Here is a 144,179-nt window from a genome sequence, read left to right as displayed (position 1 = left end):
CAGTTCCTCTACTTATATGGGATACCAGGGCCAATTGCAATCTTACAAAGATAAATAACCAAACATGCTAGCAAATTTACCTTCCTGAGTAAACCTTTACCCACAAATATCAGGTACCTCACTGAATTGTAATTATGTGTAAGTTAAAATTATATAGCACTATACCTGAATTAAAGCTATAACAAGGCATAATCTGCATAAAAATCTAATGATAACCATGTATCCAATGCAACAACACTATGTGCAACTGTTTATTATGTACCAACGTTAGGAACCTGAGAACTACCCAAAATGGACATTTAACCTCTTATAGGATGGAACAATTATTAGGACTTCATGCAGTGTATTATGTACACCACAGACTTCAACAAGATGGCCACTAAGCTTATAAAATGACCTACCCAAAATTGGTAATTAACCCTATAGAATGGAACAATTATTAAAACTTCATGCAGTGTATTATGTACACCATAGACTTCAACAAGATGGCCAGAGAACATATACAATGACTGACTGAGCCTGTGCAATGACTGACAACTGACTCAGTGAATCAATGCAAACCCATCAATCATTTTCAAATAATAAGTAACAAATTGTGCCTGTAGGGGAAAACAAGGAAATATGCTTTCTCCAATCTGAAGTAATATAAACACAAATATATATAGATTATTTGTATGATTTTACTTGATTAAATTGTTTACACACAACAAAACACCAAAGTTTAGTAATTAACTCCTTCATAAGAGCAAAAGAGAAATCAAATATATAGAAAAAAGAAAAAAACAAATGCAAGAAAAAAATTTACAAAAATATATAAAAAAATCTTAATATCTATATATGTAATTTAACCTCATTGCAATAATAAGGTAAACAATGGGTAATGTCTTGCACAGTTTAAGGGGTGGTGTCTCACACCTTTAAAACACCGCAGGAAAAGATGCGGTAGTAAGGGCCTGATTCAGAGCCGCTCGTAAGCGGCCGCTCGTTCACTCCGAGCGATGTTCGCACATCTGCGCATGCGTATGGGTCATAATGCGCATGCGCCAACCAGTCAGTGCGGTCGGAAAACGTGTGTTCGCAAAATTGCAAGTGCCTGCTAATTTGAGTGACAGGATGAGGCGTTTGTGGGTGGTAACAGGGGAAGGTGCTTGAAAACGTGGAGTGGAGATCCGAACGCAGGCATGCCAAACGGTCAAAACGGGCGTTTTAAGGGTGTGCATAGTTAACAAAGCAGCGTCATCGACCATGTCACTTGATTGTTTCTTAGCCTGAACTGTTCGCATGATTGCGGTAGGAAAATCCAACCACAAGCACTGCGAGCAGTTCAGACGCCTTTCGATGTACTCGATTAATCAAATAAATAGCGGAGATGACGTATGATGCGAGCGGCCAGGGGGCGTCTTTACAAAATAGCGAGCGCATGTTTAGTTCGCTCTCTCAGACATAGAGGCGTCAACAGACCGCAAAGAGCGAGCGCTCAATTTAAATAGCTGGCCCCTTTTTCGGAACGAGCAAGCGCAAATAGCGTCCGACTCTGAATCAGGCCCTATGTCTCTTGTGGTAGCTGTATAGTGAGTCCAGATGATATCAGGTTGTTAAAACAATACCAGGAACAAATAACCAATGTTGGTATAATAGTAGACAGGTAGTGACAGCAGGGTACCCCTACGGGTGTGAACAAGGGTGGGGGAGCAATGGAGTAAGGCACAAGGGGGACTCCGGACTGTGCTTCCCACCTAAAGGCAGACAAGAGGCAGGTCACCTATAACTAGGTTCCAGCCACCGTCCGGAAAAGGAAGCAGCTGTAGCCTGGGGAGGGGATGTTCCTAACTTGAAAATCCCTGCAGGGGAATCTCCGCTATGCACGCCCTTCCTCTAATGGAGTTTTACCTTAAATGACTTCTCCATGCGGCCAGCTCCCGATTCACCCCGTGCGGTTGTCTCCCCATCCAGCTGTCTCTAAGCTTTTAGGTCCCGTGATGGTAGTCCTGTCCAGCCAGCATCAAAGCAGCAGGATGATGGCCACTGCTGTTTACCCACCCATCCACACCGTTTCAGGCATGGGGGCGCAGCTCCCCAGTGGCTTAATCTCCCCATTATTAATCAGCCCCAGGGGGTCAGGTACTGCTGCTTCTCCTGCAGGCTCTATTGCTCCTAGGGCACTTAGCGTGCTGCCTGGGCCTCAGTACCCAGCCCCTCCCTCACTTACAGTTAGTTTTATCACCCCCACGCAGACAAGGGTTGGCAGCAAAGGTCTGGATATGCGTGCACAGGCAGTTCCCAGCACTTACCAATTGTTTCACTCTGGTTGGTCCCCTAATTTTCCATCAGCTGTGCAGCAGCAGTCATGCCCCCTTTCATTTGCCGCCCCCTCGGAGCCACACCCCCTTTTACCAATATGCAATATGTCATGACCTCAGGTTTTCCCCTGCCTGATCCCATTTCACAATGAGCCCCAGGTTTTTACCAATCTTTCCAGCTGCCCCTGACACAGCCCCCCCTGCATGCAGGCACTGTTACACAACCCCCCCCATTGCCATCTGTGCTATCTACCCCCCTCCTCCTCCCCCCCCAAGCTATCAATGTACCCCATCCAGATCCGCCGTCGGAGGCCACACCGCATACTACCACCTCACGTGTTATCAATTCAAATCCTCAGGTTGCCATCTTAGACAGGAAGTGTCATTGGCTGTCCAGGTTGATCAGATGGCAAGTTAAGTCATGGTGGGCGCACCACACACCAAAGGACAAGGTATTAGCAGGCAGTCAGTGATGGCTGGGCCTTCCTCTGCAGGATCTGGTGAGCATGTTGTTCTCTCCTTGCACAGCGATTGCCATCCTTCCTCTGAGAATTCCAGCAATTCTTCCAGCTCCACCAATAGGCCCCGTAACTTCGTGAGGTATTTGGCACAAAAGATTAAGGTAAAGTGTAATAGCCCAAAGAGATCTAGTACTGTATCGGCAGCTAAGGTTCCGGATGCAGCCTGGGATATAGTCTATTGTGAAAACACGGCTATACTTAGGGGATTGAGATTGAAAATTAGTAAACATGTTCGCCATTTTGGCTAAAGAAATAAAGGCTTTAGACCAGGCGAAGGCCTCTGGGGTAGTTGCAGAAGAAGCCTTTCGTTCATACCAGAATTGGTTAACCGGCATGTACGTATTCGTGGCGAGTAACTTAGAAACTCGGCTGGTGGAGTACATGAATGTGCAGAAATACATGCAGTTGGTTTATAGCATTTATGCTTTAGCAAAGGGTACTGCATGACGTCAGTATGATGAGACTTTCAGGAAGAAGCAGGAGGGTCTGGCAGTGTTTCAGTTCGGCTGCAAGGATGTAGAAGTTTGGCTAGAGGTTAATTAGCAGTCCAAGATACCTGTAGATTCCACGGCAGCTCGGAAGCAGCCCTATCCGGCTCATCCCGGCGCCTCAGGTGCCGGGCGCGGTAAGTGCTATGCATTCAACAACCCCCAATGCAACAAAGGAGAGGGGTGTCTGTACAGGCATGTCTGCATGCTGTGTAGTAGCGGACACCCAGCCACGTTGGGGGATCAGGAGTGGGTCACGGGGAGCACCGAAATGAACACAAAGGGAGTATTAAATAAGGAGCCATCTCCAATTAATGTGAGTGAACTGTGGAAGTGCTGGATCGCTATTCTCTCAGAGAGGAAGCGGCCTTTTTGTTAGATGGTATTGTTTGGGGTTTTCGTTTGCCCTTAAAGCATAATATATGCGTCGTATCCAATGGAATTGTAACTCTGTACGTGATTACACTGAAGTTGTTAAGAGTAAATTGGAGGCAGATTAAATTGGGGTGCATGTGTGGCTGTTTCTCGTCTCCCCCTTTGAGTGGGAGACGAGGGGGAGACTCGCCTTTGGGAGTTTTACCTAAGAAGGAACTTTGCAAGTTTAGATTGGGCCAACATCTTTCCTACCCAGAAAGGGGATCTGTGAACGACGCGTTAGATCCAGCAGTGATTTTCCAATTCTTCAAACAGGCCCTAGAGATTGTGCAAAGTTTTGGCAGACGAGCACTGCTGGCTAAAGTGGATATCAAATCCACACTCCGATTACTGCCCCTTCACCCCGGATCTTTCAAGTATATGGGTTTTAAGGTTGCTGAAGCCTATTATGTAGAGTGCCTTCCAATGGGTTGTTTTATTTCATGTTCCTCTTGTGAATGTTTCAGCTAATTTTTGCAATGGTGTTTGCAGGCAGGTACACGTCAAAAGGGGGTGGCCCATTATCTGGATGATTTCTTGTTAGTGGGGCTAGCCGGTAGTTCAGTTTGCGGGGACTTGCTTTTTTTGTTACAAGCGCTTTTCTCAGTTCTAGGCGTGCTGGTTGCTCGCGACAAGACGGATGGCCCTGTTATGCTGTGAGGTTCTGGTTTTATTGTGGACCTGGGGTGGTATCAGGAGCAGACACTGAAGCAGATTTAAAGGTAAATGTGGAACTTTTAATGAGTGGCTTAACAGACATGGGAATGGCAAAGAAATAGTCCAGGTATAGCACTAAAGTGCACTTGATAACTGTAGTGGAGTAAATGGGAGAATGTCCAGAAAGTGACAGGCAGGAACAGTCCAGTATGCAGGTATGGTGAGCTGTAACAAAATGCAGGCAACGAAGTCAAGCTGGGTGTAAGTGGAGGCAAGGTGCAGGGAAACAGCAGGTTCAGGTTCTCAGGCAGGGGAAAAGGTAAATGGAGGGTGCAGGGTAAGTCTAGCTGACACAGGTGCTCAGGCAATAGGGGAGGTAATTGGAGGAGGCAGGGGAATCCAGCAGGGTTGGAGCAGGTCAGGTGAAGCGGGCTTAGGCAATGAAACCAATAGACATGTGAAAGCACAGGAACTCTCTCTCTCAGCTCTCACTGAGAAACACATTGCACTGGCAATGCAAGGGAGCTCTGAACTCCCTTAAATCCCCAGTGCTCAGCCGTGACTGGTCAGAGAGGAGCATGTGACACAATAAGGATAGGGCAACTAGGTCACCTGACCTGATACAAGATGGTGGTGCCCATGCCAGAACGGAAAAGAAGCACCACCAGGCCTAACCAGACCAGAGTGACAGTATTCCCACACAGAACCACGCACAGCCAATGCTGCGCACTAGCGCCACCGCCAGATGCCCCTCGCCATAGCGTCCTCACAGGTATTACCCGTCAACTACCATGCCGAGAAACCCTGGTCGTGACAGTACCCCCCCTTTATGGGTGGCCTCAGGACACCTTCTAGGCTTTTCAGGGTGAGCCAAGTGAACTTTGTTCACAGGACTGGAAGCATGGACATCCTCAGCTTTGGCCCAACAGGAACAGGAACTGGAAACCGAAAACCCCTCCTGGGGTGCAAGATTAGAAATCCCCTCCTGGGGGAAAAAACTTGAAACATCCTCTCGAGGTATGGGGCTGAAAACCCCATCCTGGGGCTGGACACTCAGAAATTCCTTAAGGGGCTGAGGCTCTGGAGGCCTCCTTTGATGTTGAGACCTTAGAGACATCATCTTGGGTTGAGGCTTTGGAGTCACCCCTCTTGGGGCTACAAAGGACTTCCCAACAGGCGGTTGCAGTTGTGTTACTGTCAAAATGGGTGCATTTTGTAGTGTGTCTAGACCACTATCAGGGTATAAAGACCGTGACAAGGCGTCGGTCTTTGCAATGTAAGACCCTTGACATTCCACACTTCATGACTGTACCTGCATAGTGTTCCAATCAATTCTGCGGTTGTGCTTACTCAGCCATGGGTATCCGAGTATGACTTCATGGGAAGTCTTGGGTACAATAAAAAAAACTGATATGTTCAACATGGAGGGCTCCAACATGAACTAAAACAGGTTGAGTTTTCTTAGACACAGTTCCATTACAAAGAGATTTACCATCAATAGAGGTCCAGGAGACAGTTTGACCCAAGGTGCTGCAGGGAATTTGTAATTTATCTGCCAAATGAGACGACATAAAATTCCCTGCTGCCCCTGAATTCAAAAGAGCAGACACAAACACAGGGCTAGAATTAATGTCTAAGGCAATGGACAAGACAGAGTCAACATGTTTAGAGGACAGAAGAATTGCTCCTAGCTGTGTGCACCCAGAACTAGTTAGAAACGGGACACTCCCCGGCTTGCGGGTACAGGAAGCCACCAGGTGACCCGAGTTTCCACAGTATAGACAAAGGTTCTCTTTAAAGCATCTCTGTCATTCTTCATTAGAAAGACGGGTCTGATTTACCTGCATGGGTTTCTTCCTCGGAAAGGGAGGGAGTGGGACGGGTAGGGGAAGGGAAATGCTTAGCTCTGTGTTTTTCATCTTGGCGCTCTCTAAAGCATATATCAACTTTATTACAAAGGGAAATGAGATCACTAAGACTAGAGGGTAATTCACGAGTCACTAGATCATCCTTTAAACAATCTGATAGACCACGCCAAAAGGCCAATGTTAAGGCTTCTTCGTTCCACTTGAGTTCAGATGCCAAAGTTTGAAACTGAATGACGTACTGGCTGACAGGACGGGACCCTTGTTTTAACTTCATAATACTGGAGGAAGCAGAGGAAGTTCTTCCAGGCTCGTCGAAAATCCTCCTGAATGTTGCTAGAAACTCTGGGTAATTGTCCAGAAGCGAATCTGAATGCTCCCAGAACAGAGAAACCCATTCTAGGGCAGAGCCGGATAACAAGGACACAATGTAAGCCACTTTGGTTCCAGGAGCAGGGAAATTAGATGGTTGCAAAGTAAAGTGCACATCGCACTGATTGAGAAATCCATGACACAGTTTTGAAGTACCATCAAACTTATCAGGTGTGGGAAGATACAAACGAGGAGTAGATCCAGAGGAAGAAATCACAGGAATGGGGATAGGAGTAGCTGCAAGCACACTAGGAGCCGTTGATGTAGTTTATACAGTATCCAGACGGTGTGCAGGGTCTTGCACAAAGTGTGCTATCTGTCGCTGTATAATCTCCACACTCTCCAAGCGAGTTGCTTGATTGGGCAGCAACCTGCGTGGCAGCTGCAGGTGCTTCCATCAACACCTTAAAACAGTTAGGTCAATGGAAGTCATCAGCTTACAGTACTTATTTTCGGGGAGATAAGTTACATAGATAGCAGCACTTCTTGTGAGTTTGTTGGGAAACCCAGGAGCCTTATGCCTACTGCCGCTTTGGAGGTTGAAGGGCTTTTCAGTTTTGCCCTCAAATAGGTTTAATGTTTTTCACCTTCATCTGGGTCACCCAACGATTGTTTCCGTTCCTTTGGCTAGGCTGTTCAAATAAATGTTACCAATTCTGATGTGATTAACCCTTTTTGCAGGTTTTCCCAGGAATGCTAACTGTCGGGTGTGGTTCATGGGACACTCATTTATTTATTGGGCTAATAAGCATCCATTAGCATTTCAGGCCCCGCAATTGTTAGGTACTAACAAAATTTGGTGGTTCAGGTTTAGGAGCATGCACTGGGGTGGCCTTCTAAATGCTTTATGGGTGGTAGAAGCAAAATTTGGGACCCCTGACTGGTTAATCATACATTTGGGGGGCAATGACCTGGGCACTTGCAAAGGCGTTGAACTTATAATTGCTATTAGGCGGGACCAACAAATAGTCTCTGAGACATGGCCGGATGTAGGGCTAGTCTGATTTGGAGAGGCTCGTAAGGTGGTGCTGCTTTAGACAGGGTTCGTAAGAAAGTTAACGCTGCAATCTCCAGACTGGTCACTAATATGGGAGGGCATGTTATAAGGCCCCCTCAATTGCATTACGAGGAGGAGAGTTTTTGTGGGTGCAGGTCTGGAGTGGTTTATTAGAGACCTTTGCATATTTCTTTGAAGTGCAACTAGTTCCTGATGGGTGGCGGGACTCTGCTCTTTGAGCCAAGCTTTGGTGGTAAGCAGTGCTCCTAGGTGGCCTATTATAGCGTAAGGGTGCCTGGGTAGCATTTTCCTTTTGATAGCAGCCTTCATCTTAGGGCTATGCCAATTAAAGGAGAATGGTACTGCCTCAGGCCAATTTGCGTTGGGCAGGGATCAATCTGATCAATAAATTTCGGCTGTGTCCTCTTTTAATTCCACATAAATGTCCAAATGTTTATTTTTAGTTAGTAGTTGTTATTTAGCATAATGTAAGATTCAAACAATGGGTGTCTATTTACCCTGTATGTATAACCTGTGCCTTATGTTGCCACATTTCGACAGTGTAATTATGCCATTTATTGTAATTTAACCCTGTACTATATACCTGTACCAGTTAACTGACTGTATATAATTACTTATTGTAAGGTTAACACTATGCTTAACCATTAAATAGATCTTTACACAATTACTAGGTTAGCCTGTTTATACATATACCACCACACACTATATATAGGGGTTGAGCATGGTAAATCTGATTATACTGAGAGAAATTAGGCACCTCTCACCTACCTGAGGGCCACTCTGCAACAGAACTTAGGGCCTGATTCAGAGCCGCTCGTTAGCGGCTGCTCGTTCGCTCCGAGCGATGTTTGCACAACTGCGCATGCGTACGGATTGTAATACGCATGCGTGAACCAGTCTGTGCGGCGGAAAATTGTTTGTTTGCTAGATAGCGAGTGCCTGCTATTTTGAGTGACAGAATGAGGCGTATGTGGGTGGTATCAGGGGAAGGTGCTTGAAAACGGGGAGTGGAGATCAGAACACAGGCGTGCTTAAAGGTCAAAGCGGGCATTTTATGGGTGTGCATAATTAAAACAGCAGCGTCATCAACCACGTCAGTTGGGTGTCTTTTAGCCAAAACTGCTCGCAAGATTGCGGTAGGAAAAACCAACCACAAGACTAGCGAGCAGTTCATACGCTGTTCGATGTACTCGATTAATCTAATAAATAGCGGACATGATGTATGATGCGAGCGGCCAGGGGGCGTATTTTTCAAATAAACGAGTGCATGTTTTGTTCGCTCGTTCAGACATGGAGGCGTCAACAGACCGCAAGGAGCGAACGGTTCATTTGAATAGCCACCCCCTTTTTTTGAACGAGCGAGCGCTAATTGCGAGCGGCTCTGAATGAGGGCCATAGTCATCCAGTGCACAAGAAATCAAAGTACGTTTATTTATATCACCTTTTTAATTGGTTGATAGAGCCTACTCTGCCAAATCAGTTATACATTTTCAGGTTTACACAAATGGTCATTTATGTATGAACAGTAGAGTAGAGTGAAAAAGTTTTCTATTTTCTGGTGGCATGCAGGGGTGCTGAGAAGGTGGACGGGCCTGCCAGAGTCCAATGTGGACTGAACTGATGGGAAGTCAGGTAATGCTGAGACGAGGGCTAAACAGGGTAATCTGGAATTTCTATGACAAAGGCTGGAACTCAGGTGCAGGCTGGATTGGATAATTGGGAATAACAGGTTTCAGGAAGGAATGGGTAGGTTTGGGAATTTTAGGTTCAGGGAGGGAGTAGGTAAGTAAAAGGGGCAGGAGTTGATCCACAGCAGGAAGCAAGGCAGGGTGACACGATGCAGGTTTACAGAGTGCCAGGGACCAACCAGGAGTAGGACTAGCAGCAGAGCACAGGCCAGGTATTGCTGTAACAGGACGTCTGGATGCCAGGTATTACTGTAGCAGGCTTTCGGGATGCACCAGGGGTTGCTGTCAGCAGGCTTACTGGATTGCCAGGTTTGGCTGTAGCAGGTTTTCAGGATGCACCGGGGGTTGCTGCCAGCAAGTTTACTGGATTGCCAAGTATAGCTGTAACAGGTTTTCTGGATAGCACCAGGGATTGCTGTAGCAGGTTTCAAGGATATACTAGAACACAGAAACAGCATGACCCATACACCACGGGAAGACGAGATGTTTAGGCCCAGAATGCTATCAGGGGAGGATATATATACCCTGGGTCTGGCAGCAATTGGTGGATATGGACAGATGGTCTGGCAGTAGCATTCTGAGTGGTGGAAGGCACAACATGCAGAGGGAGTATTCATCTCTGCAGCTCTGAGAATCAGAACCACACCTGCGACTCCAATCAGGGCTAGCAGTGCTCACAGACAGGAGAGGCCAGGTGCAATAATCACTGTGACAGGAATGCATAGAGAAGTCAGAGCAGATCCCCCAGGAGAACTACAAACACAGATCCATGGGACAGCTGACAGGGGTAAGTCTCAAGGCAAAAAGGTGACAACTAGACAGGGTCTTGACAGTACCCCCCTCTTTATGGGTGGACTCCGGACACACACAAATAAAAAAACTTTCTTCAAAGCTCTTCCCAATTCTCAGTTTTGTTGGGGTACTTAGAGTGCAAAGTCTACAAAGGAGATAGTTCAAGACCTTCGCCGATTCTTCTTTTTACTGCGAGAACGTTTTGTGCCAACCAACGGACAAGAAATCTCTGGAAACTCCTGTGGAAATATGTGGCTGGGAAGGACAGGATCAGAATTTTGGGAAGAACAGTAGCACAAAGGGGACAAGGAGGTGTGTGCACAAGTCATGTTCTGGGTTACAGATTCAAAAGTGCTGCTCTCTTGGGATGCCTGGAATTCAGCACTCTGGCCCTTGAAAACTTGACCTTGTTCAGATTTCAGAGGAGTGGAGGACGAATTCTTGGTAGCACAAACAGAGTGATTGGACAATATTTTGGAACGGAGACCTTCGCTAGATTTTTGGTTTACAGGGTAAGGACCAAATTCTTTGACAACAGCTTCACTGAAAGTCTTTATATTTTGAAGCATTGAATCATTGGAGTTGTAAATAGGGGCAACCCAGTCCCAAGCTTTACCCTGAAAGGATGAGATAATAAACTCTACCATATTAGTAGACTTGACTCCACATGACAAAGAAGAATACATCATACCGAAGAATTGTTTCAATAAAGCATAGTATTGAGATAAGTCCCCATCAAAATAAATGCATGGTGGAGTATCCAACGAATCCTGTGTGTTCAAGGATTGTGGAGCACTTTCAGGTGCCTGGCAGGAGGAAACTTGAGGATGCTCCGATTGATGAGGAGTCGAAATAACTGAAGCTGACAGATGTTCAGAATTCGGACCAATTGATGGAACTGGAAGGAGTCCAGAGGAGCTAGAGACAGTAGCATCAACAATCAAAGCTGAGAACAGACTACAGAGATTGTCATCTTCTGGAACGATATTTGCATGAGACGGTAAACAGGAACCATAATCAGATTTTGTAGTACAAGACACTTCTCCCTGATAACTGGAACTTGAAACCCCCTCCTGGGGCGCGAGACTTGAGGCCCCCTCCTGGGGTGCGAGACTTGAGGCCCCCTCCTGGGGCGCGAGACTTGAGGCCCCCTCCTGGGGCGTGAGACTTGAGGCCCCCTCCTGGGGTGCGAGACTTGAGGCCCCCTCCTGTGGTGCGAGGCTTGAAACCCCCTCCTGGGGTGTGAGGCTTGAGACCCCTTGCTGCGGTGCCAGACTTGAAACCACCTCCTGGGGTGTGAGGCTTGAGACCCCTTCCTGGGGTGCGAGACTTGAAACCTCTTCCTGGGGTGCGAGACTTGAAACCCCTTCCTGGGGTATGAGACTTGAGACCCCTCCTGGGGTTGTTGACTGGAGTCCTCTGCTGGGACAAGCAGAATCTGGGCTGGGACCGGAACGGGCAAAATCCGGGCTGGGACCGGAACGGGCAAAATCCGGGCTGGGACCGGAACAGGCAGAATCCGGACTGGCACCAAAACAGGCAGAATCCGGGCTGGAGCCGGAACGGGCACTGAGACATTGACACTTGGAACCACTGCTGGAGTTGCAAAGGAAACAGTCTTTAATGAAGTGGTCAGAACTCCCACAATAGAGGCAGAGCTGTAAATCTTTGCGCCACTGGTGTTCGGCCACAGAGAGCTTGGGGCGTGGGTAACTACAATGTCTGACATTCCTTGGTTCGGAAGAATCCTTGTTTCTTAGGGATTCCAAGGCAGAGGTTTAGTCGAGACAGAGGCAGCGCTAAGAAATTCAGGAATGATCTGAAAAATTTTGCTGAGTAGAACCTGAAGCTGTTCCAGCAGTCGATGGAAGGTAGTTAGGGGTTCAGGTAAGGTTTGGGTAACATCTAGCCGGTTATTCAGGATTTGCAAAAGCTGTAGCACTTGATGCTGTACGGCCTCCTGTGAATCCAAGCGGGTGACCAGGTTACGGAAAGCATCTAGACCCTTAATAGGTGCTTGATCGGCCACCATCGTTGGGCCTGAACATTGTCACAATTGGTGTCTGCGAGTTACCTGTCTCAGGTGGTGATCGGGTTTCAACGGAGGCCGGCATGACTGGAACCACAGGTGATGTAGATAGCTCTATTTACAAGACTTGTGTAGCAGTGAAAACTGCCTTTGATGATAAATGACAGAAACTGGAGGGACCGGACTGGGACCGGCAGGAAGACTTGTTGAATTGAACTGATGAACTAAGAACTTGACTTTGGACTGGAACAATGTGGACTGAACTGATGAGCTTGGAACTTGACTCTAGACTGGAACAATGTGGACTTAACTGATGAGCTTGGAACTTGACTCTGGACTGGAACAATGTGGACTGAACTGATGGGAAGTCAGGTAATGCTGAGACGAGGGCTAAACAGGGTAATCTGGAATTTCTATGACAAAGGCTGGAACTCAGGTGCAGGCTGGATTGAATAATTGGGAATAACAGGTTTCAGGAAGGAATGGGTAGGTTTGGGAATTTTAGGTTCAGGGAGGGAGTAGGTAGGTAAAAGGGGCAGGAGTTGCTCCACAGCAGGAAGCAAGGCAGGGTGACACGATGCAGGTTTACAGAGTGCCAGGGACCAACCAGGAGTAGGACTAGCAGCAGAGCACAGGCCAGGTATTGCTGTAACAGGACGTCTGGATGCCAGGTATTACTGTAGCAGGTTTTCGGGATGCACCAGGGGTTGCTGTCAGCAGGCTTACTGGATTGGGAGTAAGCCTGCAGAGGGAGTATTCATCTCTGCAGCTCTGAGAATCAGAACCACACCTGTGACTCCAATCAGGGCTAGCAGTGCTCACAGACAGGAGAGACCAGGTGCAATAATCACTGTGACAGGAATGCATAGAGAAGTCAGAGAAGATCCCCCAGGAGAACTACAAATAGAGATCCATGGGACAGCTGACAGGGGTAAGTCTCAAGGCAAAAAGGTGACAACTAGACAGGGTCTTGACACAGTCATCCTGAAGCAAAATGTATAACTGAGACCATGACTGCTGTGTTAGTGTTAGACATGTGTCCGGTATCCGCCATTAGTGCAGTGGGATTAGGACAATTGTTGGAGGTAGTGTGTCCCCAGTTCCAAATCCCATCTAGATTCCACTTCACTAGGCAGGCGATACCAAGACTGTACAGAAACGTCAGAAAAAGTGTCCTCAGTGTCCTGAAAAATGCAGTTGTACCCAATGTCCACTTAACCATGGACATGTGGACAAGTGGAACAGGGCAGACTAAGGACTATATGACTGTGACAGCCCACTGGGTAGATGTATCACCTTACACAGCAACAACAGCAGCGTCACCAGTAGCAGCATCTCAGAAATGCCAGCTCGTTCCAAGGCAGGCTACGCTGTATATCACCAGTTTCACAACACAATTGATTTCGATCATCTGAGGAGAAATGTAAACTTGCCAATATGCCATTTACTACACGCCTTACGCAGCAACAACAGCACCAGTCACCAGTAGCAACATCTCAGAAACGCCAGCTCGTTCCAAGGCAGGCTTTGCTAAATATCACCGGTTTCAGTAAGAGGCACACCGCCGACAACCTCTTAGAGAAACTGAGGAAATCATAGCCCAGTGGCTTACCCCACTTAGACTCTCCTTGGGATTTGTGATATCTGACAACGCTACCAATAATGTGCGGGCAATACATCTGGGCAAATTCCAGCCCGTCCCATGTTTTGCTCACACAATAAATTTGGTGGTGCAGAATTTTCTGAAAAGCGACAAGGGCGTGCAGGAGACGCTTTGGGTGGCTTGAAAAATTTCTGGCCACTTTCGCCATTCAGCGACTGCGTGCCGAAGACTGGAGCACCAGAAAACACTCTTGAACCTGCCCCGCCATCACCTGAAGCAAGTGGAACTCAACCCTCTATATGCTTCAGGGGATGGAGGAGCAGCAAAAGGCCATTCAAGCCTATACATCCACCTATGACATAGGCAAAGGAGGGCGTATGCACCTGACTCAAGTGCAGTGGAGAATGATTTCCCTGTTGTGCAAGGTTCTCCAGCCCTTCGAACTTGCCACACATGAAGTCAGTTCAGACACTGCCAGCTTGAGTCAGGTCATTCACCTCATCAGGCTTTTGCAGAAGCAGCTGGAGAAAGTGAAGGAGGAGCTAAGATGGAGTGATTCCGCTCAGCATGTGGGACTTGTGGATGAAGCCCTTCATTCGCTTTGCCAGGATTCCAGGGTGGTCAATCTGTTGAAATCAGACCACTACATTTTGGCCACCGTGATATCCTAAGCAACCTGCTGGCGGTGATGCACAGCAGGCAGGACCAAGTTTGGACATATGGTCCGGACTGAAGGACCTGGCAACAATTTCTGACATGTCTACTGTCACTGCATATGATACTGTCACCATTGACAGAATGGTGGAGGATTACATCGGTGACAGCATCCAAGTAGGCATGTCAGACAGTCCGTACCTGTATTGGCAGGAAAAAGAGGCAATTTGGAGGCCCCTGTACAAACTGGCTCTATTTTACCTGAGTTGCCCCCTCTCCAATGTGTACTCCGAAAGAGTGTTTAGTGCAGCCGGGAACCTTGTCAGCGAAAGGCGTGGGAGGTTGCTTCCACAAAATGTGGAGAAGATGATGTTCAGAAAAATGAATTATCAACTCTTCCAGGGAGAACAGCCTCCAGAACGTACAGAGGGACCTGTGGTGGTGGATTCCAGCGAGGACGAATTAATACTCTGTGAGGATGAGGATGTACACAACACTGAAGAGTGTGAAGAATCGGTGGATGAGGACGACATCTTGCCTCCGTAGAGCCAGTTTGTGCAGGGACAGATTAATTGCCAGCTTGTTTTGTGGGGGCCCAAACGAACAAATCATTTCAGCCACAGTCATGTGGCAGACCCTGGCGCTGAAATGATTGGTTTGTTAAAGTGTGCATTTCCTGATTATACAACATAAGGGTGGGTGGGAGGGCCCAAGGACAATTCCATCTTGCACCTCTTTTTTTTCTTTGCATTATGTACTGTTTGGTGCCTAGTTTTTCAAACTGCCATCCTGTCTGCCATTGCAGTGTCACTCCTTGATGGGCCACGTGTTTGTGCCGCCCACTCATGTCGCTTAGCATAGTCATCCAGCTACATTGGTGCAACCTTTTGGACATAAAAACACTATTGTGAGGTGTTCAGAATAGACTGGAAATGAGTGGAAAGTAAAGTTATTGAGGTTAATAATAGCATAGGAGCAGAAAAACCCACTAATTCTGTGATTTTAGCTGTTTTTATGCTTTTTTTTCAAAAAAATACAGATCCAAAACACAAAACCCAGAACCCAAATCACGGAAGGGTGGTTTTGGCAAAACCAATCCAGATCCAAAACACGAAGAAAGATCCAGATCCAAAACCAAAACATGAAAAGTGGCCGGTGCACACCCCTAATTTAAACCAATGGCACTGCACTAGGGAGCAGCAAAGGTGTAAAAAAATAAGTCACCAAACTTATAACCAAATTGCACAAATAAGAGAAAAGTAATACAACCTCACTTGCGCTCCAACCATTATTAATGGCAGTTTTTCATCAATGGTAGAACCGCTCACACATGTAAACAAAAAAACAACAAAAAATGCCACAATAGTTTAATATTGTAAACAATAAAAAAAGTTCAGTTCCCGTTGTGGTATTTAAATGGATATGGGTGCATTAAAGGTCCTCTCCAAGAGAATCACACTTCTGAAAAACTCCAAAAAGATCACACCTTCAAATCCCAATCAAAACACCAAACACGTGAAGAATGTAAAGCGTTGTGGATTGTCACATGAATGCTTACTTCAAATAAGTTGGTGTAAAGCACATAAAGGTTTCTTTAATCCCCAATTATCCATCAATAGATGACAGGGACAAATGATTTCCAAATGCTCTCCAATAAATCAGAAAAAAATGCAATTGTAGTTTATAATGTAGAAAAATGTATGAATAAAATGTATTAATAAAAACAAAGGTTTGTAGGTAGCCGACCCATATAGATAGAATGACACTGAAGATGGAACCCGGGTATTTTCATTATGATATATGTGTACTGGCTATGCTCCAAACCAATGTGTGATACTCTTTTCTACACGTTTCAATGCACTGTGGCATCTTTTTCAAGTAGAGTGTCAATATAAATAGGCTAAAAAGTAAATAAAATGACATTAATGAGGGGAAAAATACCCAAAATTCACAATGATATATATATATATATGTATAAATATATATATATATATACAAAGTCCAGCAAACCGGCACTCCCCATGAAAATGCAACTGACCTTGCCTTGGTGCCCCCCCCGGGGGGATTGGTATCCTCCAAACAAACAAAGGGTGTAGCTGTGGCACTCACAGGACTTTCAAAAATGCAACAAAGGGAAACACAGCCCAATAGTATAGCCAATGTCTCAATCTCCTTTATTAGAGATTTTCCTCAGGGTCAAAAACATACAAAAAAGACACTGCTTAAATAGACCAAACACTTACCCACGTGCAGTACCATCAGGAGCTCAGTGCCGGGAGGTGTGACGTCGTAACGTGGCGTCACATGGACAGAGCACGCAGCGTCATCCGTCACGTGATATCACGTGAACGGAGCGCCCGACATCATCCAACACCGGGCTGTCGAAAGTTACCATAGTGATACAGTTACCATAGTAATACAGACAACAATAACAAACAAACAGGAACATGAAAATCGCTGTACAAAACATAAACACACACAGCCAACTAGGACATCAGGACACATATATAGCAACCAATAAACATTGTCAGCCAATTTGGAGAAGTAAGTGGATAACAGCCTTGGAACCATACCAAATACAGCAAGACCATGGATAACAGACAAATTTGTCATATATAAATATAGCATCATATATATAGTACACCTAAACAATGCTTACAAAAATGTATTGATGACTCCCTTACACATAAGGCAAAAATAAAGGCAGACTGTACACACCAACCCACATTTATCACAAATGGGAGCATAATGCAAACATCATCTTAAAGGGTACTCGTACAAAAGCCCCAAAAGGAAAAAACAACATCTTAAGGAGGTACACTGACTCCAATCTCTTGGCACATTGGACTAAAGAAAGCAAGAAAAATGTAGATTCTCATTCAGACCATAAGGAGCCACAGTATTTAACCTATGGATCCATCTTGCCTCTAGTTGCAAGAGGGATTTCTCACGATCACCACCCCTCGGGGATAAGGGAATGTGATCTACAATCTTGTAGGTTAATGTTGCCAGAGAATGGTGCAGTTCTTTAAAGTGGCGTGCCACTGGCTGATCTGAGTCGTGTCCACTTAGAGCCAACCTAATTGCCGATCGATGTTGGGCCACTCTTTCACGGAATTGGCAGATGGTTTTGCCCACATAATAGAGGCCACAGTGACACTTTATGACGTAAATAATGAAGGAGCTCGTGCACGTCAGGACATATTTAATAAATATTTTGCGTCCTGAATATGGATGGGAAATATAATGTCCTGTCTCCATATATCGACGGGTAACACAACCCAGGCACTTATAGCATCCAGGTTTTTTTGTAAGAAGGTTTGTCACATGAGGGTTGGAAAATCCTGTAATGTCATTCCTTACCAAGCAATCTCTGAGATTTGGACCTCTCCGATAGCCCTGCATCAGACTAAAGTCTTTTAAGCAACGTAAGTTAGGGTTGCTAGAGACCAATGGCCAGTGCTTTTTCACTGAATGGGTAATGTCCTTACTGGCTAAGTTGTAAGTGTTAACAAAAATCATTTTATTGGGGCGTTGTTGTTTCGAAGATCTCTGTAAACATTCATCTCTAGTCATACTTAGAGCTTTATGCTTGGATTTAAGGAGTTCTTTCAATATGTACCCTCTATTGTGAAACTTATGGAGCATACAATCAATTTGCTGTTCTGCTTCAACATCGTTGCTGACTATACGTCGAATACGTAAAAACTGAGAAAAGGGTAAACCTTTTTTAAGTGCGATAGGGTGATGACTTGCTGCATGTAGGAAGGTGTTCCTGTCAGTAGGTTTAGTATACAGGTTAGTTTCTAGTGACGTCCCGTTCCAATTAATTTCCACATCCAAAAAATTAATTTTATGGGGGTTACTGTCAAAGGTGAATTTGATGGAATTATGCATGGTATTGATGTATATTCATGGCTGTCACAAATTCCTCGTTTGTGCCGCTCCAGATCACGAAAATGTCGTCGATATAACGAACAAATAGCTGTACATGCTCAGAAAAAGCTAAATTATCAAAGAATAATTGTTTGTCAATTTTCAGCATGAAAATATTCGCCAATGATGGAGACACGTTGGAGCCCATACTGCAGCCTTGTAACTGAAGGAAATATTTGCCATCAAAATAGAAATAGTTACGACGTCCCCCCTCACGGCACTGAGCTCCCGATGGTACTGCACGTGGGTGAGTGTTTGGTCTATTTAAGCAGTGTCTTTTTTGTATGTTTTTGACCCTGAGGAAAATCTCTAATAAAGGAGATTGAAACGTTGGCTATACTATTGGGCTGTGTTTCCCTTTGTTGCATTTTTGAAAGTAGTGTGAGTGCCACCGCTACACCCTTTGTATATATATATACATATATATATATATAAATATATATATATATATATATATATATCTCGATATGCCATATAGTGCTTTATAGTCAGGCTTGAGTGTATTAAATAAAACAAGCTCATATTGAATAATATATTAAACAACAGACCAGAGCAACTTACCACTCCTTTTATTGATATTCCTGGATTACTTTGTTAGAGTTCCAGCTATAATGCTGAGCTGTGAAGAAACAGCCTCTACAGTTCCTGGTGTGGCTAAATAGGATATGGTTGCCTATCAACCCTAGCTTGTAAGCCAATGAGGAGTGACGTTTGCTATGTGTGTAGTTTTGACATGGAGTCCGGAAGATGCTAGCACCACGAGGACCTCGGGTGACGCCCCCAGCTTATTAACTATCAGCTGCAATATCACACCCAACTCCAGGCTCTCTCCGTGGTGCACACATAATGCGTCACCGAGTCAAGCCCAGACAGTTTCAGAGCAGTCATCACATGTTCAACCCAGGTCACATGATCGGGTTCTCTCGTACCCATACTGGGCATCATGGTAACAGAAAGGATAGTTAAAGGAATGTCATGCATCCCAGCATGCATTGTGCAATGCAATTATGCGTTCCACTATCTATAACTATAATAGTAAAATGCATATATTTGATAGTAATTTAAAATGTGAAATGCATAAATTAGATACTGATTTAAAAATGTAAATACCCGATTTACATCTTTTACAATAAGAACATAATACATAAGAATTGGTATAAAAACAATACTGCAAAATAAAAAATAAAAACACTAAATGGGGAATTTAAAGAAACCATCTGACCTCAAAATCATGATTGAGACCTTATGGTTTAAGGGTATTTAAAACATAAATATATCTCATCTCCGTTTTGGCAAATCTTATATCTCTATCTATGGTTCTCCAATTTTTTTTAACCCAAGCAATTCCAAAAAAGCTTTTTAACCCCTTCACTGATTTATCATGTTTTTCTTTAAAATGTAGTTAAAAAGGGATGGGTTTCATTGCCCTTAATAATATTTTGGACATGTTCTGCCCACCTAATTTTGACTTGTCTTTTTGTTTTACCAGTGTATATTAGGTCACATGTGCATATGATGGCATAAATCACTTGGGGGTAAATTTAATAAGATGGGAGTTCTATTAAGCAGTGATGTTGCCCATAGCAACCAACCAGATTCCAGGTATTATCTTCTAGAAGGTGCTAGATAAATGAGAAATAGAATCTGATTGGTTGCTATGGGCAACATCACTTCTTAAATAGAACTCCAATCTTAGTAAATTTGCCCCATAATCTGTATTGCATGTGATAAAGTCCCTAATTTGACAGTCTGATCTTTTGTAATGAATTCTGTAATACTGTAGTACTAGGGCCTCTGGTGTCAATAATAATAATAATAATAATAATATTATTATCCTTTATTTATGTGGCGCAACAAGTGTTCCGCAGCGCTTTACATAGTGCATAAAATTAGTAAGTGAACAAGAAACAAGTAACTTACAGTACATTACAGTGTAGTACAAGGACATGACTTATATACATTGCTGCAATAGTGATTAAAGCACTCACAATAAGCAGCAGGGAGTTGGCAGTCAAGTGTTAGGTGCCCTTATGGGGAGTAAGGAGTAGAAGAAAATGTAAAGAGAAGCACATGAGGGAAGAGGTCCCTGCTCATGAGAGCTTACATTCTAAAGGGGAGAGGCAGACAGACAGGTGTGACACAGAAGGGGAAGATAGGAAGGAAAGAGCATGAAGTGGGTTAGGATGAGAGCTGGAAGGCCATGATGAAGTAGTGGGTCTTGAGAGCCTGTTTGAAGATTAGTAGAGAGGTGGAGAGTCTGATAGGGAGATCATTCCAAAGGTAGGGAGCAGCACAGGCAAAATCTTGGATGCGGGAGTGGGAGGAAGTAATCAGTTGGCAAGAGAGGCGGCATGCATTTGTTGAGAGAAGAGGGAAGGCAGGAGTGTGAAGGGAGAGAAGGTCAGAAATGTATGTGGGAGAGGATTTGGTGAGGGCTTTGTAGGCGAGTGTAAGAACCTTGACTTGGCATCTGAAGGGGAAGGGGAGCCAGTGTAGGGATTGAGGGGGGGAAGCAGATGTAGACCATCTGGAGAGGAATATGAGCCAAGCAGCAGCATTGAGAACCGACTGTAGTGGAGAGAGGTGAGAGACTGGGAGGCCAGCTAGGAGAAGGTTACAGTAGTCCAATCTGGAGATGACCAGTGAGTGGATGAGGTTTTTACCGGCGTCCTGGGTGAGGAAGGGTCTAATCCTGGAGATATTTTTAGGTGGAAATAGCAGGACTGCGAGAGGTGCTGAATGTGTGGTTTAAAGGAGAGGGAGGAGTCTAAGATAACTCCAAGACAGTGCACTTTGGGGCTAGAGGAGATAGTTGTGCCATCAAAAGATAATGAAATTGGGGGAAGTGAGGTAGTGGAAGAGGGTGGGAAGATGATCAGCTCAGTCTTAGACATGTTAAGTTTAAGAAAGTGCTGGGACATCCATGAAAACACAGCAGAGGGACAGCTGGAGACATGGGTGAGGAGCGAGGGGGAGAGCTCAGGGGTGGAAAGGTAAATTTGAGTATCATCAGCATAGAGATGTTATTAGAGGTAAAAGTAGTTAATGAGTTCACCTAAAGAGGATGTATATAGGGAGAAAAGGAGAGGTCCAAGAACAGAGCCTTGGGGAACTCCTACTGTTAGTGGAAATGAGAGGAGACAGAGAGGGAATGATCAGAGAGGTAAGAGGACAGCCAGGAGAGGGCAGTGCCACATAAACCAAGAAAGTGAAGGATTTGCAGGAGGAGAGGGTATTCTACAGTGTCAAATACAGCAGAGAGGTCAAGGAGAATGAGCAGAGAGTAGTGGCCCTTGGACTTGGCAGCATGGAGGTCATTGCTGACTTTCGTGAGGGCAGTTTCAGTGGAGTGGAGAGAATGGAAACCATATTGAAATGAGTCAAGGAGGGAGTGGGAGGAGAGAAAGGTGGTAAGGTGGTTGTAAACAATATGCTCATGGAGTTTGTAAGCAAAAGGAGAAGAGAGATGAGTCGGTAGTTGGAGAGTATATTAGGATCAAGGGTAGATTTTTTTAAGAATGGGGGAGACAAGGGCATGTTTGAATGCAGAAGGGACAGTGCCAGATGATAGGGAGAGATTAAGGAGGCGAGCAAGATGGGAACAGGCAGAAAGAAACAGGTAGGATAGGAGACAGGAAGGGATTGTGTCAAGAGGGGAGGTGGAAGGATGGGAGGACCGGATGAGGGCCGTGACTTCCTCTCCAGAAACAAGAGAGAAGGATGTCAGAGTTGGTGAGGCAGAAGGGGAGGAGTGGTCAGGGAAAGAGGGGGCAGGAGTGCTGAGGGTCTGATGGGATATGGTGTCCTCACGTAAGGAGTCAATTTTAGATGTAAAGTAGGTGGCAAAGTCAAGGGCAGAGAGCGAGGAGGGGAGGCAAGGAGGGGAAGGGCAGAGGAGTGGAAAGTGGCAAAGAGACACTGGGGGTTTGAGGACTGGGAGGAGATAAGGTTCTTGAAATAAGTTTATTTGGAGAGGGATAGGGCAGCACTGTAGGAAGAGAGAATACATTTGAAATGGAGGAAGTCAGCCATAGAGCGTGATTTTCTCCACTGACGCTCGACAATTCTTGAACACTTTTGCAGGTATCTGGTGCATTTGGAATGCCAGGGTTTTGGTATGGATCTGCGAGGGTGAGTAGTTATTGCTGGAGCAACAGAGTCAAGAGCAGAAGTAATGGAGGAATTGTTCAGGGAAGTGGCTTGTTTAGGACAGGAGAGAGAAAGTATAGGGGAGAGAAGAGAGTCCAACAGGGAGGAAAAAACAACTGAGTCAATAGCATCAATGTTACGCTTAGTTATGGTAGCCTTAGGAGGTAAAGGGGGGGGAATTAGAGAGGGATAGGTTAAAGGAGAGAAGGTGATGGTCAGAGAGGGGGAATGGGGAATTGGAGTAATCAGAAATATCACAACAGTGAGTAAAGACCAGGTCAAGTGAGTGCCCACTCACATGAGATGGTGATGAGGTCCATTGGGCAAGACCAAATGAAGAGGAGAGGGTAAGAAGTTTAGGTACAGAGTATTCTGTGGGACTGTCAATAGGAATATTAAAATCACCTAGGATAATGGAGGGAAGATCTGTGGAGAGAAACTGAGGGAACCAGGAAGCTAAGTTGTCAAGGAATTTGACATGTTTTGGTCATGTGACCATTACACACCAGGCTTTACAAAAACAGGCCAATATTTTAAAAGGAACTCAGAATTGTTTTGATGATGGGCCAATCAGAAGATACAGTATAATATGCATAGTAACCTTTCAAAAATAGAGCACAAGAAGCAGAACTAGGGGCCAACTGTAATATGGTGAGAGGTTTTCGTGCGGGACTAACTCGGACCTTATCGCACATTTGAAAGGTAAATGTAATAGGGTGTGAGTTATTGTGTACCATTTTGACTTGCATATGAGTGCATGAGAGTTAAAATGCAGCTAAACTTGCACATTGTAATGCGAGTTTCATTACAAGGTGCGGGTTACACAGAAGCATACACACCTATAAAAGTGCTAAAAAATTATGTGTGGTACCCCCTAAAAGCACAACCAGCACAGGGCCTATCTGTGTCAGTACTGGTAATACAGGGGAAAAAGACGTAGGGTTACCCCGTATTTTCAACAACCAGGACCAGGCTCAGTGAGCCAGACCTGGTTGTTAAAATACAGGGACAAAATGAGTAGGGGTCCCTGTATTATCCACAACCATCACCGGACAGCACCAGACTCTTTCTAGCGTGGGTGTAATGCCACTGCTATGGGACCCACTTCACAGGGTTCCTCAGCCAAAACATTATCACCCCACCTCCCCAGAGTAGTGTGGGGTGATGCTTTGGCCGGGCGACCTCGTGAAGAGTCCAGCTGGTTGTGGATAATACAGGGAATCTCTACTTATTTTACCCCCTGTATTTTCACAACCATGTCTGGGTCACTGAGCCTGGTGCTTGATGAAAATACGGGGGAACCCTACATCTCCCCCCCCCATATTTTCATTCACAACCAGTTCAAATAAGCCTGATGCTGGTTATACTTTTATAGGGGGACCCCACATCATTTTATGAGAGGTGTTTACACTTTTATAGTTTTTTTTTTTACACAGAAGCATGCACGGATCTCACTAATGTGTAACTCACACCTGTTCAGGCTATACTCGCTAGACGGAAGCATGACTATTTTTTTGCCAGTTTTAGATAAGTAATACTGTGCAAGTTAAAAACTTGCATGCTATTACATTGGCCGAGTTGTATCTGGATGCAAGTTTTGCCATTGCAAGTTTCGGGAATGCGAGGAACATATGCGACCTTGCATGTTCTCGCATCCTTTTACATTGGGTGAGTTTGAAAAATGTGCAACTATAGCGATATACTCACATATTTTCAAAACTCGGACCCTATTACATTTGGCCCCAGATGTTAAAATGAGTTGGAAGGGGCAAAGATCTTAAATAATTTTAAACTCTGTGGCACCATTTTTCTTATAGTCTATATATGATTAATTATGGTAGATGCACAGGGCCACAAAGAGCAGGTCAGGCTCTGGTATGGGGCCTTGCATTGAGAGAGTGGACTGCTGCTGCAGCAGCCTCCCTGGACCTTCCGCAGACCAGCACACAGCAGCAGCTGTCTTCTCTTTCTTCCTGCCCAATGTGCTATTGGCCCAGGCCCCGTCGATGCCCCTTCAGCTGGCCCAGGTAAGTAGTGCCCATTCCCCTCCACCCCTCCCCCTCTCAGCACCACTGTATATGTAAGCTGTTAGTGGGTTAGGTACGTTTTGTTGACATTCATCATGTCGACATTTTAATCAATGTATCTAATCATTGTCCTTATGTGGTAACCTTAACTTAATATGGTAAGTAAAGAGTTTACCTTGTGTGTTGTGGTTCAATCTTCACTCGACTTACGGAGAGGTTAGAGTAATGTAAGCACATGAAGGGGTGACGAGGCAGCTTGTGGTTTTTTGTGAACAGGTTTATTAGAGAGTTGGCAGGGCACTTGCATAAATAACACACCTCACTCAATGAGGCAGCCTTCGTATTGCATTATCAGTGGGAAAAGCATCAATAATGAGATCACACATAAAAAACAATGGTATTTGCACGGCACCATACGAATTGGTATGGAATTGGTACGAGTTGCCTTACATTGTATGACCATACAATGTAAGGCAACTTTTACGTTACTATTCACAGTTAAATTTTGTATTAAGCATACATTCTTATCTCAAACGGTTGCATACTACAAGAAAACAATTCAGCAATGATGACAGTACTAAACTAACTAACAACTTCAATGTCCACATGACCTTAAACACAAAACACTGTATTCCTACCTGTCTTCGCTGCTGCAGCTGGTGGAGCTCTTATAGATCAGTTTAAGTTGACCACGGTACTAGTCCCACTTAGTGTAATGTTTGTTAGTATTAAATCTGGGAGGGAAGAATCGCCAATGTGTATATGGAAGTCCTGTACGCAGTACAGCAATTCAGTCACTGAATGTTGATTCCACTTTTCTCTCACAGGCAATCAGAAGGTTATTCAATATTCCTAGACAACTGTTACTGTAAAGTGTCCCGCAGTTCTATCCCAGGTTGATGGGCTATATTGTCTCCTTTAAGTAGGGTATTCCAGCTTTCAAGTATCAAAGAATCTGTACTGTGAAATAGGACAGAATTGGTGTGATCCGGAAAACATGCAAGGTAAATAGTAGTAAACTTGGTCAGTGAAGCAGATAACTCGTGTATAGTGAAAGTAACACTGAGGTTCTGCTATTTGCAACAAGGTATGAGAAAGTGCAGCTCTGCCTGTGGTGCAATCAGTCCTCCACTCACCACTCCACTCAGCAGTTACCTCTGGTGCAAGGCTATGTAACTTTTCCACTGCTGGAGCTGTATGTGTATACTGCAGTTAATCAGTGGCCATCTTGTGGTTGGCAGCATGGCAACTCAAAGCAAGTGTTGTTGTTGGCCTGCGGCCATCTTGTGGTTGGCAGAAAAGGTTATAAATTGCAATAGGATAGCACCTTCTCTTACAAGTAGTATAACTGAAATGAGGGTGCTTTGGGGTTACCCTATGATGGCTGCTGCTGTGGTATTGGGCAGGGAGGATGATTACCCTATACTGCATGTTGCCACTGTGGCCACGTACCTCCACGAGCGGCTCTTGCTGCTGCGGTGGGCGCCTTAATGGTGTGCTGCCCTTCGTCCCAGCTTCCCACTGCCGTGGCTCACCTGACCCGGTCTATCTTCTGCGGGTCCCCGGCATCCGCGCTCCCGGCTTGGCTGCTCCATTCTACACTAGAGCTTTGCAGCTGGGTGGTCTCTGCCTGCTGTCCTCGCGCTGCACGCCACACTTCTCCTCAGCTCCTGGTGCGCACTCTACAACTGACTCCCTTCTTCACGGGCACCTGGCCACACCCACCGCTTGAGAGACAGGACAGGCTCATCCAATCAGCGCCTGCTGTCCCTGTACTTCACACATGCTGGGGAGATATGCATTAACTCCTTCCTGGCCCAAGGTGGTATTAACCCCTCACGGTCCTAGGGGTGTCCATTTCACGGGTGTCACATCCCTCCATACTGAAATGATGCGTGTCCTCATGCTTAGTCAAATAATAAATGGAAACAGAAAAAGGATAATTCCCATATAACAGAGTATTGGTATCTGCAAGTCACAAATCCTGGGCATCAATGAACATAGGATGAATAGATCATAACCCTGACTACGCCTAACCATTAAATATCACACCAGCACAAATGTACACATAAATACAACATATCAATGTCAAACAGATTACAATCAGGAAAATATAAACAGTAATAAAGGTGCATCTACTGACCTCTCTATTGTCTGTAACGTGTGGGCGGTATTCCTTGGGTGCTCCTTATTGAGCGTCTCACCTCACCAATTTCAGGGATGTCTGCAATGATTTCCTCAACCACAGGTGGATGCCTCATTTCTGGAGTACGGGAACCGGCCACGACAGGCCACTACATACTCAGGACAAGACTCAATGGGTCATTTAGTATCGACAACTGGTCTCGGGCTGGGTGTGACTGGTGGACAATCAGGTAGTAATTCTGGAGCTCTGGGTTGGCTAGGGCACAATTTGAGTTTATCCCGATGTACAACTTTCGGTTGACCACCTTCTACCTTATCAATCCATTACATGGCTACTTCAGCGTTGGGTATGCCGGTAACTACATATGGATCAGGCTCCCATTGGGGGTTGAATTTGTTGTGCCGCTGATTATTTCACCTTAGCACAACATCTCCCACGGTTAATGGTCTGGCATGTGCTGTCGCATCGTATCGATCCTTTTGTCGATCACGGACAGCATCCACACGTTGGTCCACAAGAGCTCGAGCAGTCTGTAATCTACGCTGGTGTTCTACGACCCAATCCCCTTGGAAGCAAGAATCTGTGGCATCATCCAAGGCCAGGCCTAAGTGAATGTCAGCGGGTAGTTTCCCAGATCGTCCGAAAAGCAGATAATATGGCGTGTATCCTGTGGAGCTGTGCACAGTGTTGTTGTAGACAAAGATCAGTTCTGCTAGCAGAGTGGGCCACTCACGTCTTTGTAGAAGGGGTACAGCTTGGAGTAAATTTATCTCAGTTTGGTTCATCCTTTCGCAGGCCCCATTGCCCTGAGGATGGTATGCTGTAGTGCATAGTTTCATACACCAGTACAACTGGCATAGTTCTTGGAAGAGTAGGGCTTCAAAGGTAGGCCCCTGATCTGTCAGAATACTAGCAGGGTACCCTTAGGGCCGTACAAATGCTTGCCAGATGATTTCCGCTGTCGTCTTTGCCGTGAGATCCTGGACTGGCAGTACAACGGCAAACTTGGTGTAATGGTCAATTATGGTTAAGGCATATTGATATCCATTGCTACTTGGTTCTAGCTTCACATGGTCAATAGTTATGAGTTCCAGTGGTTGTCGGGTAAAAATGGGGTGCAGCGGTGCTTTCTCTTCTGATGGAGCCGGTCTACGTGCTGTGCATATGTCGCAAGATTTGCACCAGTCTTCCATATCCTGATGCATATTCCCCCAGTAATATCTTCGACGTAGGGTCGCCTCTGTCTTTTGACAGCCAAAATGGCCCGAGTGATCATGATAGGCCTGTAGGATAAGATCGATTTTCGCAGGGGGCACCACCAACTGCTCAATCAACAGATGTGTCTTTGGCTCTCTGCTAAGTCATAGCAATAGGCCACTTCGCAACGTCAAACAGTCCTTTTGCCGCCACAATTGGATTAGGACCGGGGTAGCAGCTTGTCTCTGAATTCGGGTCAACCCCTGACAAGAGGCCAGCAACTGTTTCACCGTTTTTAAGGTTGGGTTCGCGTCTTGCCAGACAGTCCAATCTCCTTCCATCTCCACGCCCTGAACTTCCTGCACTCTCGCGGGGATAGGAACCATAGCATTCTGTTCCGGTGCTCTTCTTTTCAGACTGAAGTTGGGAGTTTCAATCTGCTCCCACCTGTCTATTCCTTCCAATTCACTTTTGCCCATCTGTAGTCGGGAGAGTGCATCAGCATTCGCGTTACTTTGCCCACTTCTGTATACTACTTTGAATTGGTAGTTGGCCAGTCTGGAGGACCACCTTTGTTCCAAAGCTCCTAGAGGGATGGTGGCTTGATGAGCCAGTGGGTTACAGTCCGTATAAGCTACAAACAGTGTTGCCGCTAGATAGTCTCTGAATTTTTCTGTGACTTCCCACACCAAGGCGAGAAACTAGAGTTTGTAGGTGCTGTAATTGGCACTGTTCCATTCGGTGGGACGTAGACTGTGACTAGCGTAAGCGATCACACGCTCTTGATTTTCCTGAACTTGGGCAAGTACAGCTCCCAACCCTTGCTTGCTGGCATCGGTGTACAGCTGGAACGGGTGGTTGTAATCTGGGTAGGCCAGCACAGGGGCCTCCATCAGGACTTTCTTCAGCAGGTCGAAGGCTGTCTGTCGTTCAGTCGTCCACTCTATGGGAATTTGTTTGTTATACATCCTTAGGGATCCCTCATAGAATTTCTAATAGAGGGGCGGCGACTATGGCAAAGTTCTTCACAAACAGTCGATAATATCCTACAAATCCAAGGAACAGTCGGACATCTTTGACTGTCAGTGGGATGGGCCATTCCATACCGCTTTCACCTTTTTGGGGTCCGGGGTCACACCCTCAGGGCTTACAATGTGACCTAAGTACTGAACTTGGGGCTTGAGCAGGTGGCACTTGGATGGCTTCAGCTTTAGGCCGAATCTAGTCAGCCATTGGAAAACCTCCCGTAAGTGTTGCAGATGGTCAGAGTAGGTTTTTGAAAAGATGATAATGTCATCCAAATATAGGAGAACCACATCGAAATTCCTATGGCCTAGACAATGCTCCATCACGCGTTGGAAGGTGGCGGGAGCATTGCATAAGCCAAATGGCATACGGTTGAATTCATAGAGCCCCATTGGTGTGAAGAAGGCGGTCTTCTCCTTGTCCTCTTCCGTCCTCTGAACCTGCCAGTAGCCGCTGGCCAAATCATGGGTTGAGAAATACTAGGCAGACTTAAGCGCCTTCAGAGACTCCTCAATTCGGGGTAGAGGATAGGCATCCTTATGTGTGATGGCATTCAGCTTCTTGTAGTCTACACAGAATCTTAGCTGGCCATCCTTTTTGAGAAACCAACACCAATGGGGCTGCTGTGGGCTGTGACTCTCTCTGATGATGCTATTGCTCTTCATGTCCTCCAAAAGTTGCCATACGGGCTGATATAGCACTGGTGCCAATGGGCGATGCCGCTCCTTTATGGGTGGGGCATCCCCTGTCAGGATACGATGTTGTATCTCCTTCACAATACCCAGATCTGTAGGGCTATGGCTGAAAGTCTCAGCATTATTCTTCACAACCTGGAGGATTCCAGCCTTATGGTCTCTCGGTGTGCTGCCATCCCCTACCTGAATCTCTGTCCACCATTCATCTTCCTGCTCATCAGCTATACTACTCTCTATGGTTAATTGACGCTGATTAACTTGTAAGGATGGATATATGACATCTTGAAATGAGGTCCACAATAATTGGGCCAGTGGCTGGTGTCTACATAACTTGATTGCGTAATTATGGAGATTTAAGATGTGCACTGGGACTCAACCATTCTCCACAGTGACTAGGGTGCTGGCTAATACCGCCTCCTGGCAAATGGACATTAAACAGGATTCAATGAAGGCCTCATAGCTTCTGCCAGCTGGTCCGCATTGTGCCTTGCCCCATAGGATGGTCTCTGAAATGGGTTGCAATTTGATGGGCTTACTATCCATTAGTCTAACCTTTCCAATCTCTTCCGCACTATGGGCGAACCTCTGATGACCTTGAAGCACCCTGATAGTCTTCTGTATGATTCTTCGCTTCCCGGTGACCAACTGAGACAATTCACTCCTTAGTGTGGCCAATAGTTCCTCCGGACATCACTGTAAGATGTTCATTCCTAGAATCACCGATGCTACTTTAGCTTCACTGCTCTCAGTGATCAGACATCCCTGTACTGGAAGGTGGGTTTCTCCGATCTGCATATTAGCCTCCAAGTACCCCACGCAGGAGATCCCCAGTTCGTTACTAGCAATTAGTTGCAGCCATGAGGGAGGTGGCATCAGCAACTGCCTCTCCTTCCAATAGCATTGAAAAACAGGTAGCTGTATGGTGGTGATTTGGGATCCTGTGTCTAACATGGCCAAAACTTCCATGTCGTTTATGACATTTGGGATTGTCGGACACATCCCGACATACCGGGGCCACCACTCTTCAGGATTCGGGTCTACTCCTCCTGTTCTCCCCGAGGCTTGACCCCCACCCTCGGGGTGTTGCAGTTTAATGTCTCCTCTTGCCTGCAGTGTCTCCCCATGTGACCTACCATCTGGCACCGCCTGCAGATGGGATGGCCTTGAGCATCAAACCGATCTGTTGATTTTCTTCCTTGTCCCCGTGGTGGTTCCCACCAGTCATCAGCCCTTTGTCTCCTCGGTCGCCACCGCGGCTCTTCACAATCTGCCGGTTGGGATTGAGCTAGGCTGTGCACCTCCCTACATATCTCCGCCATTCCCAATGTCATTTCTTCCATCTGTTTCCTCAACAGTTGTATTGGGTCAGGGATGGCAGATGCAACCCCTGGGAGGCGGGGTTGGTTTCTTTGGGCGCCTGACCTGCATTCCGTAAGCCAGCTTCTGCCAAGTAGGACTGATTTGGTAATCCTGGTAATTCTGGGAATTCCGTATTATGCTCTTCGACCGTGCCCAACATTTTGATAGCCACTTCTTTAAAGTATAGGAAGGTATGCATCGGAAGTTTAAGTCACAGTAGTCACAGTTGAGCTCATGTTCCTTCTCTGTTAGCTCCTTCTATCAATTGGGTGACCAAGGTATCATCCAGGTTCCTGAGTTCTTCCTGATCGACAGCCTGGATTGCCCTCAAGGCCTCCTGCAGGGTGAGGGCGTAGTCATGCAGACTCTCCCCAGGTTTTTGTTTACATGCATATAACGTCATTTTCAAGGTGGGTAAGGTACAGGCAGGGCTGGATTAAGGTCTGTGTGGGCCCCTGGGCAACAAACATGTGGGGGCCCCTATCAATAAAAGTTGAAAATATATATCACAAGTCCCATGAGGTTGGCACTCCCTTAGAGAGAGTTTAAAAGACCGTGGTGCCAGCAATTCATATTCCAATCAACACATATCAATTTATATATATATATATATATATATATACACACACACATAAAAAAATATTACACACACATGCATGTATATATATATATATATCTTTTTTTAACATATATATATATATATACATACATACACATACATACATACATACTGTGTGTATGTATATATATATATATATATATATATGTTATTTTTTTTTATTTTATTTTAACACACATACTGTATATACCCAGACACTCCCCTCATTCACCAATTACTTTCCTCCTCTGTCATGCACCAAGGACACCCCAGCAGCACCCAATCACCCTCTTAATTACATTCATCACCAAAACACAGTCCAGACACAACCCTCATCATTCACTATCAGCACCCACCATCATATACTGCACTAAAAACACACAGACACCCCCCTCCCACACTAAAAACACAGACACCCCCTCCCACACTAAAAACACACAGACACCCCCCTCCCACACTAAAAACATATAGACACCCCCCTCCCTACTACACTACCAGCAACGAGGCACCCCCCTACCTTCCGGCTGCAGTGTGCTGCTTGTGCTCCCTCCATGGTGCCCACTGACCTGAGTGAGCAGAAGAAGCAGGTCCCGGGCCCCAACCGCCTTGTGTGTGGGTAGAGAAGAAAGAAGCTGATAGGTAGCCTGGTCAGTTTGAAAAGGGGGTGGTGCCAAATTGTGGGAGGGGTGGGGCCTAATTGCCGGCCGCGGCACCATTAATAAACCATTTTTTTTAAATATTTTATGGGGATGTGGCTGGGGGCTGGGTGTGGAGGCCCCAGGACAACCGCCCCTGTCGCCCTGCCCTTAATCCGGCCCTGGGTATGGGCATCAAATGTGGTCGCCAGTTATTTATGGACTTGTTCTACATTCTGTTTTTCTCTGGCGGGCCAGGATGTCACTTCCCTGAGTGCCAAATTCTTCAATTGCCCAATGAGTATCTCGACCTGCTGCTTATCACTTAGCGGGTACAAACGGAACATAGAGGTCATCTTCCTTTTAAACTCGGTGAGAGTACTTCCTTCTGTGCCATGGTCCTCACCAGAATACGTGGTGAGCCATGGGGCTCCAAAGAAATAGGGGAGCGTGATAGGATTGATCTGTGCCACAGGTGGGTTGATCAGTGCTCCTGCACCAGCTGGCGGCACTGCCTGAGCTGGTGGATCGGTCAACATGATTCTTCTATACTTCCAACCTTCTCACTCCGTTAATCCTGTTCGTGACCCCAGTTGTGGTAACCTTGACTTAATATGGTAAGTAAAGAGTTTACCTTGTGTGTTGTGGTTCAATCTTCACTCTACTTATGGAGAGGTGAGACTAATGGAAGCACATGAAGGGGTGACGAGGCAGCTTGTGGTTTTTTGTGAACAGGTTTATTAGAGAGTTGGCAGGGCACTTGCATAAATAACACACCTCACTCAATGAGGCAGCCTTCGTATTGCATTATCAGTGGGAAAAGCATCAATAATGAGATTACACATAAAAAGCAATGGTATTTGCACGGCACCATACGAATTGGTGTAATAATACTTCGGCAGTATGCGCATACAATGTAAGGCAACTTTTACGTTACTATTCACAGTTAAATTCAGTATTAAGCATACATTCTTATCTGAAACAGTTGCACACTACAAGAAAACAATTCAGCAATGATGACAGTACTAAACTAACTAAACTAACTAACAATATCAATGTCAATGTCCACATGACCTTAAACACAAAACACTGTATTCCTACCCGTCTTCGCTGCTGCAGCTGGTGGAGCTCTTATAGATCAGTTTAAGTTGACCATGGTACTAGTCCCACTTAGTGTAACGTTTGTTAGTATTAAATCTGGGAGGGAAGAATCGCCAATGTGTATATGGAAGTCCGCAGTACAGCAATTCAGTCACTGAATGTTAATTCCACTTTTCTCTCTATAGGCACATTCAACTCACAGGCAATCAGAAGGATATTCAATATTCCTAGACAACTGTTACTGTAAAGTGTCCCTCAGTTCTATCCCAGGATGATGGGCTATATTGTCTCCTTTAAGTAGTGTATTCCAGCTTTCAAGTATCAAAGAATCACTGTGCTGTGACATAGGACAGTCTTGGTGTGATCCGGAAAACATGCAAGGTAAATAGTAGTAAACTTGGTCAGTGAAGCAGATAACTCGTATATAATGAAAGTGAAAGTAACACTGAGGTTCTGCTATTTGCAACAAGGTATGAGAAAGTCCACTAATACTGAGTGTCAGTTCAGCTCTGCCTGTGGTGCAATCAGTCCTCCACTCACCACTCCACTCCTGTAGTTACCTCTGGTGCAAGGCTATGTAACTTTTCCACTGCTGAAGCTGTATGTCTATACTGCAGTTAATTGGTGGCCATCTTGTGCTTGGCAGCATGGCAACTCAAAGCAAGTGTTGTTGTTGGCCTGCGGCCATCTTGTGGTTGGCAGAAAAGGTTTTAAATCACAATAGGATAGCGCCTTCTCTGACAAGTAGTATAACTGAAATGAGGGTGCTTTGGGGTTACCTTATGATGGCTACTGCTGTGGTATGGGGCAGGGAGGATGATTACCCTGTACTGCGTGTTGCCGCTGTGGCCGTGTACCTCCATGAGTGGCTCTTGCTGCTGCAGTGGGTGCCTTAATGGTGTGCTACCCTTTGTCCCAGCTTCCCACTGACGTGGCTCACCTGACCCGGTCTATCTTCCGCGGGTCCGCTGCGTCTGTGCTCCCGGCTCGGCTGCTCCACACTACACTAGAGCTTTGCAGCTTGGTGTTCTGTGCCCGCTGTCCTTGCGCTGCACGCCACACTTCTCCTCAGCTCCTGGCGCAAGTGACTCCCTTCTTCGCGGGCACCTGGCCACACCCACCGCTTGAGAGACAGGACAGGCTCATCCAATCAGCGCCCGCTGTCCCCATGCTTCACACGTGCTGGGGAAATATGTATTAACTCCTTCCTGGCCCAAGGTGGTATTAACCCCTCACGGTCCTAGGGGTGTCCGTTTCACGGGTGTCACACTTGACCAAGTCAATGCAGTGTATGTTTTTTTAAATAACATATATTGAATAACTGCAGGGGTTGTAGTGATTAGAGATGTGCACGGACCCCTGTGGTTTGGTCTTGGTTTTCATTCATCATCATGTTTTGGTTTTGGCAAAACCACCCTCAAGGGTTTTGGTTTGGATTTGGATTGGTCCGGTATTGGATTCCTTAAAAATTGATAAAGAATCAATAAAAACAGCTAAAATCATGAATTGAAACCTGTTGACATACAATAAAAAAAACCGGGCCAGGAGTTGGTTCTACTTGGAACTACAAAGTGGTTTGACTTGGAACCTTTAAGTTTGAGTGTGTTCATATTTCAGGAAAAAGGAAGAGCATAACTCTAGAAGTGATGAATTGAAGAAGTAAAAAATCAACTATGTGTTTTTGCTTTAAATTTGAAACCCAAAGAATCATGTCGCTTCTGTCCTCGAATCCTTTCTAAAATCATCAATGACAAAATACTATATGGTTTATTTATCAATAACAGTATCTTTCAATTTGTATTGATGCTTCTCGCAATAATACTTACTCAGGTACCATCTGTATTTATCAATATTTACCTGATTAAATTGCCCAGTGTTGTTCTTTTTTGGCTTGCCAGTGATGGGTCAATGTGATGTGTAAATATACGCAGGGCCAGGGCAAGGTGTCTTGGCACCCTAGGTAAATCTTCAACCTACTGAACTACACCCCCTCCCCCACCGCCACCAAGAACTACAGTCCAGCCCCTTAGGTGAAAGTGAGGAGGCGGCATCTTAGAAGTTCCCCCCAGATCCTAAAGATGCCTAATGGTAGAGTTGGCCCTGCATGTGTGGCTGACCCATTGTCAGCTATAGTTAATGTAGCCTTCTTGTCCACCAGGCATGTATTGTTAAGGACACTGCAGGAACTATGGCCCTGATTCAGAGCCACTTGCAAAAAGCGAGTGCTCGCTCTGAATCAGGATGGCCGTTTTTTTTTTTTTAAATCGGCCTCCTGGCCGCTCACTAAGCTGTGGGTGACCACCCACATCTTTTGCGAGTGGCCAGGTGATGGTCGTGATGGTCGCAACCATCAGGCTTGCGACCAGACCCTTGTGGTAGGGTCTTGTCTGCCGCAAGCCCCAGTGAGCTTCCGGCTCTAATAAAGCCGGAAGCTCACTACTGACATCACTGGTGATGTCAGTAGGGCCGCCACAAATGGCAGGCATTCCTTCAGGAACGCCTCCATTTGTCCAGCCACACCCCCCACCCCGTCTACAAAATGGGACAATCTGTTGATCAACAGCCACTCCATTTTGCTGTGAGCCCCGGAACAAGTGATTTCTCGCTTGCTCCCAGGGCTCACGTGTGCGCACTGCCCGGCCATCGACCCGCTTGCGAGCGGGTCTGAATCAGGCCCTATATGCGATAGCTCCTATGGTCCCTTGGATGGTGGCTTCGTTTGGGCTTCCCCAAGGCAGCCATTGCCTGTTTATTAGATTACCTGCAGCTCCATCTGGGAGTGATGCAGCAACCAGAGATGCAGTTATTGTGTGGCGTTGAAATTACTCCCCAGAAGGGATAATAAGAAGTGTTTTGGCCCAAATGATGGTCCTGCAGTAGTGGAGAGGAAGCGGAGCCAGAAGTCTGAAGAAACTGATCTGGAACAGACCAGCCTGGACATGTGGCTGCCAGAGAGCAGCTTCTGGGGAGATGGACCACAGGGCAAACACCATTCCTGATCCACAAACACCTGCAGCTAGTCAATCAGAGCTGCAACACCATTGCAGCACATGCATACTGCATACCTCCCAACATTTGATTTTTCCAGTCCTGGGACTTATGCGCACTGGAAAAGGGGGCATGGCCTATCCATAAAGAGGGCATGGCCTGGCAGCATGCCCCTGTTTACATCGCTAATGGGTGTGTCCAGCATCTCCAAGATGCTAAGCTGCCCATGGGTTTCCTCCCCACACTGTGAGTAGATGCTGTGCGCATGCACACGGCATCTTTTATCACTCTGCTTACCCACTGCTCTTCAGTGCATAGCAGCGGTTCGTGCTCCCCCAACTTCCCTCCCACCACGGGACACTGTGGCTTGCGGGTGGGACAGTGGGACAGTCCCAAAAAAATGGGACTGTCCAGCTGAATGCGGGACAGTTGGGAGGTATGGTACTGCGGCTCCTGTGTTTGCACAAAACAACAATCTATTGGTCATTTGCAACCAAATTGCCACTGCATTCAGGGCTCAATCATGCCTGTTGTTTGCTAAAGCTATGCTTCTATATTGTATGCGCGCCAAAGCCTTTGGTACTCACCTACATTTCGAGCTTGCAACATTATTATATTGTATTGGTTATTTCTATGCTAAAATATTGGGTGTGACAGTGGTGTTTGGCTATGATTATTATTATTAAGATGCTTTTGGAACTTAAGGAGATTTAAGTAAAAGGTACTGACTGTTAGAAGTGGGGTCACTACTATGCTGTTAGTAATTAGGGGCCATGATTCAAAGATGTATGCTAATCCTATTGTGACTGGGACTTTTTACTCAGATACTGTGAGTTAATAGACAAATGTCACAGCTGCTGGAATCTGTATTGAGACCTTCACAGGTGGTTTTGCAAATCCAATTAACTACGTAAAAAGTAGCAGCATCTGCGTACAAAGGCACATCATCAGCCACAGATCAGACAATCATCGGCCTTCTGAGTAACCCTATGGCCATCAGCACAAACAGCAGCAGCAGTCTCCGGATCAGCAGCTCGTACCACAGGAGCCCCGCCCCCTGCAGCACAGCAGCCTGCCCTGCAGAAGCCCCACCCCCTGCAGCACAGCAGCCTGCACCGCAGAAGCCCTGCCCCCCACAGCACAGCAGCCCGCACCAAAGACAAAGCCCGCCGCTCAGGAGCCGCCTAAGCCAACTCAGCCCCCATAGCCCCTGGTCTCTAAAGCCCCCATCCTTCAGACATCACCGGCCACCTCTCACCACAGAGAGTAATGAGGTAGGAGGGGAGGAGAGGAGATGACAGGGGAGGAGGGGAGGCATGTCGGACTGCCTCCTCCTTTGTTATGGCCGGCCGCAGTGTAATGAGTCAGTGTGACTCATTAGTCAATGCTTCCGTGTGGCCCCCTTCATTGCAGGGAGCCCCAGCAATGCACCGGCTGCACCGCCACAACTGAGTTAACCAGGTGATCAGGGCTGGATTTCGGGGGGCCTGTTCGCGGATTGCCTAGCGGTAAATCTGGCCCTGACCCAGACAAAAATGACCGCAGAACTCAGTTACTAGAGACCCAGTTACAAGGATCCAAGCACAAGAAACATCTCCACAGCAGCAGTGAGTGACCAATGGATTTATGTATCAAGCAGTGAAAAGCGTGGAGAAGTGGACCAATGGAGAAGTTGCCCATAGAAACCAATCAGCTACTACCTATTATTTTATAGACTGTACTTGATCAATGCTACTTCAAAGCTGATCGGTTGCTATGGGCAACATCTCCACTGGTCCACTTCTCCACGGTTATCAGTGCTCGATACATAAACCCCCTTATAACTCAGAGGGAATAGAGACATACAGACAGGGCAAAAATAGCAGCCAGCACAGATCATAGGCTAGCAGTGACCGCATTTTCTAATGATAATTATTAACTACAGAAATATAAAGTGTAAATGCTGTTGTCTAAAGATGATTTGTGGGAACTGGGAAGTTATAATTATAGACAGACCAGAGAGTAATAATTAGGAATGGGACAAGAAAAACAGACAGGCACATGAAACAATAACTTTATTAGTTGAATGTGATCAGCTGATTCATATAAGACATGAGAGTATTGCTAAGGGTATGTAGGACGCACTGCAGAGACTACTTGAACAAACCAGTTTAGGCAGCAAATTATTACTGCTAAGAAAACTGTACCAGATAAGACTTAGCAAAAGGTAGACTATGCAATAGCACATAAATGGGCTGCTGGAGATTGTAACCCGACTCAGATCTATCGGAGAAGACATAAAATTTAGCCAGAAAAACTAAAATGATTGAGCCTCATTCAATATTGTTACCTCCGTTATTTTATTGGCCTACTCCAGGCCTCAAAAGGGTACGCAGTATATATTACTTTTTTCTGCATATATTTCTGAATGTATTGACCTGTACTATCAGAAGTGGTCTATTCTATGTTTTTGAGGTACCAGGAAACTTTTGGAAGTGGTGGAAAAGGACTTTTGTGAAAAAGACTCTGAACTAACAACACACAAGGTTTCACATATTCATATATTATTTATATCCCAATTGTGGGAGCGCTTGTTCCGTTTTTTTGTTTTTCTGTATTTAGTTTAAGTAGTTTTAGTGATCACTACTGGAATTTAAGATGCACCTTGTTCTTTGAAGCACAGAGAATCATATATTTATCTTTGTATAGAATTCAGCCAGGTAGTAGACATGCTCCTGTGCAGCTTACCTGACACATACTGGAGGGCCACATGTAATAGGGTGACAGTTTAGAAAATGTGAAAGTTTAACAGTAAACTCTCACATTGGTGAGTTTTATCTTCAAAATGATAAAACATATGGATGAGAGTTTAAATCGTGAGAGTTTTTTGAGTCTAATGGGTCTATGTATTAATAATTGGGTACTGCAGCAATTATTAATGGTCCAACTCACCAGGGATATCTTAATTTTTAATAAAAATATCCTGGCTGTCCCTGTGAGTTATATCCCCGGCATTTAGGAGAAGTCTTTCACAGAAGTGAAAGACTTCCCTGGGGAAAGCTGACACTGCACATGTGCAGAGCATCAGCCTACGGAACTGGCTGGCGGGAGTGGGAGAGAGATTGAAATATCTGTCTCCTTCCCCTGGAGACCCCATAGATAAAACAGTAGTTTACACCATCTGAAGATGCTGTAAACTACCAAGGCTAAACTCTGAAAAGCTTTGCTTTTTGGAGTTTAGCACATAGGGGTCAGATCGTAGTCCCCATTGATAATAATGGGGACTGTGATCTGCAGTGTTAATTAGCACTTTGCCGGAGATTTATGTGAAATCTCCTACATTGTGCTATTAGTGCATAGGATCGATATATAAATTTATGTAGAAACTGCAGTTTTTATGTAAAAATCAACTTTAATACATATGCCCCTAAAAACAGGCGAGTTTGCATGTTCTCAGACTCTATTACATTGGCCGAGTTTAAAAAGTGTGAGAGTTTACTGCTAAACTCCCACATTTTCTAAATTCTCACCCTATTACCTTTGGCCCATACAGTGCACTTATAAATGCTCTGGAAACAATGCCTGAAGCAGAACTTACACTGATATTTTTTTTAAGAAGAACCGACTCCTAGATGAATATAAATGCAAAAAATAAATTACATAGGATAACATGGACAGTGACACAGAAACAGTCCTTAAAGTTACAGATACTCAGTTGCATAATAAACAAGACCATGTTTTAGATTTAAGAAAATTGGACATTTAAAGAAAAACTGCTCAATATGGAAAGCAGAATAGCAAAAACTATCTTTGAAACAGTCTAAGTAGAGAGTTAAACTGCACTCACAGACAAATGCACAAGTAAGTGGAGTGAAACTTTTAAGCGACAGTAACTCATCTGACCAAAAGTTGGTATATAGATTCGAGAGAAACAAGTCACATGATAAGTGACAGATTTCTTCACTGAGCTGGACATGAATCATAAAGAAGCAGGTAATAGTATCTTACAGATGGTACCGATATTATTTCAGAAGGTATAGGCCACTCTCTGCTCATATGCTCCAAAGCAAATGGCAGTAATTTACCAATACCTAAAGGATTGTAAAGGATGTTCCTAGATTGGAAGGTTGACTATTGTCTGTAAGGTGCTTAGCAGCTAAAGAACCTACAGTCAAATTCCAAGAAAAGTATATGCATTATCCAAAATTGAAGAAAAGTATTAGCCACAGCCAATGCAGAAGAACACCTGTATCATCTTGATGCTGCAACACAACAGGTGAGATTAGGCACACACAGACACACTGTCTGTATTCATGTGTGGCACAGATGGCAAAAGAGAGACCTAACAAAGGATCTCACATTATCAGACTGTTCAACAACCATGAGGTGTGAATGCTGTATAAAAACAAAACCCACAAGAATAACAACCCCAAAACAAAGTGAGAGCAGAGCATTGAGACCACTTAATCTCATACACAGCGACGTGTGCAGCCCAATTAAAAATGCGCACACCAGGAGGTAACAGATATATATTGACTTTCACTGATGACTACTCCAAAATCCAAATACACAGGGGTCTATTCATATAGAACATGTAGTGGCTACTAAAAGATATCGTTATATATCGCATCACATTTGCCAGAAGTAGCATACTTCCCTGCTCTGTCCAGCTTGCGGTAACAGATAACGCCATCCTCTGATGGCAAATCTGTACCGCAGGAGGGGACAGAAAGCTGAGCTTTCCGTTCCATCATGAATCACACTCACCATATAATAGTATGGTGATGCGATACAGGCATGGAGCAGGGGTACCACTGGAGAAGTAATACACTTCTCCACGGTAAACTAGCTCCATGAATAGCATGCACAAAGCAGAGAAGAGCTTTCAGCTACAGTAAACAGGGCTGTTCCCTGCTTCATGAATAGACCCCACAGTCACTTACCTGATGGGTTACTGGACAAATTACAGGATTATGTAACAAATGGCTAGAAATAAATTTAAAAGAAATTCACTTGCATTTTGTAGCAACAATGGAGGTGAATTCACAGGACACAAAGTAGAATGGTAAAGCTGGGTACACACTACACGATATGTACCCAGCACGACATCGCATACACACTTGCCAATGCCGGGTCTGATGGCTACATGTCAGGCTGTATTCTGCAGGACCAGCATCCCCTGTTGGCCCTGCAGTTGTAGCTGTACCCAGTCACACACACAAGGTGGGCCGATCCAGTCAGTGCTGCTGAGGGGGACCTGGGTGTCAGCAGTGTTGATTTGGTTGATGGCACAAAGGAGAAGGTGAGAGGCTGCTGGAGCGACACTGGGAGGTGAGTTGCTAGGGCAGCACAATGTGTAAGGGACATTACTGTGTGGCATAAATTTATAAGGCACACTACTGTTATGTGTAATGGGCACTACTATTGTGTGGAATAATGTGTTATATGGGGCACTACTACTATGTGGCATAATTTGTAAAGGACATTACTGTGTGGTATAATGTGTAAGGAGCATTACTGTGTAGTGTAACGGGTATTACTATGTGGCTTAATGTATAAGGGGCACTACTACTGCGTGACATAATGTGTATAATGTGTGGTTTGGCAAGAATTGGCCCTCCAGCTGTTGTTGAACTACAAATCCCAGCAAGCCTTGCAACAGTTTTAACATGGCCTAATAGCAAAACTGTGTCAGGGTATCCTGGGATACTTAGGGGCATATACAATTGGCCGCAAGGTTTAGCGAGTTAAAATCCTGGTGCCCCTCTCGCCCAGTTCCAGAATACCGTGGGTATGCACACACCCGCTATCCGTGGTATTCAATTAAAAAAATAGTGGTCGCAGGGTTTTCAGCTCTGAAACCCCACAATGCGTAAAATATAAATTAAAAAACAAAAACACCTACCTGTCAGGGGGTCTCCATGGCTCCCAGTGGCTTCCGCTCTCTCTTCTTAATGGAGAGGGGGCTGCTGGGAATACTGGGGGCTGATGGGAGAAGCAATTCCGGGGGGGCCACACACACCGCACCGGGGGTCACACACACACACACACTCTTACACACTTACATACACAACCACACACACACACTTACCCTGCTGCAGAAGAGCCAGCTCCCAATGCTGGATGCAGAAGAAGATGGAGAAGACAGCGCTGAGGAAGGTGAGTAATTAAGGACTAATTAAGTTAATTGGATACTTCCAATTTCTTAATTAGTCCTCGGGGGGGTGCCGCAGGGGTATCAGAGCAAGTCCCAGTGATTTTTCGTAAAATCATCGATTTTAGGAAAAATCATGCTTGCTCAGGAGGGGCGTGAAAAAAACCTCCCGATGCGTGTTTTTTTAAAAAACACGCACCTAATAGAATAGCAAAAAATCCGCACCTGCAGGAAAAACCTCGCAGGTGCGGGTTTTTTGCTATTCTCACACACAATTGAATATGCCCCATAGTTTTATAAAAGCTGGGGGGCGATCCCCACCCCTAGTATATGGGGTACTACTGTGTGGCATAACCTGAATGTGCTCTGTATGGCGTAACATGAATGGGCTCTGTGTGGGAACAAATGTATATGTTTTTTTACCTATGGGGCATTTTTAGGATCTTGCTATGTGGTCTAAAAAGTTCTACTTACGCCCTTGCATGCAGACATGCTGACTAATATTTATGGTCACTTTAAAAAGGACAAACTCTGGATTTAATATGAACTTGTATGAGTCATAAAGTTTGCTCAGACTGTGAGGTTAAAAGGATAATTTTGTAGCTTTCACAGAGGCTTTTGGCAGACTGCCAATTTCCACTGGAGCCAACCCTGGAACCTGTGTAATTTAAGAGTATACCCATTTTTAGGGATTGTGGGACAACGTGTGACCCTGACAAAGTTCAAACCTAGGCAAAAACCTAATCCTAGTCAAACTACACACCCATGCCAAATTTGGAGGACCTAGGTCCAAAACTCTGTCCATGCCTAAAGGACAGACAAACATACACACTTTCTTGCTTATTATATAGATTATCAACATTGTTCTAAATTCTATGCTAGACATCAATGTTTTATTGTGATTATCTATGCTAGAAATTCGGGATGTAGTCAGTGTCTCGGCATGCAGGATGCCAATGGGCGAAATACCGGCACCAGAATCCCAGCATTGCGAAGGTAAATATTGGGTGGGTGTTATGGGTAGGGTTAGTGTGCGGGGTTAAGGATAGGCATTAGGAGGAGGGTTAGTGTTAGGTACTAGGGGGGAGGTTAGGTTTAGGCATCGGGGAGGGAGTGTTAGGTTTAGGGTGCAGGGAGGGGGAGGTTAGGTTTAGTCACTAGGGGGGAGGTTAGGGTTAGCACCAGGGAGGGTTAGGGTTAAGAGTAAGAGTTAGTCTTACCTCCTTGTTTTAAGGGTGTCGGGATTCTGACTGTTGGGATGCCGCTGTTGGTATTCTGACCAGCAGCATTCCAACCACCGGGATCTCATACTTAACCCCAGAAATTCATATAATGCTGCCAATATTTCTCATTCAATAATGATTTCTGATATTGCTAAACATCGATCTTTACCAATCTTTTCATGCCCTGTCAATTGTCTACTTTTATATGTATTTTCCATTGCTGAAATTATTCTATTTAAAACTATATTACTGTTCTATTGCAATTTTAAGTGATTGTTCATTGTTCAAAGTATTTATTTCTACAATTGTTGCTGCTAATCTCTGTTACCATTTTAATCGTCTAAAGCAGTGGTTCCCAAACTTTCTTGAATCACGGTGCGCTAGAGTATAAGTATTTTTTTCATGGCACCCCTAAGCCAAAAGTTTCTGAAATTCAACTGTACTGTGATGTGCTGGGAGACCACGTGTCAGACCAGCAGGATGGAGCCAGAGGCTGCTGCGTGGGCAAGTAAGTGCGGGACGAGGTGGAGGTGAGCGGAGAGCGGAGGGGGGAGGGGGGGTTGGGGGGGCACATAAACTTACCGCCGCTGTAGGTAGTGCTGCGCATGTGCTGGGTTTACGAATGTAACAGCGCATTCGCAGTACTGTTTCCAGCTGTGGTAACTAAGAGTAGAGAGGGAAAAGTATCTATTTCCCAAAAAGCTGTCATCGCAAAAATGACAGCTTTTCAGAATAGATACTGATGGAGAGGAGGAATGATGAATTCCTCTGCTAATTAGGTAGAACTCCATACGAGTTCTAAAACTAATTACCTCCATCAATTTTTAAGGTATGATGAATAGGCCCCTATGTGTTTACATTTTAACCAAGTGATTATATTTTTACTCTCTCATTGATTTGAGATTTAGTTTTTACCCTTTGAAAGAGTGCTTGAACCTAGATACATTTTTGAGGTGCATAATATTGTAGCCCTTCAGCATCTTAAAGGATTGAATAGCAGGAGGCATTAGACATATAACAAAGAGCTCATAGAAATCTAATTCTTCCAGCCCAATACATAACCTTACAGTTTATAATGCACATTGCATTTAAGGTGGTCTTTGCTCCAATGCCTGTCTCTTAACTACGGAGATAGAGACAATGAAAATTTAGAATATATTGTGCAGGAAAACACTGATGACCATTTCTACATGTTTCTTGCTGGTACAGGTTGAGTCTCCCATATCCAAAATCCTTGGGACCAGGGTTATTTTGGATAGTGGAATATTCCGTATTTTGGAATATTTGCATATCATAATGAAATATCTTGGGAATGGGACCCAAATATATACACAGAATGCATTTATGTTTTATATACACCTTATACACACAGCCTGCCAGGGGCGGAACTAGCGGCAGTGCAGCCGGTGCCTTGCCCATGGCTGCCTGCATCCGACAGCGCCGCTGCCCACCGACCCGGTCTCCATTACTAAAATGGTTGGAGCCGGAGCGGGCCCAGCTCCATAACAGCCATCCGCCACGGCCCGGCCCCTTTTTATGACATAATGCACGCCATGTCATAACAAGGGGTCGGGCTGCCGGAAGGAGAGGGTCAAGAGGAGCCGCAGAGAAGAAGCAGCCAAGGTAAGTGGGGGCGGCTGCACTGTTATGGGATGGGGGGCAAGGCTGAGACACGCACTGGGCTGGGGGGGAAAGGCAAGTCTGAGGCACGCACTGGGGGAAGCAAGGCTGAGACACACGGCTTGGGGGAAAGGCTGAGACATGCACTGGGGGGTTCAGGGCTGAGACACACTCTGGGGCTGGGGGGCGAAGGCAAGGCTGACACACTCTGGGGGGGAAGGCAAGGCTGAGACACACTCTGGGGCTGGGGGGAGGCAAGGCTGAGACACACTCTGGGGCTGGGGGGGAGGCAAGGCTGAGACACACTCTGGGGCTGTGGGGGAGGCAAGGCTGAGACACACTCTGGGGCTGGGGGGGAGGCAAGGCTGAGACACACACTGGGGCTGAGGGGGGAGGCAAGGCTGAGGCACGCAGTGAGGCTGGGAGGGCAGGCTGAGACATGCACTTGGGCTGGGGGGGCAAGGCTTAGACACACAGGCTGGGGAGGGAAGGCAAGGCTGAGATGCACTCTGGGGTGGGGGCAAGGCTGAGACACACTTTGGGGCTTGGGGGGTGAAAGAGGCTGACACGCTGGGGGTGGGGGGAGAATGAGGCTGACACAGCGGGGGTATGGTGCCGAGAGACACACTGGGTCCAGGGGAATGGGGCTGAGACACTCACTAGGTCTGGGGAAATGGGGCTGAGACATACTGGAGCTGGGAGAATGAGGCTGAGAGCTATAGGTGGGCCTGGGGATGTAGAGATGCATGGGAGCCTGGATAGACATATGGAGTCCTGGAGACAGACCAGGGGACCTGGAGATGGAGAGACATGGAGCCCAGGAGAGAGACACAGGGAGCCTGGAGAACCACAGGGGGGCATGAGGATGGAGAGATGTAAGAGGGTCTGGAGTAACATGGGGGCCTGGAGACACAGAAATTATTTGATCAGGGAAATTCACATTTTGCCCTGCACAAAAACTTCTATTACTATAAATTATCTGGTTATGATGATGACATTGGTTATATTTTCTACGTAAATAGGCATCTTCCAGACAGTGTGATCTACATGAATAGTGTATACCAGCTGAAGACGCTGCTCAGTGAGGCTTAAATTCTCCATGGCAGAGAAACCACCATATAGGTAAGAAAAGACTTCCAAACTGACTGGCCTGTACCTAGTGCAGAGGGATGGACAGTGTATCATTCACCAAGATTTCTGTTGCTGACCCTGCTCCCCTCAGCGGCTTGCAAAAGCACTTCCAGGCCCAAAAAGGAGGGAGTATACTGCCCCCCTCAACAGACCCTCCCCCATAAGGGCTGCTTCTAGAATTTTCCCAGGCTGGTTTTCCATCCCAATCTGCCCCTGGCGGGGGCGGTTGTAGTGTAAAGTGTGATAAAAAGGCTGGCAGCAAGCGGGGAGATGATGCAGTGTGTAGAGGTGCTGAAAAAAAGGCTGTGCAGGGGGGAGTGTTGCAATGTGAGGTGGTGAAAAAACAAAAATGGGCAGCAGGAGTCTGAACAGACTGGATTTAATGACTGGGGGGGGGAGGGAAATGTTGGGGTGCCAGGAATGGGCGGGGGGGCCCAAAGCATATTCTTGCACCTGGGCCCACCACTCTATAGTTCCGCCACTGCAGCCTGCAGGTAATTTTTTAATAATTTGTTCCTTAGACAAAGTTTGTGTACATTGAACCATCAAAAATCAGAGGTTTCATTATCTTAGTCATGACAAAATTATTCCGTATTTCAGAATATTTGGATATGGGAGACTCAACCTGTATCCAGAATTCAGGAACAATATACCTCAATGGTAAGAGTGCATAACAAAGGCATGAAATATGAAATTATGATAAAATATGTCTATCTTGCTTCAAGTCAGCGCTAAATATAGCATAAATATAGCAATATACTGCAGTAATATTGGGAAGGGAAGACTTAATTACCATATTCTTAGTAGAAATCATATAAAGCGAGATACCCCTTGGCTTTTGTGCTCAACACATTCATGGTCAGATCTGATTACTCCCCCTACACAATATACAGGTCAGAGAGACCCTTGGCCCTGAGCATACTGTAATTTAAGGGCAGTGTTGCCTTCCTTTTTCATGGCCCAAATGTTCTTTGAACCCTTTCTAATATTAGTTTAAGTTTAGCTTCCCAAAACAACCTCTATTTTGCGAAATTTTGTTTAGATCACCTTCTATGGTGATATATATATATATATATATATATATATATATATATATACATAATCATTTATCTCTGTTAAGGGCCCTGCAATTCACAAATTGCTCTGTTTTATGGACTAGCCTATTGTAATAGCCTAATGCATTTGAGAAAAGTTAAGCTTTTGGATAGAAAAGATCTGCTGATTGTATGGTAGCGTGGGATACATACAAAACAGTCAGACTGGGTATTTTGTCTAATACTATTTCTGAATATAGAAAATAAGTGGTCAGAAAAACTGAGAAGGTTGAACTAAGTATGGCTCAAGCTGAACAAACATAAATCTCTTTTAGCAAAGCATTATGTTGTCTGAGTGGAGCTAAATAGAAAGGTTACAATGCCTTTTTGTGACTATTATGAGATGAGTACTGTATGCTAACCCCATATACAGTATAAATAATTACATACATTTTTATTATTCTAACATGATAAAAATTTAAGAACTGGAGCTTATCTGCTGAATGGGCAATCTATAGAATTTGCATGTATTCTCCCTTCAGATGCTTTGCATTTGTTCTGTTCTCACTATCCTATAGTCTGTATAATTTGACAGTATAACCATTTCTACTTTCCAATAATCCTCCAATCTATATGTGAAGATCTGAAGAATGTTGTTTATTGTAGTGATAGGATAAGTTGAATTAAACATTGATGCTGTGCTGAGGGGAGGAATATATAAATACATCTGTTTTATGGATGGCCATTGACCATCAATGGTTAACAAACATCGATGGTTACCCACTGATGGTCAGGCCTGCCAAGAGCCGCGGCAAGCCCGGGTAACAAAGGGGCGTGGCCTAATCATGGGAGGCATGGCCGCACCCTCTTTGGAAAAAAAAGAGCCCCCTCAGCCTGGCGCAAAGTCAGGGGGGTTGCAATTAGTGTGATCGCTCCCCCCCACAGGCATAGGAGACTGCTGTGGCTGCTGCTCAGCAGCCACGAGCAGTCTCCCACTACAGCTCAGCACACGCTGTGTGCTGGGCTGCTGTGATGGAGGGGGGCGGCGTCAGACCCGGGCCTCCACCGGGCCCCTCAGGAAGCCCGGGCCTGGGTAATTTGTACCTGCTCCCCCCCTCTTGGCACCCCTGCTGATGGTCAATTGTTTTGACATCGATGGTGGAGATCCAATGGTTCACCACCATCTATGGCACAGCGCCAGGATACAGAGTTTAGCTCTGCCCATGACACGCCCCGCAAAGTCCTGCCCCCCACTCCCTGATTGGCCTTCTGCCATACCAGTATGAGAACAGTGATGACCATCGGTGGATGAAACTCCCACGATCAACTACCCAGAATACATTGGGAACTAACTAAGGAACCCTGTGAAGTTCTACCAAGCTGCTATCAGGCTGACCATTATCTGGAGCTTACACAGAACAAATGCATAAATAAAACTAATATATTATGCTGAAGGCATAATATAGTAGTAGATGCCATTTGACTTAATACAGGGGTTGACTGCCCTTCAATTAACAGCTTTATTCAGAGGCTTTTAAAAATGAAGGGGGCGGCTATACAATTTGTTGGAGTAGCCCTCTTCCCCCCCTGAAATTATTGCACTGGTCCCTGCAGAGCAGCTAGCAAGTACTAAGGCACACACATGCTCCATATTTCTGGTTTTGAAATAAGACACCAGTACCATATTCCCAGCAATTTCTTTGTAAATATGTTGGCCATCTGTTCAGTCCTTGTTTTAGTAGTAGAATGGCTGGCCTAGGCCCTTTATGACTCAAGCCCCTTTGATTACCACACACCTATTATACAGTAGATATAGCACACCACCATTAAAACCAGATTAAAACCCCATGAGCCCTAGGCAAATATTGGGTAGGAACCCTTCCCCCCTCCAATTTATCCATGTAAAAAAACATTTTGAAGATAAAAAAAATCCTTTTTTTCAAGATAAACTAAATAATATACATACAAGCACATGCTCACACGCATGGGAGCCATGCTACAAATAGTCTCATCAGCATTATTATGCCTGGCCAATACAGCATATAAACTAGGGGTGAGCGGGTTCGGATTTCTGAAATCCGAACCCCCCCGAGCCCCCCCGATCCGAGTCCGATCCGAGTCAGGCTCGACTTTTCCCGCCTGACTCGGATCTGAAATCGAGGCAAAACGTCATCATCCCGCCTTCCGAGTCTCGCGGGTTTTGGATCCTATATAAGGTACCCGCGTCGGCGCCATTTTCTCACTCGGCTGTGGACAGTGAAGAGGGAGGGTGGGAGTTAGGGCTGTGTAGTGTAGTGTAGTGTAGTGTAGTGCTGCTGTTGTCCACTACTTCAAAGTCCATAGGGGCTGGCTGTGTTGTGCTGTGCTGCTGTTGTTAATAGGGGCTGTGTCCACTACTTCAAAGTCCATAGGGGCTGGCTGGACTGTGTTGTGCAGTCAGTTCTCCATAGGGGCTGTGTGTCCCACTCCAAAGTCCTGTGCAGTGTCCCAGTCCTAAAGGAGTGCTGTAGTGTTGTCCAGGGGGTGCTCTGTCCATCAGGGGTGCTCCCCCCAAGTGCTAAAAAATAATATATTTTCTGTGTTTGTGAATTGTGTGCGCAGTAGCCGCACGTGCATCAACAAAGTAGTGCCAAGCGTGCGCCTGTGTCATAAGTAAAGGGCCGGCTGGCTTGACCGTTAAAGGGTGCTGTAACCCCCGAAAGTACACTCCAGTCCAAACCAAAAAAAAATTATTTTCTGTGTTTGTGAATTGTGTGCGCAGTAGCCGCACGTGCATCAACAAAGTAGTGCCAAGCGTGCGCCTGTGTCATAAGTAAAGGGCCGGCTGGCTTGACCGTTAAGGGTGCTGTAACCCCCGAAAGTACACTCCAGTCCAAACCAAAAAAAAAATTATTTTCTGTGTTTGTGAATTGTGTGCGCAGTAGCCGCACGTGCATCAACAAAGTAGTGCCAAGCGTGCGCCTGTGTCATAAGTAAAGGGCGGCTGGCTTGACCGTTAAGGGTGCTGTAACCCCCGAAAGTACACTCCAGTCCAAACCAAAAAAAATTATTTTCTGTGTTTGTGAATTGTGTGCGCAGTAGCCGCACGTGCATCAACAAAGTAGTGCCAAGCGTGCACCTGTGTCATAAGTAAAGGGCCGGCTGGCTTGACCGTTAAGGGTGCTGTAACCCCCGAAAGTACACTCCAGTCCAAACCCAAAAAAAAATTATTTTCTGTGTTTGTGAATTGTGTGCGCAGTAGCCGCACGTGCATCAACAAAGTAGTGCCAAGCGTGCGCCTGTGTCATAAGTAAAGGGCCGGGCTGGCTTGACCGTTAAAGGGTGCTGTAACCCCCAAAGTACACTCCAGTCCAAACCAAAAAAAAAATTATTTTCTGTGTTTGTGAATTGTGTGCGCAGTAGCCGCACGTGCATCAACAAAGTAGTGCCAAGCGTGCACCTGTGTCATAAGTAAAGGGCCGGCTGGCTTGACCGTTAAAGGGTGCTGTAACCCCCGAAAGTACACTCCAGTCCAAACCAAAAAAAAATTATTTTCTGTGTTTGTGAATTGTGTGCGCAGTAGCCGCACGTGCATCAACAAAGTAGTGCCAAGCGTGCGCCTGTGTCATAAGTAAAGGGCCGGCTGGCTTGACCGTTAAGGGTGCTGTAACCCCCGAGAGTACACTCCAGTCCAAACCAAAAAAAAAAATTATTTTCTGTGTTTGTGAATTGTGTGCGCAGTAGCCGCACGTGCATCAACAAAGTAGTGCCAAGCGTGCGCCTGTGTCATAAGTAAGGGCCGGCTGGCTTGACCGTTAAAGGGTGCTGTAACCCCCAAAGTACACTCCAGTCCAAACCAAAAAAAAAATTATTTTCTGTGTTTGTGAATTGTGTGCGCAGTAGCCGCACGTGCATCAACAAAGTAGTGCCAAGGCGTGCGCCTGTGTCATAAGTAAAGGGCCGGCTGGCTTGACCGTTAAAGGGTGCTGTAACCCCCCGAAAGTACACTCCAGTCCAAACCAAAAAAAAATTATTTTCTGTGTTTGTGAATTGTGTGCGCAGTAGCCGCAACGTGCATCAACAAAGTAGTGCCAAGCGTTGCGCCTGTGTCATAAGTAAAGGGCCGCTGGCTTGGACCGTTAAGGGTGCTGTAACCCCCGAGAGTACACTCCAGTCCAAACCAAAAAAAAAATTATTTTCTGTGTTTGTGAATTGTGTGCGCAGTAGCCGCACGTGCATCAACAAAGTAGTGCCAAGAGTGCGCCTGTGTCATAAGGGCCGGCTGGCTTGACCGTTAAAGGGTGCTGTAACCCCCAAAGTACACTCCAGTCCAAACCAAAAAAAAAATTATTTTCTGTGTTTAGCCGCACGTATATATCAAATCGATATAACATAAATGGAGGACCAAACTTTCTCCGATAAAAATAAAATAGAGAAAGATCAAGAACCACTTCCTCCTAGTGCTGAAGCTGCTGCCACTAGTCATGACATAGACGATAACATGCCATCAACGTCGTCTGCCAAGGCCGATGCCCAATGTCATAGTAGAGGGCACATACAATCCCAAATGGCAAAGTTCAGGAAAATGACCTTGAAAAAGACATTAAATCAGCTGAAGAGAAACGTAAACTGCCAATATGCCATTTACGACACGGAGTGGCAAGGAACGGCTAAGGTCGATCCCTAGTATGTTCATGACTAGTGGTTCAGCTTCACATGACGATGGAAGCCCTCCTCCCACTAAAAAAATCAAAAGAGTTAAGCTGGCAAAAGCACAGCGAAGAACTGTGCTTTCTAAGAAGATATCACAAATCCCCAAGGAGAGTCCAAGTGTGGTGGTGGTTGCGATGCCTGACCTTCCCAGCACTGGACGGGAAGAGGTGGCTCTTTCCACCATTTGCACGCCCCCTGCAAGTGCTGAAAGGAGCACCCACAGTCCACTTGCTGATATGCAAATTGAAGATGTCACTGTTGAAGTACAACAGGATGAGGATACTGGTGTAGCTGGCGCTGAGGAGGAAGTTGGCGAGGAGGATTCTGATGGTGATGTGGTTTGTTTAAATCAGGCTCCGGGGGAGACAGTTGTTGTCCGTGGGATGAAAAAGCCCATCACGGTCATGCCTGGGCAGAAGACCAAACATTCCACCTCTTTGGTCTGGCAATATTTCTATCCAAATCCGGACAACAACTGTCTTGCCATATGTACCATATGTAAAGGTGAAATAAGTAGGGGTAGGGACGTCAACCACCTAGGAACATCCTCCCTTATACGGCACCTGCAGCGCGTTCATAAAAAGTTACTGTCAAGTTCAGAAACTTTGGCTAAGACCGTAAGCAGTCCAGGGACACCTAAATCCCGTTGTCCTGTTGTATCCAAGCACCTGCAAACCACACCGTCAACTCCCTCCTCGTCAATTTCCTCCTTAGTCAGGATCGGAAGTAGTCCTGCAGGCCATGTCACTGGCATGACTGACTCTCCTATCCGGGATTCCTCTGGAGGATCCTGCATTGCTACGCCTACTGCTGCCGCTGCTGCTGTTGCTGCTGCTGGGAGTCGTTCATCATCCCAGAGAGGAAGTAGGAACACCACTACTTTTACTAAACAATTGACCCTCCAACAGTCCTTAGCGAGGAGGATGAAGTATGACAGCAGTCATCCTGAAGCAAAACGTATAACTGAGGCCTTGACTGCTATGTTGGTGTTAGACGTGCGTCCGGTATCCGCCATTAGTGCAGTGGGATTTAGACAATTGATGGAGGTAGTGTGTCCCCGGTTCCAAATCCCGTCTAGATTCCACTTCACTAGGCAGGCGATACCGAGACTGTACAGAAACGTCAGAAAAAGTGTCCTCAGTGTCCTGAAAAATGCCGTTGTACACAATGTCCACTTAACCACGGACATGTGGACAAGTGGAACAGGGCAGACTAAGGACTATATGACTGTGACAGCCCACTGGGTAGATGTATCACCTTACGCAGCAACAGCAGCAGCGTCACCAGTAGCAGCATCTCAGAAACGCCAGCTCGTTACAAGGCAGGCTACGCTGTGTATCACCGGTTTCAGTAAGAGGCACACCGCCGACAACCTCTTAGAGAAACTGAGGGAAATCATCGCCCAGTGGCTTAACCCACTTAGACTCTCCTGGGGATTTGTGATATCTGACAACGCCACCAATATTGTGCGGGCATTACATCTGGGCAAATTCCAGCACGTCCCATGTTTTGCTCACACAATAAACTTGGTGGTGCAGAATTTTCTGAAAAGCGACAGGGGCGTGCAGGAGACGCTTTGGGTGGCCCGAAAAATTTCTGGCCACTTTTGCCATTCAGCGACTGCGTGCCGAAGACTGGAGCGCCAGCAAACACTCTTGAACCTGCCCCGCCATCACCTGAAGCAAGAGGTTGTGACGCGGTGGAACTCAACCCTCTATATGCTTCAGAGGATGGAGGAGCAGCAAAAGGCCATACAAGCCTATACATCCACCTATGACATAGGCAAAGGAGGGGGTATGCACCTGACTCAAGCGCAGTGGAGAATGATTTCCGTGTTGTGCAAGGTTCTCCAGCCCTTCGAACTTGCCACACGTGAAGTCAGTTCAGACACAGCCAGCTTGAGTCAGGTCATTCCCCTCATCAGGCTTTTGCAGAAGCAGCTGGAGAAAGTGAAGGAGGAGCTAAGACGGAGCGATTCCGCTCGGCATGTGGGACTTGTGGATGAAGCCCTTCATTCGCTTTGCCAGGATTCCAGGGTGGTCAATCTGTTGAAATCAGACCACTACATTTTGGCCACCGTGCTTGATCCTAGGTTTAAAGCCTATGTGGTGTCTCTCTTTCCAGCCGACACAAGCCTGCAGAGGTGCAAAGACCTGCTGGTGAACACACTGTCAGCTGAAGCGGAACGTGACACGTCAACGGCTCCTTCTTCATTTTCTCCCGCAACTGGGGCTGCCAGGAAAAAACTTAGGTATCCTAAGCAACCCGCTGGCGGTGATGCAGGGCAGGCAGGACCAAGTTTGGACATCTGGTCCGGACTGAAGGACCTGGCAACAATTTCTGACATGTCTACTGTCACTGCATATGATACTGTCACCATTGACAGAATGGTGGAGGATTACATCGGTGACAGCATCCAAGTAGGCATGTCAGACAGTCCATACCTGTACTGGCAGGAAAAAGAGGCAATTTGGAGGCCCCTGTACAAGCTGGCTCTATTTTACCTGAGTTGCCCCCCCTCCAGTGTGTACTCCGAAAGAGTGTTTAGTGCAGCCGGGAACCTTGTCAGCGAAAGGCGTAGGAGGTTGCTTCCACAGAATGTGGAGAAGATGATGTTCATCAAAATGAATTATGAGCTCTTCCAGGGAGACCAGCCTCCAGAAGGTACAGAGGGACCTGTGGTGGTGGATTCAAGTGGGGACGAGTTAATACTTTGTGAGGATGAGGATGTACACACTGAAGAGGGTGAGGAATCGGTGGATGAGGAGGATGAGGATGACATCTTGCCTCCGTAGAGCCAGTTTGTGCAGGGACACATTAATTGCCAGCTTGTTTTGTGGGGGCCCAAACGAACCAATCATTTCAGCCACAGTTGTGTGGCAGACCCTGGCGCTGAAATGATTGATTGATGTCCTGTTTATACAACATAAGGGTGGGTGGGAGGGCCCAAGGACAATTCCATCTTGCACTTCTTTTTTTTCTTTGCATTATGTACAGTTTGGGGCCTAGTTTTTCTAACTGCCATCCTGTCTGCCACTGCAGTGTCACTCCTAGATGGGTCACGTGTTTGTGCCGCCCACTCGTGTCGCTTAGCATAGTCATCCAGCTACCTCGGTGCAACCTTTTGGACATGAAAACACTATTGTGAGGTGTGAGGTGTTCAGAATAGACTGGAAATGAGTGGAAATTAAGGTTATTGAGGTTAATAATAGCATAGGAGCAGAGAAACCAACAAATTCTGTGATTTTAGCTGTTTTTATGCTTTTTAAAAAAAAAATACAGATCCAAAACACAAAACCCAGAACCCAAAACACGGAAGGGTGGTTTTGGCAAAACCAATCCAGATCCAAAACACGAAGAAAGATCCAGATCCAAAACCAAAACACAAAACACGAAAAGTGGCCGGTGCACACCCCTAATATAAACACACTAACATACCTCCCAAGACTTCATGTTGGTTAGGAGGGACACGGCACACAGAGCCGTAGCTAGGGTAGTGCGGCCGGTGCCATTGCACAGGGCACCACAGGTCAGGGGGCGCTGTTTGGGCCTGTCAAATTTCTGTTTGTTATCATTCTCACTTGTAGCTTCCTCTTATTTCATCCCCAGCATCTCCTGGCCTCTCCTATCTCTTCCCTGGCCCTTCCCCATGAAGCCATGGCCCTTTTTTGGGTGAATTATGTCCCTTTGAAAAATGAGGGGGGCGCCAATGCTCTTTCTGGCACAGGGCACCAAATAGTGTAGTTATGGCTCTGACGGCACGCACCCGAATATAGTGGGTATGGCCTATCAACATGGGGGCATGGGCGTGCAGGAAATACTGTGCCCGCGAGCTATGCCCCCATTTCCATCATGTTGGGGGCTTGCCCAGCACTCCGGGAGCTGCTGAACAGGCCCCCAGCTTCTAACAGAGCCGGCAATGTGTATATGGATGACATGCACATGCGCATGTCATCCAGTCACTGCAGCTCAACTATGCAGAGCAGTAGTGTGAGTGTCCCCCACAACTTCCCCCTGCCTACAGGACACTGCGGCCCATGGGTGGGACAGCAGGACAGTTGGGAGGTATGCACTAATAGTGGAAGCCAAATAGTTCTACTCCCAATTCAACTATAGATTGTAAGCTTGCAAGCAGGGCCCTCTGTCTGTGTGTATGCATCAAAAGATAAATTTCAAGTCTTTGGTGGTACAGATCGTATCGTGTTTATGCAGCTATAGACTCGGCTGCAGCATGTGATCAATTCTGTTCATCAAAAACTCCTAGGTCAGCAAACAGCTGCAGCATGATAATTAGGATATATAAGTTAAGTCAATGGATAGACAGTGTGTTCAGATGCAGCAAGCAAATCAGTGCTAATTACTTCCTTAATGCCCGCTTGCTGCTTAAAGGAACATAACTTAAAAGTCAAACAAAATATCCTTATGTTCATATATTGCTGTATGACAGGTTTATACATTTCATCTCATAAAATTGACTGCAGCATATAGGCCCTCATTCAGAGCCGTACGCTCTGAGCAGAGCGCACGCTCTGAATGAGGGCCGGGCTCCATTTTCATGGAGCGTCCTCCTGGACGCTCGTATAGCTGTGGGTCACCACCCACAGGCTATACGAGCGTGCATTTTGATGGCCGCGATGGTCGTGACCATCGCGACCATCGAAATTGCGAGCCGGAGCCTGCGGTTGAGGTTTTCAACCGCAAGCTCCGGAGTGATTTTGGCTCTATCAGAGCCAAAATCACTCCCACTGACATCACTAGTGATGTCAGTGGGCCGGCTTCTGACGGGAGGCGTGCATTTTGATGGCCGCGATGGTCGTGACCATCGCGACCATCGAAATTGCGAGCCGGAGCCTGCGGTTGAGGTTTTCAACCGCAAGCTCCGGAGTGATTTTGGCTCTATCAGAGCCAAAATCACTCCCACTGACATCACTAGTGATGTCAGTGGGCCGGCTTCTGACGGGAGGCGTTCCCGTGGGAACGCCCCCGTCAGGGAGGCACGCCCCCGGCACGCCCACCAAAGGGGGCGTGCTGTCAATCAACATTGACAGCACGCCCCCTTTGATCGGACACAACGAGCGAAGGAAAGTCCTTCGCTCGTCGTGTCTGGCGCATGCGCACGACGGAGCTCCCTCCGTCGTGCGCATGCTCAGTGCAGACCATCGACCCACTTGCGAGCGGACAGCCGCTCGCGAGTGGGTCTGAATCAGGCCCATAATCTGTTCTGTTCACAATAAATACCTTGGTCAGCATGCAACTGAAGCATGATAATTAAAACATATGAAAATGGTGACAAATGATAGGATCATGCATTTCATCTCATAAAGTAGACTGTAGCATGCAATCAGTTTTGTTGATAATAAACACCCTGGCCAGCATGTAGCTGCAGCATGATAATAAAGACATGTGAGATAGATAATAGTATGCGAAGGTGGCATAAGCGTGAGCATATGTAAGATTACTGGTGTTTTTGCTGTGTGGCTGTTTGCAGCCTTGTTGCTGGGCAGTTTATAGTGCTGGCTGGTCAGATGTTTGGTAGAGCCAATGACATTGATTGAGGGAGTGGTCGGTTTAGCAGTATAAATTGGCTTATTTGCATGATGCAAGCCTCTATAGTGATGGATCTTTGAAACCCACCTTCCCACCCGTTTAATGAATTTTGTTATGTTACACTAACCTTTTCTTTGCCAAATTTATGCACAGCATGGCGGGAGTACGCTGCAGCTCAGTGGCTTTATGTGGCATAAGATCACTTTGTGGGGGCACTTGCCCTCGATGAACCTGGCGAATTTGTATTTCTCCGCGTGGGGGACCTCGGCGCTTTTCAGTGCGTAAGTGTCTCAGATTAGCCCAGAGTGGAAGTGAGACCCTCGTATCGTTAGTGCATCTTAAGGGGGGACATGTCAGTCATTCCCCTGAGTATTTGAGTGAGGTGAAAGCTGGAACTGAGTCTGCAGCGTCTCTTGCCACCCTGGTTAGGTAAATTAATTATAAATAAAAGCTGTGACCTTTTAGCCAAGCTCTTGTTGTCTGTGTCATTATTTATTAGTTTAATTATGTAAGCTATACAAGGTTGTTAAGGGTTTGAAGCAATAAACCAATGTATTATCTTATATTTTGTGATGGTGGCATAAGCGTGAGCATATGTAAGATTACTGGTGTTTTTGCTGTATGGCTGTTTATGACAGCCTTGTTGCTGGGCAGTTTATAGTTCTGGCTGGTCAGATGTTGCTGTATGGCTGTGTATGACAGCCTTGTTGCTGGGCAGTTTATAGTACTGGCTGGTCAGATGTTTGGTAGAGCCAATGACATTGATTGAGGGAGTGGTCGGTTTATCAGTATATATTGGCTCGTTTGCATGATGCAAGCCCCTTTGGTGATGGATCTTTGAAACACTATCAGGCTGAGTAGTTTGCATTTTGAGATACGCTGTACATTTTAATTCACTTTTACCATGTCCTTAATTTCTTCTCCTTTGTAATTACCCTCTGTGTATTCCCTTTCATCTCCCTCACCCTAGCCATCCTCCCTGCCATTTGTTTTATCGTTGGCTTCCCCTTCAAGGTATATCCCCCCTCCTCACTTACAGGCTTCAGTTTCCCCAGGGCTGCGCGGTCTTCTTTTGGCAGCCCCGTTATATCAATTCCCCGGACATCTGCTACAGCTCCCACCGCCGCGGCGCCTGCCAGTTTTCTCCTCCCTCACCTTCTGTCATCTCCTCCTGCCGTGTGGGTTGTTGCTCGCAGCCCGCCATAGCATTCCTGGGCCTCAGCGGGTGCCTCCGCTTCTGCGGCACCCGTCGGGCGCCCTCCTCCCCTCCCTTACCTTCCCTTTACTCCAGGGGCTGAGCGGTGTCAACACTCAGCAGCCCAATCAGCTCACCCCCTCCAAACCCGTGGGAGCTCCCGCTGCCGCGGCTCCCGCCACGCTCTATAAGGGCAACCCCCCCTCCACTCCAGCAACCATCGTGCTGCGTATTGCTAGGATGGTGGGACTTGGTCTCCCACCATCCCATCAGCCCCTGGCGGCCACTTTATCCTGCGGCCATTTTGCGAGTAGTGCTCCTCAGCACCATTCGTTATGCCTGCATCCGGCCCCCTTTTCCTTTCTTATTAGTCACACTGTTTTGCTCCCACATTCCCCTGGGCAGGCACATTATCCATGTCCCTTTATCCCCTCATGTTCCTCCACCCCCACCCTCTTTTACCCCCACTGCTACCTACATAAATTGTATTTTTTTTCTCTTATTTTCCCTTACTAGATTCAACATGCATATGTTGGTTTCTCTCCTCCTCATCATACCCCCTTTTTTCACTTCCACCACCTTTGCACTTTTTCCTCTCCTCCACCCCCCTCCCTCCCCCCCCTCCTTGGTTAGCCTCCCCACCCTATTCCGCCCATCCCCCTTATGCAGTGCTCATCCACGCTCCCACCGTGTTGCCTCCTTTGCTTTTTCTCACCTGTCTCCTGTAGTTGCAGGTTTCAGTAGTTGTGGGAGGAATTTTGAGAAGATTCGGTAGCTCGTGCAGCTTATGACATGGTTGCATTTTCCGGGAAGTGTGTTGGGAGAAGAATCGGTGACCCAAATAGCTGATGACTGTCACGATCCAGTGCAAGAATTCCTCTGTGGAGGATGGTGAGCCGAGGGGTTCGGGTGACTAGGGGAGTGACTAGACTAGGTCTCCTAGTTGCGGCCAAACCCAGGTTTGGCTAGACCTGCCCAGAGGTGCGGAGTCTAACCCACTTGGTGGTTTTCTCCAGTGACCCCTCCAATTGGGATTTGGTTTTCAGCTGCACCAAGTGAGCAGGTCGCAGCCCTCTGGACAGGTACCTGGGAATGGCAGAAGACCGGAAACTATAATGAATGCAATAGCACTGGAGGTGAATGGAATGAATGAACTCTGGAAATGGAACAGAATGCTATAACACAGGCATGGACTGGAAACAGTTAAATATGCAGAAAAACACAGACATATACTGGGGATTGCAAAGGCAAGAGCAGAGTGGACTCAGGGAATATATGGGAATGCTAGAAATGATTGGAGCTGATTACCAGAGACAAGACACTGGCAATATACTGTAAACTGCACAGACAAGAGCAGAGTGGACTCAGGGAATATATGGGAATGCTGGAAATGATTGGCAGAGATAAGACACTGAGCAAAGAACACAGACATATACTGAGGTACTATAAATGTAGGTGCTGGCTGCACAGACAAGACACAAAGAGAAGTCAGGCATACACTAGGAGAGTGCTAAATGCAAGTGCAGATTTGCACTGACAAGACACAGGGCAGATTGACACAGACATGTGCTGGGAAGTCCAGCTGTGAGCTAATTAATACCAGCAGGTAATCTGACACCTCAGTGACACAAGGAAGCTGCAATACTAGCAGCACATATACAAAGACACACAGACATAGAAAACAAAACAGTCTGGATACTGGGAGAGAACTACTCTCAGACTATGAATAGCTTGGAAGCTAATACTGGAAACTGGAGAACTGTGAACAGGCTGAAGTAACTCTCTGAAAGATTAGCACAGAGCAACGCTGGTATCACTGGAACAGAGAAGAAGTTGAACAGCAACTTCCTGGAGTTCTGGAGGCGGATTTATACCCAGGGGTAGCAGATACTGGAGCACAGCATCAGCTGACTGAAATCATATTACCATAGGTTAGGAGTACTGTCACATGAGAGGAACTGTCATGGCGGCGCCCATGATGGGAACTCCGATCCCCAGCACACACAGCCGACCATGGAAGCTCGCAAAAAGCACCTCAGGCAGAATACTCAGCCCCACATCCATCACTGCACCAGACGTCTGACCGCAAGGAAGTCAGGGGAAGCCAGCAAGGAGGTTAGAGAGGCCGATCCTAGGCTGAACCCTGACAGTACCCCTCTCCTTTTAGGGTGGGCACCGAACACCCATAAAGGCTCAACTGGCACTCCTCAGAAAGACACAAAAAATATACTTGAAAAACACAGAAAACTCGAAAATCCGACTTGAAAACATCAACAAAAAAAAATAAAAAATCTTGCTTAAAGACACAATAAGAACTGGGTTTCAGCAGACTAGAAAAAATAACTTTTCAGATATCCTCCCAACTTTCGTATCCATTTTTAGAGACTAGAAGTACTGGAATACTACATAAGGAGGCTTGTTCAAGAAGTAACTGTTTGCTGAAATAAATGTCCACCGATTCAAAAAATGTATCCTCATTAATGACTTTGACCCCCAAATCTTACAATATGCGACATGTTTTTCTGCGCGGTTGCACTTCAGCGAGGAAAGAGCCGCAAAGACAAATTTGTACAATTTTGCTCGCTCACTTATATAAGGTTGTAGGGGTATTCTTACTAAGAAGACGAACACTATGGGTGGGATGAAAATTTTGATTTTACCATAGTTATTGGTTTAAATGCAGGTTCGAATTCACCTATTGCGGTTGGGTTAGCGGGCTGAAGAGCGTGGGTATTTTCTTGATACATCTGTTTGGCATGTTTTCATGTTTGTTTGGGTCATATTTGACAAGAGGGGATTTTGTTGCCCACCAGAAGGAAATACACCGGTTGGTTGGTATGCTTTCTGTGAGTTAAAAAAGACTTAGGTAGGTTGCAGTGGTGTCGACCCCCTCAGTCACAGTGTCGCCTTGCTGAGATTATTCTGCTGGTGGTCCTAGTTTACGGAGGTGGCGGGAGGACGATGGTTGCCTGTATGATTCCCGAGGCGCTCCTGGGTTGGGCTGTCGTTTTTCCCTCCTGTTGCTTCTGCGAGGGCGAGCTCCGGGCCTGGGATTGCCGACTTTCAGCTGGGCTTAGCTCCTGCCTTAGGGGTCAGCTCCAAGGAAGCTAGTTAGGCTAAGTACCAATTATAGATAACCTGTTGGTGAAAATTTTGGTGTGGTTGCAGGATCTTCATTCAACTTAATTTTGGTCGTTAGTTTAGTCTCTGCTGATCAGGACACTCTTTAGTTTACGCTTGGTCAGGGTTTATAACTAATTTTGTGGGCCTAAGATGGAGTGGAGATGTTGCGGGGTGGATGGAAGTTAATTTTCCTCATGCCCCTTGCAGGATCTCTGTACCTCTCTGGTGGAGTGTTTCCCACACAGGTGGCATTTAGTTTCCGGTTAGTGGAGCATTTCTCCTAGGCATTATAGTTCAGTAAATTATGCCATCTACATAGGTCCTTCAGGATAGTTTCTCAATTTTTGTCGAGTTTTAGTCGTAAGTAGTCAGTTTGAGTTACAGTGCCTTGATGGTCACATTTGATTTTGGGTGGGCTTTTAGTTTGTGGTCTGTAATACAAGGCCGTGCCATTTCAGGGTCTTTTTCAGTGGTTTTCAGTGTTTTGGGAATAATAAGGGTTTGCTTGGGCTGTGGTTTCCTGTGACTGTTTGGAGTTATACAGATTCTTAGACAAGGGTGTGCTCATGTCAGTAACTGGACGGGTTAGTATAGCGCATTGTCCAGTTAGCTTTCTCTTCATGGGTTCAGGAAGGAGTGACGTCGGTTCGAACCTCCTCTTTTCTGCTCAGGCACCTTTACAGGTTTCGGGGGTTCCATTTTCATATGACATGGATAGGTTGTATTTTACGGTTATAGTTAGGGATCTATTTGGTCAAGATAACAGTAGGTCATTTATTAGTGGCTAGTTTGTTCAGTTGCATGGTCACTTTGCGGGTGGTTTAACGGTTGGCACAATCTGTAGTGAGCGTAGTTTATTGGATCATTTAATTTCATTTTCTATATCTTTCCATGGTTTGATTGGTATCTAGGACAGGGAAGGAGCCAATTCCGGGTAGAGCCAGCTTATCATCATGTCTGTTTGTAAGCGGATGGCAATAAGGCACTCCATAGTTGCGATGGTTTTCTGGTTCAATTTAATGGCAACCACATTTGCCTTGGCTTCAGGGCGAATTATCGAGGTAGCTGTTCACCAGTGCGGCTGGCTTGTCCGGGTTTTTGGCTCCTAATTTTGATGGTTTTTTTGTGCAACGTTTCTTGGATTCGGCCTTAGCGCGAGGTGGATATAAGGAGTTATTTGTTGCTGTTTGGAACTGTTCCCAATTGTCGTGGCCATGTTATCTGGTCCGTGCGACGGAGTCGTTGTCTTGTTAATTTCTGGTGACAAAATTGGGTATAGTTCATGCCACCAACAACCAAGTTTTACAGTACAGTTGGCGCTGCTGCTTCTCGTCGCAATGACATTGCAAAATAATTGTCGGGCGGGCTTGACGAGCTTATAGAGATCAGATGTCTACGGAGGGTAAGTCTTCGAATATTTGCTTTGTTCCTTTGTTTGGAACCATTAATTTGCAGGGTAGGTTCAAGGACCTTTGGGTGGCAGCGCCAACGGGGATCTTATTCTATTGTGAGATTGGAAGTAGTCATGACCCAATCCAATCAATTTATGGTTGATTAACTATTACAAGTTGTATGAAGGGGTACCCCGTTCGTGACATCCACCGGTGGCCTATTGACATGCAGTTTTAAAAGTGTTGCTTGTGTTAGGGGGTCAGGTGATTCTGGGGGATTTAGGCCTCTTTTCATTTGTTCCTTTTTGGCAGCAAATTTTAGGGCGTTTTTTAGGTGAAGAGAGTTGATGGTAGTCAATAAGGCATCTTCATCATCAGGGTTTTTTGTTTTAAATATTTTGTCTTTGGATCACAAGGTAACAGGATACTGTCATGTATTATACATGGTAAAGCAGGTATGGAGGCCTTCGGTATGCACGCATTCATATGATATCACCTATACAATTTACTCTATGTGTGTGTGTCTCCTGTAAAAAGTAGTTAGTTTTCTTTTCCCAACATCCTGAGGTTCTTTGCCCGGTACGTCCTTTGGTGCATTATGTAGATAGACCTGCTGGTGGGGTGCACTGCGTTTTTACATCCCCACCTTATCCTGCTTTACAAATTTTAGTTTGCTACAATTTGGACGGGGTTTAGTTAGGTGAGGTTGTAAGCTTCAGTTTTATTACTCATTTCTTTCATATTGGGGCAGTTATTTGGTGCAGCATTAAGGGGACATCCCCCAGGTACATGCAGAATTTAGGGCGTTGTAAGTCAGCTGTCTACAAGACTTATACGTTAGGGCAAGTAGTAGTTGCGCACCTGGCGTCAACCTGAAACGTTGTTTACCAGCCAATCGTGGAACATCTAGCGTTCGACAATTGGGGGGTTGTACAGGGATTTTTTAATTTTTCCTCCCGGGAGCCTTGATCTGACCCAATTTGGTTAACGGGTAGGTTTTTTTAGTTTTTCCTCTTCACTCGGGTTATCTGTTTCCCCTCTAATGCATCCCTGCTATGTAGTTGCTATGTGTTCTTCTCAAAGTTGTGTCAGGATGGTTGGGTTTGGTGAGGTACTCATTGTACGGAATGTTGTTTATCACTGGAATTGCTGCAGTTGACAGCATGTTGGGCTTGTAGGCCACTCTTATCATTTTGGGCTGGAGCGACATGGTTTGGTTACACGGCAGTTCTGTTGTTTTCTGGGTGTCAAGTTGAAGAAGGGTATGCCTGGTTTAGTTTCAAGTTTCATGCTTGATCCTTGGTTGTCACATTGTGTGTGCTTTATGAGTGGGGTTGCCTGTCAAGAGCAGTGATGTGGTGCAGTTGAAAGGTGTGGAGTTGATTGTTCTTGGTGAGAATGTTATTGGAAGAAGGAAGATTGGAAGAGTATATGGTCAAAATTGTGCCTCCTTCTGTTTGACTTTATAAGTGGTGCATAAATATGGTGTTGGTGAGTCTAGTGTGTATGTGTCAGTACCAGATGCTGTGTCGCTGGATAGCTTGGTTCTGTGTCATAGCTTTGTGTTGGCAATCCAACTTGGAAGTTTATGTCTGGTCGGAAGGCGTCTTAATTGGACTGGGTCTTTGTGGTAATAAAGATTTGTGTTTCTGGGGCTCGGTCGTTTTGGGTGGTGGGCCAGTTTCCTTTGGAGTCTGGCTTTGGCAGGAGTACACTGCAGCTCAGTGGCTTTTATGTGGCGTAAGATAACTTTGTGGGGGCACTTGCCCTCGATGAACCTGGCGAATTTGTGCTTCGCACGGGGGGACCTCGGCGCTTTTCAGTGCATAAGCACCTCAGATTAGCCCAGAGTGGAAGTGAGATCCGCGTATTGGTAGTGCTTCTTAAGGGGGGACATGTCAGTCATTCCCCTGAGTATTTGAGTGAGGTGAAAGCTGGAACTGAGTCTGCAGCGTCTCTTGCCACCCTGGTTAGGTTAATTAATTATAAATAAAAGCTGTGACCTTTTAGCCAAGCTCTTGTTGTCTGTGTCATTATTTATTAGTTTAATTATGTAAGCTATACAAGGTTGTTAAGGGTTTGAAGCATTAAACTATTGTAATTTCTTATAGTATGCGAAGGAGGCATAAGCGTGAGCATATGTAAGATTGCTGGTGTTTTTTCTGTATGGCTGTTTATGACAGCCTTATTGCTGGGCAGTTTATAGTGCTGGCTGGTCACATGTTGCTGTATGGCTGTGTATGACAGCCTTGTTGCTGGGCAGTTTATAGTGCTGGCTGGTCAGATGTTTGGTAGAGCCAATGACAATTATTGAGGGAGTGGTCGGTTTATCAGTATATATTGGCTCGTTTGCATGATACAAGCCTCTATAGTGATGGATCTTTGAAACCCACCATCCCACCTGTTTAATGAATTTTGTTGTGTTACACTAACCTTTTCTTTCCCAAATAAGTGAGGCACAGCATGGCGGGAGTACGCTGCAGCTCAGTGGCTTTATGTGGCATAAGATAACTTTGTGGGGGCACTTGCCCTCGATGAACCTGGCAAATTTGTCCTTCTCTGTGCGGGGGGACCCGGGCACTTTTCAGTGCGTAAGCGCCATGGATTGGCCCAGAGTGGAAGTGAGACACTCGCATCGTTAGTGCGTCTTAAGGGGGGACGTGTCAGTCGTTCCCCGAGTATTTGAGTGAGGTTAAAGCTGGAACTGAGGGCCTGATTCTGACCCGGTCGCAAGCGATGTGCGCTTGCAACCGGGTCGATGGTTGGCCAGTGCGCATGCACGAGATCCGGATAGCGACAGGCAATCCGTCGCTCCGGGTCTCATACCAAAGGAGGCGTGCTGTCGATGTTGAGTGACAGCACACCCCCTTTGGTGGGGAGGCTGGGGGGTGTCTGCCCAAACGGAGGTGTTCCCATGTGAACGCCTCCATTTGGGGGCAGCCCCACTGACATCACTCGTGATGTCAGTGGGAGAGATTTCGGCTCGGTTAGAGCCAAAATCTCTCTGTGGCTTGCGGCAATGAGACCCTACTGCAAGGGTCTCGACGCAAGCACGATGGTCATGATGGTCTCTGTCAGAGCGTCCGGTTCTGAATCAGGGCCTGAGTCTGCAGCATCTCTTGCCACCCTGGTTAGGTTAATTATTTATAAATAAAAGCTGTGACCTTTTAGCCAAGCTCTTGTTGTCTGTGTCGTTTTTTATTAGTTTAATTATGTAAGCTATACAAGGTTGTTAAGGGTTTGAAGCAATAAACCAATGTATTATCTTATAGAAAGACATAAACTACAGGGAAAACAGTGCATCACTCCACTTCTACTTTCCCTTGTCTGTGCCAACGAACAAGAGATGAGAGAGTGGAATACACTATCCCCAGATGAAACAACAGTCACCGCACTTCTGCTGTCCAGGTACCTAACCGTGTCTTCCTCCTGTTAGCATTGCCGGAGGGAGAACTGGCCTAGCCCAGATGAGAGAGTGCTGATGAGAGCGATAGTAAAGTATAGGGTCCGTGGGTAGGAAGGGCTAATGCAGCGGTGTTTCTGTATTGCTGCTCTCTAATAGCAGTATGGACAGAGCGGGATGCATGTTTCGCCTACGGGCTTGGGCACATTTCTTTGCTAAATAGCAAGGTATATGTATTGATTGCCTTACAGCTCTGAGTGAATTCTCCGGTATAACTGTGGTACATATAATACACTAGCAAGGGCTACAATTTAGAGATTGTGACTTAATTTCTCACATATAGGATTTAATTATTTGGCGTCGGTCTAGATTTATTTGTATAGGTCAGTGACGTTACAAGTTTTGTGTATTCTGAGACATAATATTTTTGCAGTGTTTTGCGCAATTTAGCATTATGTGATTTAACATAAGTTTATCTTAATATTTGATTAAGTGTAGTTTACCACTCATTTTTAAGAGAGGTATTTATTACTAAAAGTTAAGTTTTAGATTGTCTTCTCATTTTTTCACCGTTATTCAGTCCAAGAAAGCGTTTCTTTCGTTGCTTATTTGCTTCTTTGTAAACTGTAGCTATATGTTGCTTACAAATTTTATGGGAGCACCACCAACAGAGTGTCTTCTAGATGTTCTCATTTGATAGACTGGTACGTTGGTTGTTTTGTCATTTGATATTTTTTCTGTGCGGACTCACCATCCATATAAACACTGTGTAACTCATCTGAACACACACTTCTTGAAATAAAAAATATTTTTAAATTCAATTAGAAAAGACTGCAGTTTTTTTAGACAACAGGAAAAAACAATTAGCAATTTTATTTTAGAACAGGAAAATAACTCAAAACAAAGAGGTCTACTTGGGGTGCAGCAGCCTCAGACAGAGTACAGTGCTTTTGGACAGACAAACAATATAGTATACTGCAGTGGTAGATTTCCTTGAAAAAAAAAAGGTGCAGGTTCATTCAATAGCACCACACAAAGTAGTATGTTTGTTTGTATTGCAGTCAGTGTGATTGTGCAATCAGTGTGTGTGACAAACAACAAACACACTTCCTACTCCCCTTCATACTAGTCCTGACTGTTAGTGGCATCCTTATTGCATCCTGATGGCATGCTAATGGCATTTTTATAACACATTGCTCACGCCCACAGTCCCAAACCCTCTGCCTCCACTCTCCTGTGTGAAATGGCGCCAATAACGAGGGAGGTACTTTTATATGACATACAGAAAACATTAGATCCAACACCAGGAAGATGATATTTTGCCTCGATTTGGGATCCGAACCTGACGGAAAGACCTGAGTTGGGACTCAGATCTACTCGTAACTCTTGAGTTTGGGTGTGTTCGGTTTTTGGGGAACCCGAATCGCTCATCTCTAATTAATGCTGGCCATACACCAGCACGATTTTGGGCTGGTTTTCGACGAGCAGTATGATGGATCTTGTGAAAATCGTGTATTTTTTTAGTAGGATAAGATCCAATGTGCACTCCCGCAGCTACTAAATCGGATCGTATGATCAGGTGTGGAGCCCATATTGTCCATCGTATTGTGTGCAGATCATACCGTAAATTTAGTGCATGCGATGCATCATGCCTCCATTCATGTAATTTCAAGATGAGCGTGTGAGACACACGATCGATCGTAGGACAGATCGTGTGTAAAGAAAGACACCAAATCATACCGGTGGGACTGCAGGGAGCTTCGGGGAATCGTGAGTTGAATCATATCGTATGCTGGTCGTGCAGGTGTATGGCCAGCATAAGACCTACACCAGCAATGCTTAAACACTGAACCAAATTGGTATTTGGTCAAAGGGGATAAGTCACAGTAGAAAAGGGCCCCCTGTAGAAGACCTGTAGGAAAATGGTAATAAGTAAGACAGGACAAACCAGACTATAATTATTCACCTGCAAAGTGACCCAATGCTTGCTGATCAACTGGTCTGTCATTTAGCACTGAATCTTGCATAAAACTGAATCATAACCAACTAAAATATTCCAGGAGAGCAAGCCAGCATCATTCAGTCAGGGACATGCAGTCAGGGTAGGCAGAGCCTCGCCTGTCATACTTATGAGATTTGATATAAAAATTAATAGAATACTACAAAGAAGATATTTATAACTTATAAACATCTTCTTTGTTTATTGTAATAATTTTTATAGTTAACAATTAAAAGCTTTGTAGAGCTCCCTGGGACTGCAGAGAGATGAGAGATGATACAGCAATAGCTCAGCCTTGTTTCTGTATTGTCAGACACTGCTGCAGAGCTGGGGGTGGGGCCACACTATGGGCAGTAAGCTGTGCAGAAAGAGAGCTAACAGAGGCATGCCTATGAATATGGGGAGTGTGCCTTGATCACTGATGGACACCTTGGATGTGTCATGTGACTAGGAAGTGCACTTCAGTGTTTAGAGATCAGAGCTCAGTCAGTAGCAGCAAGAGAAGACACAGTGATGCAAGTAGGAGTATCAATGGAAACTGAAGCATGGTGTAGTGAGGGGAGAGTTACAGTGAGTATGGGGTGAAACAGGCTCCCAGCACTTAGACATCATCTCCATGTGTGCATCTCCAGTCATTGACCTCAGCTCACCAAACTGGAAAGCTCTGAAGACGGCCATGGAAAAAGACAAAATAAACATCTGCTAGTAAAGACCATAAAAGGCTGAACATCAGAGCAAGTGAACATTAATTAGGCAGCATCTATCCAACTCAGGAAAAGCCTATACCCACCCTTTTAGAGCTCTGCTGATTAAAAAGCCTTTGGAGTAGACATAATTACCATACAGCTTAGCAAGTAAGTGCAACCAACATCCCCCCTCTTCCCCACCCCCCAGCACACCCTTGGCTGTCATCTCATGTACAGACCCCTAATAAATGTGAATATGACATGGCTCCCACTCTTATCTTAGAATGCTGGAATGTTACACATTCCTGCCAGTCACCTTGTAACATCGCAAAATTTCAGGTACCAGGTATTTCACTGCCAAACCCTCCAATATTGCCTGACAAGCTGCCAGACAAAAGAAAGGCATCGGGAGCAAGGGTATGAAAGGATCTGGAACCCAGTAAAATCTAGACAAAACACTGACCAATAAACTCTCAAACCCTGACACATACCTAGTAGAGATGAGCGGGTTCAGATCTCAGAGATCTGAACCCACCCGAACAAAGGGGATCCGAATCATAACCGTGTCGGCTCGGGTTTTCCCGCCTGACTTGGATCTGAAAACGAGGCAAAACGTCATCATCCCGCTGCTGGATTCTCACAGGTTTTGGATTCTATAAAGGTCCCGCGATCGCCGCCATTTGTCATACCAGCTGTGGAGAGTGAAGAGGGAGGAAGCTGGGAGCTGTGCTGTGCTGTTGCTGACGCTGTGCATAGGGGCTGGCTACTGTTGTCACTCAATGGCTGGCTGCTTAATGTCCTTATAATGGATGGCTGTTGTCCTGTCCATAAGGGCTGGCTGGCTGTTGTCTATATAAGGGCTGACTGGCTGTTGTCCTGTCCATAAGGGCTGGCTGGTTGTTGTCTATAGAGAGGTTGGCTGGATGTTGTCCTGTCCATAGGGGCTGGCTGGCTGGCTGTTGTCCTGTCCATAAGGGCTGGCTGTTGTCCTGTCCATAGGGGCTGGCTGTAGTAAAATAGGGGCTGTCTGGCTATTGTCCATAGAGGCTGGCAGTTCTGCTGTGTTGTCCAGGGGGTGCTCTGTTTTTCAGGGGTGCTCTTTGCCCACCCCCAGTGTGAAAAAAAAGAAACAATTTTTTTTGTGTGCGTGTTAGTCACACCTGTCATCAGTGTAGGTGCACAGGGGTGCTGTGCTGCTGTCTGTCAAGGAGCTGCTGCCTCTTTCAGGGGTTAACCCCCAGTGTGAAAAAAAAACAAAAAACATTTTTTTGTGTGCATGTTAGCCACACCTGTCACCGGCATAGGTGCGCAGGGCTGCTGTGCTGCTGTCTGTCAAGGGGCTGCTGCCCAAAAAAAAAAAAAATTTCTGTGTGCGTGTTAGCCACACCTGTCATCAGCAGAGGTGCGCAGGGGTGCTGTGCTGCTGTCTGTCAAAGGGCTGCTGCCTCTTTCAGGGGTTCACTCCCAGTGTTAAAAAACAAACAATTTTTTGGTGTGTGCATGTTAGCCTGCCACACCACCAGTGAAAAAATAAAAAAAAAATTGTGTGTACACCACCAGTGTGAAAATAAAAACAATTTTTTGGTGTGTGCATGTTAGCCTGCCACACCACCAGTTAAAAAATAAAAACTATTTTTTGTGTGTGCATGTTTGCCACACTTGGCATCAGCGTAGGTGTGCAGGGGGGCTGTGCTGCTATCTGTCAAGGGGCTGTTGCCTCTTTTAGGGGTTCGCCCCCAGTGTGAAAAAAACAAACAATTTTTGGTGTGTGTATGTTAGCCTGCCACACCACCAGGGATAAAATAAAAAAAAATTGTGTGTGCATGTTAGCCACACTTGTCATCAGCCTAGGTGCGCAGGGGTGCTGTGCTGCTGTCTGTCAAGGGGCTGCTGCCTCTTTCAGGACTTCACCTCCAGTGTGAAAAAAATTAAATAATTTTTTGGTGTGTGTGTGTGTTAGCCTGAAACACCACCAGTGAAAAAATAAAAACTTTTTTTTGTGTGTACACCACTAGTGTGAAAATATTTTTTTTTGGTGTGTGCGTGTTAGCCTGCCACACCACCAGTGAAAAATTAAAAACAATTTTTTGTGTGTGCGTGTTAGCCATACTTATCATCAGCCTATGTGCGCAAGGGTGCTGTGCTGCTGCCTGTCAAGGGGCTGTTGGCTCTTTCAGGGGTTCACCCCAGTGTGAAAAATAAAAACAATGTTTTGGTTGTGTGCGTTAGCCACAACTGAGCTGCACTATAATTGCTTGCTGACACTGCTGTAAGACCACAGTGAGTATGGAGGACAGTCACATGACAGGAGAGCAAGATCCACAAATCAGTGTTGTAGCTGCTGGCAGCAGTCATGATGACGATGCAAGGCCGTCAACGTCATCTATGAAGGCCAATGCACCAGGGCTTAAGTCAGGCCATGTAAAAAAGTAAACTTTTATCCTGATATAGAAAAAAAAAAGCTAAAGCTAAGTTAGCAATATGCCATTCACTACACTAAGTGGCAAGGAAAGGATAAGGCACTGGCCTGTATTTATGATGACTGATGGTTCTAATGATAATTTAACCCACTCTGCTTGTAAGAGAGGTACAAAAAAATGTAAATTGTTAAGATGACTAAGACACCGGAACCAACTGTGTGCTCTGAAAAGTCACAAATCCCAGAGGAGAGTCCAAGTGTGTCCGCTGTTGCCATGTGTGAGCCTGACCTTTCTAATACTGTACTTAAAGAGGACCCCCCTTCCACCATTTGTGTGCCTTCTGATGTAGAAATCGAGGATGCTGCTGTGGAATTGCACGAGGAGGATGAGGAGGATATTTATCTAGTTGTTGATAGCAACAAGAATGATGAGGATGTTGATGGTGAGGATGTTTGAGTAAAAATTGTAAATCAGGCAACAGTTGTTGCCCATGATGGGAAAAATCCCATTGTTGCCATGCCTGGGCAAAGGACCAAAAAATCCAAATCCGGACAACTTTTGCCAAGCCATTTGTGACCATTGCCAAGTAACAGTGAGTAGAGGTAAGGACCTTAACCATCTTGGAATCTCCTCCCTATTACGTCACTTGCAGTGCATTCATCAAATCAGATAGGGTATTGAAACTTTGTGGACAAAAAATCAAACAACAATCAGTCCAGTGTCACTAAGCTGCTCCCTGCTATTTGGATCCAAGTGAATGCAATCTCCACAACCAACACCTGCATCATCATCAACATCCTCATTCGTGATCGGAAGTAGTCCTGCATCCAATATCATAAGGACTAACTCCTCTCCTATCTGTTGTTCCTCAGAAGGATCCTTGAGTGTTATGCCTGCTGCTGGTGCTGCTGCTGTTGCTATAAGTGGATCTTCTTCATCCCAGAAGGGGACCAGGAAGATTAATACTTTTAATAGTTCAAGAAGTTCAACCAAACAATTGACTGTCACACAGTCCTCTGCATTGGCAAACAAGTATGATAGCAAACAGCCAGCTGCACAGCGGCTTACTGACGCCATAAGAGCGATGCTGATATTAGATGTGCATCCAGTGTCCGCCATTAATGCAGTGGGTTTTACCCAGTTAATGGAGGTCCTGTGTCCCCGCTACAATGTGCTTTCTAGATTCCACTTCTCTAGAATAGCAATTCCCAATCTGTACAAGGGCATTAAAAAAAATCTTATTAATGTCCTCCGAATTGCCGTTGTGTCACCACAAAATACATAAAATAACCAAAATAAATATACATAACAAAAATGTTAAAATGATAAAGCCAAGTAATTGTTCTAGCACGAACACATACATTTTTTTGACCACAAAGACAGGGCAACCTAGATAAAGCTTAATATTGATGCAATAACCATTTATTAATAAAAGGAACCTTAACTTTCTTTGCAATACTGTAGATATGTATCCTGCTAGGACCTAGCAGGATGAGACTTTCCATGGGGCTATGCATGCTGGAAGGGAGTTCCCATTTGTGCTCAGTTCGGTTACTGATGTTATTCTAAGTAAATGTGTTAATCTGCACTTCTGAGTCCATGAGTCTTATCTGATATACAACACATCTACATGGTGCCAGAAGCAGGATACCATGGCTCAAGGACTCCGCTGCATTGACCCTCTCATGTTTGATGAAACTATCGCTGACAGATGGGTGCAGTTTAGGAGAGAATGGGCTGTGTACCACATGGCTGGACTGTCCAAAAAATCAGAGCAGGTACAAGCATACACATTGCTTAATCTGGCTGGTGCAGAGGCAGTCACTAAAGGCAGACACATTCACATATGCAGAAGGGGAAAACAAAGAAGACCCAGATGTATTAATTGCAAAGTTTGATGAGATTTGTATGCCTGTAATAAATGTCATAATGGACAGACACACATTCAACTCCACAAACCAGAACACTGGGGAAAATATACAGTCAGGTGTGTCCACCCTGATACTAATGGCACACAAATGTAACTTTGAAGCAATAACTGATGAGCTGATCAGAGACCGTATCGTATGTGGTACCCGTAGTGACGCAGTACGTGCACACTTACTACGAGAAAAGGATCTAACTTTAACCTCCGCCATTCACTTCTGCATGCTGCTGGAGAAATCAGAACAGGGCACAAAAGAGTTACGGAGGGAGGCTGAAATATTCAGTGTACAGCGCATGCAAATGCAATACAGGCCATGCTACAACTGTGGGGGACGCCATGCATTTGCGCGGGAGATGTGTCCTGCCTTTAACAAATGCTGCAACCACTGCAATAAGCTTAACCACTTTGCAAGGTGATGCAGATCCAGACAAACCGTGACACACAGTGAACCACAAGTAACCCAGGTAGACAGACTGATGCATAAAATCAACCATGTGGGTATGGAGTCAACAGCGCATACCGATGAGACAGTATATTGTGAAAGTGTCGATCTAATTGCAAACCGAAGAGAGATTTTCACTAACTTAAGTGATAAAAAGAGTGGCAATACACTGAAGATTAAAATTGACACTGGTGCCAAATGCAACATGATGTCTAAAATTCTGCTACACAAAACCAGCCCGCAAGCAACAATAGATCACACAGACACTGTAAACTTAGTTGCATATGGGGGTCATATTATCAAGACTGTGGGCACCACCACCATCGAATATATGTGTGCACCGTTGCTATTCCACTTAGTAGATAGTGACGTTAGACCATTGCTTGGATTGCCTGACAGCATGCGCATTGGGTTGATACATTTGGGGCCTGAAGTACACATGATAGAACAAGACACCCCAGAGTTCCGCAACTTCAAGGATTTATTCACATGCAGCACCATCGGCAAACTACCCGTCATATACCACATGCGTTTAGATTAATCTGTCATCCCTACAGTGTGCGCACCCCGGAGGGTTCCAATCGCCATGAAGGATAAGGTCCTAGCTGAGTTAGAGTGCATGACTGCGCTTGGTGTCATAGCCCCTATTGAAGAAGTGACCCAGTGGGTATCTCTAATGGTTGCTGCTATAAAAAAAGATGGGATTGTCAGGATTTGCATAGACCCTGTACATCTCCATAAAGCGCTGCTAAGACCCCGCCACCCATTGAGAACAGTAGAACAAGTCATTGCTGACATGCCAGATGCCAAGATCTTCAGCACATTAGATGCCAAATGTGGGTTTGGCAAATCCCAGTAGACAAAGAATCATCACTCCTCACAGCTTTTATGACACCAGCTGGGAGATATGTCTTTCTACGCATGCCATACGGATTGACTACTGGCAGTGAAGTGTTTCAACGGTGTATGGAACAACTGTTTGAGATTATAGTCGATGACATCCTCGTCTGGGGCCGTACTATGCAAGAGCATGATGAGCGTCTACGCTAGGTATTGGACAGAAAACGTGCTATCAACTTAAAGCTCAACCTAGATAAGTGCAGATTCAGAGTGGCTGAAGTCCCATACGTGGGTCACCTCCTCACTAACCATGGTGTTAAACCCGACCCCGACAAAACGGCAGCCATCCAGCACATACCTTTGCCTGTGGACAAACTTAGCCTTCAACGCTTCTTAGGGATGACTAACTACCTGTCAAAATTCATCACCACTTACAGTGAGAACACTGCACCCCTGCAGCATCTTCTGCATCAAGATACGGAGTGGTGTTGGTTGGAACAGCACCAGGCCGCGGTGTCAAAACTTAAATGTATACTCACCAGCCCTCCTATTCTGCAATACTTTAATTAATGAACACAGAATCGCGTTACGCGCAGATCAAAAAGAGCTGTTGCCATTGGTGTTTGCTTGCCACAAATTCCATGATTTCACCTACGGGCGGCTGGTCACCATCGAAACTGACCACCAACCGCTCATTACCATCCTGCAAAAGCCCCTGCACAATGCATCTGCCTCTATTCAAAGGATGATGCTGAAATTACAGAGGTACCACCTAGACATCGTCTACAAGCGAGCAAAGAAATGTTCGTGGCTAATGCCCTCTCCAGAGCATTCCTACCCCATCCTGCTGTGCTGCAGGTTGATGATAACTATGATGTAATGACTGAGCAATTCCTGTCCTCTGCCCGAATGGAGGAGCTGCGTACAGAATCTTTGGCAGATGAGTTATGTCAACACATCTCTCAGGTTATCCTGCGAGGCTGGCCACAGTCTTCTAGGGAGCTACCCCAAGTCTTACGCCCATTCTTTGCCATGCGAGATGAGTTATCACTATCAGATGGGATTGTTTTGCGAGGTCAGAGATTTGTTATACCCTACACATTGCAAAAGTACTACACCAAGGCCACCCTGGTCTGTAGGCCACGATGCGCAGGGCCAGGGAACTGCTCTATTGGTCTACTATGTTTCATGATCTAGAGAAGGAGGAGTACATTTGCGGCCCTTGGTCGGCCCTTCATGTACACCAACCTAAAGAGCCACTGCATCCGCATGACATACCAGACCTTCCCTGGTCTGTCACTGGTGCAGATGTTTTTGTATGGAGGAGTAAGGAGTGCCTGGTTCTTGTAGACTCTTACTCAGGATGGTTTGAAATCAATCACTTAAGCAATGTTGCCAGCACCACCATAATTACCAAACTCAAACAGCACTTTGCCACACATGGAATACCTCAGAAACTCATTACAGACAATGCCACACAGTTCACGAGCAATGAGATCAAGCTGTTTGTTTGTACTTGGGATTTCACACACATCACCAGTAGTCCACTATATCCCAATCCAATGGACTCGCAGAAAGAGCTGTTCATTCCACCAAGCATCTGTTAGAGAAATGCGCACGAGACCAGACCGACGTTTGTCTGGCACTCCTTAACTTACGTAACATACTGCGAGATGGATTACCATCCCCTGCCCAACGGTTGTTATCACGTCGCACCAGAACCCAAATCCCAATTACCACACAAAAATGACAGCCTTAATTACAGACACAAGTGCAGGCAGCACTGGCTGCTAAGCGTATGTCTAATAAAAGGAATTATGACCGTACAGCACACGCTCTCCCTCAATTAGTCCCAGGACAAGCTGTTCGACCACAGACCGCTCAAGGATATGTCAAACTTGCTACTGTTCTAAAAGAAGCCAACCGGCCCAACAGATATGTTGTTCAAGCAGATGGAGCTGTGTATGAGCGTAATCGTTGCCACCTCCTGAGTGTACCTGAAGAGACTATTACTGCGCTCAATGTAACAGTGGATGGCACAAACCCTTCTCACATCACACCAAGCCTGGGGTTGTCATAACCTGTGGCTTCCTCAATTAATAATGAACCATCATCTGACCACCAACAGATATCCCTTGCAATGACCAGGACGCGTATACCACCAAGTCAGGACGTGTATGCAGGCCCAATTTCCGATTCCGGGATTATGTCACATAACCTTCCACACCCATTCTCTCTCCTTTCGTTATTCTCTTTTTATTGTGTTACCTCTTCTCTATCATCTTTACGAAGGGAGAGATGTAGATATGTATCCTGCTAGGACCTAGCAGGATGAGACTTTCCATGGGGCTATGCATACTGGAAGGGAGTTCCTGTTTGTGCTCAGCTCAGTTCATACTTGCCTACCCTCCCGAGCCTCCCGAAAATCGTGTGTCGCTCCCGACCCGCCAGAAGAGGGGGCAAGTCTCCCAGCTGGCACAGCCCACCTGCACCCCCGCTTGTGTCCGCTCACTCCCGCCGGTGTCACCACTTACCTGGTCAAAGTGGCTGGGTCGAGGGAGCTGATGACGTGATTCATGCTGAATCGCTTCATCGTGGCCCCGCCCCCGGCTATACAACGCTAATAATATATGCGTTGTGAAGCGGGGGTGGGGCCATGATGATGCAGCCATGCCCCCTGTTCTGCCCCATAACGAGTCACGCCCCCTTTCCCCCCCACTGCAGTGCCGAGCTGGCTGCCTCCTCCAGGAAAAGGCAGCCAGTTTGTCGGCAAGTATGGTTCAGTTACTGATGTTATTCTAAGTAAATGTGCTATTCTGAACTCCTGAGTCCATGAGTCTTATCTCATACACAACACATCTACAAATACAAAGATAATATTAATTTTATCCAATAGTTCACATTATTTAAGGGCGGACCATTGAAACAACCATCCTTCTAAATATTAATAGTCATTGACCTTAGTAAAAATGGAGATGTATTATAGCGGCACGTTAGGCAAAGTAGAAAGTACTAACAATGAGATCATCACTCCGCCCTCCGGCAATCCCTGCCTGAGTACTCAGCGCATCAGCCAAGTGCTGATGCGCTGTGCTTCAGTCCCTGTCAGCTCCACTGAGCATGCGCGGGATCTCGCAAGTATCAAGAGATCCTGCATGCAGTCCTGGAGCCAGCAACCCCCGCTGCATCCCATGCTGTGGGGATAGGGCATCGCCAGGCTGTAGCTGTCGATAGCGACAGCTGCAGCGGGCGGAACACTCATGCAAACTGACTGTTCATATATTGCCCAGGCTATCGGAGCTGCTATCTTGTAGCACATTACCAGCGCTGCTATCTTGCTATCTTGTAGATAGCAGTGCTGGTAATGACAGGGGCGCATAGCCAAACCCACCGATCATACATCGTGGAGAAGCGGTATCAGCTCACATAACGTGCGCTGATACCGCTTCGATGCTTCATACATCTCCGCCACTGTATCTACTTATGGGGGAGATGGAGGAGATAACTTAATAATTTAAAAAATTTTAAACTATTTATATGTAACCATTAGTAGACCAACAGCTGTCACAGACAATAATACACCATAAATGATAACCTAAAAAATAGATTACCCATTGTTAATTTACTACATTAAATAGAACCAGCCATTAGCCTTACTAAATGTGAATATGCCACTTACATTTACAACCCTCAAAATAGCATTAGTATGTAACTTAGTGTAACATCCCGATTACCTAATAAGTAATGGGTAAAATATATACAGACAATTATAAGACATTTTAAACAAATTAACAGACCGTAATTATAGTCTAAGGGCCGTATTCAATTAGAGGCGAAAAGCCGTAATTGGCGAAAAAGTTTCGCCTATTGCCGCTTTTCGCCTGCTCTGAACTTATCTCCAAATTCAAATCCAGACGGAATTCGCCTAAGCGGAAACACAATGCAATGTAATAGGCGAAAAGATTTGCCTATGAATAGCAGGTGAAAACAAGTGCCAAATAGTTATTTTGGGGTGAAAACGTGGAGAAACCACCCAGGACCCTTGGGATAGCCCCCCAAAAGACAAATCAACCAAAAAAATTACCTCAGAACACCCCAAAAAATGACTTTAGTTTTGGGGGCGAAAAAGTAAAAAGTGGGGGGACAAGCATAAAAACTAGCGAAATAGACTTCTTAGGGGTCTGCAAGGATGGGTCAGGTGTTTTTAGGATTGCAGGTGCATGCAACAGGTGCGTTTTTTAAGTTTTTTTAAACTTCTTTTTAGAGACTTTAAAATATGCTAGCACCCATTTTCAAGTACCTCAAATTTGACAGGACTACTTATTTTCTCCAAAAAAGACTGCTTAATTCCATTCTTCACCACTTTTACAAAGACGCTAATAACAAGGATTTTAAACAACATCTTTTTGGGTAGTTCAGACTGATTTGCCCAATTCTGACAGTACTTTCCGCCTGTTCCGCATTTGCTGCTTGCTGTTTTTGCCTGGTTAGTAATTGAATAGGGCAAAAATCGGGGATGTGCGCGAAAAGTTTTCGCGGCTGAAACTGGCGATATAGTCGGAAAGTTGGACAGGCGAAACCTTTCTGACTTTTCACGTCCAATTGAATACTGGCCTAAGTGAGGAATTCATCATATTATTTACTCAAGTCAGTAAAGACCGATCCTGACAATAGCACTTCTCTGTGTGGGTATGTGTATGGACTACCTTGATCTGCCTTATATCCCTCCTGAGGGATGACATCACTTCCTTCAATTAATATTAGGCCGATTTTAGATTAAACTTATAAATGATCCCCTAGCAAGGCTGAGCATGTTTTATAGAACTAGCAGGGATACTGCACTTTAACGGAACTTAATCCTAACTACCTACACTATTTAATTTGTACATTCAGCCTAAAGAATAAAATAAACAACATACTTCCGGGTTACATCTTAATCAGTGTGTGTTCCACTGCTAACCAATCATCTGATACTAAAGGGTAATTGTCCTAGATCACAGTTCCATCCCGCCATACCGTGTAACCATCAGCGTGCTCCCCACACGATGCCATCTGAATCCGAGTACCTGCGTTCCACTGCGCTCCACCTCTGACCAATCATCCGATGCTTAAGAGGAATGTTCCTGGGATCGGAGTATTCATCCCATCAACTGCAGAGTTATGCATTCCACCGCATTCCAGCTACATCCAATCAAGCCCCGTCCTACTCAGCGGGTCACTTTGCACCAAACTAGTATATTCAATCAAGTAGAGTATGCGCTCACACCCAAAATTTTGTCAGCAAATGGAATGCTTTGCTGGAGAGGCCAATAAGGGCTCCAATAAAATCCAGAATTTCTAGCAAGAATTTCTTAACATACCATCAACAAAATCTACGTTTTTTCCCCGACGGGTCTTTGTCAAAACAGGTCAAATGGAGATGTGTCAGCAAATACAGGCAGCAGGCATATATACACGTGAAAATAGTGAAATTAATTAATAGTGACCAGCGTTTTTATAACATATGTATAAATATATAAATAAATATGACGTTTACAAAGTGCAAAAAAGGTGCAGAACATAAGTATCAACCACAGTAATTTTATTAAAAAAATTAAGCAATTTATTAAACAATTCATTAAAAGAAGAAAAAAGTGTTCACTCATAAATAGTGTCACATAAAATCCCATAGATAAATTGTTGTTTAATAAATTGCAAAATTTTTTATAAAAATTACTGTGTATGATACTTATGTTCTGCACCTTATTTGCACTTTATAATATATATATAGAGTTTGTGTTAACAGAAGTATTGTACAGCCACAGGGACCTGTGCCGCTGGGTATGATATATATATATATATATATATATACATATATATATATATATATATATTATATATACACCCACACACACATACAGGGGTTAAAGTGGGCCTTCAGTTCTATTTGGATGTGGAATGAGTTCCGCCTCCTCCAGCCCACATTACCCGGCCAGTAGGTGGGTGCCTACTCCATTTGCTTGGCACCCACTGAGATTTTGTTACCAGCGGGCGCCCGGCTCCTTCCCTACAGCGGCAGCCAGAGGCTGGAGTTCACTCCTTAACTTTGCATTCTGGCTCCCACAGTAGTTGACGGGAGAGACATTATAATGTCTCACCCATAGTTCCGAGGAGTAGTCGGAAGGCAGCGGACACAGGAGCAGGGCTTAACGTAATTATTCTGTTTCTTTTTGTGTAAGAGGCACTACTAATGGGGGCATTACTACTGGAGGCACTACTAATAGGGACATTACCACTGGGGGCACTATTAATGGGGCATTACTGCTCGGGGCATTACTACTGTTGGCACTACTACTGGGAGCATTACTACCTAAGGCACTACTAATGGGGGCAATACTACTGTGGGCATTACTACCGGGAGCACTATTAATGGGGGCCTTGCATATGGGTCACTGCATAAGGGGCACCACTCCTGGGGGCACTGCATAAGGGGCACCACTACTGGGGGTACTACATAAGGGGCACCACTACTGTGGGTACTGCATAAGGGGCACCACTACTGGGGGCACTGCATGAGGGGCACCACTACTGGGGACACTGCATAAGGGGCACAACCACTGGGGGCACTGCATAAGGGGCACTACCACTGAGGCACTACTAATGGGGGAACTGCATAATGGGCAAAAGTTCACATGCTTTTACCACTCACAGATATGTGATATTGGACCATTACCCCCCCCCCAAAAAAAAAAAAAAAAATTAACATGTCTAATTTTTTTTGTCTCATTTGTTTGATTTGGTTCTCCTTATCTACTTTTCGGACTTTCAGAAGATATCTAGAAAGTTCTGAAGGGTTCACTAACTTTCAAGCACCACTGTAATCTTAATAGGGGATGTAGTTGGCATCCCAGTGGTTGGGATGCCAGCAGTCACAATACCAACATCGGATTTCTGGCAGCAGCCGGAATCCCGACTCCAGAATCCTGACTGACGACACACCGATGAAAAGGCTGCTGGAAGGGAGGATTAGGACACTTACCTAATTGTATTGGGATTCTGACTGGCAGGATGCCACTGTCAGTGTTTTAACCACGGCATACCGACCACCGGGACCCCATATATATATATATATATATATATATATTTATATATAGACATGGATTTCCCAGAAGGAAGGATGCACTCGCCATTCAGTATATCATCTCAAACTTTATTCATTATACGGCTTGATCAGAAGAATATGATTATGGTCGACGTTTCGGTACACATCTGGACCTTTTTCAAGACCTCAATACAATCATATGACAGGAATGTTGTATTCAGACAATAATGTTATACATCTGTGGAGAATAAGAAAAAAACAAAATAACCTGTCTATCAGGCTCCTGTAAATCCTAAGTGCTACCATTGATACAGAATATATCTGTGTATAAATATCAAAAAAGTGGACTAACACCGCACCAAAGTGCAATAATTCTATAGAGCTACCAATTTGCCTGTGCTCCCAGCATGCAGACTGCCGAATGATATAATATTACAATACCTCTAGAAACTTCCAGCGACGGTAGGGTTAAATAGTGTCAAAGAAAAGACATCTCAAGTTGGGCAAATAAGTATAAGGTCCAAGCATAGACCATCAAACCTAAAAAATGCAGCATAATGGTAATCTTGTGTAAGACCAACTGACATGCATGATATGGGCATAATAAAGGCATCAGACAGTATGTGCCAAATAACTTACCCCAAGCTGTATATGTATATCGTATGCTGTCACCGGCCAAAACACCGCCGCAGGTACAGGCTGGTACACCTCCTACTCCATCACGGCTAAAGAGCCGTCCAACAGGAAGTGGTCATCACCTGTCTGACTTCCGTGTGTCAGGATGACACGCACGCCTCGTGTAGGCAGCTGTAACTAGCGATCATGTGACTTTTCTGTCACATGGTAAGTGAGATAATGTAACGCACAGAGAGCTATTACAGGAACCTGATATGACTGACAGTCTGTCAGTACAATTATATAACAATACAAATATACAAGACTGCGTGAATAATAACATTTAAACCACTTAAAAAACTATTACAGACACTAAATGAGTATATTAAGGAATTACTTATGCAGCCTGACTGTATTGATTAGATGGGGGACTCAAAATTCACCCCTTGGAGGAAAAGGGTTAGTATGATTTTAATACCAACCAAATATATAAAAAAATTAAAAAATAAGAAAATATAAAAAAATAGAAAAATATAGAACTACAGGAACACTCCTAGAGGATTGTACTCAATGAGTCCTCGAGGCATCACTGTGTCAAGTTTATGTATCCAAAAACTTTATCTTCTTTTTAAGCGTAAAATCCGATCATGCCCAACATCCGGGGGAATCCAATCTATTAATTTGCAATGTAAAGATGCAGCTGGATGTAATTTTTCAACAAAATGTCTGGCCACAGGCTTATCACTTTTACCCATTTGTAAAGTTGCCCTAATGGATGCTCGGTGATTGGCCATCCTATCTCTGACTCTCCGGGTCGTCAAGCCCACATAATAGAGGCCGCAAGGACATATGAGGATATATATCAGATGGTCCAAAGCACAATGTAATCTGTTCTTAATGGGAATCTTAGTACCCAAATGGGGATGTGGAAAAGTGGGCCCTACTACCATAGATGCACATGTTATGCAACCCCCACAGGAGTAGCTTCCCGGTCTTAATAGTAATAAATTTGATACTTCACTCTTTTTGCCTGGATATGTAGTTGGCCTCATCAGCATCTGTCTTAGATTCGGGCCACGGTGGTACGCCATCATCGGTGGTGGCATGTGTTGAAAAGGAAGTGATTTATCACTTTGTAATATGGGCCAAAATTTTTTAATAGATTTTTGAGTCAGTCCAGCAGTGCCATCAAAAGTAGTGGTTTAGATCATCCGTTGCTCCTTAGCTGCTTTAGGGGTCACTTTGTCAGAGACGTTGAAGATACAATTGGCTTTTCTCAGACATCTAGACAATGTTGATGGCCGATATACTCTGTCAAGAAATCTAGTATTCATTTCCCGCAACTGTAGTTCTCTAATTTCAGTTGAGGTGTTAATCCGCAAAACTCTCAAGAATTATGATACCGGCAAATTATCCTTTAAGGCTGTGGGGTGATGGCTGGTGGGCAATAAAGCCAGGTTCCTATCTGTTGGTTTCCTAAATAATGATGTAACCACTTTCCCATCAATCAAACTAATATTGACATCTAAAAAATTGATTGATCTATTATCAGCTTCAAATGTGAAGCGTATGGGACCTACTAATGTATTTAGATCATTAACCATATGTTTGAAACCTTCAGATGAGCCACGCCATATCAAAAAAATATCGTCAATAAATCCTCTGTAAAATACAATATGTTCTCCATATTGTGAGATAATATGTTCTCTCTCATATTTGGCCATAAAAAGATTAGCGTATGATGGTGCTAGATTCGAGCCCATCGATGTCCCGGATATTTGTAAATAGAATTTATCCTTATATTGGAAATGATTTTCACATAATACTAAATTTGCCAGTTCAATCAAAAATTCAGTGGGTATGCGCTTGGATGTACGGACCATCAATGCTTCTCTCAGAGATTCTAGGCCTTCCTGATGTGGGATGACCGTGTACAATGACTTGACGTCCATGGTTGCTAATATGACATCATTCAGTTCTCTTACTTTACCCAATAGATCTAACAAATGTCCCGTGTCTTTAAGGTAAGTATCATTTTGACTCACTAGGGGTTGCAGTTCATTATCAATGAATATAGCTAAAGGCTGTAAGACCGAACCTTGTGCAGAAATGATTGGTCTGCCAGGTGGTTTTACAACAGTCTTGTGGATCTTGGGTAATGTGTATAATATGGGGCAATGAAGTTTGTCTACCGTGAGGAATTGGAATTCATCATCATCGATCCATCCTTGTGCCAAAGTATTTTGTAATCTAGTGTCAACTGACGCCTTAATCCTATCGACTGGTTTCATAACCACATTATGATAAATCTTATCATCAGCCAACTGCAGCATGATTTCAGTGTCGTAATCAGCCCAATCTTGTACCACCACCGCTCCACCCTTATCAGCAGGTCTAATAACAAGATTAGGGTTTTCAACAAGGGAATGCAGTGCCTGCTCTTCCATGGTGGGTAGATTGTTGTATATATATTCTTAGTACTTCATGGGATTTCATTTCATTAGTAACCATACGAATAAATGTCTTAAGACTTGCATTGTTGGTTGGAGGATCAAATGTAGATGGTCTTTTACATTTTTTAATCATACTTGAAGTGTTTGCTTTATTACAAAAAAATTATTTTAATCTTAACGTTCGCCCAAATTTATACATGTCTACCGTTCTCTTAAAATCACTATGTCTATATGTCGGGACATATGAGAGGCCTTTAGCTAGCACACTCAGTTGGTTCTCGTCAAGAATCTGACTCGATAGATTAAAAACAGAATTTAAATCCGTCATCCCCTTCGCCTTCTCCTTGTGACCACCCCTCCGCGGGTGCGGTCTGCGATTCTTTCGTTGTCTATATTGGGAGGAATGTACTCCTGATTCAGACCTGAATCTAAAAAATGGTCACCAGATTTCTGTGACTCAAAGTTGGCATCAGTGTTCGAGGTCGAAATTAATGACCCAGATTAAAAGGGAACACGTGGAATCTGTCTACATTTTGTCAAATACCCCTGTTGTCCAGATCTGGGTTGGTTGTTATATATATATATATATGTATATATATATATATATCATACAAGAGGCGACACTCGAGAGTTTAATATCTTGTTATCAGGATACAAACAGGATAAAAAGCACTGACTTTATAAACCTTCTCCCCACATGCAATGCCGGGCTCCAGGTACAGATGATGAATTAATTCCCCTTTTACAATGCCCCCTGTAGTCGTCCCCCTATGCAGTTCCCCTTGTGCCCCAGGAGAGGTCCCCCTTATACAGGCCTCCAGTAGAGCCCCCAGTAGTGATCCCCCTATGCAGTGCCCCTTACACAGTGCCCCCAGTAGTGGTCCCCCCTGTGCAGTGCCCCTTGTGCCCCCAGTAGTAAGCGCTTATATAGCGCCCCCAGTAGTAGTCCCCCCCATGCAGTGCCCCCAATAGTGGTACCCCTTATGCAGTGCCCTTTAAATAGTGGCCCCAGTTGTAGTTCCACCCCCAATGCAGTACCCCCGGTATTGCCCTTTATGTAGTGCCCCCATTAGCGGTCCCCAATGCAGTGCCCCAGTGCAGTGCCCCCCTATGCAGTGCCCCCAGTGCAGTGCCCTCCCTATGCAGTGCCCCTAGTAGTGGTCCACCCCTTGTAGTGCCCCTAGTAGTAGTCCCGCCCTTGTAGTACCCCTAGTGGTAATCCCCCCTTATAGTGCCCCTAGTAGTAGTCCCCCCTTGTAGTGTCCCTAGTAGTAGTCCCCTCATTGTAGAGCCCCTAGTGGTGGTCCCCACTTGTAGTGCCCCTAGTGGTAGTCCCCCCCTTGTAGTGCCCCTAGTAGTAGTCCCCTCCTTGTAGTAGACACACATGAAATAAATAAAACCACTTACCTGAATCTCCGCTCTGGCTCCTGCTCCCGCCGCCACCATCCACTCCTCCGTCCGTCTTCCCGGGCCGGCCCGCTCTGCATTATGGGAGAGACGTCATGACGTCTCTTCCATTACCCACTGCGGAAGCCGGAAGATGGGGCTCATGAGTGAGCTCCAGCCCGGCTCCAGCAGTGGGCGCAGCAGTCAATGAGAGTCTGACAGACTCTCACTGGCTGCTAATTAAAACAAACACACTGCTGCTGGTGCCGGTGGCAGTGTGTTGTCACTGTGTAGTGCAGCTGTATCACAGAGACACAGTCTGCCCACAGCCCACATGGTCACAGCTGAGGCGCCCTCCACTATGTGGTGCCCTACTCAGCTGCGTACCATGCGTATGCATAGAACCGGCCCTGACTATAGGGAATAACTACTATTTCATGCAATTCCCTGATCATATATTATATAGTGAATATAAAAGACTCAGAAAATCATATCTACTTGATCATATGCACATAAATCGTTATCTACAAAAAACAGTGGAGACCCAGGTTGTCATTTAAGACCCTAGAAGTTAAGGTGCCCAGTCTGTGAATCCACCGTGACTCACACTGAAGGAGTTTCAATGGTCTGTCCACCCCTCCGGCCGTGGGACGGACATGATCAATCAAAATATATTGTAACGTTGACAGGCTATGCCCCGCTTGGACAAAATATCTAGCCACAGGCTGATCACTTGAGCCCGAGCTAATGGCCGCACGTATGGCTGACCGATGTAGAGCCATTCTGTCCCTTAGGTTCCTATCTGTTTTGCCCACATAATTTTATCCTTTTCTGAGTCAGATGCTGAATTGATCCTTTTTAAGGAACCTTTTGATGAATAGGGCAAGAAGTGCCCTGATCAGTTATATCGGGACTTGCTTAAATTGAAACAGAGAGAGTTAGATTTTTATTATCATGGGGTCACTCTCAGTGAGTATTATAAAGAGAAGCATATACCCCGGGGCTTCCGGGTAAAGGACATTTGATTTTCATAGCATATTTGGCATATTTACGTTTTGAGAGTCTGTCATGGCATAATTTTATATGATGTGATTAGAGAGGGTTTTACTAATACCTCTCTGATAGAGAAAGTGCTCAGTGTCTTTTGCAGCATATATGACTTGGATCAAAAGGATAATGTTTGTTCTCTGTTATTTTTCTTGGATCATATCTATGTATGGTGTTTGATCTAAAATTTGTATTATGTTTAATACATTTTTGTAATGCCGGGACCTTTTACTTATTGTATCACTTGTTATGTCTAGTTACCATGACTACAAGGGCGCGCCGGTGATGTCATTGATGTCCGAGACCGGACGGGACCCGCAAGTCATGGGAGTGTGCATGGGGATGGTGATGGTATAAATTAAGTGGGTTTTTTTTATAACATGTTATATCCTGATGACGATGTAGAATTACAGTAAACATCGAAATGTTGATTGCTGATCCTGCTGTCGAGTGATTATTCAGAGTGCCACCAGTCTGGAACATATATTGGAGCCCCGCTTAGGTGCTTCTATGGAGGGCATATGGATCATATATATATTATAAGGGGGTGCCACATGCAGTGTTCTATTGTATTGGAGTTGATCTGGTGTGCAGGAAGGATTTACTCTAGGAACAGGCACACTTAAGAGTTTTTCTTCTCGAATATTGTTTTTAAGCAGTGTTTTGAACATGGTTAAAGGAGGTCCCGACATAGAGGATGGAGTATGTGAAGCTATTAATTTGGCGATACTTACCCAGGGACAAATGTTATCCTTTTCTGAGTCAGATGCTGAATTGATCCTTTTTAAGGAACCTTTTGATGAACAGGGCAAGAAGTGCCCTGATCAGTTATATCGGGATTTGCTTAAATTGAAACAGAGGGCCTGATTCAGAGCCGAACGCTCTGACCAGAGCGCTCGCTCTGAATCAGGGCCCTCCTCCCTCAACTTGGAGCGGCCTCATGGACGCTCGCATAGCTGTGGGATACCATCCACAGCTATAGCGAGCGTCCATGATGATGGTCAAGACCATCGCGACCATAGGGTCTCGGTGACCGCAAGCCCTGGAGTGATTTTGGCTCTATCAGAGCCAAAATCACTCCCACTGACATCACTGATTCAGCCCCAGAGAGAGTTAGAATTTTATTATCATAGGGTCGCTCTCAGTATAAAGAGAAGCCTATACCCCGGGGCTTCAGGGTAAAGAACTGTCTCACGATAGGACGTCATAATGTGACCTTTTGCAAACACTGGAGACCGATATAAATGTATGCAGTTACGATTTAATCTTGCTGGTAATCGAGGAGGCAACGCGTGAGTTGAATTCGGTGCGTGAAAAGATTGCAGCTTTGGAACTGTCTTCCAAGGACATAAGAGAATCCGACAATAATATCGATTGGAGGACTAAATTAAATACGCAACTGACAATATACAAAGGGAATCTAATACAATTTAAAAAACTAAAGAAAGCTAAAGTAATAAATGACTATGAACAAAACCGGGTCTACCTTTTGACCAATGGAGGCCAATGGGAATATGAGAGACCAAGGAGACGGGGATTCCGATGATTTACCCCTTACACAGAATCACCATATGAGGGGTTAACTACCAGTGACTCCGACAATGGCAGTAATATGCGTGGGACAACACAACTGGCCCCTTTAGTGACACGTGCCCGCGGACAGCCCCAAGATCCCAAAGACGATTCACAAGGTGGGGCAGGCTGTGTGAGAGGAAGAAGAAGGGCAGGGAGGCCCCCACTGCCAAAGAGACGTTAGTCTTTAATTTGTCGACACGGGTCCTAACTGACATTGAGATTGGGGTATTATCCAAGGGACTTTAGTATGTACCCACAGTAAAATTTGACAGTTTTGCATGGGAAGTTGAGAAGTACAAACTTAATCATCACCTTAAGTTACATGAGATGTACAAAGGTGTAAAAGCCAAGCGTTCTGACATAGGTGATCCAGATGTTCCATCCACAATTAGGAAATTAACGTGTAAATCTGTTTTTGACCGAAACTCCAATAACCCTTCGATTAGGACATATTTGAATATGGTTAGTAATGAGGTGAATAGCTCACTGTATGACAATCAGAAGCATATATCGAGTAATTTAAATAAAATTCAATTTGATGCATTGAAATCATTGTCCTCCTATGATGATATTGTGATACGACCCGCTGATAAGGGCAGGTCAGTGGTATTACAAGATATTTCTACCTACAGGCAGGAGGCTCACAGTTGAGCTATGAGACAGTTGAGTTATGAGACAGTTTATCTGCCTTTAGGCAGTGATCGGACTGTCCGGTTTAAAAGTGAGCTGCTAGGATGTTTGGAGGTTGCAGTGATGGAGGGTATTATTTCACAGGAATTGTTTTGATCATTAGTGCCTAAATTACCATCTATACCCATTTTTTACACTTTACCAAAGGTGAATAAGTGTTTAAAAAATCCCCCGGGCACCCGATTATCTCGGCATGGGGCTCACTGTTCCAATTAGTATCCATCTATCTTGACACTTTGTTGCAACCTTGTGTCATGGGACATCCAAGATTCTTGTTGGATATAACCTCATTTATTAATAAGCTTTCTACATTGGGTCTGGTATCACCATCTAGTATATTATGTAGCATTGATGTGTCGAACTTATATACTGTGATACCCAACAATGTGGGTCTGGGGCGGTACGCCGACTGTTGGAGGGGAATCCCTTATATATTGGACCCAGAGTAGGATTGGTATTGGAACTTTTATACATGATACTGACTCATAATTACTTTTTCTTTGACAGATTATATCTGCAACGCATTGGCTGTGCAATGGGGTCCAATGTGGCCCCATCATATACCAATGCGTACATGTTTGTTGAAGAGGAGGAGATATTCTTTTCATCTGCATTGATTTCTGTATCTATATGTTTCTATACTAGATATATAGACAACATCTTTAACAGGCACTAGTGGAATTGATTGAAGCTCAAAACATCACCACTAGTCCAATTAAATTTACCTATAACGTGGATAATAAAATGGTCAATTTCTTGATGTGGAAGTAAGTGTGAGTGACGGCATTATTAACACATCATTATATAACAAACCGAAGGACCGCAACACACTGCTGCATGCAAATAGCTTCCATCCTAAATCCTCTAAATATGGATTGCCCTACTCACAATTCATTTGGGTGAAGTGTATTTGCAGCAGTAGATGCGGGTACAAAGATGGACGAAATGGTTATTAAATTTATAGAGAGGGGATATGATAAATGAGCCCTATTAAAAGCAAAGAATAGGGCAATGAGGATCCCTCGTGAAGAGTTACTAAAGTGTAGGAACAAACAAAGTGATAGGAAACGCCTACCGTGGGTGAATAATTTTAATACCTCTAGCTCTATGATTAATACACTAACAAAGAGGCACTGGCCTATAATACAAAACAATTCCAATTTAAATCTGGGTGATACCAGTCTTATGCCATGTTACACACGAGGGAGGAATATCAGCAGTTGGGTTGTAAAAATGGATATTAGTAAAATAGAGAAGTAAAAGGAAGTACACTTTCTAACACAAAAAAATGGCTGCTTTAAGTCCTTGAACTGCTGACCTGCAGATATCTTATGACCGGAGATAGTTTTACCCATCCACATAGCGGTAGACGTTTTTATATTAGACACAGATTAAGTTGTATCACCAATTTTTTTATATATCTAATTACATGTCCCTGCGGACTTAGCTATGTGGGCAAAACAGATAGGAACCTAAGGGACAGAATGGCTCTACCTCAGTCAGCCATAAGGGCGGCCATTAGCTCGGACTCAAGTGATCAGCCTGTGGCTAGACACTTTGTCCAAGTGGGGCATAGCCTGTCTACATTACGATATATTTTGATTGATCATGTCCATCCCACGGCCATTGAGACTCTTCAGTGTGAGTCACGGTGGATTCACAGACTGGGCACCTTAACTCCAAGGGCTTAAATGACAACCTGGGTCTCCACTGTTTTTTGTAGATAACGACTGATGTATGTGCATATGATCAAGTAGATATGATTTTCGGAGCCTTTTATATTCACCATATAATATATGATCAGGGAATTGCATGAAATAGTAGTTATTCCCCGTAGTGCTTCAAGTTGCGGAGTTTAAGCAATAGATATCGCTGACGTTTGATTTTCATAGCATTTTTGGCATATTATGTATTGAGAGTCTGTCATGGCATGATTTTATATAAAGTAATTAGATAGGGTTTTACTAATACCTCTCTGATAGAGAAAGTGCTCAGTGTCTTTTGCAGCATATACGACTTGGATCAAAAGGATAATGTTTGTTCTCTGTTATTTTTCTTGGATCATATCTATGTATGGTGCTTGATCTAAAATTTGTATTATGTTTAATAAATTTTTGTAATGCCGGGAACTTTTAATTATTGTATCACTTGTTATGTCTAGTTACCATGACTACAAGGGCGCTGGTGATGTCATTGATGGGCGCCACCGGACGGGACTCGGAAGTTGTGGGAAGTCGTGGGATGGTAATGGTATAAAGTAAGTGTTTTTTTTTGTATTACATGTTATATCCTGATGATGATGTGGAATTAAACATAGAAATGTTGATTGCTGATCCTGCTGTCGAGTGGTTATTACAGAGTGCCGCCAGTCTGGAATATATATTGGAGCCCTGCTTAGGTGCTTCTATGGAGGGCACTTGGATCATATATATATTTTATAAGGGAGTGCCACCTGCAGTGTTCTATTATATACTGTATATATATATATATATATATATATATATATATATGTATATATATATATATATATGTATATATATATATATATATATATATATATACAGTCAGGTGCATAAATATTGGGACATTGACAGAATTTTCATATTTTGGCCTCTATTCATCACCACAATGGCTTTGAAATGAAACAAACAAGATGGGCTTTAACTTCAGACTTTCAGATTTAATTTGAGGGTAATTACATCCAAATCAGGTGAACGGTGTAGGAATTACAAATGGTTTCTATATGTGCCTCCCACTTTTTAAGGGGCCAAAATTAACGGGACAAACTAAACAATCCTAAATCTAACTTTCACTTTTTAATACTTTGTTGCAAATCCTTTGCAGGCAATTACAGCCTGAAGTCTGGAACGCATAGACATCACCAGACGCTGGGTTTCATCCCTGGTGATGCTCTACCAGGCCTCTACTGCAAATGTCTTCAGTTCCTGCTTGTTCTTGGGGCATTTTCCCTTCAGTTTTGTCTTCATCAAGTGAAATGCATGCTCAATCGGATTCAGGTCAGGGGATTGACTTGGCCATTGCATAACATTCCACTTTTTAGCCTTAAAAAACTCTTTGGTTGCTTTTACAGTATGCTTCGGGTCATTGTCCATCTGCACTGTGAAGCGGCTTCCAATAAGTTCTGAAGCATTTGACTGAATATGAGCATATAATATTACCCGAAACACTTCAGAATTCATTCTGCTGCTTTTGTCAGCAGTCACATCATCAATAAATACAAGGGAACTAGTTCCATTGGCAGCCATACATGCCCACACCATGACAATACCACCACCATGCTTCACTGATGAGGTGGTATGTTTTGGATCATGAGCAGTTCCTTTCCTTCTCCATACTCTTCTCTTCCCATCACTCTGGTACAAGTTGATCTTTGTCTCTTCTGTCCATAGGATGTTGTTCCAGAACTGTAATAGCTTTTTTAGATGTTGTTTGGCAAACTCTAATCTAGTCTTCCTGGTTTTGTGGCTCACCAATGGTTTACATCTTTTGATGAACCCTCTATATTCACTCTTGTGAAGTCCTCTCTTGATTGTTGACTTTGACACATATACACCTACCTCCTGGAGAGTGTGCTTGATTTGGCCAACTGTTGTGAAGGGGTTTTTCTTCACCAGGGAAATAATTCTTCTGTCATCCACCACAGTTGTTTTCCGTGGTCTTCTGGGTCTTTTGGTGTTGCTGAGCTCTCTGGTGCGTTCTTTCTTTTTAAAAATGTTCCAAACAGTTGATTTGGCCACACCTAATGTTTTTGCTATCTGATGGGTTTGTTTTGATTTTTCAGCCTAATGATGGCTTGCTTCACTGATAGTGACAGCTCTTTGGATCTCATATTGAGAGTCGACAACAACTGATTCCAAATGCAAATGTCACACCTAGAATCAACTCCAGTCCTTTTACCTGCTTAATTGATAATGAAATAATGAGGGACTAGCCCACACCTGTCCATGAAATAGCTTTTGAGTTGCTAGTCCCATTACTTTTGGCCCCTTAAAAAGTGGGAGGCACATATAGAAACCGTTGTAATTCCTACACCGTTCACCTGATTTGGATGTAATTACCCTCAAATTAAATCTGAAAGTCTGAAGTTAAAGCACATCTTGTTTGCTTCATTTCAAAGCCATTGTGGTGGTGAATAGAGGCCAAAATATGAAAATTCTGTCAATGTCCCTATATTTATGCACCTGACTGTATATACATACATACATATAGAGGGGATAAAGTGGGCCGTCAGCCCACATTACCCGGCCAGTCACTCACCCAACCCTGAGAGAGGGCTGGAGAGGTGCCGCAGCTGCCTACTCCATTTGCTGGGCACCCACTGAGATTTTGTTACCAGCAGGCTCCCGGCTCCTTCCCTGCAGCGGCAGCCAGAGGCTGGAGTTCACTCCTTAACTCTGCATTCTGGCTGCCACAGTAGTTGAAGGGAGAGACATCATAACATCTCTCCCATACAGTTGTTCCGAGGCACAGTCAGATGGCAGCGGACGCAGGAGCGGGGCTTAAGACAAGTATTCTGTGTTTCTTTTTGTGTAAGAGGCACTACTACTGGGAGCATTACTACTGGAGGCACTACTAACGGGGACATTACCACTGGGGGCACTACTAATGATGCATTACTGCTGGGGGCATTACTACTGGGGGCACTACTAATGGGGGCACTACTACTGGGGGCACTATAATGGGGCATTACTACTGGGAGCACTACTAATGGGGCATTACTGCTGTGGGTATTACTACTGGTGGCACTAGTACTGGGAGCATTACTACTGGGGGCACTACTAATGGAGGAACTACTGGGGGCACTACTACTGGGTGCAATACTACTGGGGGCATTATTACTGGGAACACTACTAATGGGGGCATTGCATAGGGGGCACTGAATAAGGGGCACCACTCCTGGGGGCACTGCATAAGGGGCACCACTCCTGGGGGCACTGCATAAGGAGCACCACTACTGGGGGTACTGCATAAGTTGCACCACTACTGTGGGCTCTGCATAAGAGACACTACCACTGAGGCACAGCATAAGGGGCACTACCACTGGGGGCACTGCATAAGGGGCACTACCACTGGGACACTGCTTAAGGGGCACTACTAATGGGGGAACTGCATAATGGGCAAAGGTTCACATACTTTTACCATTCACAGATATGTGATATTGGACCATTATCCTCCCCTCCCAAAAAAAATAGCATGTCTAATTTTTTTGTCTCATTTGTTTGATTTGGTTCTCTTTATCTACTTTTAGGACTTTCAGAAGACATCTAGACATCTAGAAAGTTCTGAAGGGTTCACAAACTTTCAAGCACCACTGTAACTTTAATAGGGGATGTAGTTGGAATACCAGTGGTTGGGATGCCGGCGGTCACAATACCGACTTCGGATTTCCGACAGCAGTCAGAATCCCGACCAACAGCATCCTGGTGAAAATGCTGCTGGAAGGGAGGGTTAGCGTTAGGCTGCAGGAGAGGAGGGTTAGGACACTTACCTAATTGTGTTTCTGATTCTGACTGTCAGGATGCCACTGTCAGTATTTTGACCACAGCATATCAACCACCAGGATCCCGTACCCAACCCCCCTAATAGTCCTCACCACATAACACTAATAGCACCCACATATTGCATTAATACCACACCCCGACACATATGTTAATGTCGTCATACACACATTATAATGATACCAAAACACTTTATAATAATTCCATTACTCTCTCCAGCCCTGTGTGAGAGAGGGGACGCGGCACATCGGGAACTGGCCTGTGTTCACAGACAGTGGCCAAATCCACTTCTGATTTAGTGTATGAAATGTATGGATAGTGGTCGATTGGCAGACAATAAAAATATTATCGACATTCAGAAGGTCAACACATTCTGAATGTCAGCAGTTAAAAGGTCGACATGGTCATTAGGTCTACCATCATTCTGTAGACATGTATTTAGATTGGCAGGGTTAAATGATAAATATTTGTGATAACCCCATGAAATTTAGATAAGTTCATAGAGAAATGTTATGTAATTCTTGCTGTATTCAAATCCCTGCCTTTGTGAAGACTATGTACATTACTGTATATAGATAAATTTAATTTCTTATGAAATAAATAGTAAAAAAATGCTAGCTAATATCTAAACACATTATAAGGACAATGCCAGTTTATTTATACAGGTAGCCCCTCACATGGGAAAACGTTCCCTGAATTACCGGGATATCAGGAAAGAAACTCTGACGTAACCTCCGGAGAAGTCACAAAGCAAGTGGTATTGCAAAGGTCACAGACCTCGATACATGACTCCATGCATGCCTTGAAAGATCAAATGGCTGAACTCACCTTGGGAATGGCTGAGATGCACAAAGAATTGCAGAAACTAGTTAGATATCCACTATCAGAAAAAACTGAACCAAGTTGGTGGATGGAGAGATGTCACTCACAAACCGACTAGTGGGAAGCCACCTCAAGGAAGTGGACGAAGGCCCACGGATTGTTTCAACTCGCAAGGATGACCCATCTGTTGGCGATGTAATCGCAGTGGCCATGTGGAACAAGTATGTTGACAAGTAGAACCTTTAAACTCCAGTGCCCCAAGGGTAGGCCACAGACCTACCCACGGGGGGAATGAATGGAAAAGGTCAGACACCAGAAGAGTGTCTGTTCTATCGCAGTATGGGGTCCCAGGAGATGAATATACAGTTATAGATTCAAGTGAAGTGGCCCGAATACTGAGAAGAGCATCAAGACCCACAAATAAGGGAATACTGCCTTTTAGATACAGGTGCTAGAATGTTAGTAAGTGTTACAAATCTAACTGGAAATTGTGTCCATTACTTAAAGTATCAGTTAAACTGTAAAGTTATATTCATGTTTTAAGTTAAACATTGCGTGATGACATGCATGATTTCATAATAATAATAATAATAATAATAAGAAGAAGAAGAATTTTATTTATATAGCGCTTTTCTCCTAAAGGACTCAAAGTGCTTTACATTTGCCTTTACAGTACATTTGCCTTTACAGTACATTTGCCTTTACAGTACTACATTTTAGTGGGGGAATATGTGATGATAACCCCATTAAATTTAGATAAGTTCATAGAGAAATGTTATCTTTATTGAAATCTGTATTGAAATCCCTGCCTTTTGGAAGTATAGAAAATTTGTACCGGCCATTGCCTTATGTCACGGTCCAGACACTTAAAACCACCTTTTTACCTATCAGGTGCCTGTCCAGGCTAGTGCTGAGGTCCGCTCGCGCTGTGCATCACTATCGGCTGGTGCTGAGGTCTACTTCTGCCCCTTCTGCTCAGTGTTCTGTCACTGAGCATGGAGATGGTTCTCCGCAGTCACTTGTCTCCCCAGCATAATGATATACAAACTACATGCCAGAGTTCCCTCCAGAACAACAATATGGGCCCAGCCATGTTGGACTCTGACACCTGAATCTTCTCCACCATTGAGAGTGCTGCTCCCAGACTAGCTGATCGCAGCATCCAATCCCTGGGGATCCTTCCCTATAAATTCCATTTCCTGACTGGCTTCTGTGCCAGTACAACGTCACTTCTTGCTGAAGTTACAGCTCAGTACATTTGAGCTCTCAGGTACTTTGTATCTGAACAGTCCCAGTCTGTTATAGCCAGTTCCTAGATCTGATAAACAAGTCTCCTACAGAATGCCATCTTGCACAGCAGTCTGGTTTTACCACTGAGGGCCTGATTCAGTATGGATCGCTATTCTAATTATAAGCACGCAACTGCATTGCTAATATCAGCAGTGCTATTTAAATGTGTGCATTCACACTGCGAATGCAGCCTTACATAAGGACACCCACTTCCCCTTATTCGCATATGTATAATAGGGCAACATACTGTAGTGAAACAATTGGTAACATTGAGTAACATCGGACCCATACGCACAGTTATGGAAGCCCAGACCTCACTCAGGAATTGCTAACTTCTGCGCACACTGTGAGACCTCAGGAGGCATCAGGTGTCGCAGTGGATAAATTATGCATGCCCATGTAACGGCGTTGAAACGCACTGGCACACCTGCGTTTGCCCGACCACCCACCCCCTGTCACCACACACAAATGGCACTTCCTTTCAATCACTCTGCTCTGTGTCTGCGTAACCTCTGCAAACGCAGTTACCATCACAATTGCATGTTCGCACATGTGCACTGCGATGCGTACGCAGAACGCAATGCTAATGCAAACATTTACATATCACCACTGATATTAGCGACTGCGTTGCATGCGTATAAGCAGAATAGTGATCCTTGCTGAATCAGGCCCTATGTTCTGACATTTTTACCTTACCATAAAGAATTTCCCTACCTGCTCACCTACTCAGGGGGTGTGCACAAAAATTTTTTATTTGCTCTGAAAATCAATACAAGTTTGGAACTGGATTGCAACGTTACTTACCGTGCGAGTCCACCATGAGAGCGGCTCGCAAGACCCAACTGGCACCTAACACGATAAAGTCCCTACAAGTTGCTGGGACAGAGGACTCTGAAAAAAAGAAGAGATAATTGTAGTTTGTCACTTCTCTCATCTATACAATATTGTTCCAGCAGTGCTCCAATGGGAACCTATGAAGATTGCAGGACTGAGAATGGTGAAGCAAAAAAGCAAAGAGCACTTTTCTATTTTCTAAATAAGGATAAATTCAATCTATAGCTTTTTCCAGCTAAATGCTGGAGATAAACCGTTTATGGCTTTATTATATAACTTATTACTAGTTATGATTATAATAGCAGTTGATAGGGAAAGATTTAGCCAGAAAATATAGTAGTACTGACATATAGGTTTCACACACAGAATAGCAAATGATTATTCACTCATTCCTAAACAACATGAATACAGATCTTCTGGAATACAGGAATATTACAAATACTGCACTATCCGTCACCCAGCCCGGCGCGCTGGCAGCTTACTACACTACAGAAAGGAGAACAGTGCAGGGAAGTTCGTGGGCGCTGTGATCAGAAGCCGGAGTCAGTTCCTGCAGGGTGAAAGCAAGTTTACGCTGCTGCTGAAGTTCAATAGACCGTCTGGGAAGAGGAGTTTAGTAATTATGGTCTATTATTGCTAAGGACTCACACAGCTCCCTTCTGATACTGTACCAAGGGCTCCTCCGAAGACTCCACTCCCCGCCTAACCTGTGAGTATCTTCACAGCACTACTGAATAAGTTTGTACAATCTGAGCTACACGTTCCAGTCTGTGCTGTGTAGTTCATGTACTGTATTCGTTATGGTTGTTCAAGATAACACACACTGGCATGTGTTACTGTATACACAATGATCGTTTACCGTTTCTTTAGAAAAAAAACGAAGTTTGTCATACAGTTATTGAACTTTTTCTCTTGTCTTTGTACATAATTGGGAATAATGCAGCAACACTCCTACTGTATTTTTTCCTGTATGTTTTTGTTACATTCATGTATTACAAGTGTTTATTTATTTACAAAACATAAATTGTGCATAAAACTTATACTATGAAATTATATTAATAGTTTAAATAGAACAGTAGAATTAGTACTCTTATACAACATTTTTGCCAGGATTAAAAGTCAGCTCATTATTAAGTGATATGCATAGCCTTTTGTTTTATGATACACTATGTAACATAGTATTAACAACCTCATACAAAGTGGGGCTATTGTAAGGGGGGAAGGGGAGGGGGCATGCAGGGCTGACTCCCTGGCACCAGTTAACACAAATGCCTAAAAGTCAGACTACATATGCCAATGGGCCCATGACCTTAAGGGGCCTGGGTCTATTACTGCAAGAACTTACATTATGAAGGAACTATATAGGGGGAGATGTAGTAAGCAAGGATGGCAGACCAGGGGCGTCTTTAGAGAGGAGGGGGCCCGTGTGCATCCCCCGTCACGGGCCCCCTCCTCTCACCTCTTGCGGCCTGCAACCGACTGACGCGGCTGGCGAGCCTCCGCAGAATCAGTAGACTCTGGGCACTAGAGTGTACCCAGTGTCTATTGCGCATGCGCATATCGTCAGGGAAATGGTGCGGCCCCCATTTTCCCTGCGATTTCCTCACAGAACATGCGCAAAACGCCAGAAAAGTGGCCGAGGTGGCCATTTTCCGGCCTTTTGAGCAGCGCTGAGAGACCCGACGCGGGACCTCAGAGAGGTAAGTTTTAGATAACATGGGTGCAGGGTGTGCGGTGCGGGCCCCAGCTGGACCAGGGGCCTGTGTGCACCACACACTCTGCACCCATTATAGATACTCCACTGTGGCAGACCTACTTTCATAAATTCTATTTTTAAATTATGTGCCAAAGTCCAGCAATTAGCAGATGCTCAGGTGAGTTGACCCATTAGTATGCTAATCAGGATGTTTTGGAGCAAGTCTGTCATCTTATGCTGCACATTCAGCATTCTGTTCTGCACAGCTGACACCCTCTCTTTGTCAATGCTCAACCATTGGTTCTCAAACTCGGTCCTCAGGACCCAACACAGTTCACATTTTCCAGGTCTCCTGGCAGATGCATCGGTGCATTCATTACTCACTGAACCATTTTAAAAGATCCACATGTGGAGCTAATTATTTCACTTGTGATTGTCTGAGGAGACCTAGATAATATGCATTGTAGTTCTCCCTGAGGAATGAGTTTGGGAAACACAGCTCTAGACCGATAGGGATGGTCAGGTGCTACGAGAGGGGAAGGAGCGGGTACTAATTGTCTGGGCCTGGGCACGTTGAGGTGGCCTTGCTCGGGCATGGTTCAGATGCCACCCACCCTCCCTCTTACCTGTCTGCAGCCCAGCACACGCTGCTGTGTGCTTGGCTGCAGTGGGAGACTGCAGCAGTCTCCTCTGCCTGTGGGGGGGAGCGATCACACTGATGATCCCCCACCCCCACTGGATTTGCGCCAGGCTTAGGGGCTCACAGTGCCCCCTCCCCAGCTCACAGCAGCGCTGTAAAAAGTTTAAAAAAAAAAAAAAAAAAGGGGACGTGGCCACACGGTCAAGATTAGGCCACGCCCCTTCCCCTGGACCGGCTCTCTACGGCCCTGGGAATGGTTGGTGTGGATTGTGAGGCTGGCTGGGTGAGGGACAAACCGCTCAATATGCAGTTAAGCACACTTGTTTTCTCTTTTCACCTGGGAAAACCAGGTTTGAATGGGTTACAACAGGCTTTAAATACTCTTTAATTAACAAAAGATGATCTGTCACCCTTTTAAGGGCTTATTCATACAAGTACTTTAAGAGCATTTTGATACTTTTTCTTTTGTGGCTTTACTGATTGCACATATGCTGCCAAAATGTATGACATCTAGGCCTGTAGCATTTTAGCAATACATTCCTTGCTTTGAGTCTCCATTAAGAGCATGTTGTGGAAAAATACTTTAAAAACAACCCACTGAACAAAATAATGGGTAGTAATCTGAAGCCGGGTTGTGTCTATAAAGATATGATGAATCTAAGCACATATTTATTGAGTAATGAATTTGGGAGATTTTAATAGCCATTTAGAAAGTGTAAAATCACGTTACGGTTGTTCTTTTGGGATGCAGTGAATATTCCAACTGCGGGAATTCTGACTCTCATAATGACGGCGCCGGAATCTCGACACTTGTCAGGGTGCCGGCGCCAGGATTCTGACAATGTTATAAAATATTCAAGCACACAAGTGACAAATGCAATAAATTCATTTTTATAGTGTCATTTTTTATGGACTGGTGTTAACAAACAATACACTGTTTTGCTCACTAAGGGTCCTATTCATTATCTTTAAAATTAAGTGAAGCTGTTACTTTTAAGTAGCTGTCCTATTTATTCATTGTGAGAATAGACGCCATAATCAGAAGGCGTACATTCACAATCCCCTGCACCTTCCTATGGCCCATTCAGATCCCTCTGCCCCTGTCCAGATCCCTCCATCGGCTGGCGGGTTCTTTGTGTGCATGCATGAATCCAAGCTCACGCCTGCGCACTAGCACTGGCGAGTCAGACTCAGCAGTCTAATGTTTACTGCTATGGAGTAGTGGTGACAGGGATCACAGGACATCTGATATTCGGATCAGCTGCTACAGTACTTGCAGTGAGTTGGATACTAAAGTAGCAGCAGTGCTTACTGAATAGTCCCCTAAATCCTTTATTTATGCATAATATCATCTGCTGTTCTCCTTCTGTGGATTTACATTGTACTCTGTTGCGATGGTCAACAAGGACTGGAAATCACCCTACAGCAATAAATCAGATAGTGGACCTATATTTGAACTTAGACAATAATGAATTATTGATAAATGCAGAAAGAGGAATTTCTCGTTTATGCTAAACAATGCTACTTGTAGTCATGTTGTCGATCAAATATTAGTTACTGCTGTTACTATGCAACTCTTTAAAAAGAAAAACAAAAAACATTCCATACTATTGATGCTAAACATACTGGTGTATGTAATTCTTAACTCAGGGACTTGACAGAAGTAAGAGCAGTAGGAGAAAATAAGATTAGCTACAGGAGCTGTAAAAATAAAACACTTAGGGCCCTTGGCTATTAATAACACTATTGCCCATCCTAAACGCCAGTCCTGATCATCACAGTATCTTCAGATGCAAAAGATCAATTACCTACACAACATTTTAGGGATGATCTTGGAATGGGGCACTATGAAAAACAACTCTTTTCCATGTAATTGGAGCATACTTGCCGACTTTCTGACTGTCCTCCCCCCCTTGGCAGACTTGTCACAGAAGGGGGCATGGTATCGGCATAGGTGGGTGGTGTGGGGGGCGTGATGGTGCAATTGCTTCATCGTGGCCTTGCTTCTGCTATACAGTGCTAATATTACAGGCATAGTAAAGTGGGGCTGGGCTACAATTATGCAATTTAATGCAAATCACATTGTCAGCCCCTCCCCCCGGACTGCCCCCTTTTGTTCATTAAATGGGCTGCTAAGGGAGTTTGTGGGCAGCTATGGGGGATGCAGTCAGGTGGCGGCCGCCTCTGGGTGAATTGCATACTCTTCCGTGCGGCTGGGAGTGCCACCCTATTTTTTGGAGGCTCCAGAGTGGGTAAGTGTGAGCTGGAGACTTATTTGTGAAAGACTGACTTGTACTTGCAGAGCCAGCCACTTGAGTAGTTACTGAGCAGAGAAAAAGGGAATGGGTATGAAATACCGCCGGCCGCAGAGTTAGAAGCAGCGGACGCCCGACAGCGCTGGAAATCCCGATCGTGGATAGGTTAGTATCTACTAACCTAACCCCCCTAACCCTAACCCTCCTTAGGGGTGCCTAACCCTAACTTCCCCCCCAAGTGCCTAACCCTAATCCCCCCTCTAAGTGCCTAACCCTAACCACCCCCTTCCCCGCTGCCTAAACCTAAGTCCCCCGGGGGGCTGCCTAACCCTAAGTCCCCCCAGGGGGTGCCTAACCCTAACCCTCCCTCCCCATAGCCTAACCCTAACCCTCCCGGGGGGGGGTGCCTAACCCTAAGTCCCCCCGGGAGCCCTAAACCTAACCCTCCCCCCCGCGGCTGTTCGCTCGCATCACTACGATCGGGATGCCGGGCGCCGGTCTCCCAGCGTCGGGGAAATGCGGGCGTCTACATCTAGACGCCCGGCATTTCACCCTTGCCGGAATAGGACAGTCGGGAAGCTGGCTGCCGGTATTTGTTCTCATATAATAAAAGGATAACATTATTTACCACTTGTTTAGATGTCAGTGAAATTTGTATAGGACTCTCATAACAGTTTAAAACAGCATTGGTTTTGTTTCACCCAATGTCTCAATTGGCTTACCGCTGGCGATTCTTCATCAGTGGTAAACAATACTAAGTCTTGCTCGGGGTTCAGAGGGTGACAGTTATAGATAACTTTGATGGGATATCATATTTTTGTAATTTTTTAGGCACTTTATATTCATTTATATTTACACTGTAACTGTATATGCACTTTGTAAGGCGCTCAATAAATCAACTATAATATATATACAGGGTGAATCAGCCAGTAAATGAACACTACCAGTGAATGATATGAACATGATAGGTGAACAAAACCTCTTTCACTTAGGGAATAATGTGAACAAATAATAAGTGAAAATAAAAATAAATAGTAAATACTTTCCTTCTGTCATAAGTTGTCTCACAACAAGCCAATATTCAAATGTGAACATAGAAAAGGAAAGAAGACATAAATGAAAAATAATAGAGTACTACCAGTGAATGAACATTTTCAGTTTTAATGCAGTACTCGTTAAATTGAATGCATATAATCTAAGACTAAATCTATTGACTCTGTTTTATTGATGTAAGTCATACAATAAATTTACTGGACTTGTCTGTTCATTTGCTAGCATTATGTGTTCATGCACTGGTAATTTCTACATATCTCCTGTTTTTTGGTTGTAAAATTCTAACTATTCCTTCAATCTTTAAAGCAAACATGTATTTTAAAAGTATACACAGTAATAATGATGGCACATGTCTCAAAATAGTTTTTATGTTGTATCTTCTACATTCACCATCCCTTAAATATGAGAATTCCCTTAACTGTTCCTTCACTGAATGATTCACTGTATATGAATATATATTTATACTGTATATATATTGTATGTATGTATGTATGTATGTATGTGTACAGGGCAGGATTAAGGGAGAGGTGACCATCGCGGTCGTCCCGGGGCCCCCACACATAGTGGCCCCCACACAGGGTCGAAGTGACCCTGCTGAGAACAGGTGTCCTGCGACACCTGTTCCCGGGTTAAGGCTCCGCAGCAGCAGCGACTGTTCTGCGGAATGCAGCAGCACAGTCAGTGCTGCTGCATCAGCTTTCTTCTAGGGAGGAGAGGAGCCAGCCGGCTCCACACTAGCGGATGCAGGGGGTGTTTCTGAGTACCTAGAACCCCCCCTCGGTACACCGATTCCCCCCTACAGTGACTGGCTGCATAGGGGTGGAGCCAATATGGCAAGCTCCACCCCCAATAACCGCAATTCACAGCATTGCATCGCGGGGTGCGGGGCCTAATGAATCGAGGTGCCGGGCCCCTGTTGCAACCAGGACTGGTACTGCAGCAGCTGCTGCATCAAGTGAAGGTATGTTTGAGTGCTTTTTCAGTGGGTGTGTGTGTATGTATGTATGTATATGATTCTGTGTGTATATGTGTCATGGTGTATATGTGTTATGTGTTAATGTATATATATATATATATATATATATGTGTTAGTGTGTATGTGTTAATTTGTATATATGTGTTGGAATGGTTATGTAATGCCAGCTGTCGGGATGCTTCCTGTCAGAATACCAACAGCGGCATCCTGATGATTGGTATCCCGAAATAAATATATATATATTAGGGGTGAGCGGGTTCGGATTTCTGAAATCCGAACCCCCCGATCTGAGGCCGATCCGAGTCAGGCTCGACTTTTCCCGCCTGACTCGGATCTGAAATAGAGGCAAAACGTCATCATCCCGCCTTCCGGGTCTCGCGGGTTTTGGATTCTATATAAGGTACCCACGTCGGCGCCATTTTCTCACTCGGCTGTGGACAGTGAAGAGGGAGGGTGGGAGTTAGGGCTGGCTGGGCTGTGTAGTGTAGTATAGTGTAGTGCAGTGTAGTGTTGTGCTGTGCTGCTGTTGTCCATAGGGGCTGTGTCCACTCCTCCAAAGTCCATAGGGGCTGGCTGGACTGTGTTGGGCAGTCAGTTGTCCATAGGGGCTGTGTCCACTCCAAAGTCCTGTGCAGTGTCCCAGTCCTAAAGGGGTGCTGTAGTGTTGTCCAGGGGGTGCTCTGTCCGTCAGGGGTGCTCCCCCCAAGTGCTAAAAAAAAAAATATTTTTTCTGTGTTTGTGTGCACAGTAGCCGCACGTGCATCGACAAAGTAGTGCTAAGCGTGCGCCTGTGTCATAAGTAAAGGGCCGGCTGGCTTGACCGTTAAAGGGTGCTGTAACCCCCAAAGTGCACTCCAAACAAAATAAAAAATATTTTCTGTGTTTGTGAATTGTGTGCACTGTGGCTGCACGTGCATCAACAAAGGAGCAGCGCCAAGCGTGCACCTGTGTCCCATAAGTAAAGGGCCGGATGGCTTGTCCGTTAAAGGGTGCTGTAACCCCCAAAGGGCACTCCAAACAAAATAAAAAAATATATTTTTTTGTGTTTGTGAATTGTGTGCGCAGCAGCAGCTAGTGCATCAACAAAGTAGTGCCTAGCGTGCGCCTGTGTCATAAGTAAAGGGCCGGCTGGCTTGTCCGTTAAAGGGTGCTGTAACCCCCAAAGGGCACTCCAAACAAAATAAAAAAATATTGTCTGTGTTTGTGAATTGTGTACACTGTGGCTGCACGTGCATCAACAAAGGAGCAGCGCCAAGCGTGCGCCTGTGTCCCATAAGTAAAGGGCCGGCTGGCTCATTTCTTAAAGGGTGGTGTAACCCACAAAGGGCAATAGTGTCCAACAAAAATAAAAAATTATTTTCTGTGTTTGTGTGCGCCTTAGCCGCACGTATATATCAATACAACATAAATGGAGGACCAAACTTTCTCCGATAAAAATAAAATAGGGAAAGATCAAGAACCACTTCCTCCTAGTGCTGTTGCTGCTGCTGGGAGTTGTTCATCATCCCAGAGAGGAAGTAGGAACACCACTACTTTTACTAAACAATTGACCCTCCAACAGTCCCTAGCGAGGAGGATGAAGTACGACAGCAGTCATCCTGAAGCAAAACGTATAACTGAGACCTTGACTGCTATGTTGGTGTTAGACGTGCATCCAGTATCCGCCATTAGTGCAGTGGGATTTAGACAATTGATGGAGGTAGTGTGTCCTCGGTTCCAAATCCCATCTAGATTCCACCTGCATCCTCAAAGCAGCAGCGACAAGCGTGCGTCTGTCTGTTAAAGGGTGGTGTAACCCTCAAAGTGCGCTCCACAAACAATAAAAAAATTCTTTTTTTTCTGTCTTTGTGAATTGTGTGGGCTGTAGCTGCACCTGCATCATCAAAGCAGCAGCGACAAGTGTGCGTCTGTCTGTTAAAGGGTGGTGTAACCCTCAAAGTGCGCTCCACAAACAATAAAAAAATTCTTATTTTTTTTTCTGTCTTTGTGAATTGTGTTGGCTGTAGCCGCACCTGCATCCTCAAAGCAGCAGCGACAAGCGTGCGTCTGTCTGTTAAAGGGTGGTGTAACCCTCAAAGTGCGGTCCACAAGCAATAAAAAAAATTTCTTTTTTTTCTGTCTCTGTGAATTGTGTGGGCTGTAGCCACACCTGCATCCTCAAAGCAGCAGCGACAAGCGTGCGTCTGTCTGTCAAAGGGTGGTGTAACCCCCAAAGTGCGCTCCACAAAAAATAAAAAATTCTTCTTTTTTTTCTGTCTTTGTGAAATGTGTGGGCTGTAGCCGCACCTGCATCCTCAAAGTAGCAGCGACAAGCGTGCGTCTGTCTGTCAAAGGGTGGTGTAACCCCCAAAGTGCGCTCCACAAAAAATAAAAAATTCTTTTTTTTCTGTCTTTGTGAAATGTGTGGGCTGTAGCCGCACCTGCATCCTCAAAGTAGCAGTGACAAGCGTGCGTCTGTCTGTCAAAGGGTGGTGTAACCCCCAAAGTGCGCTCCACAAAAAATAAAAAATTCTTTTTTTTCTGTCTTTGTGAAATGTGTGGGCTGTAGCCGCACCTGCATCCTCAAAGTAGCAGCGACAAGCGTGCGTCTGTCTGTTAAAGGGTGGTGTATCCCCCAAAGTGCGCTCCAACAAAAATAAAATAATCTTTTTTTCTGTGTTTATGTGTGAAATGTATGCGCAGTAGCCGCACCTGCATCCTCAAAGCAGCAGCGACAAGCGTGCGTCTGTCTGTTAAAGGGTGGTGTAACCCTCAAAGTGCGCTCCACAAAAAAGAAAAAATTATTTTTTTTCTGTCTTTGTGAATTGTGTGGGCTGTAGCCACACCTGCATCCTCAAAGCAGCAGCGACAAGCGTGCGTCTGTCTGTTAAAGGATTACATTGGTGACAGTATCCAAGTAAGCATGTCAGACAGTCCGTACATGTACTGGCAGGAAAAAGAGGCAATTTGGAGGCCCCTGTACAAACTGGCTCTATTTTACCTGAGTTGCCCCCCCTCCAGTGTGTACTCCGAAAGAGTGTTTAGTGCAGCCGAGAACCTTGTCAGCAAAAGGCGTAGGAGGTTGCTTCCAGAAAATGTGGAGAAGATGATGTTCATAAAAATGAATTATCAACTCTTCCAGGGAGACCAGCCTCCAGAACGTACAGAGGGACCTGTGGTGGTGGATTCCAGCGGGGACGAGTTAATAGTCTGTGAGGATGAGGATGTACACAACACTGAAGAGGGTGAGGAATCGGTGGATGAGGAGGATAAGGACGACATCTTGCCTCCGTAGAGCCAGTTTGTGCAGGGACAGATTATTTGCCAGCTTGTTTTGTGGGGGCCCAAACGAACCAATCATTTCAGCCACAGTCGTGTGGCAGACCCTGGCGCTGAAATGATTGGTTTGTTAAAGTGTGCATGTCCTGTTTATACAACATAAGGGTGGGTGGGAGGGCCGAAGGACAATTCCATCTTGCACTTCTTTTTTTTCTTTGCATTATGTACTGTTTGGGGTCTAGTTTTTCAAACTGCCATCCTGTCTGCCACTGCAGTGCCACTCCTAGATGGGCCAGTTGTTTGTGCCGCCCACTCGTGTCGCTTAGCATAGCCTTTTGGACATAAAAACATTATTGTGAGGTGTGAGGTGTTCAGAATAGACTGGAAATGAGTGGAAATTAATGTTATTGAGGTTAATAATAGTATAGGAGCAGAAAAACCAACACATTCTGTGATTTTAGTTGTTTTTATTCCTTTTTAAAAAAAAAATACAGATCCAAAACACAAAACCCAGAATCCAAAATACGGAAGGGTGGTTTTGGCAAAACCAATCCAGATCCAAAACACGAAGAAAGATCCAGATCCAAAACCAAAACACAAAACACGAAAAGTGGCCGGTGCACATCCCTAATATATATATATTTAGGATCCCCCTAAAGGCTCTGTGTGGGGTTTTCAGGGGGAAGGGAAGGGTAGGCTCTATATGTGGTTTGGAGGAGGCCCCCACAATTTAGTTGCCCTGGGGCCCCCACAAGCCTTAATCCGGCCCTGCATGTGTCTATATATATATATATATATATATATATATATATTATATATATAAATAAAACACGCCTTGTGTTATATTTAGGTGAAAGCCATCCTTAGAAGGAATAGGTGAGATATTGATGAGAGCTGATGTCACTGGCAGTGAGTGATGAGTGAGCTGCATGGAGATCTATCCCTCACACAACAGCACGGGACACCTGGCTGCATGCAGAAAGAAGACTACAGTACATGCAGACAAAAAAATAAAAGTTTGCAATACAAAATAAATAAAAAATAGTTGACTTGCACAAATGGGTCAGTGATCGGTGAGCTCCTTCTATGGCCCAGCTGATCTGTGTGACGAGGGGTCACAAAAGGAGCTCACCAATCACAAATCCCTGGTATTTACCCACTAATTTAGTCAGTTTTCACTGACTGACAGGCTCAAATTAGTACAGCTTTGTGAACTTCTTGGGGAAACAGTTATTCCTGTGAAGTTTCTATTTTGATGGTAAAACACCAAATTGTCTTTTAAGTTCACTACTTTAAAATGGCTGCCAAGGTAAATGGAAGCACTACGGTACAAACTGTCACACCCCATCCAAGCAACAAACATCCGTAGGCTTTCTGCCGGGGCTGTTAGATGAACGATAGGCCCGGGGTAAAATGAATAAGGGGGGATTTTTTATCCTGACTTTGCTATTGAACATTATGAGCAATAAAAGAGTTTTCTAAGCAATTGGTATTTTTCTTTCATATACAAGTATAGGTATTACCCTTAGCAATCAATCATATTCTAGCTATCATTTTATAGAATTTATTAAGTAAATCATAGCTAGAATCTGATTTGTTGGTATGGACAACACCTAAATTTGTTCTTCTTAGAAGGTTTAATAAATCTCACTCTTAGGGCTCTATTTATTAACATTATTTTGACTAAATAAAGTGAAAAAGGGTGTTTTCACACCCTTTTCACATTATTTTAGTATCACCTACAGTTACTACAGGGCAGTTGGAGTAGAATTCGTAAAATTCTACTCCAACCCCTAAGTATCACTTATTTTTAGTAATCAGATCGCATTTACCATAATTGTAATGGGAAATGTGATCAGACCAAAGTTACTAAAAAGAAATTGTGAAAAAAATACCTAGGGAGGCCCTGTGATAATAACGCCACCTGGAGGTGGCGTTATCCAGGATCTCCCCCCGGTTACCGGACTCCTGCTCTGCTCTAACGGGGAGAGCAGAGTCGGGAGTCTGTCCCAGTAATCAGCTGTGTGGTCTAAACAGACCGCAAGCTGATTACTGTAAAAAAAAGAAAAAAAAATTGTCAAATTTTTTTTTTACTTACCTGACTCCAGGGACCGGTGATCGGGGCTCCGGTGATGTTCTCCCTCTGGTCAGCTGCACTGCGGCCCGGTCATAAGGTGATCGGTCCCAGTGCAGTATGGGATATCACCTGACTGGACGCATGGAGGACATCACCGGAGGCCTGGATCAAGCAGGTAAGTGCTATTAAGGTAGGGGGGGTCGCAGGGGTTCGCGATTGTGGGGGGGTGGGGCTTAGCCCCGGGGGTAGCAGCGCGGCTAGTCAGCGCATGCGCAGGCACTTTGTCACAGTATTTTTTGCGAAAATACCGTGACTAGTGTGCAGAGGGGATTCGCAGGGACAGAGCTTTATCGCAAGCTCTGTCCCTGCAAGGGATTTGTAGTAAATCCCTGTGATATTGCCTGAATTAGCAATGTGAATTCAGTCTATAATATCACACTACAATCTGTATTCAATATGCGGATTGTAGTAAATAGAGCCCTTAAAGTTTTAAGATTTTCACAGTTTCCTAGATTTCTTGAAATAAGGGATCATATTTCCCCTACTACTGCTTTTATACAATGCATTTACAGGAAGTATAGTGTGGTACAGCAAAGCTACTTATTTACCTCTCCTACTGCTGACATACAGTACAGCTGAGACTCTGCCATGACAACAAGTGAACACTTCCCATCTAGTGCATGCATCACCTAATTGAGGTCCACTGTATGATCATCAGTCACTGCTATTTACCAATTATAGTTCTGAGGGTAAAAACACATCAGTGCTTTCTGTAGAAAAAAGCATGCAGAGTAATACTGAGATAAGGGGATCTATTCAGCAACAGTGATGATGTTGTCCGAATATTCTCAGGCAACATCGTCACGATTTTTTAATCAATTATTACATTTTATGTAAGCTATTCAACATTTTTTTGTGCAGGGGCTGTCCCTGCGATATTAACACGCTTTCCCTGCAATGTTGCAGAAGGCATTGTTTTCGGCATTGTATGTGCTATTTATATTTAAAATGTATATATAAATTTTACATTTAAAGCACATAATTATAAATGTATACAGACTAATATAAAGTCTGTGTACACATTTCAATCAAGTTAGACAGTTTTGACAGGCTGGAGATGTACTTACCCTCGGCAGTCACCACAAAGCAGGGACGGAGACTGTTTCAAGATCCTGCAGGGACTTATGGGAAAATTTCCTACAGTTCCTTCAGTGCTGTACTCTGTGATATGGGAATTAATGGATATCTTCTCCATTAACCCATTGCTGAATAGTGGACTTACATATAAAATGCGGAAATGATAGTTTCCGCATTTTTTATGTAGAAAAATCATTGCTGAATAGACCCCAAGCTGTTAGTAGTCAAATAAAAGGCTGGTTGGAGAAGTGGAGAACCAGAAATTGGAGTCTGTATTGTGTAATAGCCACTAGACTGAGACCTGTGCACATTGATTCAGAGTTGTACACCAGTGCCTCCTCTTTTGCTGTCCTAAAATATGCTAATGCTGCAGGAGGCATCTTGTGTATGCAGCATCAGGTCACTCTGCGTAACCATCGATCATCTGAGTATCCTGCATGTTCATACTTGCCAACTCTCACTCATTGTCAGGGAGACTCCCTGAAATAGCAGCAATCTCCCTGTCTCCCTGAAGAGTCTAGCAATCTCCCTCATTTCATCCTTACTCCCATTATGAAGCTGTTATATAGAGAAACAGAGTTATATACATTCAAATGGGATCATTAGTGTCATTTCCTTGCATTGGTTAGTATAAGGCACAATGGTCCCTATGAATTTCTGAAAAGTATTAGTGTGTTTTCATCAACAAACAGATCTTACTAACTGCTTTTGAGCTGCATTTATTTGGATGTAAGTCAGGTTTAGGACACGCCTCTCAGATTTATCAGTACACGCCCACTGTAACACACGCTCATAGGTGCTGCTTTAACAATCTCCCTGAAATGCTTTTTCAAAAGTAGGCAAGTATGTGCATGTTACTTAGGATGGCCGATGTATTCACATCCAGTGAAGTACACAGCCTTTGGCTTCAGCACGCCCAGAAATCAGGGCTGACAGTTCCCCATTATCTGGGATGCTGCCTGACTCCGCCTCTGCTAGGCCACAAATGGCCGCAGCCGGTCAATCAGGCAGCAGAGTCTGAGACTCCAAGCCTGTGAGTGAGCTTGCAGAAGGACATGCGCCTTCCTCCCTGTCTACCCCATCTGTGTCTGCCCCTCCCCTTTAGAATATAAGCTCTAACAAGCAGGGCTCTACCCTCTTGTGCTTCTCCTTACTTTACTTTCATCTACTTCTTACTCCCCACTAGGGCACCTAACACTTGGTTACTTTGCTCTGTTGCTTATCTGGGTGTTATGGTAGCTAATGTAGCAATGTATAATATCCTTGTCCTTAACCTGCATTGTATTGTACTGTAATGGTGCATACACACGATCAGATTTTTCCTTCAGATATGAACGATAACGATTTAAAAATCGTTCAGTCGTTCATATCTGAAGGAAAATCGTTTATATCTGACTTGCCTGAACGATGGACGATCAACGATGCGCGTTCCCGATGGTCAGATAACGATTTCTGACATCTGATGGGTTTGCAGTCAGACTTGGACGATTCCATTCATTTTAATGCAGACAAAAATCGTTCAATCGTTCAAATCGTTCAGATCGTTTAATCGTTCAATCGTTCATCTGACAAATCTGACAAGTCTGACAAATCTGACCGTGTGTATGCTCCATTAGTCACTGGTCACCTATTTGTTTATGTAATGTGTAAGGCGCTGCGGAACACTTGTGGCACCATATAAATAAATGATGATAATAATAATGAGGGAGATCTGCAGAATATTACAGATCCTGCGAAGCAAACATCGGAGTAGTACGCAAACCATCATCACTATCAGTGCCTGGTGCACGAGATCTGTATGAAATCAGATAGATTTCTGTGTATGCTCAATTCTGGATAGCCCACAATTTCGCCATATGCACACAACACACCCTCAGAATACTTTTCTTTTGTGCGGACAAGTTGCCTCCTAATTACACCAAATTCAGCTGCAAGTGGAGATGTGGTTAAGATGTATATGACTCTGAAACTGTCATAGTTGCCCATAGTTGTGTATGCTCAACTCAAACACGTGTGCAGTTATACACATCATGGAAACAAATAATGCAAAAATATGTATATATAAGTATGCGCTAGGAGTATTCTTCCATTTATTTCCATTATTTGTTTTACACCAAGTGGAATTTGGTAGTAGTTCCCCACTTTCAGCAGCAATTTGAGATTACCGTCATAGCGATTTAGCCCACTCCCCTCTTTTTTCTTTGAGAAAAATCTTGGACTCTGAATCAGGCCTACTGAGCTCTGTATTATGAATTATGTAAATAATCAGAGATATAACCCAGGCGCTGGAGAGATAAAAAATCCTTCTAGTCTCAATGGTTGAGTGAGGTAGTCACTCTCACAAATAGCAGAACATTTAGACAAATAACATTAGCAGCTGACGTTAAACATACATATAAAAGTAATAATAATGTTTACATTAAAAGTAGCTAGAATTATAACACTTATAAGTCCCGGGGTATGAACCACTGCAGTGATTGATATCTTAATTATTTCTAGAGAGAATGAGTTGCAGTCTCTTCTAAAGTCAATAATAAAAATATATTGTGTCAACTGAAGGGCTGATAGACCTGTAGCACAAAATCAGTGTATTGTCAGCATGTAGCTTTCCTGCAGACAATCGTCTCAAGCTGTAAGGCACTGCGGCTATGGTTGCTGATATGCGTCTTGTCCTCAGATGGTGGTATACTCAACCCAACAAACAGGGAGAGATCAGGAACGGTGGGTTGCCGCTCAGGTGTTTCGTGGGGCCGCGTGTGTCGCGGTGTTGGTGTTCCCACCTCAGACTTGTTACAGCTCCGGCTGTTATTGTGATGGAGAGAAGCCGCTCAGATGTTACGTGGGACCACTTAAAATGCAGTGGTGGTAATCCCAACGCAGAATTGGTACAGCTCTGGCTGTCGCAGTGGTGGATTAAAGTCACGTCCACGGATGGCTGGCAGAAAAGCTCTACCCATGACTGGGGAGCAGGTGTAAAAGCCGCTCTAGAGTCCGTGTAGTTAAATGTAGCTGAATGTGAGCCGGAACAGAATCACAGAGTCCTAGATGCAGGTTTAGAATTAAGGCAGGTGGTTTTCCACAGGGACAATTAAAAATAGGTTTAGCACCTCCGTGTTTCAATGCCCTTCTGACGTCTTTTTCAAAGTGGATGTGTTACTCTCATGTTCATGTATTTAAGTAGTATCCTTAATTGGCTACATGTACTACAGCTGATAATCATTTAAAACTTATTGATTTGAGTGAAACAATCATTCAACAGTACTAAAAGGTATCAAAAGGAGACATAGAATATGACCTGCATAAACCAAGTTTGTGCAGGAAACAGTCTAGGAATGTATATATATATACTGTTATAAACTTAAGTAGATGCATATATAATATAATAACAATTGTAAATGTTTGAATACAATTATTCATTAGAAGAACAAATTTGATTACCTTACATTTCTTATCCTTTTTTACTATATATAATAATCAGTTCATACATGTGAGAGAGCTGAGGAATATATATTTGTCTTTTCAAAATGCATGATACTCAAATTCTGTATATCAGTGAATATATTTATGTTAAGTCTAATCTACACATCAGTCACATTGATCTGCTTGGCAATACGAAAATCACACCTATAATAAGGTTATAATATGCACAGGGAAATAATACAGCTTCTTAAAGAAAAAAATCAGAAATATTAATCTTAATATACCAGTATATTTGGTGTACTTATCAGTGTAAATTGTAGATACGTTTGCCTGTTAATCACAGTGACTTTAAATTGGATGTGTCTATTAATTGTTAACCTTGGTTTTTGGACAAATACTAGGGGGAAGGATAACAGAAGTAAAGGGAGAAAGAAAGTAGGAAAGAAAAGAAGACACAAAGTGTGTGTGTATACGTGTTTAAAGAGAGAGAGTGAGAGAGAGAAGAGGAAATGGGGTGTAGGATAGAGAAGTACGTTTTCATAAAGTAAACAAGAAAGAGCATATAGCTACACGTCTCAGGCATCTCAGAAAGATCATATTTGCCATCAGTGAATCCTCGCCAAATGATTACACAAGATGTTCTCTGGACTTCCTGTCTGACTCCACATCTCGATCTGGCTCTGCTGCATTCCGTGCATCATCCGACGCTTTTCATTTTTAGATGGCCTCATAATCTACTGATGAAAACTAGTAAGAATCTAGTAAGAAACTAATACCTACACAAAGGCAAAGAGATCATGCCTGGGAGGGATTACATGATCTCTCTCTGGTGAAAATTTCCAAAAAGATAGCCTAAAGGCTACAATGATTGATGCCATCTAAAGATGGTCTCAAGGCGCGCATCCACATGCAGACTAGGTAAAGATAGTACGATTACACCGTAATTGTACCATTGTTCCCCATCCCCTGAGTGCCTACACTGAATGATCAGTCGTTCAGTGTAGGCATCCTCCATCATCCCCGAACATGGCCAGTCTGTCGTTATCAGCAGATTGACCGGCATGTTCGAGCAATGATTGATGTCGGAAACGACCAACAGGAGCACGCATCGCTGGTTGTTTCTGACATTTGCATGCCTGATTTGTGCCAAATTAACGAGCGATTGAACGGTAACAATGTCATTTTCATTCAATCGCTCAGTTTACTCAGGTAGTGGATGTGCGCCTTTAGCTATGGGTGCCAGCCCTGAAATGGACCTTAGTAAATTGTACATTTTCACAGTCCACAGAGAAATATTATTTGTATCACTGGGCTTGATTCAACAAGGAACGCAGTTGCATATATACGCAGCCAATCGGTTGCTTATTTCACACTGCTCGCGCGTATGCATTGCAGTGCACCAGCTAGCAATTTGCAATGGGATTTGCGTCTGCAGAGGCTACGCAGACCCAGAACAGAGTGATTGACAGGAAGTGCCGTTTGTGATGACAGGTGGGTGGTCGAGCGAACGCAGGTGTGCTAGTGCATTTCAACGGTGTTGCATGAGTGTGCATAAATTATCCACTGCATTACCTGATGCCTCCTGAGGTCTCATAGCGTGCACAGAAGTTAGCAATTCCTGAGTGAGGTCTGGGCTTCCATAACTGTGCATATGGGTCCGATGTTACCGATTGTTTCGCTATGTTGCCCTAGTATACGGATGCGAGTAACGGGAAGTGGGCGTCCTTATGTCAGGCTGCGTATGCAATGTGAATGAACACATTTAAATAGCACCGCAGATATTAGCAATGCAGTTGCGTGCGTTTAAGCAGAATATCATTGCTTACTGAATCAGGCCCACTGTTATCTGATATCTCTTGATAAATGCGACTGTACCCTTATGTCGAATAGCACCAAAACTAAATAATCTGCATTACTCCGAATATTGCCTTTTTTTCAGAGGATTAACACAAAATAATAAAAAAATTTATAAATAGGCTCCTAAATACACCTTAGGATCATTGATCCTCATGATAGAGCATCCTTGTTCCCAAAGTAATGTACTTTAAAATGTGTTTTTTGGGGACTTTGGGGCTGATTCAGACCCGCTCGCAAGCACTATGCGCTCGCAAGAGAGTCGATGTTTCCCCCCTGTGCATGCGCCACCTCCAGTGTGCGCATGTGCGAGACCCGGCCAGCGACAGGCGCGCCGTCGCTACGGGTCTTGCACCCAAAAGGGGCGGCTGTCGATTGTGATTGACAGCTCGCCCCTTTTTGGAGGCGGGCAGAGGGGGGGGCTACACAAACAGAGGCATTCCCGAAGGAACGCCTGCCATTTGTGGGAGGCACCACTGACATCATCAGTGATGTCAGTGGTGAGCTTCCGGCTCTATTTAGAGCCGGAAGCTCACTGGGGCTTGCGGGAACGAGACCCTACCACAAGGGTCTCGTCGCAAGCCCCGATGATTGCGCCCATCGCGCCCATAACCTGGCCGCTCGCAAAAGCTGTGGGTGGTCATCCGCAGCTTAGCGAGCGGCAGGGAGGCCGGCTCACAAAGAAAAAATTGCCGCCCTGATTCAGAGCCAGCGCTCTGAAAAAGCGTCCGGCTCTGAATCAGGCCCTTTGTTCCGCCTGCCTGACGCAGGTGAAACACAATTACCGATAAGTGCTGACTTTCAGGGCTAATTGGATAGCCAGGGCTTAAAGTGATCCTGGAGAGGTGGTGGAACTCAGCTCTCCCACCGCCTACTCCCCAACCCCTCACCACGCTAGTCTGACAGAGAAACGGTAAAGTGAATGGCTGGGGGCCACCTAGGACCCCAGAAGCTTTGGGGGCTATGAAAGTGTGAAATACATTTTAGATGCTTGTTTAGCACTCCTGCCATCAGCTGAGACTACAATGTTAGATCACTTAAAAAGGAAAAATGATTTCTATATCACCATTCAACCGTGCCTCTGAGTTTTTTTATGGGGTTACCACAAACTAGTCTATGTCACTTGGATACCCAAAGTTATTTTGCAACTCCTGTGTATTGCCTTCGCTTGATTCTTTCCTTACCTATATGCTGGTTTCTCTGACGAAATTGAGCCTTCCTAGGCAGACAGTGAGTGGCTCTCTGTCTGTGGCACTTCTGTGCAGGGACTTGGTGGAGATGGAACTAGTTCCACCCCGTTCCTGCCCCACTTTAACCCCTGCATTAGGGTCCGAATAATGTTCGGGTTTAATTGGATACCGGCCTAAGAGTGTTGATGGCTGCAAACACAATGTCTTTATGAACAATGCCTAAGTTGGCTGCAATGTCTGTCACACTCTTGTTACTCTGAACCATGCTTTTTACATGCAAACACAGGGCCTGATTCAGAGCCGCTCGTAAGCGGCCGCTCGTTCGCTATGAGCGATGTTCGCACAACTGCGCATGCGTATGTGTCGTAATGCGCATGCGCAAACCAGTCATTGCTGACGAAAATCGTGCGCTCGCAAAACAGCGAAGGGCTGCTAATTTGATTGACAGAATGTACCATTTGTGGGTGGTAACAGGGGAAGGTGCTTGAAAACGGGGGAGTGGAGATCCGAACGCAGGCGTGCCTAACGGTAAAAAGGGCGTTTAATGGGAGTGCATAATTAGTATAGGAGTGTCATCGACCACGTCACTTGGTTGTCTTTTAGTCTGAACTGCTCGCACTGATTGCGGTAGGAAAAACCTACCACAAGCACTGCGAGCAGTTCAGATGCCTTTCGATGTACCCGGTTAATCAAATAAATACCGGAGATGACATATGATGCGAATGGCAAAGGGGCGTCTTTACAAACTAGCGAGCGCATTTTTCGTTCGCTCGCTCAGACATAGAGGCGTCAACAAACCGCAATGAGTGAGCGCACAATTTAAATAGCCGGCCCCTTTTTTAGAATGACCGTCCACAAATAGCATCTGGGTCTGAATCAGGCCCACTGTGCGGACCTCTCTTGTTTTAAGCGGGAGCAATCAAGTACTGTAGCAACAAGTGCGAGTCTGGTATTGTGGGACTCACTGGAATGTGCCAACACCAGAATACATGTCATTCATCTACTGTCATGGGATTTAATTTAGGACAGTGGTTCACAAACTTGGTCCTCAGGACCCCAAACAGGTCACGTTTCCAGGTCTCCTGGCAAGTGCACAGGTGTATTCATTACTCACCGACACATTTTAAAAAAATCCACAGATGAAGCTAATTATTTCACTTGTGATTCTGTGAGGAGACCTTGAAAACATGACCTGAGGATAGAGTTTGAGAACCTATGATTTAGGATATTCCACCGAACAATGCATTTTTATGTTTAAATGAAGTTATCTTTTAATTTTATTATAACAGGAATTATGACATTATCATACTAGTGCATTTTGTATTTAGAAGACACAGATAATGGAATTGTATTTCAGTTTATAATTGTTCCATTTTTAGTCAGTGTTACCTTACATGGGCATGTCTTAGTAACCAACTCCAAATCATGAATATGGTGGATGAGGATAATATTTATGTTTAATTAATCATGTGGTTTTGTTATGTTTATACAACTCTTCATACAACTCTTGCCAGGGAGTTCTAGTGATCGTGGATCTGTGGTCCACAAAGGAAGAAGTGGACAATAAATTAGGAATGCACTATAATCTGAGTAACCAACCTATTAATATCTATTACGCCCAGCATACGTGTGCATTGTCTGTTAGATCCATTGTCATTTACATGTGGGTAGTTATGTATTTTTATTATTATTATTATAATTATTATTATTATTAATAATAATAATTTATAATTACTATTTTTATTTTTTTAAAGGTTCAGTTTTGAGTTCTGAGCTTCAGACAATCTGAGAGCCTGGAGGAGTTAGGAAATCACTAAGGAGTATTATCGTTATAATGAGTACAGAGGATATAGTAATCAGAGAATCTTGATTTAGGTATTCAGTAATTAAATATTTCCTGGATGAGTTGGCTATCTGAATTCCTTTTAGATAATTGTTGGTCCAGACAGAGAATTGTGTCAGCCTGAACAGATGCACTCACCGCTGGCCGGCTCTGGAAAATCCCACCTTCCACCCGCTCCCTAGCGTTATTGGTATACATTCAGGGAGAAGGAAGGGGTGCGACAGTGCAGGACAGGACAGCGCTGGGCGCAGAGAAGCCTTTCACCGGCCCTGTACACACTACTCAGTTATCTCTCCGATCCTAACTTTTATCTGTGCTAGAGATAATTTTTTTTTTTGGAACTTGACAGTGATGCTGTACGGCTATCAGAGATGGCATACAGCATCCAACACAGCAGAGGGATCTGAAAAGATCCCTCACTGCTGTGTCCTCTTACTGTCTGATGCTGCTTCCCCGCTCCCAGAGAAGTCTTCCTATGAGCTGGGGGCAAGAGAGCATAGAAGCAGCAGCCAGCGAGGCTCCTACAACGGGCTGCTGGTATGACCGGAGAGTGCTGGTTCCCTTACTGCTCACCATCTGATCGGGGGTCGGGGGGGCAGACCAAGTATCCGGCAGCAGCAGCAGCATATTTGCCTAGTAGGTCCCCCACACAGCAATGGTGGTGGGGGTCCTACAATGGGTAGCAGATCTGACCAGAGGGGAGGGGGGCAAACATACATGCCTACTCTCCCGGAAGTCGCGGGAGGCTCACAATTTTTCGGTTTCGAGTCCCCGCACTCCGGTAGAGTAGGCATATCTCCTGCATTCCAGCCCACTTCCTAGTGAAGTGGGCAGAATGGGGAGAATTTCCACGGTGATTGCGGGTCCCCGTGTAGGGGGAGGAGCTTAATGACATTTGGCTCCACCCCTATTTAAATCTGAGCGAATCACGTCAATTTACAGTGAGGGGGTGGGGCTTAATGAGGAGGACCATCATGTCCCACCCCCAATTGCCACCCAGCTGCTTCTTCTCCCCAGACTTCTCTCGGGGAGGAGAAAAAAATAGTCGGCAAATATGGGGGCAAGGCTCCGGCGGCATAATAAGTATATACATAAGTATAGGAGGAAATCCCCAAATATATATATATGCAGTCTTTAACATATAAAACTAACGTGGTAGGGAACCCCGAGTCCAGTATGAGGCTAACACCTCAGGATGACATTGAGGACCTTTGCCAGGGTAGAACCCTGTAGTAATGGCAATCCAGAGCAGAGCGAACCCTGCAGAATAATATAGTTCAGGGACAGGGCCGAGCCCTGCAGTGCAGTGAGAGATGAAGCAAACTTAAGCCATGTGAAGTCGGAGCAGGGTTAAGCCCTGTAAGGCGATGAGATTCTGGAACAGGGTTGATCCCTGCGGCGTGACTAAAGTTCAGAGCGGGGTTGAGCCCTGTGATGCAGAGATGATACTGTAATGGTGCAGTTGACAACTGTAATAAGGATGAGTTCAATATCTACAGGAACGGAAAGACTACAGGCAAAGTAAATAGTGCAGCAAAATGATGAAAGCACAATGATGGAGCAATAAGCAATACTTAGACAACAGGAATGCTGGGCTCTGTAGTGCAGCGGATAACTGGCATCAGAAGTTCATCTGGAATATAACAAAGTCCACAGCAATCCACAGGCATAGCGGAGATCTGGCAGGAGTCCAAGAAAGACCTGAAAGCAACGTTGCACAGACACTGAGACACAGTTAGTAACAGGCTTTATACTAGAGGTCTGTGATCCATAGGAAGTTTCAGAATATGTGACCCAAATGGAATCAGGTTTGAAATAATGAGCAATCTAGGAATCCCACAACCTGACAACACCTGGGAAACAGATGATCACTTTAGCACTCTATCCCCTGAATGAGAAGCATGCCAGCAAGCAGGATAGCTCCTCCAACAACCACAATGGAACTTTGGCAAAAGTAGTCTGGTATCTTCATGTACTGAAATAGTCGCAGTCCTGACAGTACCCCCCCCCCTTTTTGGGTGGCCTCCGAACATCCACCAGGTTTTAAAGGGAATTTAGCATGAAAATTACGTATCAACTTAGGAGCATGGACATCAGAGTCTTTAATCCAAGATCTCTCCTCCGGGCCATAACCCTTCCAGTCTACAAGATATTGCAATTGATTTTGATGCTTACGTGAATCCAGAATCTTATCGATCTCAAACTCCAGACCTTGAGCAGTTGTTATGGGAGGTACTTTATAGAATCAATGGTGTAAGCAAGGAGACATGAAAGGAGTTAGGTACACACATGGTTGGAGGTAACTGTAACTTACATGCCACTGGGTTGATAATTTTTATAATACGAAAAGGACCAATATACCAGGGAGCGAACTTCATGGTAGGTACTTTAAGTCGACGATTCCTAGTAGACAACCAGACACGATCCCCAACAGAATATTTAGGAACAGCCGAACGTTTTCTATCAGCAAAGGTTTTATAATTATGAGATGCTTTCCTAAGACACTTATTTACCTGTCTCCAAATTCCTGAAAAATATTGGAGGGTAGCTTTAGCTGCTGAGACGTCCACAGTACGAATTGACTGAAGCTCAGGAACTCGAGGATGTCGACCAGTATTGGCAAAAAAAGGACTTACACCTGTATCAGATGAATAATGAAAGTTATGAGCAATCTCAGCCCAAGGCAGAAAATCCATCCAATCATCTTGGGAGAAAGAAATGTACATTCTTAAGAAGGTCACCAACTCCTGGTTCACTCTTTCAGTTTGTCCATTTGACTGAGGATGATATGCAGAAGAAAACTGTAATTTAATTTGCAATGATGAACATAAAGCCCTCCAAAACCGAGTATGAAGACGAAATATCTCTTTGATCAATATTTGTGCTAATTTGGGGTCTGATGGAATTTGAGACAAAGGACAAAAATGAGCCATCTTGGTAAAACGATCCACAACTACCCAAATAACTGTACACCCCGTAGACTCAGGAAGATATGTAATAAAATCCATGGAAAGAAGGGTCCATGGTTGGGTGGGAATGGGTAGTGGATGTAGAGGACCAACTGGAGACTGCCAGGAGGACTTATGTTGTACACACTTAGAACAAGAACGTATAAACTCTTGGACATCTTTTTTCATGGAAGACCACCAATAGGAACGTTGCAAAAAAGAGTACATTTTGCGAACCCCTGGATGTCCAGAGAAATGAGAATTATGAGCCCAGGAAAGAAGTTTACCTCGTAACTCAGGTGCCACAAATATCTTCCCAGGAGGAGGATCAGGAGAGATGGAAATTGAAGAAAAGGCCAGAGGGTTTATTATAGGGTACCTTTGATCCTCATTTTGTTCTTTCTCTTCCAACATTGAGCGTGAGAGGGCATCTGCCTTTTTATTCAAAGAACCTGGAGGATACCTGAGGACAAAACGAGAAAATAAGAGTGCCCAACGAGCTTGTCGTGGGTTCAAACAATGGGCAGTCTTCAAATACAACAAATTTTTATGGTCTGTAAAAATAGTAACAGGATGTTTTGCGCCTTCTAATAAATATCTCCACTACTCCAAAGCTAACTTAATAGCTAACAGTTCTTGGTCCCCAATGGAGTAATTACTCAGCACTAGAAAACTTTTGTGAAAAGAATCTACAAGACACTGTTCTCCCATCTGCAGCCACTTGAGACAAAATAGCCCCAACTCCATAAGTGGAAGCATCCACTTCTAGCATAAATGGTTTCTTAACGTCAGGTTGAACTAGAATGGGGGCCGCAGAAAATGCATCTTTAAGAGTCTGAAAGGCATTCAATGCCTCTGGGGACTATACTTTGGGATTAGCCCCTTTTTTTGTCATAGCAGTAATTGGGGCTACCATCGTTGAAAACGCTTTGATAAACTTTCTGTAATAATTGGCAAAGCCTAAAAATCTCTGAATAGACTAAATCTAATCTTGAATAGCCTTTAACTTTTCAGGGTCCATCTGAAGCTCAGAACCGGAGATGATATACCCCAAAAAGGGTATAACTGGAACTTCAAAAACACACTTGGAGATCTTACCATAAAGCTTATTAGCTCTAAGATGACTTAACACCTTTTTAACATTGGTACGATGATCAGAAAGATTCCTGGAAAAAAATAAAAATATCATCAAGATAAACAATAACGAACTGGTAAAGTATATCTCGGAAAATTTAATTCACAAACTCCTGGAACACCGCAGGAGCACTACATAAACCAAAAGGCATGACAAGGTTCTCATAATGGCCATCTCGTGTATTAAACACGGTTTTCCACTCATCACCCTCTTTAACTCTCAAGTTATAAGCTCCTTTTAGATCAAGTTTAGTAAATAGTCGAGAACCCTTAACTCAATCAAACAATTCTGTAATGAGAGGTATTTTTTACCGTAATCTCATTTAGACCTCTAAAGTCGATATATGGACGAAGACCGCCATCTTTTTCTTTACAAAAAAGAAGCCCGCTCCAGCGGGTGATGAGGAGGGCCTGATAAACCCCTTTCATAGGTTATCTTGCACATACTCCAACATGGCTTGAGTCTCAGGAACAGAGAGAGGGTATACTCGACCTTTAGGTGGCATTTTACCAGGGATAAGTTCAATAGTTCAATAGGACAATCCCAGGGATGATGCGGTGGGAGTTTGTCTGCCGCCTGCTCAGAAAAGACATCAGCAAATTCATGATTTGGCTGTGGGAGAGAAGGTGGAACATCTACTTTCACTTCAGCCAATCGTACCACAGGAATCAAACAATTTCATTTGCATTTGGGACTACAAGAAAGAATTTGAGAACAAGTCCAATCAATATAAGGGTTATGAAGAGTTAACCATGGTAAACCAAGAACTATATCAAACATAGAAATAGGTAATACCAAAAACTCTAAACTTTCTTCATGCAAAGCTCCTACCTTCAACTTCATAGACTTTGTTTGATGTGTAACATATCCATTAGAAATTCTAGTCCCATTAACTGCAGAAAGGGAAAATGAACGGGTTAATTTGACAACAGGAATTTTCAACTTTTGAACCAAAGACAATGAAATAAAATTGCCAGCTGCTCCAGAATCTAGCAATGCAGAAAACTCTTGACATGAAGAACCAAAGTCAGGAATGCTCACAGAAATTAAACAATCCTTTTTGGGGGAAACATTAGAAAGTACCCCTAGTTTGACTGCTCGGGCAGGTGTGCTTTGGTGGGCAGATAGCTTTGCGGGTGGGCAGGTGTGCTCGGGCAGGCTTGGGTGGGTGGGCAGCTTTGTGGATGGGCGGGCAGCTTTGTGGACAGATGGGCAGGTGTGCTAGCAGACAAGTGAGGGGAAGGAGGTTCTCTTCACCTGCTGCAGTTTAGGCTCTCTTCGCAGCCTGTCTTCAAGTTGCGGATGTGCAGCTTGAAGACAGGCAGTGAAACCTGAAGAGCAGCAGGAGAAAAGTCTGTCACTTCCGAAAAAACTGGCTATGTAAAAACAGCAGTTTTTCAGAAGTGATAGTTTAGGCAGGGTTGCCTACCCTCCCGATTTTAACGGGAGTCTCCCGTTTTTTAATAAACCCTCCCGCTCCCCCGCAAACATTAACTAAACTCCCGATTTCTTAATCCCCCTAGGACTGCGCATGCGCGAACCGGACTGTCGGGGGGCGGAGTCAGCCAAGGGGACGTCATGACGTCACAACGCGTGACGTCATGATACTTAAAGGCCGGCCACCGTGGGGTTGTGGGTAGCGGTGGCCGGCTAGTCAGTAATCAGCGCACATGGACAGAGTGTGCTTGGGCGCGGTGGCGGCGGTGGCAACGGGCAGAGCGGAGCAGATCGGAGGCGAGTCAGCAGCGCTGCCTCACTGGTCAGCAGCGCTGCACTGTGTGCAGAGACAGGTGTGTGATCTGTGATGGCATCACAAAATATAATTAGTATCGGCCATTGAGACCTGTGTCACAAGCGTCATGAGTATATATATATATATATATATATATATATATATATATATAGCTATTTAGCTGTTGGGGTGCTGACTGTCACAGGCAATAACTGCACATTGAAAGTGCACTCACTGACAGCCAATAAATGGATGGCTGTTAGTGAGTGCCCTTTCAGAGTGCAGTTGTTGCCTGTGACTGTAATCTGGATATATGATATTTCACAGTAAGGGAACTAAAAATACAGCTGGCCCTAATCATTGGCAACTATTGTCTAAGGACATTTAATGGTTAACAAGTCAATATATGATTTATATATTTTTTTTAACAGGCAGCTTTACTTTCAGGAGCCTCCTGCTAATATAGGGAGGGTAGGCAAGCCTGATATTAACCATAAAATGGCCTCAAACAATAGATTCCAATGATTAGTGTTTTTTGAAAAGTGCTCAGAGGGGGCAGCATTTCCATGCCCTGCATACCACAATGCCCACACCCTGCACCCTCTCTAGTTTGCACATTGTACGTGCTTGATTAAACAATTTATCAATGACTACGAGGGGACTCAGGACCTCATTCAGAGGCGCTCACAAAAAGCAAGCGCTTGCACTGAATGAGGGCGGCCACTTTTTTTTTTTTTTATATATAATTTTTCAGCCTGATTGAAACCATGCTATAATATTATATACAGATACATCTTAACCATCAATCACATCGCAACTAACACATGATATTTGACTATACAGCCTTTGGTAGTATGATACCCATACAAAAACTAGCTCTGGTGGTATGTTGCTCTTAGTACTATAGTTTTCATCTGCCACTGAAGGACACGCCCCTAAATGATAATAGACACGCCCATAGGTGGAGCTAGACACGCCCCCAGGGCTGAACATGACACGCCTCCTCAGCCACCGATAATCTCCTCAAAAGTAGGCAAGTATGAGTTTAGGGCAGGAGGCATGATGAATGCCTCCTAAACTGTGTTTGAACTCGCAGTGAGTTCAAATCATAATTAGCACAAGTGATAATTATGTTTTGATGTATAGGCCCCTAAGTAGGCTACACACTAAATGATTGTGTACCCAACAATGTGACCCACGATCCCAGCGCTGACAGGCCAACATATCGGGCGGTCCATACACACTGGGTGATCCGCCTGATATGCCGGTCCCCGCATGGGATCGTTAGCAGCATCACCTGATTTTCCTGCATGTACAAAAGATCAGGCAATGCAGCTGACGACCCCACTGGAGTGCGCACTACACGATGTAGTGCATACACACTGCACGATATTGCCGATTTATCGTTCCGATGCGTCGGAATCAACCAAATCGTTAGCAATATCGTGTAGTGTGTATGGACCTTTAGGCCAATCTGAAGTATGGTTCAATATGTTTGTTCTGCAAATATTAGTTACTTTATTGTATAACTGTCGCTTCAGTGTAACAGCCACACACAAAACAATAAGCAATACAATACGTCACTCGGAAGCATGCAGATATACACATTTAAGAAGCCATGTCTATAATTATCTGGTAACATTCTGGCACGTATTAAGCTAGTGATAGATTATGCCAGTGTTTTCTAACAATGTCATTTTTTGCAAGGGCCAAGCAGCACAAAAGACTTGAAGTAATCAAAGAGGTAAATTGCATGTATGTTACAGTGTACATCAGAGGTGGGGAACCTTTTTTCTGCCGAGGGCCATTTTTATATATATAACATTTGTGGGCCTGGTGCAGGCCACGCCCCTCCATGTGATGTCACACAGGGGTGGGGCCACAAATGCTGGTGATTACAACAATGCCCAAAGCATCCTGAGGATGCTATGGGGAGCTGTTAGGGTAGCGTTGTGACCATCTGAAGCATCCTAAGGACTCTCCAGGCGACACTGCTGCATAGATTCTGGCTGCAGGGTGCCAGATGAGGCTAGCAGAAAAAAGCTCAGAGGGCCAGACAAAATGATTCCGAGGGCCTTATACGGCCCCCGGGCCTGAGGTTCCCCATCCCTGGTGTACATGGATAAACAGGTTGTACCATGCATACAAAATTGCGTGTTATCATGAGAAAGTAAATGCTTACTAAGCCTGATTCAGCAAGGACTGCGATTACACACGCAATTGGTCGATTGTTGCGTTCTGCGCATGCATATGCATTGTAGTGCGCGTGTGCGAACACTCCACTGCGATCGGGAATGGCTACGCAGACAAATCGCAGAGTGATTGACAGGACGTAATGTTTGTGGCATACTTGCCTACTTTTGAAAAAGCATTTCAGGGAGATTGTGAAAGCAGCACCTATGAGCGCGGTGGTAAAGTTGGCATGTACTGTTACATCTGAGAGGCATAATACTGACTGACCTGTAAATGTAAACGAGCCCCAAAGCAGTTAATAAGATCTATTTGTTGATGAAAATACACTTCACCAATACGTTTCAGAAAATGCATGTAGCTATAGGGATCTTTGGGCCTCATTCAGACCCACTCGCAAGCAGCTGTCCGCTCGCAAGTGGGTCGATGGTGTGCACTGCGCATGCGCACGACGGAGGGAGCTCCGTCGTGCGCATGCACCAGACGCGACGAGCGAAGGACTTTCCTTCGCTCGTTGTGTCTGATCAAAGGGGGCGTGCTGTCGATGTTGATTGACAGCACGCCCCCTTTGGTGGGCGTGCCGGGGGCGTACCTCCCAGACGGAGGCGTTCCCAAGGGAACGCCTACCGTCAGAAGCCGGCCCCACTGACATCACTAGTGATGTCAGTGGGAGTGATTTTGGCTCTGATAGAGGCAAAATCACTCCAGGGCTTGTGGTCGAAAACCCCGACCACAGGCTTCTGGTCGCACTGGCGATGGTCGCGATGGTCAAGACCATCGCGACCATCATCCTGCACGCTCGTATGAGCTGTGGGTGGTGACCCACAGCTATACGAGCGTCCAGGAGGACGCTCCATTTTTATGGAGGACGGCCCTCATTCAGAGCGAGCGCTCTGCTCAGAGCGTCCGGCTCTGAATGAGGGCCTTTGTGCCTTATAACCAGTGCAGGGAAATTATACTAATGATCCCATTTGAATGTATATATCTGTTTGTTTTTAATATAACAGCTTCATAATGTGGGTAAGGTGCAATCAGGGAGATTGCTAGATGGGAGCAGGGCTGGATTAAGGGGAGGGCAACAGGGGCGGTCGTCCCGGGGCCCCCACACACAGAGGGGCCCCCACCACTAGAGCACGCAGTACCTAGAAACCCCCCAACGGACCAATCCTCCTCGTTGCCGAAATGGGGGCGGGCGTCATATGGGAACACGATGCCCTGTTCCCATATGACCTGCGAATTGAGGCATTACGATGCAAGGTGTGTGGCCTAATGAAGTGATCAGCAGCTGCATAGAATGTACAGTAAGTGTGTATATGTACTGTTTTATTATTTATATATGTGTATGTATGTGTTTGTGTATATGTGTATGTGTTATTGTATATACATCATGTCTTAGTGTGTGTATACTGTGTATGTGTGTGTTATTGTATATACAGTATGTGTTAGTGTGTGTATATTGTGTATGTGTTAGTGTGTATGTATGTGTTAATGTGTATATATGTGCTAGTGTGTGTACTGTATATTGTGTATGTATACAGTATGTGTTAGTCTGTGTGTGTTTATGTGTGTGTATACCGTATATGTGTGTGTTAGTGTGTATGTTATATAAAATATATATGTTGGCTACATATATTATATGTGTGTTCATGTTTTACGTGTGGTGGGGGAGGGGGGGTAGGCTCCATGTGGCTTGGTAGGGGGCCCCCACAACTTATTTGCCCCAGGGCCCCCACAAGCCTTAATCCGGCCCTGGACGACTATGGAGCTCATCTTACACTGATTCCTTGCCACTGCGAAAGTGTGCAAACCAATCATACACACATTTTCTACTCACAGTATCCTGCCCGTACACTTTCACCAACATTTTGTGTCTCCTTCGCCGATTTACCCAATTTGAAGCAGAACTTAATGCTGTGTCGTTGCTCCATTGCTGTTCGATGCACACTGCTCGGGACACTCTGTTGAATTGAATGCAATGGCAGTCCGGTGGCGGCCTCGGGCAAACCCTAACTGGGGGGCAGGCCCAGACATGTCCATGCATGTCGGCATGCATGAGCGACCTTGTTGCAAGCGTTCCATACAGATATATCAGACCATTCACCAAACTTTTTAGACAGACCTACTTATGTATATAAATGTGGATATGTGTACAACAGTACGTATGTAAGTGTATGTGTGTGACTAGATGTATGTGTGTAAGTGTGACAATGGGCTCTATTTACTACAATCCGCATATTGAATGCATATTGTAGTGTGATATTACTGACTGAATTCGCATTGCGAATTCAGGCAATATCACAGGGATTTACTGCAAATCCCTTGCAGGGACAGAGCTTGTGAGAAAGCTCTGTCCCTGCGAATCCCATCCGCACACTAGTCACAGTATTTTCGCAAAACAATACCATGATAAAGTGCCCGCGCATACGCCGACCGGCCGCTGCTACCCCCGCAGCGCTAAGCACCGCACCCCTTAATTACACTTCCCTGCATGATCCGGGCCTCCGGTGATGTCCTCCATACCTCCAGTCAGCTGATATCCCATACTACACTGGGATCCGATCACCTGATGACCGTGACGCAGTGCAGCATGGGAGACCAGCTGACTGGAGGGAGGACATCACCCGGAGCCCCGATCACCGGTCCATGGAGGCCGGTAAGTTAAATTTTTTTTTTACTATTTTTTTTTTTTTTTTTTTACACTGTATCAACTTGCGGTCTGTTTAGACCACACAGCTGATCACTGGGGCCGGCTCCGGGCTCTGCTCTGCCCGTTAGAGCAGAGCAGGAGTCCAGTAACCGGGGGAGACCCTGTATAACGCCACCTCCGGGTGGCGTTATTATCACGGGGCTTTCCCCAGTATTTTTTTCACAATTTATTTTAGTAACTACCAGACAGATTACAATTATGGGAAATGCGATCTGATTACTAAAAATAAGTGATACTTAGGGGTTGGAGTAGAATTTTACGAATTCTACTCCAATTGCCCTATAATAACTATAGGTGATACTAAAATAATGTGAAAAGGGTGTGAAAACACCCTTTTTCACTTTATTTTAGTCAAAATAATGTTAATAAATAGAGCCATATGTGTACAACAGCACATATGTAAGTGTATATGTATGTGCATAAGTGGCTTTGTGTACAACATTAAGTATGTAACTTTTTAGAATGTAAGCTCTTACGAGCAGGGCCCTCTTCCTTCTTGTGCTTCTCCCTACTTTAGTTTCATCTACTTCTTAAGCTGCATACACACACAACGATTTTTTGAACAATTATCATTAAACAATATCGTTTAACGATAATCGTTTGAAAAAATCGTTCACTTTCTGAGTCAAACGATGAACGATTATCGTTCATACGCGTTCACATTTGTAGTTTGTAGTTTGTAGTTCAGTCAGACTTGTCAACTGAACGATTTTCAGTAAGGGAATATGCAAAAATCGTTTGTAGTTCAAAAAAATCGTTAATTACACTTTAAAAAATCTGACAGATAATCTGACAGAAAATTGTTCATAAAATCATTCATAAAATCGTTGGTAACAAAATCGTTGTGTGTGTATGCAGCTTAACTCACCACTAGGGCACCTAAAACTTGGTTGCTTATGCTCTGTTGCTTATCTGGGTGTTATGGTCGCTAATATAGCAATATATATTATCCATGTCCTGGTCCTGTATTGTATTGTTCTGTAAGTCGCTTGTCTACCATTTGTTTATGTACTTTGTAAGGCGCTGCGGCGCCATATAAATAAATGATAATAATAATAATAATAATAATAATAAAAATAATAATAAGTGTATATGTGTGAGACTGTATATGGGTAAAACAGTACATATGCAGTGTATGTGTACATACCCCCCAACCATCACGACTGAGGTGCGACAGTCCTATTTTTTGGGTGCTGTTACACCTGTGGGCTGGAGGAAAGTTAGGGAGGACAGCCCAGCATCTAGGAAAGTGATGTGCATGCCCACAGCGTGAAATTAATTGGTGACGTGCTATGTGGCCATACCCCATTTTCATTAGCTTGTCCAAGGCTTGCACACAAGGACTTGATCCCCGTTTCCCAAAGGTCACCCTCTAGGGCCCCCCAGTCTTAAGTGCCCCGGGCCCCCCAAAGCCTTACTCCAGCTCTGGTTACACTAGCATCAAGTACACCTTGTGCAAATCTGCATTAAGATGACAAGTCGCAACCCAAGTGTTTGGACAGTGGCAAGTAGACCACGAAAGAGCATACAACTCTGCTTATGAACGAATATATGCATTTATTTCCATGCACATAATGTAGGGGGTGTAAAATATTTCATTATTATTTAGAATGTCAACATCATATTGTTGACATGGTATGAATGTCGACATGTAAAGAATGTCAACATGTCAAATGTTGACAGCAACAATGTCGACAGATGGTATGTTGACAATGAGATTTCCATTTCACTATTACGCTAAGCTCATCACTAAATCTAAACACAGCCTAGCCCAAACCCCAGTCTAACCATAACACTATGCCTAATAGCAGCATACCCCAAACCCTAATTCATTCATAGCCCTAACCCTAATCTAACCATAACACTATGCCTAATAGCAGCATACCCCAAACCCTAATTCATTCATAGCCCTAACCCTAATCTAACCATAACACTATGCCTAATAGCAGCATACCCCAAACCCTAATTCATGCATAGCCCTAACCCTAATCTAACCTTGACACTATGCCTAATAGCAGCATACCCCAAACCCTAATTCATGCATAGCCCTAACCCTAAAATGGTGTGTTGACACTCTGGCTGTCAAAATTCACAATGTCAGCATTCTCTCAGTGTCGACATTATGGCAGAGCCAACATTGTGTACATGCTGACATTCTGAATATTGACATTCAAACCATGTTGACATTCTCAATGTCGACAAACTGCATACCATGGCCATTTTGTGTTCAACTAAATGTGAGCAGTTTGTTTACACGTAAACAATGTGGACCTCATTCAAAATCTGTCGCTAGATGCGATTGCTCGCCCCCAGTGTATGCAAATTTGTCAAAGTGACGCCACGGGAAGCGATCGCTCGCCAAGGCATAAGCACGCCCACCATGTCTTAGTGAGCGGCCAGCATACGCCCAATCTCACAGGCAGAGCAGCCCACCAGCACACGTCATCTCTAGAAGTGTATTAAAACATTGGTACTTCAAGGACAATCGGAAGCGATCGCAGCGCTTGTGGTTGCCTTACCCTACCGCAAGCACTGCGAGGACTTCAGTGTAAAAAACAGGCATGTGACGTGTACTATGACGCTGCGTGTTATGCACGCCTCTTAAACGGCATTGATACACTCAGGCACGCCTGCGTTCACAACTCCACTCCCCCGTTATTAGTGTCCTGCCCTTGTTACCACCCACAAACGGCCTCTCCTGTCACTCATTGGGCTGTCTTTGCTGGGCGAGCGAGCGGCAAACCATCGGGCTGCTTGTGAGCGCACAGCACTAGCGAGAGACTCTGAATGAGGTCCAGTGTGCAGTAGATAACATTACGTAGAGCAGCACCGACTAACCCTCCACATACATCCCCATTCAGTATATGCCATATTCACAGCCTCATGCTCATTGTGTTCTGTGCAGAACTGTGTTCAGGAGGTTGTGTCCAACAAATAAAGCTCTTTCCTGGGCGAACAGTCTCATGCCTTTCAACCCATTCCATTTCATTTATCTTCTTTCCTACTTCTGTGATAGATAGCATTCTCTCCCGTGGCAGGAGTGATTAGTGAGTCAGTGTAGAGGGAGTCCCAGAACTTCACCCAGAGAAAATGTGGTGCTACTGTCCAATGAACTCACAGACATTTCTGATGTCATGTAGAGAAGCTACAGTACAGATGTTTCCTCATACATCTAGCCTCAATACGCCATGCAGCACAACTTGCCTGGCATGAGTGAGCCGCCAGGTCCCGTGCTATTCTGCTCGCCATCTTTTTTGTCGAAAATGCATTGCAGAGTTTATAGCATACTTCAAGTCGGCAATACAGGGGGGCAGTACAGATGTATCCTCATACATCTAGCCTCAATACGCCACATAGCATGGCTTGCCTGGTGTGAGTGAGGCGCCAGGTCCCGTGCTACCTTTTTTTGCCGAAAATGCATTTAAGACAAGGACGCACCAGCAGACTGTGCTGATTAATTTGATATGCAACACTTGCATATCTGTGTGCACCTGTCTGTATATGAATTACAACGGCACTTGGAATGAAAAATCTGCGGCCGCTACATTGTAACACTTCATATACAGATTCAGAGACTCAGTTGCACACAGATATACAAGTGTCACATATCAAATTAATTAGCACAGTCTGCTGATGCGTCCCGGTGCTAGCAGAGTCTCATGGAACCTGGTTCTATTAGCGTGACTGCAGCAAAATACACATCTGTAGTTTCATATTGAAACTCTGCAGCTTCTATTTGAAGCTGTAATGGCAGTTTCACTTAATTGAGAATGCCTGCTGTTTGGGAGGGCCCCACTGACATCACGAGTGATGTCAGTGGAGAGATTCTGGCTCTGTTAGAGCCAAAATCTCTCTGGGGCTTGCGGCCACGAGACCCTGCCACAAGGGTCTCGTCGCAAGCCCGATGATCACCCACAGCTATGCGAGCGGCCAAGAGGCCAATCCAAAAAAAAAAAAGCCCGGCCCTGATTCAGAGCGAGCTGCTCTGAAACAGGCCCATAGATTGTAAGCTCCACTCGGGCAGGGACTGATGTTAACTATTCTCTGTAAAAGTGCTATATAGAATATGTGTGCGCTATATAAATAACTGGTAATAAATAATGTAGCTGGAAACTATTGTATGAGAGGGTGAGAGCCTTGGCATATTGGATATTTGCTTTTGTCCTTTAATGAAGAGAGTGAAGAAAGAGGAGGTCACATAGTTTAGATAACAATCATAAGTGTATGAAACTTGAAAGTGAGCCAAAGGCCTCTCAGGTTTATGGAAAAAAGCAACAGACAGTCTAAATGAATTCAGAACTGAAATACTGTAGCAAACTGTTTAGTTGTGTTACGCTAATAAACGAACAAATATCAAGATATGTGTTTTTGGTGTTACTTCCTTTGCTCTAGTTTAGAATTAGCTACTTTCATATGCCATGTTTCACAGGCAGTGGCGTAACTAGGGGAGGTCAAGCAGGGCTTGTGCCCTGGGAGCCATTGGACCAGCGGCGCACGGGGAGAGAGGGGGGTTGCCACCAGCTGTGGCCCAGGGCACTGGTCACTGGTCAGCAGTGGAGTAACTAGGGTATTTGGAGCCCAGGGAAAGATAAAAAAAAGAGCCCCCCCCCAAATAGGTGCGTGCACTGAAAAAGTTGGGAACATTCCTTTCCTTTCCATATGCACCTTAATACCCCAAATAGTAGTGCCCCTCTTGCAATGCCCACTGTAGTAGTGCCCCTTATGCAATGTCCCCAGTTGCACTGCCCCTTATTTAGTGCCCTCTGTAGTAGTACCCCTTATGCAGTGCCCCCTGTAGTGCACCCTTATACAGTGCCCCCAGTAGTGCCACTTATACAGTGCACCCTTATACAGTGCCCCCAGTAGTGCCACTTATACAGTGCCCCTTATACAGTGCCCCCAGTAGTGCCTCTTATACAGTGCCCCCAGCAGTACCACTTATACAGTTCCCCCAGTAATGCCCCTTATAAAGTGCTGCTAGTAGTGGTCCCCCTATGCAGTCCCCCCAGTAGTGGTCCCCTCTATGCAGTGCTCCCAGTAGTGCCCCTTACACAGTGCCCCCAGTAGTGACCCCCCTATGCAGTGCGCCATATACAGTGCCCCAGTAGTAGTCACCCCTATGCAGTGCCCTAGTAGTGGTCCCCCCTATGTAGTTCTTCCAGTAGTGCCCCATATACAGTGCCCCCAGTAGTGGTCCCCCGTATGCAATGGTCCTAGTAGTGGCCCTTATACAGTGCCCCCAGTTAAGAATAATTGCTTTGGAGACTCAATTAAGTTTTTATTTACTCCTTTAAAAAAAAAATCAAAAAATGTTTAATTTATTCTTTAATTGTTCTACAACTTTTGTTATCAACAGAGCCGTAACTAGACATTTTGGTGCCCTATGCCAAAAAGAGCATTGGCGCCATACTTGCCTACACCCCGGAATGGCTGGGAGGCCCCCAAAAATTGGGTGGCGCTCCCGGCCGCACGGGAAATTGGGCATGTCTACCGGCTGCCTACCCCCGGGGCCACGTTGATGCGATCACACAGTCACACCCCTCGCTCCACCCCCAATGCCACTTCAAGTCCCCGCCATGCCTCTCATGCTGCGCCATGCCCTCCCGCTGTGCCGACTTGGTTGGGAGGCAGCCGGGAAGAATGGTTGGCATAGTAGTGCTCCTTGCACAATATGCCACACAGTACCCCTTGCATTATGCCACACAGAAGTACCACTTATTCACATTATGCCTCACAGTATAACCCCTTACACATTATGCCACACAGTAGTGCCCCTTGCACATTATGCCACAATGTAATGCCCCTTCCATACGATGAGTCACAGTGACAGAACTCATCCGGCCAGCAGTCTGCACAGACTCACAGTCACTGTGCCGCCCTTCTGCTCCTGCCACCTAATGGCTTCTATCGACACTGTGGGAGAGACGTCATGACGTCTCTCCACACACAGTGTAAAGGGAGCCAGGAGGCAGACCTCTGAGTGCAGAGGAGATGTGAGCACCGCTAATAAAAACATTGCAACGGGCACCCAGCAAATGGACATTGTGTCGATGAACGGTTCTGCCCCCAGAGCATCCTCCGCTGTGTGCGGCAAAACAAGCTGCACCACCCTAGATTAATATAATTTTTATTTGTTATAAAATGTATATAATTTTTATTTAAATACGATGTTGACAAATGTTAAATGTATATAATTTTCTATAAACCTTGTAAATATTATATATCTGATAGTAAATTATACCCTCTTACACCCTAAACAGATAATAATACTCAAGCTGGGTACACATTAGATGATGTGCAAATGATGCAATATCGTCAATGATTTTCCTTGAACTCCCGGACAAACGATATAGGGCCTGATTCATTACAGATCGCTATTGCGATCGCAGCTGCGATTACGCACGCAGACCCACTGCGAAAATATGCTAATGTTTGCAATTGCAATGTCTACGCAGCCTAACATAAGGACGCCCACTTCCCCTTACTCACATCCATAATACATTGCTAGTCTGCAAAACCATCGGTAACATCGAGTACCATCGGAGCCTCACACACAATTACAATAGGTCTGACCTTACTCAGAATTTGCTAACCTCATCGCATGCAGTGAAAGCTCAAGCTGCGTATGCACGCCCCTGTAACTGCGTTCAAACGCACTGACACGGCTGCGTTTTGCCCACCACCCCCTCATCACCACCCCCAAATGCTCTCAGCCTGTCAAGTCACTCTGCGATGGGTCTGTGTGTGTAATTGCAATAGCGATCCTTGCTGAATCAGGCCCATAGTGCATACACACTGTGCAATCTTACAAACAACGGAATGATATATTGTGCCTCGTTCCGTTGTGTGATCGTTGACGATATATCGTTTGCTTTATAAATACACGATGATCATTTTGAAGATTTCAGCAAAATTATAATAATGGGTGAGTCTTTCTAGATGGGATTAAAAAGGAGTGGCCAATTTTAGCTCTCTGAATTTCTGCTGTGTGACTAGTGAGGCTTGGTTTATACCTCCTAAACGCTGTACATTGCTTTACTGCTCTGCCTTGTTTTTCTAGCCTTAACAAAGTGCTTCTATACTTCACTGTGATGGATCTTTATGGCTATCGACTGAGGACATTATATGCTGTGGCTATGGTGTTAGCTGTTAGGGATAGAGCTGAGAGTAGGAAAAGACTGAGGTACTGCTGGACTAAGGAGTGGCTGCTGCAAAGGGAGACTCTCTCTCACATGTCACTGCTGATGGAGATTTGGAAGAAAAATCCCGACATTTACCGCAACTTCCTGCACATGGATGATGCCACCTTCCAGGAGTTGCTGCATCTGGTGGCTACCTACATATACTAAGCTGCAGAGAGCCATCCCTGCTGAGGAGAGGTTGGTGTCTACCCTGAGGAGCTTGGCTACTGGCAAGTCCCTGGCTGACCTGAAGATTGGCTCCCTCATCTCCCCTCAAGCTTTGGGCCTCATCATCCCACAGACCTACAAAGCCATCATTACTGTCCTGAAACAGCAGCACTTGAAGGTAAGAAAAACAAACACCACACTTTATATTTTGTGAAAGTAAAAACCCTTTTTTATTATGCACCATATAGTTATGCACGTCAGCATGTAGAAAAAAATTGTGTTATTTTTCTTTAATTACTGTATAAAGTTCAACACTGCAAAATAGAGCAATATTCTAAAATACAATATAAAATATATTACAGGCCAAGAACAATTTGGACTGCTTTTAAAACCTGTTTAATTTTTTGGGGATCAATTGTCAACAAGTTTTGTCATGCACAGCGACCTCTGTGGTCTATGATATATGTTGCTCCAATCAAGCCCTTTAACTGTCACGTGTTTCCTAACTAATTGTCGTGAACAACATATATTATAGACCACAAAATTTTGCTGTGCATAACAAAACTTGTTGACAAATGGGTCCCTTTATTAACAATAATTAAGCTTTAAAAGCTATAAATTGTAAAAATGGGCCACATCAGGTGAGGGTTAAGGGTATTGTAACATGCCTGTGTAAATGGCAGACTGATAGGTGGCTGGAGGATTAACCGCTGATGGGGTGGGAGTGTTGGTTATGGGTTGCTGTTGTGGCTCTGTCATTTGGTTCTATGGTGTCAGACACCTGCCTATACCACCACGTACCACCACAAGCTCATACACCAGCCGCTCAAATTCCACATGCTGGTCAATGACATTCCGCATCCTGCAAGCGATATTAGAGGCAAAAATGTCCCACTCGTCAGGTGGTTTCTGCAGCACTTCTTATGCAGCAGCCAGAAAGCCCTGAGTCATCTGGAGGGTGTAACTTAGGTTTTGCACAGCGGCTTTCTTGGGATGACTCCTTGGCTTGGGCGGCAGGGGTTGGTTAGCACTTGGTCCTTCAGAATCGTCTGAGACCAATTCGGCTGGGAGATCAGGTGTTGCAGACTGTAAAAATATTAAACATATGTTAAGTGCATGTATTTACAATTTATTTGTTTTTCTAGTTCCCTACAACTGTGGAGGAATGGAAAAGTATTGCTGAGGAATTTGGAAGACACTGGAACTTTCCTAACTGCGGTGGAGCCATTGATGGGAAACTTATTATAATTACAAGAGATTCATCAGCATTGTTATGATGGCCATCGTCAATGCAAAAATGGAAAGAATGGTCATTCTTAGGATGGTTGGTCCTTCAAACAGATGGCTTTCTATGAGAATCTCCTCTCCTAAACCCTTAACTTGCCATCTGTTGAGGAAACGAAGCACAGGCTTCATTTTGTGTTTGTGGCTGACAAGGCCTTTGCACTCCATGAACACATTATGAAGCCATATGCGCAAAGGGGACTAACAAAAGAGAAGAGCATTTACAATTACAGACTGTCACGTGCTCGCCAGATTGTGGAAAATGCTTTTGGGATCTTAAGCAATCACTTCAGGAACTTCCAGATATCCTTCAATCTGCTTGTGGACAAGATCAACTAGGTTGTCATGGCATGCTGTGTGCTCCATAATTTCTTGCACTGGATAAACCGCCAGCAAAGGCCTACATGCCCAGCTATGCCAGATGACCCAGAGCACACAGAAGAAGTGGATATGTGGTTTTCTGTGGCAGTAGGGGTGGCACCAACTACCTCTGCATGTGCCAAACAAGTGCGGGTGGAATACCTGACATACTTTAATGGTGCAGGGGTAGTGCCATGTATGAACTGTTGAACATTGAGCATGGTGTGCATGGTGTGTGTGCCCTGTGTTTCCACGTACCAAATCTATGCTGGAAGTTTCGCCGACTTCTTCTTCCTCTTCCCCCAGCCTTGGGTCTAGCATACTGATGGAAGGGCGCTGTGGGTCCTGTTCCAATGTAAATAGCATCAGGTCATAGTACCATAGGGTTGGGGTGTGGCGGTCTTCTGTCCTTGCTCCTGAGGACAAGGAGGCCCTCACTTTGTTATGCATTTTCAGGAACACTGTTCACATATTTTGAATTTTCTTGCGGACCCAAACGGCACCTGCACATCTGCTGAAGTCATCTTCCGGAGACACTCTTTTTCTCTATGAAGGCCTCGATGAAGGCCATCCAAAAAGAAGCGTCCTTCTCCATGACCATTTCTCCTGCAAAAAGAAAGAGAATTTTAAATGATCTTTTTAATTTTTTTTTTTTTGTGATTCCGGAATACAAGACATACATGATTTTTGTAATTAAATTGTTTATTTTTATTTTTTTAAATGCTTACTAATAATAGAGGTTCTTAAACAGTTTAATAAAGTTTGTTTTTATACTGTTTTTAGAAATGTTTACTTGATAATGTTTTTTGTTATTTGCTATTGATAAAGTTTTTAAAATGTTCAATGGTGTGCTTCACTTTAATGTATGCATAAATACGTGCATTATACACAATATCACTAGCATCATATAATCAGAAGCACTATACGTGTAGCAATAGGGGTGTATACACAAATATATCACTAGCATCATATAGGGGCCTATTTATTAACATTATTTTTACTAAAATAAAGTGAAAAGGGGTGTTTTCACACCATTTTCACATTATTTTAGTATCACATAAATTTACTAAAGGGCAATTGGAGTAGAATTCGTAAAATTCTACTCCAAACCCTAATTATAACATATTTTTAGTAAGCAGGTTGCATTTCCCATAACTGTAATGGGAAATGTGATCTGGCCAGACTTACTAAAAATAAAATGTGAATAAATACCGGGGGAAGCCCTGTGATAATAATACGACCTGGAGATAGTGTTATCCCATACTTGCCGACTTTGCAGAACTCCACCCCGAGAGTAGCCCGGAGAGGAGATTCTGCAAACATCTTTTGGGGGGCGGGGCTGGACTGTAGACATCATTAGGCCCTGCCTCACCACAGGAAATAGACCACAAGCTGATTACTGTAAAAAAAAGAAAATAGTTAAAAAAAAAAAAAAAACACTTACCTGCATCAAGGGACCGGAGATCAGTGATCCGGTGATGTCCTCTGGGGCTCCGGTCAGCCGGTCGGCTCCTGCACTGTGACCCTGGTCAGCTGCTGCATAGAACAGCAAGGAAACCAGCTGACCGGAGCCCCAGAGAACATCACTGGAGCACCGATCACCGGAGGTAAGTTTAAGCTAAGCAGGGGGGTGGAGGGGCCGGGGGTGGATCACCAGGGTGGTGGGGGGTCGTAAGGGGGGGGGGTTGAGATAGCCAGCAGCAGCACAAGTGCAGACACATTCTACCTGTATTTTTCCAAAAAATACAGGAGAAGTGTGCAGATGGCATTCGCAGGGACAGAGCTTTATAGCAAGCTCTGTCCCTGCAAGGGATTCTTGATAAAATCCTGTGATATTCCCTAAATTTGCAATGTGAATTTAGTCAGAAATATCACCCTACAACCACATTTTTAATGTGGATTGTAGTAAATACAAGGGCCCATAATCAATAGCAGTACACAATGGGGGGGGGGGGGGTGTATATACACATGGCTATTACTAGCATCATATAGTCAGTAGCAGTGCACATGTAGCAATTAGGGGTGTATGTACAAGGATATTACTAGCATCATGTAGTCAGCAGCCGTACACATGTAGCAATAGGGGTGTATACACAAGGCTATTATTAGCATCATATAGTCAGCAGCAAGACACATGTAGCGGGATGCTGTCAATATCCCAACCGCGGCAGAGCCTCCCCTGTCATACTCCCTGTTAGACTGCAGAGTATAAAAATGATTAGAATAAAACAAAGAAGATATTTATAACTTATTAATATCATCTTTGTATTATTCTGATCGTTTTTATAGGCAAAACTCACCAATATGGAAATAGAGGGAGAGATGAGAGATAAGGTAGTAAGAGCTAAGCCTCACCTCTGATAGTTCAGACACTGCCTGGAGCTGGGGGCTGGGTCACAAAGCAGCCAATAAAACACAGAGAAAAAGAGCTAAAGGAGGCATGCCTCACTGTGAGGGGGGGGTGCCTTGGGCTCTGATGTACACCTCTAGTGATCAGGTGACCAGTCCAGGAAGTACTCAGTCATTGGAGCTCGATCTTTGTGTGTGTGTGTGTGTGTGTGTTTGTGTTTAACTTTTGTGCTAGTGGGAGATATGTTAGAGGGGGATCTGTGCTTTGGGAAATCTGTGTGAGAGGGGAGATCTGTGCAAGTGGGGGAGGTTCATATATGTGTGTGTAAATCTGGCTCTGATACTAGCCAGTGCCTCCGAATCCAATGATCTCACCGCACATCCCTGGGCACTAGGGGGAGGGTTAGGGTTAGGCACTAAGTGTCGGTATTCTAACCCTGTGTGAGGTTCTGGTTTTGTTGTGGACCCGGGGTGGTAATAGGAGCAGACACAGAAGCAGATTTAAATGAAAATGTGGAACTTTTAATGAGTGGTTTACTAGACATGAACATGGCAAAAGTAAAAGTCCAGGCAAAGCACTGAAGTGCACTTGGGAACTGTAGTGAAGCAAATGGGAGAATGTCCAGATAGTGACAGGCAGGAAACAGTCCAGTATGCAGGTATGGTGAGCTGAAATGATATGCAGGCAGAGGAGATATAATCCAGCAGAGTGTAAGTGGAGGCAAGGTGCAGGGTGACAGCAGACTCAGGTACTCAGGCACGGGGAATTTAAATGGAGGGTGCAGGGAAGTCCAGCAGTTGGAGCAGGCAAGGTAAACAGGCTAGGTAGCGTTTCCAAGGAGGCAGGTAATGAGCATAGGAACGGTCTCTCAGCTGTTGCTGAGAAACATGTTGCACTGGCAATGAAAGGAGGCTCTGGACCTCCCTAAATACCAAGTGCCGCACCGTGACTGGCCGGAGAGAGCACGTGACACACCAGGATTGGACAACTGAATCACATGGCCGGAGGCAAGATGGCAGCGCCCATGCCGGGCGGAACTGAAGCACCGCCAGGCCTCACCAGCCCAGAGTGACAACCACGTACAGCAAATGCCCCTCGCCAAACACCAGCGCCACCGCCAGACACCCCCCGCCACAGCGACCTCACAGGTATTACCCGTCGACTACCATGCCGAGAAACCCTAGTCGTGACACCCTGTCGGGATGCCATAGTCGGAATTCAGACCACCAGGATCCCGAGCACTGGCATCCCATACCCATCCCCATGTTGCAATAGGGGTGTATACAGGGGCGTTTTAAGAGAGGAGGGGGCCCATGTGCATTCCCCGTCTGGGGCCCCCTCCTCTCTCCACAGCGGCCAGCAACCGCCTGATGCGGCTGGCCGGCAACTGCAGAAGCATTAAACTCTGGGCACTAGAGTGTGCCCAGAGTCTACAGCGCATGCGAAGAATGCCGAAAAAACGTCCACGGCAGACATTTTCCGGTGTTCTGTGCAGCACTGACATCCGACGCGGGACCATGGACAGGTGAGTTTTCAATAATATGGGTGCAGGGTGTGCGGTACCCGGGGTCTCGTGTGCCCCACACACCCTGCACCCATTATAAATACACCCCTGGGTGTATACAAAAGGATATATCTAGCATTTTATAGTTAGCAGCAGTACACATGTAACAATAGGGGTGTATACACATGGATATCACTAGCATCATATAGGCCAGAGGTTCCCAAACTTTTTTGAATCACGGCGCCCTAGTGCATCAGCATTGTTTTTGTGGCACCCCAAGGACAATAGCATGTTATTGAGAAATTCAGAAAAAATTGTAGTAAAGTAGTTAAAGTGAAGTAAATTGTGCTACCTGTCATCCTTAGGTTCAGTTATATCAGGGATGGGGAACCTCAGGCCAAGGGGCCATGTAAGGCCTGCAGAATCATTTGGTCTGGCCTACGGAGCTTCTGTTTGCTAGCCTCATCTGGCTAGTAGGGTGCCTAGGATGGCACCCTGCAGCCAGAATCTATGCAGCAGTGCCGCCTGGAGCGTCCTGAGGGCGCTTCAGATGGTCAAACCGCTGCCCTCAAAGCTCCCCTCGAGCACCCTCAGTATGCTTTTGGCATTGCTGTAATCACGGGCGACTGTGGCCCTGATGTCACACGGAGGGGGCGTGGCCTGCACCGGGCCCGTGAATAATGATATATATATCAAAATGGCCATCGGCAGAAAAAAAGGTTCCCCACCCCTGAGTAATGTGATGGGGACAGGTTTGCGCTTCTATTTGTCCACATATTTACATTACATTGACCATAAAGAATTTGATTTGGTGCTGGACCACGAACCTGAGGCACCCCTGCTAG

Source organism: Taudactylus pleione, unplaced genomic scaffold, assembly GCF_031769625.1.
Source record: "Taudactylus pleione unplaced genomic scaffold, aTauple2 ptg000532l, whole genome shotgun sequence".
NCBI classification, from domain to species: domain Eukaryota; kingdom Metazoa; phylum Chordata; class Amphibia; order Anura; family Myobatrachidae; genus Taudactylus; species Taudactylus pleione.
Note: the sequence above shows the minus strand (reverse complement) of the source record.